General features: G+C 37.5%; 1 protein-coding gene and 1 long non-coding RNA gene across 2 annotated transcripts; one reads left to right on the forward strand and one right to left on the reverse strand.

Annotated features, from left to right (window-relative positions):
* Positions 1–2,471: 2,471 nt before the first annotated feature.
* On the reverse strand, positions 2,472–54,826 carry MEOX2 (mesenchyme homeobox 2). The gene is made up of 3 exons (XM_038127995.1): positions 54,030–54,826; positions 16,166–16,338; positions 2,472–3,779 (listed from the first exon to the last, which is right to left on the reverse strand). The coding sequence occupies exons 1-3, from the start codon at positions 54,538–54,540 to the stop codon at positions 3,555–3,557; spliced, it is 909 nt and encodes a 302-aa protein (XP_037983923.1). The 5' UTR covers positions 54,541–54,826; the 3' UTR covers positions 2,472–3,554.
* A 1,119-nt stretch (positions 54,827–55,945) lies between these two features.
* Positions 55,946–85,092, forward strand: LOC119697327. The gene is made up of 3 exons (XR_005255818.1): positions 55,946–56,250; positions 57,975–58,045; positions 84,076–85,092. It is a non-coding gene; the product is annotated as an uncharacterized LOC119697327 (long non-coding RNA).
* The last annotated feature ends 59,087 nt before the right edge of the window (positions 85,093–144,179 follow it).

Here is a 144,179-nt window from a genome sequence, read left to right on the forward strand (position 1 = left end):
CACACCCCAACAGAAAATCAAAGAGAGATTAACTCTGGAGAAATATGATATCAAAACTATGGTACCTCAAAATCCTCATTATTCATCAGAAGCCAGATTAATTGACAACAACTCATGAAAAATGATTATCCACTATTTAATAACAGTAAATAATAAAGATAAACCAACCTGACTAGATTTCATCACATTTACATTTCACTCTATAACCAAGTGCTTGCACAACTTTGGGCAATTCATAATCTTAGGGGTTGATTTTGTCCATGTGTTAAATGGTAAAGTCTTAGCTATACCACATGGCTAGACTAGTAGAAGATTTAACTGCAGACAGTCTGCAGACAGATATAAAACAACAAAGATAAAACAAACCCTTAAGTTATCGTTCAAAAGCCTTTAACCATATCTGTTTCCAGCAACAAAATTGTGCTACAACTTTGATACAAAGTCATGGCATCTTACCTACCACACGTGGTTGATCCCAGGAGCTTCCATAAGAGAATTCTTGGGTAATTGGAGTATTCGAAAGAAGATGAGACACCATCTGCATTGACGAGTCCTGAGCATACCTGCTGACCCACAAAGAGGTGCTAAAGCGTGGGGCATTTGTTGCTGCTCTAAGTGGCTTGAATACGAGCTAGCTGAAATCTGGAAGAAGCATGTCTGTATTTCTGTGGGGCTGAGCATGCAAGGAAGTTCCTTCAAGAACACAACAGGAAGATCACTGTGCCTTCATAGGTTCAACTACTGCCAGTGTAGGATCTCTGCACCACAGTGTGCGCACCAATGGTGTACCAACAGTTGTTAAAAGCCACCAGAGGCCTTTAAGTAATCTGAGAAATTAGAGTTAGCACCTTACAGCCATTTTCAAAGTGTGAACTGCTTTTAAAGCATGGGAAATGTTAAATTTTTTTTTTTTAGTTGTCTTTTTGTACTGAAATACAAAGTTACATTATTTGGTCCTTTGTTTCAAGTGAATTCACTTACCTAAAGAAAAAAAAAACACCTCCTAGCACTGTAAATCTATTTGCACCTTTCTCTCTCTTCAACCTGTGCTCTCAATCTCAGCAGATTCAGTTAAAACTAGGAAAATGGCAAAATGCTATCTTTCTCAGTAGGAAAATCTGGCTGCTTCCCCACGGCAAGTAACCCAGTCCAATCCCTGTGCCACTAACAGAGTAACACACCTCGCAAAATGCCTTGGGCTAGGAACACATTGGTGCATTTCAGGTAATGTAAATGAAGCACTCCCATTTGTTTTGTAAAGTGTCAGCTCAAACTTGGTTGATCTGTTTTCAGATGCAGTTGTAATTTTTTCATGAATGACAGCAATAAACAATTCTGCAAACCTTGAAAGGTATTTTTGGCCAACAGTACTTGGAAGACATCTTCTCTCTTCTTTACTAGCAAAACAAGTCACATTGTATTTGACTAAACCTCTGTGGTTAAGAAGTGTTATTTGAAAATTAAAGATACTTATTTTTAACTTTCCATTGCAATTTTTCATTTTGAAATGTAGTTATATTTCATTTAAGGGGGAGGAAAAAATAGCCTAGAGTAAAAAGCTTTAGTATGAATCACTGTAAGTTTTTTTCTGTTCTGATAATCCCTGCAAAACCCAAAAACCTTTCCCACCCTGACATAAAATCAAAAATATACATGTTCGCAATAGTTAGCTTACTTCTCTTATCCTATTCCTGTCCTCAGCACTTCTGTATGACAAAGGCATTTGAAAAAGAGCTGAGGAAAAAATGCAAAGCCCCTAAGTGCTGGAATCAATAAAATGCTCTGAAGTCTCTTAAGAAATTAATTACCCATTGCTTGGATATTTTAAACTAAAATGGTCAAGACAACAATGAATGGGCAAGAAAGATCAAACTGACAGTGGAAAGGATTTGGAAAATAGACACAGATTTCTTGGTTGCATTTAATTTTCCTGGTGCCCTACTGCTCCACATAGCAGAGTTTCAGTGAATGCTCACAAGTACCTGCTAGGATGTGCACATTTCTTGCTCCCTCTTTTTTTCACCCACTTTCTTCTATTGCACTACCCAGTCAAATTAATCTCTGAATTTTTGAGGAGATGCTTTGAGGTTTTCTATTAAACAACTTTATTGAACAAAGGCATGAATAATATAAGTATGCATCCATTCCTTATATTTATTCCCTTTGATCCATTTCAACAAGTTCCACAAAATAACCCTTTACCCTTGCTTTAAATCTGGAAAAATGGTGGGACAGACTCTTGTTGGTTTTGGCTGAAGACATCATTAACTGCTAGTTAAATTTTTCCTGCTAAAGGAAAGAGTTTCCCAAATGGATCAAGGTAGAAGGTTTGTCCAAGATTAAAAGCCTAAATTTGAAAACAGCTTTGTGTTGTCCCCACAACAAAGTTCCAAAAGACACAACAAGAGACAGAGCTGCTTAGGCAAAAATCACTTTTAGAGTCCTATGAAATCACTGAAGAGACACCAGAGTTATTTAAAAAGGATTATTTATTAAACATATTTCTTTACAAAGTACAATCAATAGTTTGCATTAAATTTTGGGTTTTGGTATTTGCCTGTATGTACACAAAAGCTTATAACAGAAAATATGTTTTGATTTTACACATGGGACACAATATAGAGTTACCTTCATATTTGGATTATCAACATAAGCAGTTGATAATAGCTTTCAGTTTATCTGCTGTTTTTTCAAACTGAACATGAAGCAACAACATTTCTGCAGAGTTTCAGCATTTATCAATGTACTCAATTATGACAAAGTAGAGACGAATAATCCTTTGGGAAGTTTCCACTGAGCATGAGTGGAACATGACCCTTTTGGCAGGTTACTGGACTATCCTTATGATTGTAAAAATCACTTCTTGCAGTTATAAGATAGGAAGAATTGAGGAGCTAGGTAAATTTAATAATACCCTATTAGCAGCAGTTGATAGTAAATGCAACATAAGGTTTGTTTTGTCTGTCATACAAGGATGTGTCCTAGCAGACACTATTGTATTGTTCTCTACTTGAACAAAAGTATCTGCATGTATTGTATGTCTTTGGTAAAACAAAACAAAGATATAGAGACAAAAAGCCATTTATTGTCATGAGTGACTATTGCCATCAGCTAATATGAATGCATTGCTAAAAATTAGTGAAGACAGGAAAATGCTGTAAGGTAAATATATACAGAGTTAAAATACATTTCTTATCCACTAGATAGTGATTTTGTGGCACTGTGGTTTTCAGAATATAATGTCTTTGAGAGCAATGAAATTTTCAGTGCAAGCTTAAGCAAAAATACCTGCCCGCTGTCATAAAAACGACAAACAAATCTGGAATGTTCAAAGTAAGTTTGTCTTCCACTTTTCCACTCTTGAGGCACCTTTAAGACATGGCACTTACTGTAAACCATCTAAGAATCGAGAAAAGCAGACACAATAAGCCTGAATTTTCCATAACAACTTTAAAGATCACCGCCAGAGTCACTTGCATAAGTAAACGATGCCTGTGTAAGGCTTGCCAGCAAAGCATCTTTCCTGAGAACGGAGCTGGGACACTCTCTGTGTATCATAAGTGTGCGTGCTCAGAGCTGTGGTCGCTGTCGTGGCTGTCGTCGTTGGCTAGTGAGTCCCCCGTGTGCTGGAGCCCGGCGGCGCTGATGCCGGAGAGCTCGGAGGGGAGCAGTGTGCCCTTTTTCACATTCACCAGTTCCTTCTCCCGGGCTGCTGCCCCTTGCTGGCCCCCTTTTACACGCTTCCACTTCATCCGTCTGTTCTGGAACCAAACTTTTACCTTCACAGAAGAAAGACAAACAAGAAAATAAAGATGGGGTCACTGAGTTTAAAAATGAACTTTCTAGCTGTAGTGCAGCACTTGGGGATTGTATTTTCCTAATGTGCCTTTCTGTCTGGATGGTAAAGAGCTTAGCAAGCTTTCCCTGAAGACCAGGCAATTCAGTTTTGGATAGAACATGGGGGATAACAACTGCAAAGGAGGAAAAGGGGTTACTCTTAAGAAGACAGCTGGGCTATCTGCTACAGACAATTCTGTAGGAACATCTCTGAGCCCTTTAGAAAAAGATCACATACTCCTGAAAAACATATTAATGCCATTTGTCAGAGAGAGAGAAACAAAGTCAAAATGTTTCCCATCAAGGGACTGTGCAAAAGAACATACATTTTGAGTAACAGAGAACCCTTCATCAGAGGGTAGTTACTCTGCAAAACAACTTGCCTGAAATTTGGCATTGCTTTCTTTGTTTCTGTAAGCTGGTGATGAGTTTCAGGTGCAGCACTTTAAAGGTGCCTTTTTTTAAAAACTTGCTGAAGTATCTGAAAGACCATTTCTTACTATAAGAGCTTAAGACTTCCCTATCTATTTCACAAATGTATTCAAATTATTATAGTCAACTGGTCCTTTATGCTGCTGCATTTAACCATAGACCCTGATCAAATTTTTTAGACAAATAAATATCCTTAAAGTCAGAAGGCAATGCATTTATGAATTGAGTCAAAATTAGCAAATAATTTCAGATAAGAATGAAAAAGAAATTCATAATATGGAAGACTAAAAATGTATCTGTGTTTAAGTCATATTAAACCTCAAGATTTTACGCCAGCTGAAACTCATTTCTGCTCCTCCCCATCTCTGTATGGATATATATGAGGGAAAAGTAAACCGAAATTATTTGCACTGCAAACCACAATATTTTTCAATAGCAAAAAAAAAGTTAAAAAAATAAGATGTGCATAGCAGCTGTCAAATATATTAGACCAGATTAAAGGCTGATTTCAGATCAGCTTCAAGTGCTGTCACTGAGAACAGTATGACTAGAATATTGTTCAGTTTGATTCATTTAGAGTTAATGTTGCTGAAAAATCTCGTGTGTGTGCGTGTGTGTGTGTATGTGTGTGTGTGCAGCCCTTCAGATGAAGGTTCTGCAGAAAAATAAACAATGCCTGCAACATTTAACTCAGAAAAAAAGCAAGAAAGCTTGCAATGCTGGTGTATCTTCTGCTGTGTTTAGCAGAATGTGTTTCAGAGTTTTAAAAGAATCAGCAAGCAACAGGCACAGCAGGACATATTGTACAACATGAGTAATAGAGCCACAAAAATGCTGTTTTGCTGAATCTGTCTTACACATCCAGGAAACCTGACAGTTTTTAACCTTTTCTATCGCTTTGAATTTTACATTAAAATTTTACTACAGTTGAGCTGATAGATAGCATCACAATCTTTGTATATGTATACAGGAAGGAAGAGAGGTTATTTATTTTTTTAATACTGTATATTCCTATTAAAGCCAAAGTGAGCTGTTAAAGCAAATCACTTGGGAACAGAGAAAAATGATTCCAGGTTAGTTAAGAGCCTTAAGGCAGAGCACATCTTTTCCTCTAGTCAACTCATCAGAGCCAAAAAAATCTAGCTTGCCAAGTGAAAAAAGTGTAAAAGGGAAGGTATTTATTACTGGCTGCTGTGATATTGGAAATTACCATACTCAGAACTGGTATCAGAAGTGTCCGTGGAAACAACGTCTTCAAAAGGGTACAGCATTGGCAGCTTTCTGGGAGAAGTGATAATATTTTATTTCATTTTTTGGGTTTTTTTTAACAGTGAACTTTCCCTTGCAAAAGGCACTGCTCTACTTGTGCCAGGTAGTGCAGTAGATGCAACTGTAGTCATTATCTGAACATTGAAAATAATACTTTGGATTGGACCCATTATCACAGGATATTATCACACTTCTTATGAAATAAGGGCCAAGATAATTTTCTTTGGTAAGAAGAAATTACAGGATCAGAGTAATTGTTAAAAGGTCCAAGCAATTTTCTGGATATTTTTATGTCCTTGAACATTCACAGAATAATTCTCATGACTCAAAGTCCAGAACACAGTAATAATGTACAGAAAAGATGGTTTCAAGAAAAGTGACAATGATGCATTTGACGTAAAAGTTTCAGTGCACAGCCTGAATGCAACCTACTTTAACTTACTGGAATAAGAGACATCCAGGCCTTCTGGATGTGGTCAGTTCATTTGTGGGTACTTGAGAAACTAAAGCTAATACTCCTGTGACACTGTCCTGGATGGGACAGGAGTGAACAGGATGATTACTGCCTGGCTTCTCTTACAGGTGCTCATCTGTGTTCTCTCACAGACAAAACTAATTCTCACATCTGCTAAGCTGACATTTTTTGACTGTTTTCTACTGTAATTTAATAAATTATTCTGGTTTTCATTTTTATGACAATACATTTTGGTTCTGCTTGTTATAATTCAAGCCACTTGACAACAGCAGAGTTGAGAGGAGTCTGTCTCCTTGGGCATTATGTCCAAAAGATTGACCCCAGCTTCCAGGTAATGAGTAACTGAATCCAGGCTGGGGAGTACTTCTTCACTCAGATCACCAACCTTCAGATCAGCTCATAAGATCATGCCTTAAAGTGCCTCCACCAGGGATTAGCAGAGGTCAGCATCTGCATATTAGCTGATATAAATCAGTTAAGGGATGATGACTTCCCTTTTCAAGAATGAGTATGAGATACATTTGCATATTCATCCGAGGATCCAGCATGCAACGCTATGTCTGCATGTGACCCATTGTAAAACATGGGAAACATGGTATTTTGGGAAAGTTGGGCTGAAATTACTCCAGCTCCCTTTGCATGCACTCTCTTGAGTGTAGAAGGAAGAAAGTAACCCTGACAATCTTGTGGGAGGAAATATACTACTGATGAACATATAGTCTTCCCATAAAGAGAAAATGCTAACAATGTTAAAAAGGGGGGGAAAAGGCTTTTTTGTTCATTAATTTAAATAAACTGCATCTGATTTACTTACAGAACATAAAATATGCAATTTCTTTTTTGGTATGCCAAAGATTATTCTCAAAAGCTAGAAATCATTTATAGTCAAGTTTATCATTGAAAATATTGTGAGTTTATTTTGATGCCATTTGCTGTGTTAATGTACAGCAGGGTTCTTATATAAGGGAATGCATTATACATATACAAAATATTTTTTACTATAGGTTTCTTTATGTCCTCCATTATGAAGTACTGAAGTCCACTGTTGATCCCATCCAAAGTACACTAATGTCAGTGTGAGTTTTTCATACAGCTCAATAGACTCTAAATGAAGACCTTAATATTCATGTGCTAATAATATGAGACAGGTACTTCACTTGATATTTCCTCTAGAGATTAAATTTAGATATTGGAATTCTGAACTTCCTTTGGAGCTGAAGGTCAGTTATAGAGGGTATAATTGTTACTGATATGTGATCCATCGATATTTTAGTAATGGAAAGGAAGTGAAGCAAACTTTGTTTGAAGTAATTTAGAGCATCAATTTATCTTGGTTCATGGAAGAAAATGCTTTTTAAACACACAACTCATTTAAATCTTTCAGGTCTTGCATATAACATGAATCAAAACAAAACACCCTGAGAAACATGAAGGAGAGAGGACAAAGAAAGAAGAGAAAATAAAAAAGTAGAATAGAATAGAATAGAATAGAATGTATCAAGAGTGACAGAGAATGACTGAATGACTGAAAAAAATAAAGAAATATTAAAATAAAAATAAAGGAGAGACAAAAAATCCTTACTGAAGTAAACTTGAAAAATTTTTGAAATTTCTCCCAGTGAAAGAACTAGTAGTGACATTCACAACTTTTGCAAAAAAATTATATCCTTTAAGAAAGTTTAAAGATCTACTGTGACAAACTTAATAAGATTTACAAATCTTTTAATGCTATTTTTCAAGGCTAAGTTAGCTCCAGCAGGGTCTGAGCATGCTCACCACCTCCCAGAATCAAGTCCTGATTGCCTACTGTTTATTGAAATGCACTCCCTCGTCTCCACCCTTTGACTAGCACAACTTGACTGTATAGAGCAAGCATGTGTATGCACAGAAAACAAAGGAAGTGGCGGGAAATGAGCTGTATTAAAGATGATGGTAGCATTAACAGCTGTTTCTAAATCAGCGCTTATGAGCCAGTCTATTGAGCACATCTGCTTACTGGCACGAAAGCCCTGTTTCTTTTCCCTTAGTCAACAAGTTGTTTAGCATCTGCATCTCCACATCTGATGATTAGACTGTTACTTTAGATACAAGTAAATTATTCCTCATCGCCTATCTCCTGATCTACAAGATAAATGTTTTGCTGTGACCAATTTATTTTAAGGTCTGCTCTGTAGGAATCATAGGAGGAGAGTCAAAACAATGAGGTTTACATTGTTAGTGTCTACATTGCCAAAATAATTACTACATACTTATGATATATAGGTCCTTAGTAGTCTTAAGGACCACATGATGGGCTGTGTTGGATGTGTATCTTTAATATAACTTCCTTATGTGGACATCAACAACTCCTTTTGATTCAAAATGTAAATATTTCCTAAACTTCTGATTTAATGCTCCTTGCTCCTTCTTCAGCAGAGCCTTTCAGTCATGTTAACTTTAAGAATAATTGAATGAAAAAGTAATGACTGAATTCAAAGTATCTTAGTACTACTATCGGCTCCCTTTCTTCTTTAAGAAAAAATACTTTCTCTTTATAAAAGCTATTTTCTGGAACTGAAAAATTCTTTCCTAAAATCCAGTTTTCCGTTCCAGGTTTTAGTGGCATGAGTCCCAAACAAGATTAAAATTTGAGGCCTGCTATCTAGAGAGCCTTAAAAATTAGAAACAAAGAGTGCCGTGCCAGTTGTAACTATTCTTTTGCTTTAAGGGATCCATATTTCTAAGCAAGAGTCTTTGCAGTCAGTATCCTAAATTCCACGTTTTAATACACCTAAATGATATGTCACGAAGACCCAAGCATCAAGTCTTTAAAGTGTTCTGCCTTGGTCAGCCGATGTCCATTACTTTTGCTTTTATTATTTTTAAATCTTTCAATTTACTTTCCTCTGATACAGACAAACATATGAATAACAAAAAAATAACCCTGAGTTTTTGAAATTAGAAAAAAAAATTAGGTTTACTTCTAAATTTTCTTTGGCCTTGAAAACATTCCTGTTATTTTCAGATAGTACATTTATGCTGCCAAGTTTTAAGGAAAGTCAAACTCCTGAAATTGAAATCCCTGGTGTTATACAGCTGATGCTTGCCTTTTTTGCATGCATATAGATAATATTTTCATGATAGTTTATTCAGAAACTTATAGAAGTAAATAGAAGTGTACAACCTACGAATAAATGTAAGTGCTCACAGAATATAACTTGAAGGAATTCCATTTTCTCTTCCAAAGAAATTCTCATAAAAATCTCAAATATATTTTAGAGATTAAAACTAATTAAAATAAATCTTAGTATTAAATGTCTTCTTAGTTATTATAAAATATTTCCAAAATCCATCACTTAAGAAAACTGATTTATCTTTGGAAATTAAGGAGTGGTACCAGAACCTTGTGATTAAAATTACTTAGTCACCTGCTCACTTATTTAAAATGATCTGCTTCATGTTACATTACAGAACTTTACACTGAATGTGTACAAGTACTTTGCAGCAGCTGTTGAGAAAAAGGGGAGGTTTTGGCAGGTGCACAAAGGACAGCTGGAGCTTTTGGCACCCAGGAAGGTGTAGGAGTGAGTTCTGGTTTATCGTTACATAAAAGTCAGTTGAGATTTTGGTACTGCTTAGGTGATACATTCTCCTTTCTACCTCCCACGTTTAAACAGGAATGGAATAGACATTATATTTCAGAGGACAGCAGTGATAGCAGTACTTCATTCCAATTTCAAAAATCTTTGGGAGCACTCAGTTTACCTCACTCTACTCCATCCAAAGAAGAGTTGCCTTCTCCACCAATGGTCTTCAAAATTGCTTTCATGATCAAACAGCTAATCCTCCTGAATCAAAACCTCTCTAAAGTAGATTTTGCAGTTAACGTATCTTAGGCAGAAAGGCAAACAGTATTTCAGGTACCTTCCTCCTAGTGACTTGTTTTACATAATCTAAGGATGTATTTTTTTATAAAATTAGTCTTTCCTTTTTTTGGTTAAAGGCAAAGAAAGGCAATCTGTGGGGCTGCTGCTTAAACTCCCTTTACCTTATTCCCCTGTAATACATCTTTTTAGAGCCTACTTTCATCCATTCCTTTACTATGTATAGTACTTAAAGGGGGCTTACAAGGATGGAGAGGGACTTTGATAAGGGCATATAGTGATGGGACAAGGGGGAATGGTTTTAAGATGAAAGAGGGTAGGTTTAGATTAGCTATTAGGAAGAAGTTCTTTACTGTGAGGCTGAGATTGCCCAGAGAGGTTGTGAACTCTCCATCCCTGCAAGTGTTAAAGGCTGGAATGGATGAGGATCTGAGCAACTTTGTGTAGAGAAAATGTTCCCTGCCCATTGGCAATTGGAACTAAATTATATTTAAGATACTCTAACCCAAACAATTCCATGATTCTATGATCGTGTGATTCCAAATCTACAAAATAAATTGTGGAAAAGTAATTTGTGGGGAAGATGACCTTTAGCTAAACTTTCCTCTTCTTTGTGTAGACATTTACCTCCTTGAATTACTCACAGGTAGAGTATTTTACTTCATGATAAAAAAATTGTAATATTCATCACTTTGCACCCATTTTGCACAGATCAACATATCTCAATGGCCTGCAGAAAAAAAATCTCCTTTATTCTACTTGTTCATTTTTGACTCTCCAAAATAATTTGTTCTCCACTGATTTCTTCTATTTCTTAAAGTGACTACAAATGACAAATTTAAAAGCTCCTCTCTCCCTCAAGAGGTGACAGAAGAAGCCACATCTTTCTCAACTTGAGTCTAAGAAGGAGCAGGGGTAGTTAATAGCTGTGCCTCACCCACTTTGTAAATGCAGCTGTATCAGTTGCTGATATTCCTGTCTATATCACACATGCTTCTTGGCACAGGCAGAGGTTTCTCCCCACCCAGAACCTCACAGGGTTTCTCTGAAGGTGTAGGGTCCATTCACAACTAACAACTTGATGTTCTTGGATCTTTGCATATTAATTGCTTGTTTGAATTCAATCAATACTGCAAATTAAATATGCTGATTGAATTTGTGCCATGTAATTTAAAAAAATAATTATTGTACAAATCAAAATTATGCACTAATTATAACTAAGTTTTCTAGCTGCTTTCTTTCCTGAGAAAGAAGAGGTAGCACAGTAACTCTCGCTGCTGGTATTTATATTGCTCAAGACAAATATCAAAGTTTTATTTTATTAAGAGTGTTACTTTAAATAAACAAAAAATCTAAAGGATTTCAAGCCACACAGACTCATTATTATACTGTGGATAGAGTGTGCTTAACACATGGAAGTGTGGAATGAGCAGCTGCCTTTCAAAGATGTGACAGCATGACAGACAGCTATGGTCAATATCTATCAATACAATTTGATTTTTGTTTGATTTTTGTTTGAAAAATATTCAACACCTAACCTCAGAAAATGAGCTTCCTAAAGTAGAAAATTAGTTATGCCATTTAATGCATGAAGAGATATTTACACTTCCAGCAGCTGTGCAGAACAAACACCTGATGGAGGAATATTGAACTCCCTGTTTTCTTGCCTGGGTGACCAAGTGAAGCTACTCTTACCTTGTCAGTGAAGTCTAAAAAATTCAGTGATAAGCCTCCCTTTACCTTTGTAATGCTGAGAAGTATTTTAATCAAGTTTTGAGATAACCAGGTCTGGAGAAAAATTTTCTAATATTAAACTTCATGTAATATTTGCATGGTCTCAACAATGCAGTGCTACAGTGTGGGTTATGGTACTATACCAAAGTATAATTTAAATAATAGGGCTGCTTGTTTCCATTTCTGGCAGGAAAAAGGCATCACAAAGCTTCTTTCTTTGTGACTCATTCCATGTTGGTACCACATGCATGGAAGTCAAACACTTGATACAAAAACATTCTTCACTTGGACAAAATTTTGTCCTTTGCCTACGCAAAATCAATGGCTTTGGCCTTTTATAAATGATTGGTAGCTTCTAGGCAGATATTGGAAATTAAAGTTGAGAAGAAATAAACCTCTCCTTGCCATCAGCAGAATTTAATCTGACTAGGTGGGATTTTCCGTTTGTGTTGGCAAACTAAAGCATTACATATTTGGATTGTTTATTCCGGTAACCTTAGCTAGCCTGAAGAACTGCAACATTACTCTTTTGATTAGCTCCATGCAAAGAGATCTTGTGAGATGGAAAGATCTCCTACTCTTTCTATATTTGGCAGGATCAACTCTGTAAAAATGTCCATTTTGCCACTCCTCTGATACCCCGCTGCAGCTGCTTCCTCCTCTCATCCCATGGTGAGATATTAAAAAGTCTGCATGGAACCATCTCCAAGTTTATCTGGAGGTACAAAAAAGCCAAGAATGCGTTTGTCAAGGTTACAAATATCTAGGGAACTCAGATAGTTTTTAGTCTAACTAGCTCTTCAAAATATAATAGAGGCCTGCCAGCTGAAAATTATTAACTGCTGCCTGATCTGGGATTGTGTGTGCACTCTGTAGGAGAGGGAGCGAGCATTACATGTACCTATATTTCTGGAGTTCTTACAATACCATAATAGAGCCATCCTACCACCAGATGTGCTTATAATGCTCTCAAAGTACACTCTTAATATCTAGGCAATTGAGGCACTTATTTAATGTCATCCTCCTGTCTTGTAACTCAGGTTTCCTTTTTAGGGAGTGATAGGATTACTTCCTTCTCCTGAGCCATATGTAGATAGGGGTTTTTTTCTTTTTCTTTTTTTTGTGAAATAGCCTTCCATGAGTCATTTATGTTTGAATTGATTTTGTAAGTTATTTCAAAAGTCAAATGAAGCCTTACTTTGATGACTGCAGAAAAGTTTAATACCCTTATTTAGCTTTATAAATATGGTTAGACATATGTTTTTTTCTACAGCTTGTTTAAATGCCAGAAAGGTAATTATGAAGTGTTAGTTGGTCATTGCCTCTTTTAATCTGCGGCGTATGGTAGAAATTATCACTATAGTCAAGAGGAAGATAGAGATTTTTTAAGATAATAGGCTACATGATTTATCTCACATCTGGGGGAATAACTGAAAGTTGTAGCTTTAAGATGACCCAACAATACTTTCCCCAGATTATTTTGTTGTTCTTTTTTATCTGAATAATACACTTGTCTTTTTTAAAAAATCCTGGTGAAAAAATAATGCTAAACAAATAATTCCATCATGGGTTAGGTCTGCTCTCAAACCTATTTTCCAAACAGATACATCATTTCCCCCAATAGGCAATGTTACTGTTCTGCCATTGTACTAGCTCAAGGAAGTTTCAATTCTCTTTATGTAAATTCAGTGTTTCATGAGAGATCAAGAAATCTCCCAACACCGAGAGGTCTACAGCATGAGATCAAGGCTATCACTTGTGTATTCACTCATTTCAAACAAAGGAACTACTACTATTTTCAAACAAAGGAACTATCAGCTATTGCATTTTCTGCAATGTAGCTTTGGGGAAAAATAGTAAAGAAAAACGGTTCTGCAAACAGCAATTTTCTAAAAACACTACCTCATGGAGGGGGGGGGGCATGGCAGATAATTCCATCAACATATTTTAGGTAATTTTTTTGCACCTGTTTAAGGTAGGTATCCAATATGATCTCCTCTGTAGGGACAGCTGGTTTAAAAAAAGTAATAATGCTAGTAAGAATGAAAATAAGTGCTGTTATCTCACTCAAGGGTAATGATTCATTTTGGTAATGATGGAAAGACAGGTCCTGAGGAGACTTCCCTCTCTTAACTGGAGAGAAAAGTAGTATTAATGTCAGACCACGCACACCCTGAAGTACATTTTTAAGTCACTGGAGGAATACTGATACAAAACAAGTATGCAAGAAGAGCCAAGTCTTTTGATTTATGGCATTCAGCTTCTGAAGTCTGCCATATACCATGGAAACCCATACCCAGATCCATGCTATTTACACCATTTTTCTATCAAAGCAATATATTTGGTTTAAAAGAGACATTTTTACTTTACAGAATTACTTGTCTTAGTATGATTCAGAAACTGAAAAATATGTCCAGAATTTCCCCTCAGTGTTCACTTTTTGATTAACAATAGTTTCTATGCTTTTGTTGTTGTTGTTGTTGTTGTTGTGGTTTTGTTTATTCTTCTCCTTTCTCAGACCATTTTACTGTGGGAAGATACAGTACAGAACTGGATTCCATCAAACAAAAAATATCGATGCTTTCCTTTTCTAAGGTGGTGTTAAACAGGAAGGAAGGAAGGAAGGAAGGAAGGAAGGAAGGAAGGAAGGAAGGAAGGAAGGAAGGAAGGGTGTTATCTCTAGGAGCTCAGTTGTCATTCTGTGATAATCTGGGGAAGCAGAGAAGGATTAGATTACACAATTAAATAGACTAAGGGCAATGCTATAGAAATGATCACCATAATCCACAGAATGCTTAAAACTGATGCTTTGTGACAACTGGAGAACAGAAAGTACTGCCATGACTTAAATTAATTCTCTGTACTTATGTAGCTGGACTGTATTTTCTCCTCCAGAAAAAATATTCAATATTTATCTGTCCCTTTTCAGTATGCTAAATGCTTTTAGATTAACTATTCCCCTCAGGATAATTAACTGTTTCTTCATTTAGTTGTACTACTCAACATGATCTTTGAAGAAAAGAATAGAGAATTTATTAGGGAGAACACTTAAATTCTAGGCCAAATTCACCATTATTAAATATAGGGATATATCCAGCTGACTGATTCCTGTCAAATTTGCCATCAGATATTTTTTAAAATTTATTTATCATTGTTCAGTTTCACGCCGACTCTACCTTTGTCACCAAGACAAGAATTCATTCCTTCTCCCCTTAGCTGTCAAAATCAGATGTGAATCTTAATAGCACAGGCAATGGAAATGAAAAAAGACAAAATTTTATCCACTGCTTGTTACAAAATAATGTGCTTCACAAATGTAATTACCGTATTTAAGTAACTGAAAATTACCCAGTGAAACCTGGCACTGTGATCAAATCAAACAAGAAATTGCTGTTTTTCTTGAAAAGTTCGAAGGCACAGCCATTCTCTAGAAGCTCTCAAAGGAAAAAGCTATTGCATTTGCTTTTGTGAGTAAAATTATGTTCATTTCTTTTTAGAAAAGGCTGGATTTTTGCTGGATTTGATATATGTACCTATGGCAGGTGTTAATGAAACCCAAGAAAATTGCAAATCTCCTTCTATGTAGACTTCACAAATCGTATGCTACTTTGATACCTACTTTTGACTATATCATCATTTTACTGATTGCATCTAAAGTAATCCCTCAATCTCATATTGATTCATGAAAAAAGAAGGACTATCTATCAGTGGTCAAAAAGCTTTCCATTTTAATATTAAAACTGTAGGAAATATTTAATCAGATTTTGAGGCCAGTTATTCTAAACTTCTTTACTAAAACACATTTTCAAAATGTGTACATTGATGTAATTATTATTTGAAATGTGACTTCACTACCTATTTAGTATATAGAGATGAGATCCTGAAACACTTTAATACATGTGTAACATGGATATTTCCATTAGAAATCAATGTGACAACATGCATGATGAAACTTAAGCACATGCAGAAGTGTTTCCTGGACCAGGGTTTGGTGAGCAGGAAACCAGTAACAGTGATAAGAAATTCCATCATCTCCTCTGCTTTCACAGAGCAGGGTAAGATAAAGGGGTTTAAAATGCCTGTATCCCAGTTTTGCTGGCGTTCCCATTTTTGCTGCCATCTGGAAACAGGATGTTCAAAAACTCTGCATTAATGGCCAGTGCATGTACTTAATAGACGGAACCAAGTTGCTCGTATTTGTTGCATGCAGGCAAACCAGCTACTTGTGCGTACAGTGTTTGGGACCTACCCCCTCTTCAATGACATCAGTGTGGACAGATTAGAAAAGACATGCACCCCTCTAACAGATCTATTACTCATGCTTTTATCTTCCATCTCTGCCTAAGAGATTAAATTAATCTGTAAGTGGTACATGTAAAAGTATAAATTACTTTCATAGCAGAGAGTTAATAAATGCGTATAATTTTGCTAAAAACATTCAATCTGATGTATCAACATAAATATTAGCATTATAAACAGAGCTTTACTGTGAGGAGCTACTAATCACTGGTACGTATTGGGCAAGCATTTAAAGTCCATTATTTTTCATCAGTACCTGTCTTTCAGTGAGGTCAAGATTTACTGCTATCTCATATCTTCTCAGCCTGGTCAAATAATTATGATGAGCAAATTCTGCTTCTAGCTCTCTGATTTGCTCCTTGGTGAAAGCTGTCCTTTCCTTCCTGGGTTTACTGTTGACCTCTGTCTTGTAGTTTCCCTCTTGGGAATCTGAAAAAAAAGGCAAAAATGGATGTAATGATAAGTGCACAGCTAAATAGAAAACAAGCCCAAAGACAAAAACAAGCTAAAGTTACATTTTTCAAACTTTCTTCTCTCTGAAACACACCCTTGTTTTCATTCCTATGGATCCTTCACATTACTTCAGGAAAGCAGAAGTAATTCTGGCAGACTTGAGCCGCTGTTTCCATTGACACACACCAAACTTTAGCTTAAAACCTTGTAGTGTTTTAATTTCTAACAATTCTTTGAAGAATTTCTGCAAAGCTTCAATTCCTTCCCACTGTTGGAAACTCTCCGTGCATCTTACCAGTACAGGATATGTATCATTTGATTACTATATAATGAGTAATACTTCAAGAATCTCTCTCCCCTATCATTTCACTATCACCTTAAGCCAAAGCTTTTTTTTTGTCTGTTTTACAGCAGACACTTTAAGGTTTAGTGCAGTTGCACTTTCAGGGAGAGCTAAGAGACAAAGCATAGGAAACTGAACACATGTCAAAAGAAAGTTGGTCCTATCCCATGTCCCATGGGATCTCCTACTCATGCTATGGTGCAGGTAGGAGCTTTCTGGCACAGCTGGTATCAGTATAGGAAATTTGCTACCACTAATGCCCATCACCTAAGGGATAATTTGGCCACAATAAGAGGAGCTTTGCTGAAAGTTTCATTACCATCCTCATAATTCCTTTTACTCCCACAAACAGGTATATTTGGTCCTGACCCAAACTACTGAACTCAGTAACTCAGTGACAGTCATTCTATTGCTGTCAGTGAAGTCAGCTTAAATAAATGAATGTTCAAACCATAAGGAAAAAAAAAAAAAAAGAGAGAGTGGAAAGAAAAAAAGAAGGAAAGAAGAAAAAAAAAAGAAAAAAAAGACCAGACATTTGTAAGTTTGGGTATGATACAACACCTATAAATCCAAAATTAGCAGGAGATCAGTACAAGCATCATTAGTCAAATTCTGGCCCCACGAACCATCTTAAAAATGTCACAGATTAATTCACACTTCAGCTGCTGATTTAAATAGAAACGTGCATCAACATCCAAATGAACTGGCTCGCAAAAAAAATCACTCCCTGGAACTCTGTGTCAGATGAATCATCAGCACTCCTGAGCCTGTCCAACTGGCCAATGAGTCTGGTTTCAAATCTACATTCTATAAAGGTATAAGAATGTTTTCACTTTTTGTCAGTCACTCTGTTACTTGGAAGGGAACTTTGGTGTTTTTGGTTGGTTTTTTTTATATGAGAACTGTTGATTCTTGACTCAGTGCTATAGTCAATAATTTTAAATATTCTAAAGCTAATGGCTGCATAGCACCAAACCTCTACTTTTGCTGACATGACACACACAACTTTGCTTCAAATGTGAAGTGTAGTGCTGGCTGTATGACTGAGGGTATCCACTAAAGCTGTTGAGTGTATCTGGGAGTTGTTCAGCCACAAGCGGAGTAGGGATTTCCTAGGGTAGGACATTAGATGGCAGGCCCATTGACAATAGTATAGGACCAAGGTCTATTTCCAAACTCAATGTAGAAAACTTGATATTTCAAAACCACTTTACACCTAGAAAATCACATTTCTTCCTTTATACTACTAGGCAAACTAGAGTCACTGTAATTTCTCTCCACATTTTTCTGTTTCAGGAACATGCGCATTGGTTTTTAATCCTTTACATTTCTCTGTCTGCCATCCCATTATAAGGTCCAAATACTAGTAGATCACCTGAATTTAAATACTTAAACCCCTATATCCCCATTCCAATGAATCACTGAAGAGACATACCTGAATCATTATTCTTACCATTTTGGCTAACCATTCTTACACTGACAGATGTGTTTCATACAGGTTTGAAAGCAGATGGGTGTGCATAGTCATTATGTGCTGCATGATAGAAAGGAATTTTATGCAAGCAATATCTAAAGTCCTCTTATAACTGCCCTGGTCATCCTGTGCCTGTGTGAGGCCATAAGCCACGAAGTCTTCCCATGTCAGTACTTGCTGTAAGAAAGATCCATGGTTTACTGCTTTCCAGACTAGAGGCTGTGTCCTTAAATAAAAGTAATGTACCTACATATGACACTGATACCATATCAAAAATTAAATACTAGAAATGAAGACATAAGTCTGGATACACAACAGAAAGAGAGGTCAAGGCTATAAAACATCAGTAGCTACTTTTATTGTGAACATTTGATGGGAAAAACTTAAGGAGTACCCATCCAAACGACTCACAGGAAGATACTGATCTCTGTAAGTGACTGAGACTTGTAACATGAGCAATTTTTGCAAGTAGATGGTTCCATGAGGAAAATGGCTTTGCTGTACAGCAGCAAATGGTTTTTCATAACATTCAGAGCCAATGATTCTTGGGATACTGGAAAGGGAAGGGGAAGAATACTGGGATAAGGAAAGGGGAATATAACTGCATTAGTAGCATACGTCCATCATCTTTGCCAACAAAGAGGATTCAGAACTGCTATCAATGTTAGCCCACACAGATCCTGTGCAAATAAAAGCATTCTTGGACTATTGGTTATTTAGACATTTCTTCCATTGCTGGATACTACCTTTAATTCAGTGCTGGATTCTAAATGCCTGACAGCCATAGTTTTGTCAGCAGTAAGATTCTGCTAGCAGACTGACACAGTGGAAGAGTTGCAGGGTTTTATTTGTTTTTGAGACTATCATTGATTGGATTTGTAACAGTTGAAATACACTAAAAACCACGTGGTATATTCAAATCCTGCTGAAAGCAGAAGTTGGAGAGGTACCCAGAAACCTGGGATAGGTACAGGTACAGGTACAGAGCTAACTCCCTCTCAATACTGAGGTAAGTGCAACAGAGCAACTGGAATCCCAGGAAATCTGTTTCAACAAAAATAAAGCCAGCAAGACAATGGTATTTTGCTTAAGGCATTTGTGATATTGAAAATATATCTAAAAAGAGACTTAAATGGATACTAGTTAGGTGATCATGAGTCTCTTGCTGTCATCTGATCTGCTTACTGCAGTGTTGCTGTCGTTCGTGTATAGGTTGCCTTCTATGTCCTATTGATGTCATACTGCTTAGAATTTTAGTTTTAAAATTTGAGGTTGTTTTAATTTCCAAGGAGAAAGAATCTAGGTTTACTAATTGGTTGTTGTTTTTTAACAGTCCCTATAAAGCCAAGACTGGGAACTCCCATCTCTTTCTGACCTTCAGGACTCCGTTCATATCACCTGACTAGCTTCTCCTTGGTGGAAAATGGGTGGGAGACTTGGAAGAGATTCTTGGCAGAACTCATGTCAGCCTACATCTGTTTTGCAGCTGTTGCAACTAAGGCAAGAAAAAGGTCCCAAGAACCTTAGTTTTCTTCTACTGGCTACATCTTATGCCAAGTGGTAGGTGTAGAGGCAGAGAACAAAGCCTAGGGGGAACTCAGTTAGACTACTTGCCTCTCAAAAGGCACACATAAAGTACATACAGATGGTACTAACCACTTGATGAAAAATACAGTAATCTATATTGTCTGTCTTCCGCCTTCTGCCAGACAAATTCTGGCACACTTTCAGAAGATGTAGCCTACATGCAGGTATTTGTACCTTATCAGTCTCTCTTTTGGAAACCTTTGTTCTTTAGATGTCAAGTAATGTAGGCAGTTAAACACTGCTTTGAGGGATGCAGGTCATGCCTTTTCTTAGAACTGTTTTTATCACTTTTCAAAAACTCCAGGCAGCATCTTTAATATCTCCTGTTAGACAAAAATACTTGTTGGTAACTGATGTTAAGAAGGTACTGTTTGGAAAGACATTCAGAGTTATAAATGGCTGTTCCACAAATCTTTGAAGACTAAGTTTTTGCCAAGTTTAATAACAGTTCAAGATTTATTTTTTAAAAAATCATTCCTAATCACATTATTCCCCACCCTCAAAAGTTACTTCTGCTTTACTTTAAGGAATGGTTTGTTCTTAATCCCAACATTTGTATTATCCCACCAGAGTTCCTATTTCCTTCTCTCTACATCAAGAGCTTAAGCATGCCAAGCAAACACAGGATCAAATTCCTATACAGTGATAATTTTGATGTTTTTATTTCTGATACATGCCTAAGGAAAAAGAAAGACTGATCACAGAACATTGAAAGAGACTGGTGGGGATATCTATGGTACAAAGATCTGCTAGTAACCAGGTAGGATCAGAATCAAAGGTAAAATGTGCAAAAAGCACCTATTTTTTTTTCTTGGATTAGCTCAACAGCTATATATACCTTCATTTCTCAGACAGAAATGAACATTCGGTTAATACCAGTAATGTAAATCCCCAGACAAAAATGTTCAAAACCAAATCAGATTGCTAGTCTTCTACTAGTAGTTACAGAAGGTTTTCAGATCCTGATAGCCACACTGAGAGTGAGTAGTGACAATAACCACTAATGATTTTTGACAAGAAGGCCAGAAGAATTTCCCCTTTATTGCTTAATATTCAGGTTTTCAACTTTCACTAACAGTTTGCAACACTTACCCTAAAAAGCCCCTACCACTAGCAAACAATTTCTAAATTTATTTCACTATTAATTTATAGCGAAGTTGGATAAATTATATGTCCTCAACTGCGTATCTTCCTATAAATGATGATCAAGTGGTCTGGAGAAAAAAACTACTACATAGGTATCTGCTTTGAAATGAAGCAATCCATGCAAAGTATTAAAAGCAAAAATCTTACTACTTCTGAGTATTTTAATGTTTTATGAAAAAATATTTATTTCAAAGATAAATCTTTGACATTTGTTTAAATAACTGGTACATAACAAAACCTTCTAAAAATCAAAAGAACACAATAATGATATGTGATTTGATTCAAAATGTTTGCTTACTTTTCTTTTTTCCTTTGAGATGTGAGCAATATGAACTAAGGGAAAAGTAGCAAGGAGATGGTGCAAAGGTCTCCATATGGTTCCTATTTTTTTGCCAGAAACTACGTGTGAGAGCAAGATTTACCCAGAAAGTCGCCTTCAGACATTTTAGACATTTAGTACAGAATATTATGAAGTTTTTATATGATTTTTTTTGGTCAAAATTTTCAATTCAAATTTGCTCAGAATTAATATGAAAACTTACCCTGTATCCAAAACACTGCTCTTTGCTTTGCAGGTTCGTAAATTAAACCCTTACTCCCTGCTTTTGTGTATAATCTTTGTACAAAAGAAAAAATAAGTCTACGTATCTGTGTTTACTTTGATGCACCTTCTCTTATTTACACCAAATGTTGCAGACTTTATTAATCTATTTTTGTTTCATAATTTTCCTTCTCTTCACAGTCATTTAAATAATATTCCTAAAAGACTTTGCCCAGTGAAAAAGTATACTTCCAAATCACTGAACACCTTCAGTCTGAGTGCCTCTGTTGAGAATGTCATTAAAAGTATTTCTAGAGCTGCTATTCACTAAAGATTGGAACAGACATCATCATCATTTCCATAATTCACAACTCTGCATGTGCAAGTGGGCAAAACTGCACAGTAGCACCAGTACGATGTCAAAACTACATGAATCCTTCTTTTCAGTCTAATGAAAGCAAACTTCTGTTTGCTTATTGAGTTAATGCCTTCTAACAGTCTGTGACAATTAACAATTTAAAACAGCCTCATATCTGCACCCAAAAAAAACACTGACCTGGCACAGCAAAACCTGAGGGTATTCTGAAACACACTATATACTGTCCTAAACCATTACCTACTGGCTGTTGCTGCCAACATTTTGTTATTATTGCCTTCTGAAAGTAAAAGTCTAGGAATTATACTGCAGTATCGGAAACATTGATTCATAACACTGTAGCAGCTAATGCTGCAGGTTCTGGAAGACACCACTGCTTGAAAAGATATTCATATACCTTTTAACTATATAGCATGTACAAGTCACTGCTTCTTCAAACTGTGCAGATATGGAAGAAAACGTGTATTCTCTCATATGAGTGAGAACAGTAGTGATCTAATGAGTAGATCTTCATGTGAGAGACACTAATCTCTGTCCAAAGTCTGTGTATAATCACAGTTTATGATAGGAAAGGAGACACAGGATTTCTCTGAAAATAACTGTACAGGTTGCATTTTAATATGACATTTTATCCACTGGGATTGACAATTCCCATTTGTAGGTGCATTCTGCAGATACATCTCTTACATGCAGCAACAAATAAGGCATGATGGGTTTTTTGCCTTTTTACCAAACAAGTTTTACAACTTGCTTTCATGCAGAGGAGCTTCATTAAATGATGTTGAGACCTGTCAGGACCATCTTCCCAATAATTAGGAATGAATCTTCCAGAGCAAAAGCTAACCGATAAAATTAAACCAAAAGATTTTCCATAAAGGAGCTTCTTAGAACAAAGATCAACAAGTGATGAAAACACTAGTTGAGATAGAAGTTTATAGAATTTCTCTTTCCAACCAATAGGAAGAGAATAAAAGTGAAGAGCAACCAAACCCAATCCAAACACTGAGCATACCTCAGTCATCATTGTTTTCATCATCCTGATGAAAGTTCTTCCCTGGAGAGGAGCTGTATCAGAACTCCAAGGAGGCATCAAAAGACTCCTTTTGGCATTACGTTATTGTATAAAAATCATACTTGGGAAAAATTTACTTGGGAAAATAGATCTTCTCCGCCAAGATGGTATTTGAAAGATAAAAAGGAACTACAAATTATAGGGAACTGGTTGCTTGAGAAGAGAAATGAGTGTAAGACACACAGAATTTACTTGGATAATCCCCTCTCAATAAGTCTTATCACCCTAAAATCATAGGTTGTTTTTACTTTAGCTTTGCAAATCAGAGACCCTTGTCCTGCCAAAAATACTAAGCAGTGTCCTGGGACTCAGGTTAAACAGAAAGCCATATATAACTCACATATATAAAAATAAAAAAAAGGAAACCTTTTTAAAAGAAAAATACTTCAGTGATAAAAAATGGACTATGGCTCATTTAATCCTTTGACCAGTAAACTTTTTGAGAAAATGCTTTCTCTCAAGTACGCGTAGATTTTCCTCTTTAGGCAAAATATAGTGGAGGTTGCCCTAGTTTCTGTGACATAAAATGCTATATATCTAGCTAAAGATGTTGCCAGCAAAAATTGAGATGTGGTTAAGGAATCCAAAAAAATGTTGCAGTGACTTGCTGCTAAGGAAGTCACCAGTAATACACCAAAATATATCAGTATGCTTCCTGCATGTGCTACCTAGAATTTAAGCATCATGAAAATAGATATATTACTTTTTCTCTGCAAAGCCAGACTGCTACTGCTAGTGTGTTAGAATCCAAATCACAGCAGGATGGGAACATATGGCAAGTGATGCATTTTACAAACCTTTTTTCATATAGTAACTTCTTTATATAAATGGCCATTAGTTTTATGTGCTTTCACATTAGCATTATAAGTCCCTTATATTTAAGCAGCAGTACATTCCAATGCAAAACTAGACATGCTTGCTTCCCAAATGGCAGCCAGCACTTGATAATAATTCTGTTGCTTGGAAAGTGCAGACCTTGTGGATACTATTCTTTGAATCAATGAGTAAAACATTTTTAATGTGATTACTTAGTTACTCCATGGAAAGCTGTCAATTATTTAATTTTCTGCTACCACTATAATAAATCTCCATTGTGAAATTGCAAATATACTTCTAATAAACAATTGTGTTTTACCCATAAGCAAATAGGCTTAAATTTTTATTTTACACATAATTTACATTATCCATAGCTTGCAGAAATCAAGGTGTAATTTGATTACAGACTTCACCAAGTGTATAGCCTAGAGTTCCTCCTTCCAAAGTTGGTGTGTTCGAGATAGGCGGTGCCATTGCCTCCACTCCTCCCTCACACACAAGACTTTACATTAGAAAAAATAAACCCCAGAATTTGTAGTAAGTCTTGTAGGTCTTGCAACAGACCTCATCATTGTGCCACAGTATGCACCTTCACTAGAGCAAATGCCCTAGAAAAGAGTGTGCCATCTAGGCCAGTTTCTCAGGATAGGCCAAGTTCTTCCCCAAATTACAGTGAGCAAACTGGAGAAGCTCAGGAATTTCAGTGGAATCTCTTCTCAGCTACAAGGGTACCAGAGCTGGTTTTGCTCCCATTCTAAGTACCAGTTTACTTTGTGTAGGATCATTAGAAATCTTGAGTTAAATAAAAAAGAGTATTTTCTTAGGCGCCTTCATATATATTTTTTCAAAATGTACAGGCAGAACTTACAGTCAAAATTATGCTGACTTCTAAGTTTGCTTTTATAAAAAAAAAGTTTATTGCAATTGCATAACCTCCTGTCTGAACAAAAAAAAAAAATAAATACTTTGCACATAAGCCAAAGAATCTAGGATTTTAGTTTTCCATACTTAGCAATAAAAGTTGAAACACTTTACAGCAGTTTAATACAGTTTCTTGAGGGCTCCATATTGCCTAACTCACTCATCTTTTCAAAGATTCAGGATACAGTTACACAAAGGAAAATATTAATGGTACCAACAATTCCACTTTAACTCTTTCTAAGAATTATTTTGCTGCTACAGGAAACAGGAAGCCATTTCACAGTGGTATTTTTAATGTAATTCTTCCACGTGTGTTACACTAGCTAATTTTTTTTTCCATTCATCACGAAACAGATTTATTTGGGACCCCTTAGTGATGTAGTGAAAATTTTATATATGTTGAACATATGACAGAAAAAAAGCAGTGTCTGGAGCAAATCTAACATCCAATACTTCTGTTTAATCCTATGTTAGTGTGCTCTTTCTCCATTTTTTTTTAAATTCAGTCTGCTTGAAATGTTTTTACTCTTTCTAAAATCTGTCCTTTTTAAACACCCATAACTGGCCTCTAAAGTGTGTGTAGCACCTTGCAGAGCTTCAGGATCACAAATCACCTTCCATTTCACAGTCTTGATGAGTGTCACAACCCCCCCACACAATTCCATGTGGTCATTCTCTGCCTTAGTGGCTGTCCCTAGTGGACATGCCTCAGCTAGTGTGGCGTTACAGCTTTCAGCATGAAGCACAAATGTAATCTCTGTCTGGGTCTCTAAGAAATATAGATTTCTGTGCAAATGTCTTTGCCTGCATATGTTTTAGCGACATGTTTTGTAAATCTTATTATCCCTCAGAAAGCATTAAAATGAAACCAACAGGCCCAGCTGTGCTCATAACCTACCTGAGCAGATATCCAGACTTTTTTTTTCAAAGCAGAAAGACACACACACACACACACACACACACACTCACACACACTCTCCCTCATACCCTGCAGGGTTGCTTTTCTGGGTGTCTTCTATTATTTCATTCACAGTTTACTTTACAGCACTGTGCTGAAGTATAACACTAACTATAAAACTGAAAAAGCAGTGAAAAGTACTTTCTCACATACAATTAAAATTACCTGTCTTTCAGGGAAAGTCAAAATAAAAAGCATTGTAAAATAAAATTTTTCAGATGTTTTACCTACTTATACCATTGGCTTTCAGGCCAACCATGAAAGTTTCATTTTTCACTTAAAACTATTACTGTCTGTTAATACGAGATAGAAACCCTCCTAATGGCTGCTTTGGAAGTTCTGAGTATCAGCTGGTTTTGACTTACTCAAATAGTTCCCCTATTTAGCACCATGACACATTTTCCTTTCTTTTTGTTTTCTCAAATAATTATCGTAAATGGCAGAATCCATTAAAAGCACCCAAAGGATTTGTCATGTTTGATGCTAACAACTTCATTTTCAACCTACAGTACAGGTTAGTTATAGTTAAGGATGGAAAAATGCTCACATAATTAAACTGAAAACTCAAAATACTTCTCTAGATAGTATTTTGGGTGAAGGAAATAAATCTGTAAAAGAAATAAAGTCTAGCTAATAATTCAGGTTTAAATTTTCTTCTAGATATATTTTACTAAATATTTTACAGTCTGGGAGGTCTTTTTGATGATTAATTTTTCTTGACTGCTAACAATCAACTTACATAGTTAAAGCCTGTGATTCATAAATGAAAGCTTTGGCAGAGTACAATTTAAAAAATCCTTCAACTTTCATGTAAGCAAAAAGACACAGTATAATTTTTGGAGGCCTTCCTATATTTTAAGATTAGTGTGCAAGAAAATACCATATATCCAAAAGGGGAAGTTACTTCAAGTATGGGTTCAAGTATGCCTTTTGAAATGGCAAAATTTTAATGCCGTACTTGTACTGTTAATTTTTATATTATATAGTGAAACTATACTTACAGTAACTAAAAATTATAAACCTTCTTTTAATTTTAAAAATGGACTGCTACTTCCAAAATAGTTGATATTCCCTACAAAGTCTTAATTCTTTATTTGGAAAATACAGTAACAAGGGACTGATTGTGCAAACGTGTCAGTGTCTACATAAAGTTCTGGTCTCAAGTGAGCCCACTGAGAAGAAATATGCTAAAAAAAAAAAGAAAAGAAAAGAAAAGAAACCCACACAACCCAAAAGCACCCAATAATTAAACCCCATGTCCACAGTGTTTTAGTCAAATTAAAAAGTAATTTTTTTCTCCAGCTTTATTTCTAACTCCTTGTCAGTAATGCAAAGTCTCTCTGTGATCACTAAACTCATACAAAAGTTAAAACGTCTAAAACTTTTTCTCCAATCAGGGAGACCATTTGGCAAACAAATGTTAAATAATAGAGCCTGTCTCTTCCATCACTCACCTCCCACAGCTTGCTGCCTACAAGCTGGAAAATAAAGGCATTCTTGGTAAAGTACTGTGCTAATGAAATATTCTGACAGTGCATGTCAAAGCCTAGTAAATCCTATATATTTTCTACAATCCTAAACAGTATATGTTTTACTCTTCTTGAAAAAGCTCATTTTAAATACCTGCCTCTACTGAGATAGGAAAATTTAGACATATTCATAAATATTGAACATAAAGTTGGATAGGTATAATGTTTTTTCTTCATCCTAGAAGTTATAACACCAAAAACAAATTAAGAGGTTATTTAATTGTACAATTAAAACATTTCAAATCAGTACTCACATTCTTTAAGGTGATCAATTGTCAACTCCAGCAACAATTGGCAGCTGGAGGTAACAAATTGTCCCTCCTTTTGATTTTGATAAGTATTGAACTACATCTTTCTAGGAAATTAAAACTGGTGAAACGTTTCTTTGCTCTTCTTCCGACCCCAACCATGGTTGGATCTCTGCAGTAATAGTAGACACAATACTTGAGATTATCAAATCCCAGCAACAGGGGAAAAAATGTCAATACAATTTTATCAGCATACCTACCTGAAGGATGCAGGAGTACACACTAAAAAGCCGAGGCTTGAAGCAACAATGAAATCCCAGTATTTGTACTGGTAACCAGCAATTCCAGGGCTGGGCTTCATGCAGCAATAATGCATTCTGCACTTGCCTCTGCTAACAGGATGAGGAGGGGAGGTACATAAATCTGCCTCTAAACTTCAAAAAATACCTCCTGAACTATGGTCTGGCAGCTTTGCAAAAGAGTATGTAGCAGCTTTCAAATTCAAGAAGAATCTATAGAAGTAAAATAAAGGTCTGAAGCTTTAAAAAAGTAACAAGAGTTATAGCAGTTAGGCACAAGGCCTGAGGCATTACTCCTTTCAACATAAAACTTTATTTCATCTAACTTTTAAACTACTCAGTCACGGAAATTCCGCCCAACTGAATAAAATTATTAGATATTACACAATTTTTATCAAGGGTATCTTATTTTAAAATTGCATATCTTTGAAAGACCATTTCCAATCTTTTTTTACACATTGATAACCACCCTGAATATGGGCCTCTTGCTTTTGCCGCTCAGGATCTGGAGGCAAAGGGGACACCTACGGACAAGGGACTGTTTGCTTCTCATGACCACCCCTGCAATGTACAGGCTGATAGTTTCTATTGATGCAAAACAAAACCTGAACCATCTGATCTCAACTGTCTTTTGAAAGGGTCAAAAGGCAGCTGTAAAGTGTTGAACTTCATTCCCTCTCTTACCCACTGTTCTGCTTAGAGCTCCTTAGCAGCACAGCACGTTTAGGATTCATCTGCTTGCTGTTTGGCTATTTAAAGTGTTCAACTAGCATGACTTGCATCTCCCTTCCTTTCTGCATCTCCCTAGTGACTCCAGTCAGTAGAACAAATGTCACTAAGGCTTGAAGTTATCATAGAGACTGGACTGAGCATGCTCTGGTACAGCACAGCCCTACAAAAATATTTTTTGTTGAATAACTGCACTGGTTGTTTCATATTGTTGTGATGTTTTCCAGGGGATTTATAGGCCTCTAGGGTACTGAAAATATGGAGCAACGTCTACTCTCACAGATATAAACACTGGTTGGAGTAAATAGTTAATTTTTGCTGGTGTTAGAGCATTTGGCAGATGTTCATAGTCACAAACAAGAATTCTCCATCTTTCAAAACAAAAAGAAAAATTGCATATTGACTTTCTCTATCACCCAAAAATCCAGCCTTCTCCTTGAGCAAAATTGGATCGAGTTCAGTTCACAAATCTGAGTCAAAAATCAAAAGGAAAGGAAGTTAAAATGTTGGTCTGTTATGGTTATAACTATGCTGAACTCATATGAAAAATCAAATACCATAACATGCTGATGCATCTGATGTTTTCATGCAAGACTGCCTTGTTTCCATTAAACAGCAAAAAGACAGCTACTGTTTAACTGACGAAAACTGATGGAAAATCCTCATTACTATATAAACAGAGGTACAAGCATAAAAAGTGTTTAGTTTATGCATCTGTGCATTTAGCTGAACATTAAGCTTTTTCTAAACACAAATTGGTGCCTTCCTACTCTCATATATTTTCACTTTCTTTTTGAAAGCAGGAAATCTGTGTCTTCTCATGCCTTGAAATATAGACAAACAAAAAAAATATATTATTTTATTATGCATAATTTTGTGTCAACTAACCCACCAGAAAAACCATGTACATTGATTCTAGAATTGTAGTTTTACTTTAAAATCTGAATCTGTCTAATTTTTTTTTTGTTTGGTTTGGGTTTTTTGTTTGTTTGGTTTGGGTTTTGGATTTTTATTTTGGTTTTCTTTCTTTTCCTTTATTTCCAAGGGAGACTTGGATCTACTGTTACCCTAAAAGACCTCATTGGCTACATCATTTAGTTACTCTGCTTTGGAGTTTGGACTGCTTACTTATTTGGTCTTACTCAAAAATGCACAAATGAACCCATTTTCAATGATGGCTTCCATTCCTAGTTCACCTCCTTAAAGCTGATCTAGTCCTTATTAAAATTTCAGTATCATTTCAGTATCAACTCCTTTCTTTCTTCATTCATTTTCATGTTGTCAGCCAGTACACCCTTGACATAATAAAAGTTGTCTTGAGTCAACTGCCATGCAAGCTAATCTTCAGTTTTGTGGGCAAAATGAGAAGACATCTATATAGACGAGGCTGAGAACATCAAAAAACCCACCAGTCATTCCTTCTTGGATTGCGCCAATAATGACTAGATATGAAGTTCAAATTAAATATCCTTCACAGGACATTAATTCACCCATAACTTAACATGCAGGCCAAATATGATTACTTGTGTGGACGGTGGCCTGTTTGTAAATGGAACCTGCCCCTCAAAAACTACCAAATAGATCCACACTTCAGGTAATAGGAGCTCATTTCAGACAGTTTGTTACTACTTTAAAATATTCATCATTAATTCTCAGAGAAGGGGCCTTATCAGGACCCTCATGCATGACCCTACTAAGACTTAAAGGGAAGTAAATCAATATTTTTTTATACTATGACTTGGAAAAGACAGCAAGTCAATCAAAGAGTGACACTAGAAATGCTAGTTCCCCAGGTAGGAGTACAATTTTTTGTTTCAAAAACTGTAGAAAGAACCCAGAAACCCTTTTTTTGAATAAAGACATGTATGCCCATGTATGAGACAAAGAAAGTTCCAAACATATTATTCTTTTGCATTAGTGCAGCAGTGGTGCTTTAAGGTCGACCTCACGGTACCGGACACTGCATGCTATCAAAGGAAAGTCGTGCTCCCAAGAGCTCACAATACATTTATCATATGCTGCACTCCACTTCCTCATGGTGGTAACAAACACATGAAAATGTTCATCAGTGCATCCTAGCTGTTATCCTCCTGGGCATTATACCAGGGAAGGTTTCAGGGAAAGACAGAAAATCTCACAATGTCCTTCAACTTAGTCTCACAATTTATCAACAGCTCCCAACTTGGAAAAGACTTTGGTCCGTGTTCAAGGAAGGTGTGGCAATACTGACCAATTTTTTATAACTACAGACTGTTTTACATATAAATAGTATTGGACAAAATTCACATTTTAAATAACAGTTCAGGGGGAAAAAAGGGTAAGAAGATTCAGACTGTGCATGATGTAGAGTCAAAGATGTACAGACAGGGTGTAAGATGAGTTCATGTCCAATGCCACTGAGGCACAACTACAGAAGCAAGGGCAGCACAGTCTGTTTCTCCTTTTCTTATGTTTCTGAAATTTCCTACAGTATGCTTATGACCAAAAAAAGTGTTTATTTTTTCTCAAAAGTTGAAGGAAATTAAAGAATCATAGGAAAAGGTCAAAATATGCAATATCCTCAGAGTTAGGTTCTAAGGAAAGGAAACATGCTAGGGTCTAAACCAAGAATAAAAGAGGGCAAAAGCAAGATTAATACGATATATAGTCCTTAGAAAAACTTTGTAGACATCTCCAAGAAGGTGTGCAAATCTTTTGTGAGAGCTGTGCCAGTAGATACCCAGATTGCTGAGCTACACAGTAATTTAACAGCTGAAAGAACCAGTTTTTGTAGGTATAATCAGAGTATCTTCTACATGACAAATTGCTACTATGCAATGTGGGTATGATCTATTCTAAGAATTTAAACAGATGAAGAGATCATTATAGCTTGAAATCTGACTTAATATACCAGAAATATATTTAGGAAGCAGAAATAACAATTATCCGAAGATAGTTCCAGGGTGGCAGCAATTTCTGAAATTATACAGGTGTCATTGCAAATGCGAGATAACCATTTGTCAGTAAGATAACTAGGAAAATAAGACATTTATTTTTAGGCAATTCATATGTCAAGTTGCCAAGGAGTAAGATCACTGATCAATTTTTAGATTTTTATCTTCCTAAGTATATTGAGAAGACAGGTATTTTGAAATTCCCTTTGCACACAGGAGATGTTAAGGGAATCAAAACCATTTTTAAACTTGACAAAAGAACACACATAGTGTACGAAATTCATTACCTCAAATCCAGTTCTGAAAACCCGTTTACAAGTCACAATCCCACAGAGCACAAATGTAGGATATGAACAGTAAGTTGTTCCACAACTCCCAGTGTGCAAGAAAGGAAAGTAGTAGAAAGTGCTCAGAAAAGTACATTGCCTTTTGTACCCATTTTTCTAAGGAAAATTACTTTTGATGAAACAAAATGCTGTTCCATTTTAGTAACTTCTCTACATCTTCTGCTGCTATGGATCATAAAATGTACCCATCCCATTTTGGGTTATTTCTTATCCCACTGGTTATTACAGAATTTTCTCTCAGATACAGATCCTTGTGAATCATTATGAGTACAATGTCCTGTCATTCCTTTCTCATTCAGTATTCAATACTTCTACTCAATATTTCTAAAAAAGCAGTTAAGAAGCAGTAAGGCAATAATGTTGAAGTGTCAAAAATTATGTTCAGCTCCTCGTTTGCTCTAAATCGATATAAAGAGAAATGTAGGAAATGGCAACGTTCTATCTGGTGCAAGTCATCACTTGGACAAAGCATAGCTGACTCTAAACAGGACCAAAGTACTTGTCTGAAATGCATCCCTCTCTCTGAATGCCTTCCGCTTCACTCCCCCTCCTCCTGATGTTAAGACGTGCAGGCAGATGCCCTTGTCACTGTCTAGCCCCTGTGTATTTGCTTGGATTGATGCTCACCGTGCCTAACTCTCTCTCCAGATGATGAAGATTATGCCTTGTCCTACCCGAAACAAAGCAGGCACCAATGAGCAGAATTTGCTAACTGATGTAATGCATATGCAGGTATTAAGTCACGCATCCTCAAAAAAAATTTTGAGTTGCTACATAAACACTCAAGTAGTCTGCTTAGCATGAAGATTCACATGACCACTTTCCTTTCCTGCTCTGCACACCAGCTCCCCTTTGAAGTAAGGAGTCTGCCTCAAGGTCTCGCTCCAGCTGTTTAAAGACCCCAGCAGAAACAGAATAAGCAACCTGGCAGCTTTTTCTCTCCAAGATAAGACTTTTCCAAGACAACTGTGCTCTACTGAAACAATTCTAAAACTTAGGAATGTGAGAGGTTCATAAACACAGAGCCAAGTCTTTTTTCCTGCCAACATTGAATCTCCATTACCATAAAAGTGAGGCTTCAGAATTCATAGCTTATAGCAGCAGACCAAAAGCTCTCTTAACTCTGATTTAATAAGTTATGCACACTCAGCACAACAAAAAAAGGTCTATGTATTACACACAGGAAGAAGCTAATTCTTTTCATATTAGTATATAGAATTCATGAACATGACACCTTTCAGTTCTCATAAAGCATTTTAAAAACAGTTTATTATTTCAGTTCATCTCATTCTAAAAGTAGTCAACCAGCATAAATATAAACAGTGAACTAGCCTTGAAAAAACAACTGCAGTTTTTGTTTTGAACACCTGAACATTTTTTGATGTTTACATGGAGCTCGTTCAATCATTCCAAACTTATGTTCTGTGTCTGGAGTAATTCTTAGAAAATAATCACAGAATTACAGAATAATCTGAGATGGAAGGGACCCACAAGGTCCAATTCTTAAATGGATGTGTCTTTTTGACTGGATTTATGCTGTCTGCACAATAGTTTTTTTTCAGGTCAATCTTTTCTGGAAGACAAAGTAAACAGGAAATTCACAACATTTAACTGTTACAAAACTAGCAATCAAAATAAAACCAGAAGTTTCAAAGTTATGAACTCAGTATTACTTAAAATGGCTTGAAGATCCAATTTTAGTGCTACTTCATCCAACTAATTTTGATCTGGAAAAAATCTCCTTCTTTACTGCCATCATTACAACTTCAGAGACTTTAAATGCATCAATAGAAAAAGTGATCCCTTCCTTGCTCAATAAAATGCAGAAACATTCTTTACAATTGTCATATAACTAATATTCCTTGAAGTGCCTGTAATGTAAAGCTAGGTGTTTAGTGGCCCTCAAATTTTCGTTCATCCTGTAACAAGGTGCTTTAGAAGTAAGACAAATAAATAATCCAATAATCAAATTGAAGAATCCTTATGCAATTTTATTTACGCCTCCTTTAGCTATACCTGAGTTTGTTTAATCTCATGGGGGTTTTCCCATCACATTTTGTCTGTGATACATCAAGACCTGAACAGTTGTGTAGTTTCAACAAAAGGGCCTTTCCAAGACTTAAAGCTACCAAAATCAATTCGGAAAAGTAATCTGTAAGCACATTTTCAGTTTGCACATGGATTCATTTCAGAATATTTTGGCACTTGCAATTTGGAAAGCAATTCTATTTTTTTAAACTAGTAGTATATTTTGTACGAATAGAACTGTCATACAAATGGCAGACATATAAATGCCTTTCCTCTCCTTGCTTTTGTTTTGCTACTGACAAAAAGACCCACAGGATTAAAAATGAGCTAGAAAATATATATGATGAAGCAGAGCCCCAATTTTCTTCCAAAATCAGATTTACTATCTCCCACTATAGCAAGTGCCATACTCCTTTTGCTGTAGGTTTACATCATTTTACTATGTGTCTGGTTTATATCTCCCCATCATTAATGCAATCCATTATTAATGCAGACAAAAAGAAAGAAAAGAGGAAGGGAAGTCCCATCCAACTATCACATGAGGTTCTGTGATGCTGTAAAATCCTGCATCAGGACAGGGTGTGGTGCTACACATCTCACTGGTTCCACACAGCATTTTATCTTCAATTCCTTTCAATACTTCAGTATATTACCACTAAGGAAAACAGAGATACTTCAGCACTGTGCTGGGAGTATGCAAACACTTGGTCCATGGCAGGAAAGGGACAGATTCTGGAATGGCTCCTTAAGTCACGTTTTTGTAACTTTTTTTTAAAGGCCATATTAACTTACAAAAATCATTATATACTAAGAGCATCAGAAAGCAATCGAATACAGGGGTTAGAATAAGCTTTGGACAGCATAGAAGTGAAGCCTGTGGTTATACCTGAAGTAATTACAATAGTAGTTTTTACTGTACTGTGAGTTCAAAATGTGAGGCATTAAGTTTGCTTGCAATAAAAAACAGAGTGGAAAAATAAGTAGTTTAAAAGGAAAATAATTAGTTTAAAAGGATTTGTTCATATAAGAGCAAATGTAATATATTATTTATGGGACTAACAGCAGAAAAAAAAATATACTGGCTGTGAATCCAAATCCAAGATAGAACTTTAACTGAGCATATAATAACACTGCTTTCCAACAATAACAGTATTCCAAAGAAGAAAAAAAATCACTGGAAATACTGATGTCAAAACTCTTAACAAGATTTAAATTATTTAGAAAAATTGAATGGATAAAGAAATGTGAAATGTTTTTCAATGCTATTTATAAACTACATTGTAAAACTGTCCCATTTAAAAATTCTTAGCTTCTGCTACGCCAGGGGTCTACTCCTAACAAAGATTCATTAGATTTTCCTGAAAATGTTGGCTTTCTTCTATTAGTGATTTTTCCTTCCATGATTTCACCTTTAATTAGAAGCTTCTTGTATTTTTATAGTCACAGACATTTGTACAATTAAAGTCAGTTTTTCTATTGGCAAGAAAGCTTAAAGCTACTTTGCTGAAAGTAACTGCAAACTTTTAACAGCAGCTTTTTTCTTAAATTTTATAAAGAAGTAAACTGTGCTAGTTAAGTTAACCTAAAAATGAGTTACAGAAGCAAAAATCAATACTTTTTTCCCTTCATAATGAACATACTTGCCTATCAGAAGCCTAACTTCCACAGCATTTTTCAGCAGAAATAGACCACCAGCAAACAACTAGATCGATTTAAAGACTTTACTAGCTTTCCAAGACTAATTTTTCACATTGAAAAGAGGTAGAAGATAACACTTAAGCCATAGGTTGTTGGGAACAGAGACTGCAATGAAATAAATTCCAGCTCAAGAGTAAAGAAAAAGCAGATGCAAACTTACACATGAGAACACTTGGCACTAAAGGCAGTCAAGGCCCAGAGGGGTGACCTGTGGAATGAAACATGAAGTGCAGCAAGCAGAGGACCATCTAGTTGAAAAATGGAGCCTGAGAAGTGTGGAAGTCAGAAATATGGACCAGGAAAACAACAGCTAATGCAATGGATATCACAGACCTAGAAGAGTTTCCTGGACTCTTTCAAATTTCCTCTGTCCCTGTGAAACTGGCTTGCTTTAAGTAGTTTCCAAGGGCCTGCAATTCATTTCTTGGCTAGGCAAGCTTACTTTCACTGAACACAGTGATCTGAGGTTTGTTTGAATTCCTGCTCTGTGGAAATCTACTGTACTTTCTAGCAGGTGTGAGAACACTGAGGCTCCTTCAGTTGCAGCTCATTTCCACTTTCTAACTACTTTATCTCCGTGGATGAAGCAAAAGTGACTTTTGTGTTTCCTGGCAGTCTGCTTCTTCAAAGAACCTTATAGTGATTTGTTTATTTCAGAGGAAATGGAGACCAGTCAGTGATGACAGATTTATTGGTTAAATGGACATCACAAAAAAAATTTCATGAAGCACAGGCTGGCTCTAACCACACTGTGAGAACTCATAGTAAGGGGTGATGTGCATTCCAGGAGTCCAGTCCTATTTAATCCACTCCACTGTAATCTGTACATTTATATTACACCTTTCACACAATTTCCGAGAGCTCTGTACAGAAATGTAATAACCACTGTAGTGAAACATATCCAGGTATGTTGATGGCCTACATTTAGGCTTGAAAATGCAGCAAAAGAAAGCAGACTGTTGAATATCTCCTGGCAATGAGTCAGACAGTGACAGGCAAGAAAAAAGTGGGTGCCCAGCTTCTTCCTGTTATATCTCAAGATAGAAGAGAATTTCTTATTTCTGGAGAGACAATTAACCATTTGGCAATTCATAATAGCTCCTAGTGGGTGAGAAATTTACATTGGAGCAATTAAATATGAAACTTGATATGAAAGTTATTGAGACTCAATATTAAGTCGTATGATATAGTTGATCAAACACAGTACGAGAGAAAAAGGAGTTTCAGCAACTGGTAAGTTTGCAGTGCATGAAGAATTATGCCAAGGATTGCATAATTTCAATGTGAAAAAGAAAGTAATTAAAATATTGTTGAAAATGATACTACCAGACTTATGTTGCTATAGTCTTCCAATGATAACTGGTTGCGGTAATTGCATCTGTCAAAGAAGGCAAAACAGATTTATGAATAACACACAGGAGCTTGTTTTGAAAATCCCAGATAACCAGACAACTGCTGGTTCTCTGTTAGGGTGAAGAACATTGGTCAAAAGCAAGCACTGAGACACAACCAGCAGGGCATTCCACTTGATCTGGATTCAATTTCAGAAAAATAGCTTGCTGAGGTCGTGCATCAGCCAAACAAACACACCATTTGGAAAGAAGCTGGAATATTTGTTGAGGCAGAGAAATATATCTGTACATCACCTCAAGACATATGGTTCACTAAAGCACATCTGCCAATAATTGGCTCAAAAAATCATCAAAATGTTAAAAATGCCTCTATTTAAGATGATAAAATAAAGAGTGCTATTTATTCTTTGGAGACACACACCTGCTCAAAAATACCTTGACAGGTAAATTATCCAGCTTTTAGTGACTGGCATTGTCATTGCAGTTTGAGTCCTCCTATTCCCCAGTCTAGTTTGACATCCTGAATGTTTTATTTCTGTTTATACACAAGGAAATTTAAGCTGGTTTTGTCTTCTATATATACTGAAGATCTGAGGTATGGAGTAACTACAGCGCTGTGTCAAGATTATTGAAGGAAATGAAACTAGAAGATCTACACAGGGATTCCTGTAGGGAGCATAGTCATGGAGATTTGCCCAAAGTAATGTACTTGCTTCTCTGCAGAGGCAGTTTGCCTGGCAAAGTCATAATGCTAAGTTTTTGGAAACTAAACTTCTCCTTGATTTCCTGACACTGTCTTAGTTCAAAGCGACCTATCTGCTCTACTTTTGGGTTGAAGGGTATTTTGAGGGTTGTTTTTATTAAAATTTAGTCTTCATCTTTTAAGCGTACTAATAGCCTCACCCTTCTAGTAATTATTTCTAAATTTTAAAACTTTATAACCAAAGAATGAAGCCCAAAAGTGCTTTTGAATCATAGACAACATCTTAAACACCCTACAGCACAGAAAAATTTCAAATGGTACTTTTACTGTGTGTGTGTGTGAGTGTGTGCACACAGAACTTAGGTGAAAATAAGAACTAATCTTTACTATCTTTTTCTTAACTATAAGAAGGCACAGTAGATATTTTGCTTGATCTTAATTTAACCCAATCCTGCTATTATGTATTTCATGGTCATCGATATCTTATCAACCGTAAAGTATAAGCACACTGATGATGCAAACATTTAAACACTAGGCTCAGTTGAGAACTTTTCTAGGACTGGAAGCTCACTTCATGGAAATAAGTGCAAAGCCCTGCTTCTTCTAAAATATTTTGTATTTTACAGGATAGACAGCCTAAAGCAACCAAAAGCATATGAATATACAGCATTTTAAGAGTCTACACTCTGCTTGAACTTCTTGCAAAGGTGTTACCAAAGTATTAGATGCAGAGAATGAATGTCTCCAGGATGAAAGCAATATGAGGGACATGTATTTTTAAAATTCAGAACGTGCTGAAGGGGTTGCAGCCTTCCAATATTAACAATAGACCTCCTAACAATAAGCAAATGCTTAAAGAAATAGATGTGGGACAATTCTGGAATATAATGTTGACAGTTAAGTTCTATAGCCAAGAAGAGATAGGCTAAAACCTAAAAGCTGCCTCAACACAAAAGTATCAGCTTTCAAGAAAACTGCACACCCAACTGTTACCATTTAGGCACCTAAATGAAGAACAATGGGGGCTTCTGGGTTCTGAGCTCTTTCAAGCATCTGGTCCAAATTCTTTCCTTCTGTATGAATCAAAACAAATGTTTAGGCTACTAACTTTCCACTGCCCTTTAAGTTTAATGCCAGTTTTCCCAGCTTTTAAATTCCTTAGTATGGTTAGATGAATAAAACACTAACTTTGCAGAATACCCAGTTAGGGACTATTTACTGTATTTTATTTTTATTTGTAGCTGGCATAAATCATGCATAGAGTCATTGTAAAACTGTACCTTTCAAAACTATATATTTTATAACAAAATCTTTTTGTTTAATGTTAAAAATACATTAATCCATCTTACTTAGCTATCCAAAGGTAGTCAAATATTAACTCACGGATTTGAAGATGTAACAGACTGAAAATCAGCCTAAAACAAAACATAGCAGCAAAAACAATAAAAAAATACCAAGTTAATTTTACAAGAAAACAAAAAGGAGATCATATCATGGTGTGGAAATAGAATGTAAGTCGATATGTGCATCAGCACACCCTGCTAAGAGAAGTTTCAAACACACAGAATTCCTGCTGCTCAAGACAACTATGTCCAACCTACAGTGGCATGGATCATGATACAAGAGCTGCAATGCTCTTCAAGCGGCGAGGATACATCATTCTGCCTGGACCCTGATACATCCTGGGATGTTTTAAATCTGTACTAAATAATCATAAGAATGTATTTAAATGTTAGGGGGCAACTATTAAGACAGACAGGCATAATGGTAGTTCCACACCTCTGCAACACAAATGGATCACACAGGAAATGCACAGCATTACCTGATACTAACCCTGGGGGACTAATAGTCCATTTCCAGTCCTCTTCCCCCTGTGGGAAACCTGGTCTGCAGAAAAGTGTGAATTCAAACATATTAAGAAAATCTCTGATTAAAAAACAAGAAATTTTGCAGGCCTGTTACAGAGAATACTGAAATATTCAACACTTTCAAGCAAGTTCATGACTGGACAAAAGGAAATAACACCTGAGTATCTCACTTTATTTTTACAGCACATACAGCAGCAAAACATACAGTGAACACAGAAAAGTATGAGTGGAAATCTGGGTTTTCTTCTGACTAAAGCAAGAAGAACTTTTCTTCAAGAAGTACATAAGCATAGTTAGCAGAAAACGTCTTTGCTAATTTACATGAGTTAATTTAATAAAATAGAATGTGTAGAAAAAAACATACAGTTGATTTTCAGCTTTTCCTTTACTGAATAAGAACCCTTCTCATCAGTTTTTCTTTTCCAAACTAGGTTCAAAGTTTCTACTGCTCTATAATTCTTGCAAATATTATGTCCTCTAAATGATACTATGCTAAATGGCCATTACACCAAAGTTAACTCTGAGCTTCAGTTGTATTAAGAGTTTTTATTAAGAAAAATAAACAAAAAAATTTGGAATTAGTGACTTGAAGAAAACAAATACTCCCCAAACTGGCTACTCCTGTCTATAAGAATGCCTTTTAAATCTGGATAACAGAGAGAAGGGATAAGTTACTGAGGACTGCAGTAGAGTCTGAGACAAGGCTCTGAAAAAGAAAATTCAGAGTTTTTTAAGATGAGTAGCAGGCCAAAATTCCTGCAACTGAGATTTATTACACCATGGAGTCTGATTCCCGAAATGGCTAATGAAGGCAAGCCATTTTTTTAAAATCCAAATGAGCATTTAATAAATGAGTACCACACTCAAAAACCATATATATAACCCATTTTGTCATACTGAATTGAAAGGGATCAACCCGCACTCAAGCTTTTTAGTCATCACTATTTCACTCTATCTGTCATTCGTCTAATAAAAGAATATTAATATGGATTGCTTTTTGGCAGGGGGTACCTTTTTCCCTATACATAAGATTCCTCTAGATAAATAAGCCATACAGAAATGTAATTAATTATCTTATAATTAATTCTCTCAGGGGGGTTGTTCAACCACTGTCCACTGTATTATCTGACCATCATCCACATTCATTACACTGGGAATAATGTCATCACTAATGGACACTGCAGAGTCTGTAATTCCTCTTTGGAACCAGACTAAGCTTAGCCTGGCATAGACCAGCATGGAGAAAGAGGAAAAGAGAGGGGAAGAGATGGAGAGAAGGGTTTTTACTCTTCTGTGTAGACTGGAAGTGAGGTGAGATGAGGGGTGATGAGAGTCAGTATGATTATGACCAAAATACTTTTCAGCTATGGCAGTTTTGCCGCATATCCTGAAGAGGAGCAGCCTCTTGATCCTTTTTAATATCCTTATTAGTCTCTAGTTCAAGAAGCGTGTGTGAGGACATATTTAACTCTCATTGAAGTCAATGGCTCTTAAGCATATGCTCAATTTTTTTCACAAATCAGGACTTTAATCTGTTCCTTATGCACATTTAGGATTACAGAGAAGTCTTCTGTTTTTGAAGTTGCTGGAAACATCAGCCTGCTGATGAGAGGTGGGGGAAGGGAGAAGGACTCCATCACTGTCAGAAGTCTATAACTTTTCTATTTTTTCCCCTAAATTTTGACCAGAAGGTCTTTTTTTTTTAAGTCTTCTCAAATAGTTAGATTCTTATGTGTGCTCCAGAAATGTGAGTTACCGACAAAACATACTTATAGGTTTGTTAGCATCTCCTCCCTTCCTCCTCTAAAAAGTTGATAGAGCTCTTACCAAAATCCCAAACAGATTTACTCCTAGCAAGGGAAGAGTTGAGACAAAAGCTGTAAACTGTCTCCGTCCCACTCTGCAAATGCACCTCAATTCTGGCAACTACTGGTTTTGTCTACTTTGGTATTGGAATAAAACTCTCTTCACTGAGCCTGAAGGTTGTGCCAAACTGTATGTTGATTTTTTTAATATGGAAAAAAGTCCACTGGAGACTAGCCCTAAAGCAGCCAATCCTGTGAGCTGATCCTCATGTGAATTTATGTCTCCAGAGTTTAGATTTGATATTCTGTAATTCTACCATGGATTCTATTTGCTGATATTACCCTGAAAAACTCTAGACATTGAAAATAACTGAAATATTGCCAAGCCCATGCATTCAAAAGGTATCATCAGAACTTTTCTCTCCCTTCCTAAAGCTTCCTCCTCCTTCCCAAACTGGTTTTAAAACATATTTAGAAATAAAATAACACATTATAACCAAATGCTGAACCAGTCAAATCACATGGATTATCCAGGTCCCTATCTACTTTAATTTTAGATTTTATATTTATATATATATATATATATGCATATACACACACACACGAGATATATGTTCGTGTCTATTATATCAGTGAAATGGAATCACATAAAAATATTTTACTGTTTTCAAAATTCTTCTTACAGAAAACTGGAGTAAAAGAACAATTTGCCAATGCTATTTAAAGATCTTACAGGCCCCTTCAAAATGAGACTTTACTGTCTTTGAACCACATTCCTTCTGCCACAAGTAATTACCTAAATTCTTGAAGTTAAAAGAGTGCATTTTAAGAAAGTTAATTTTTTTTCACACATTTGGCTTAGTTTCAAGTACTTCGTTTTTACACACAGCTCTGCTCAACACTGGGTACATCACTGTTATTTGTTACTAGATGTCAGTACTGTCAGGTCTGGGTCATGCTTGATTTTTGCTATAGCTATTCCCAGAATCTTCTCTGTGGTGCACACCCTTTTGGAGTAAAAACCTCTAGAGAAGAGAGGGCATATGAAGGACCTTTTTTTGTTCTTTATTTTTTCCTTTTTTTGTGTTTGCTTCCTGTCTTGCACACTTTTCTTACAGACCATAAGTCCATAGAAGAGTCAGGACGGACTGACAGTTACCAAAAAGAAGTTCACAGTAAAAGAGATGATAGCTTGGTGACAATGGGTAATGACAGAATATTGGTTTTAGATGTTTCTGGCATGTATGTGAGCCATACTGAAGACAGAGAAAAGTGTGAATGGAAAAAGGAAGAACACGGTTAAGACAGCATGGAGAAAATATTGAGGTAGGTAAGAAAGGATCTAAAATACTGACTGAGGCACTGGGCAATGCCTTGCAGTGAAATTAATTTAACTCTGAGAATATAAGGTGGAACCAGAAGAATGATGAAGAAGAATGATCAGGTGGAACCAGATGATACTAGAAAGGAAATTTCAAAAAGATGTGATTGAAAGGTATGATCATTTCATCAGCTTTGGTTTTGGGAGGCTTAAAATAAGAGCCAGGAGAAGACTAGGGGCAGAAAAAAGAGGATTTAATTTCTGCTAAGTGGTGTAAAAGTCATTTGCAAAACAATCTGAAAACAGGTTGGAAATAGAGAAGACCAAAAAAACAACTTGCAAAGTCTCACAGCAAAATAAGTTCTTCTAAATCACAGCTCTCAACCTGGTCAGAAAAAGCATGGCCTTGCACTGGGGAAACCAAGGACAAAGGTTTTTTTATGCCTGTGAAAGATGCTTTGCGCTCACCCTAGGTCTCTTCTGTGAGCATTTTTTTCCTACATCTGTGCATTCTTGCCCTGGAAGGAAAGGAAATGCTGTCTGCTTTTGTAAAGAAACCGACCTTTACCACCAAGAGTTCGGCTTTATGGAGAGCAGAGATATATGAGCCATTAAATGACATGGCAGGGAAGGTGCAAAGGCTGACTGAGACCTCCTTTATGTGCTTGTTGTCCAAGAGGATGCACATATTCCCTAGACTTGTTTCAGTTCCAAAACTCACAGAAATACTCTTCCAGAGGTATTTAGGGAATATGTCCTCCCCTCCAAATATCTTCTGAACTAGAAAGGCTCCATGCAGGTTTGTATTAGCACCTCAGATAGGAGCAGTACTTCTTGCATTTCATTCTCATTGTAGATTTCAGGTCTGCTTTTTGTAGTAAGACTCTGCTGTTAGGTTAACAAAGTGCTTTTAATTAACAGGCCAGCAATAAGATGCAGCCAGACTCCACTATATGGGTAACATCAAGCTTTCCAGTCTTTACAAAGAAACCCAACGAAATGTTTCCCGAGTAAGATAGATGCATCTTTCAGTCTGTGTGTGAATTAAGACTATCAATTAGCTGTGGAAACATGCTGGAAATACACAAGGTAAACCAGAGCCTCCATAAATTACATTTTCAGAGTATCTGTCCATACGTGATGGAACAACAAACATTTCTTAGCCGCACAGCATCAAACTGAAGGAATCAACAAGAGGGCAGTAAGTGGCATGTTTGTGCCTAACTTTGTCAACATTATACTGTTAATTCCACAGTAACCTAAGCTGTGTCAGAATTAGAGTAACAGACTGGCAAAGCTGTGACTACTGCAGGAGCAAAGGAAATGGCTTTTCCAAGAGCTTTGAAGGACTGGGTCATTCTCTGAGTTATATTTCAGCAAACATACTTTAGAATGGCTGGACATTTTTAGCCACTGTTCTTGAAACACATAACCTCTATCCAAAAAAAGGTGGTTTTTTGGGTGTCATGTGTGGCAAAGCATTCCCAATATGTCTGCAAATACAAAAATCTGAAATCTCTGGTATTTCTCATGCCAGCAGACTGCAAACTCAACTAGCACCTCCTGTCTTTGTCTACATTTCAATTTGGAACCAGTTAAATAAAGATAGGTTTATAGGGTTTGAATACTGTTATATTTCTGTACATACCCTCATATTAAAGTAATAAAGATGTTTGCCTCATAAAGTTGTAGCAATGTATTGAAGTGTAAAAGCAAAGGCATCAGAATGAGTGAAGCAAAAATTAAAATGCAAAACTAAGGCAATAAGAACGTTCACCAGAATGTTTCTTCATAATATAGAGCAATCAAAATTGTTTGCACTCTTGTTTCCAGCTTTTTTCCTGTGCATGTTCACATAATTTTTTTTAAATTTAGAGTTTAAGACGTTGCATTTGCCATTTTTATTATCAATATATTATTTCATAAAAAACAAATAATACGGACAGAATTATCACTCTCTTTATTGACCCAATAAGCTGTTAAAATAATGTAAATTAAAGTGCTAATAATATCAAAAAAGAGATAATTCTGCAGATTCAAGATGCCCCATGAACAACTGCTAATGAAGCCTTCTATTTTTATCTGACTCATAACTCTTTCATCTTGCATTGCCTAATAGAATTAACATTACCTTATTTAGCAGGTCACTGCAATTCTTAAGTTATTGTAGATTACATCTAATGGAAATCTGATTAAGGTAGAGGCTCGTATTTTTTGTTTCAAAATTAAGAGAGTGCTCATTTTGCGTGGATGAATGGAAATCAAAAGGCTATATAGTCACACAGTCCTTCAGAAATAAACTTGTGTAAAAAAAGAAATAGGGAGAGAGAGAGGGAGGGAGGGAGAGGGAGCCAGGAGTGAGACCATTAGTGTGTATTGTTCTAATGTCCTCAGGAACGCAAAGAACTTAAGACACAGCTGCAGCTTGAGGTCATTGTGGTACTCCCAAAATAAGAATATAGAAACAGGAGTTAAAAAAAAACCAACTTGATATTACTATGTAAATTCTGAGTCCAGCAAACCAAACTGCAAAGAACTTGTAACATTCTCAGCTCTTCCTAAGCCCTACATTAGGCTGGTATGAATTGCAGACTTTTACTAGGTTTTAATGTCTAGCTCTGAAAATATAACTTTTGAAAGGCGTGAATGTGCTTAAGCCCCAATTGTACTGCTGCTTTCTTCTGGCTGAAAATACTATTTGGCATTCTAAGCACAGTTTTACAAGAAATCTTTGAGGGGTCAACATCGCCGTAGCTGCCCAGGCTTCTATTCGCACCATTTTTAGTAATTCAGTGTACCAAAGCCTTGCAAACTATGTTGTCGTTTAGTTTATCGACACATCTGACTTAAATTCTTTTTCTCTTCTGTAAACCAAACTGATGTTTTCACAAATTTGGGAGACATCTAGTCACTGTTCCTACCTTTCTTTCTACAGTAATAAGAACATTTTAATGAGTAGTTTTTTAGTTGTCCAGATATTCTATGAAGCCTACAGCGTTCTGGTACTCTCCACCAGATGAAAGAAAATGAAAGGCTTGAAAAGCTATTGAGACCAATGTGCCTGAGGACCCTCACCCACCATGTCAAAACACCCCCTGCCAAAGAGGTCCGTATGCAGGATATATGCAGGATATATTGCATGCATCTAGAATATGCCATTTTTTGCTTGGCAGGTAGAAAACCCCACAGTTCATTCAACTCTCTTCAGAGCTATATTGTCAGCCCACATATGTCCAACAGATTTTTTTAGTATCTATTTTTAGGAGGACCAAAGTGGGAAACAGTTTTTTCCGCTTGGTAAATTTAAGTGACTAATGCCCTCAATTCACCAAAATGTGTAAACATACACTTAACTTCGGCAGTGTTCATATCAAAGTACTACTTCATGACTACTTCAGCTGTGAAGTCCTGGCTCCACTCAATAGCTAGTTTTAACTTCAGCTTCCCGAGGTTTCACTCATCTCCCAACATACAAAATTAAATGCATGCTACAATCATTGTAAGATCACAGTCTAAGAATTAAAACTCACAATAGTGGCAGAGGATACTGAAGTGCATCTAACAGTTTATGTAAGGCAGCATTTGTCCAGACTTACTTGCTGAAAATAAGAAATAGCAGTTAGAGATCTGAGAGAATGCAGAAGAAAGAAGGACTTTTAAAATATTGCAATAATCTGTTTCAGTTTTAGTTTTTCATATCCTATTTGTTATAAAATAATGTTCACTCAACTAGTTTTTCTTTAGTCCAAGAAGTAGCAAAGGAGAGGAAAACAGAAGAAGAGAAGGAAAGAAAAAGGAGAGGAGGAGAGGAGAGGAGAGGAGAGGAGAGGAGAGGAGAGGAGAGGAGAGGAGAGGAGAGGAGAGGAGAGGAGAGGAGAGGAGAGGAGAGGAGAGGAGAGGAGAGGAGAGGAGAGGAGAGGAGAGGAGAAGAAGAGTGAAAGAGCAAAAGAAAGAGCGCAATAGAGAGAGAAAGAGAGAGAAAAAAAAGAGAGAGAAAGAAAAAGAGAGCAAGAGAAAGAAAGAAGAGAAAAATCTACTGGATTTTCATAGCCCACTGGATTTTATTGGTTTAGTAAAACTATTCTTTTCTATCATAAATTAAAGATTTGACTCATTGCTTTGAGACTTGCTTCTTTGGTTTCGTCAATTATTTTGTTTCATTTATTAGGGAAAAACAAAAGAAAACATAGAATCAAGTACAATATGACTTTCTTTCACATGACTATTAACTTCTCATATATGTTTTCTTGTGAGGTTTGTTCAGCACAGGTAATATTCAATACAAAGTTTAGACCACTTTTTTCCATTGCATTGAGTAAGAAGCTCCAGGGATTTCAGAATGCACAGCATTCAGTGATTGCATCCATCATTGAACAATAAAATATTCAGTAGTAAATTTCCAAATATTATTATAGATTTCTCTTTTGGCATATAATCTTATGTATATTTATTAATATGTACAAATTCCAGTCAAGTGACCTATCCCCAAAACTATTTGTAAAAATTTACAACTCCATATAGAAAATCAACTCACACTCTGAATAGGGGGTGCCTTAGTATCTTCTAAAGGACCAAGATCTTGAAAAAAATATATCCTTTCTAATCTACAATGAACATTACATCTTTAATATTACTGATGTTAGCAAGGACAGTTTTGACAACCTAAGTAGGCTATTTATAGTGTTTAATAGAAGACTTCAGAAGAAAACTTTCATGCATTACAGTGCACTGTCCACTACTATATCCCCCTTTTTTAATGTGGTTTTTTTCACTTTGACTCATTCATTGAATGTTAGGATGCAGTGATGGAACTCTGCACTAGTGAAGTTACAGATGCATGTATAAAATTTGCAGAGTAAAACAAATAACATCATTGTGATTTATACTATTGTCTGTTAAATATTATTTTTAATGGCTATGGTGTAGGTAAACTTATCAAAGGACATAGATTTTGTAATATGTATTAATAAATAACAAGGACAACACATGCTAGAAAGCCAAGACCAATGGTAGCAGTGGTTTTTTAAACAAGCATTCCTTCTCCGTATTTGTCGTTGGAAGAATTCAAGACAGCGTATAACAAAAAACCTTAAGCACCACTATGGCTAACTGGTCTATCTCCTTCTCCCAAGCTAAGCTACATTTAGAGTAAGAACTCACAACTTAAAATCTGGTGGTCCTAACAAAAATCAGTAGGAGTTTTGTCATCCGTATCTTCCTGGTGAAACTTCCCCTAGTTTGTGTGTTTATAAACCATTTATTTCAGTAACTTTCTTTTCACTGATTCAAATACTTAAAATCTAGGACTAGACTGCATGTACCCAGCACAATTACATCAGGCTATTTTTGAATTCAGGTTTTCATTAAATACAATAGAAAAGCATCTACGTGCTCATGGAAGACCCCAGACACTCACCACAGAAGTCAAATGACTTCTAGCCGTGTGTGCAGTCACACAGCTCATGCTGGTAAAGGTGATGCAATTGCCCTGCTGAGTAGCAGGAGGAAGGCTTTTTCTGCGGGGTGGCTGTGCACCATCTTGCTCGTACTCTGCAAATAGCAGTACTAGAGAAATTGTGATGCAGATCTGTAAGTCTTTAAAGCCTACTAAAAATAAAAAGCATGTACGCACACACACGCACACAAAGCTTTTCGTTTCATAAAAGTTTACAGTACTTTCCAAATGGAAGGAAAGCACTGCTATGGCCATTATATAAGTTGGGCAAACAGTCATAAAAGGACAGGGCACAGGCTCGAGACAGATCATAGGACTGGGTTCAGTGCCCAGCTGTGCACTGATGTAATGAAGTAGCCTCAAGCACTGTTTATCAAAATTCTCTAACACCACACTATTGCAGTTAGAAACCTTATTAGCGACATATGCAAGTATTTATATTTAAAAAATATGACTTTCCTTTTGCATCCTTTCAAGTTGCATTCTTAAGTATATTAGAACAAGGACACAGGGTAGCATAGCAAAAGTAAGGGTTGAATCCTACCCCACCATAACTACGTTTTACTGATGGGTTTAAACTTTGCTCAGTCTAGCAGATGAAACCAGATTTATTTTGCTTCCTTTGTGGAGACTTACAAAACGGCTTGGTAGAGTACATTTTGCTACGGAGAGAAACATGCTACGGCGACTATTCATACTGCCAAGTAACAGTGTCTTTGAAAGCAATAACCCAGTGAGCAATATTAGGGCATCAGCAGACAGAAGCAAAGATAATGTTACCTGCCCTCAAATTTCAAGACACAGAGCTCAATCCTACTCTTGAGGAATTGAGATAGAGCATATGAAGTCATTGCATCACTAAAGAACGTGTATTTCCACACGGCAAACAATATGCAGATTAATAGGCTCAATTAAAAAACATTTCTTAAACAGCTGGCACGTCTAAAAATGGCAAAAAACATGAAAATCTCAATCTGATTACTTACATTAGAAAATACTACAGAAGTCATACTAGATATGTTAGGACAAATTTTATCCTAGGATGTTTAAACCAATGTAGTTTAAATTCAATGTGTATATAAAATGCCCAATCGGCAATTTTCAAACAATCAGGCAATCCGAACATTTTATCAGTTAATATCTACAAGAATTATAAAGCATTATTCTTCAATGCCCATGTAAAAGAATTAAGCTCTGATTGCTTAAAAAACCTTGAGCACTTCAGTGGTTTCACTGGAGTCAATGGACCTTCTCACAAAAACATTTGTGATCCCATGAAGATCAGGATTGGCCCACCAGAGTTTCTAAAAGGGTGGGTTGACGAGGAGGGGGAGAAGGAGAGAAGGAGAAGTGTAAATCCGCCTGAATCATTTATACAAACAGACAGAAATGCATAACTAGGAGTCATACATAGGTTTTTTTTTCTTTTTGTCTACACGAAGTTCTTCTTTGGCTAGGGGCAAAGAATTTTGAAAATGTATCAGCAAAAGAATCTTTCAAAATTTTAGTCTTAGAAAAGTTCCTGATTATATTTCCTGAGAACAAAAGCGAATTTCTTGCGAGTTTTCATCTATTAAAACAATTCAGCAAGTAGCTCACTAGTAAGCCTATCATTTGATAAGCAATCAGTCTTGAGGGTTTTTCTCCTAAAAGTGTGTGTTATTCATCGGGTTTTGAAATGTTTCATTTATAAAATCTACAGAGTTTTTGTTATTGTTGTTTTCTTATGGGTGATGCTTTTATATGAGATACCAAAAAAATGAACTTTTTCCAGAAAAGCTACGCTTTATTATGTATTTTTTCTTGTTTCCATTTACAACCACACTGAAAAGCAAAGACATATTGATGAATCAGTTACACAGTGCGTTTTGACTACAAGCGTGCAGCTCATTTTTCTTACTGACATGTTTCAGAAACCAATCAAAAGTCCTCAAAACTCATGATTTCACAGTATTTATAATCATTTATCAAAATGACCTGCTTTTCAGAGACCATTTCAAACAAGTACATATGATTTATGATATTTAGATGTGTTTAAAATAAATTTCCTGGAGATACAACTTTTTGCTGCTTGCATCTTGAGAACAGGTAGGTTATAAAATATTAAAACTCGGGGGGAAAAAGTATTGTTTTTATTCACGGGATTTGACAATGAACAAAACCCACCAGAACACGTATTGAAACACTTGGCCAAACTGTTGAAACAGTGGATTCCTGAAATGCTTTTCTAAATGCTACTATTGTAAATACATTCAAAAATATGAATGATTTTTATTACCTGCTAGCCTTCTCCTGGAAACGTGTGCCACACAGAAAGCATTTTCCCATGGTGAAATTTGGTTTCTTTTTTAAAAAAAAAATGCCTTTCATGCCTGAAGGCAAGTGTTTAATTACATTAGACTTTAACATGAATGCAATTTCCTTATATATTTATCTCTTGCAATTTAATGATTGAATAGCTGTATTGCTTAGAAGAACTCCTTCAACTGTATTTAGCCTCCCCCTGGTCTTTTCAGCATAGTACAGATGTTTTTTTCACCACAGCATTTTAGACTTCCTTAAGGCTACCAGATTCACTCTTTTTTCGTATTTCTCAGTAAATCTAGACAGCACTTCCTATATAGGCATTAATATGCTTTTTTGCTGACTGAAGTCTTAAGAAAACTTGGATCTAAGTAACGTGACTTAGGAAATCACAGAAGTAACTTTGCATCTTATGTGTTCTGCATCATCTGAGAATCAAAACCTACTTTATAATAAACAGAAATAAAATGGCCCTGAAACTCACTGGCAAGTAATGAGAAGGGGAGGCATTAGAAAAATCCAAAATATTCCATACAGAACAACTCATACCACAAAGCAACAAAGCACTCCAAGAATATGTTTTCTATACACTCAGCATGGTTTTCATCCGCACCTCATTAGCACACAGATAATTCTGACCATTAGGGCACTTTAAAATAAGCGATTTCATTTGCAACCAACCTTCAAATTTAGTATTGTCTCTCTGCTTGTACAGACTTGACATCCGAAGAGCTGAGTTACAAAGGTGAGGATACAGATGCCATTATTCACTGCAAAACGTTAACATATAAGGATTTGTATGCACCACTCCTGAGTTCACAGGCAACTTTACCGACCCACTTCTGGGCCTACGCAGGTTGAAAAGAATGTTCTGCAGATTATAAGAGAGCAACTACAAAACCTGGAGACACTGACAGCTGCAGCAAGCAGGGGTTGATGACTACAAAAGCAGTATTTCCCAGTCCTTTGCAACAAGAACAGCTGAAAATTTCACCCTGTTCTGTAGCAGTCTCTTTAATATCTTCAAAGGGAACTTCCCAAACTGAAATCTGGGTTAGGGCTACAGAAAACTCTAAGTCAGTTTATATAACTATCATGAGAGTACATTTCACCTTGTTTTCTCAATCCCAAATGAAACTGCAACAGATTAGAGAAGAATGTTTCTATGTCCTCCCACTCCCTTTTAATATGTGAATTTTGGGGGAAAACACACAGTCCATCATACTAAATTCTGTTCGCCCTCTGGATTTTTGTTTATAATTTTAAAGTGTTGCACTCCCATCATCATAACAAATAAGTAAAATGGGGTGTCCCTTCTGGTAAATTTTCAGAGTATATACGGCTAAGAAACAGTTACTTGTTTGGAAGGTAAATGATCATGTTTTACATTCTTTAAACTACCTACAAACTCAGTTTTGTGATCTTAAACACACAGAAACAAAAGCAAAGCAGTGGAAGAAAGGGGTAGCCTAAGGTTAATTCAGCTCTGAAATGTGGAACAGATTCAGTGCTCAAGAAAACGCTGAGCATTCTGTGGCTTCAAGTGATATGCTTAAGAAGAGGAAATATATGTGTAAATAAGCAAGAGCATTAATAATTGTCTCAGAATGCTGGCACTGAAACTTAAAGCAGTCTCTCTCTCTCTCTTCACCTCTTAGTTATTTACTATTAGGATTTTTTACAAATGTCTATTGAAGTAGTTCCAAGTCTGATGAAGGCATGGAAGAAATTCTTTCAAGCACAGTCATTTGTTTAAAAAAAAAAGATTAATGAGAAATAAAGGCGATGATGTTTAATCAAGTGAGGGGCAATTATGGACGACAAATATAGAAACACAGCAAATTAAAATAATTCTTGCTGCCGTATATGAGAATAGCATTAAATATCTAGCACCAGAGTTCAGGACAAATAAAGGGGTGGGGTTAAATATTCAGTCCACAACACAGGCTTTTCCTGAAGAAAAACCAAACATACAGCAGCTATGCAGTTGGTTGTCAAAAGACATCTATTTTCAGTTTGAGAGATTCACAATTGTGTGAACAGTCGTATTTTTTTCTTAGCGGAAGAGAGGAGGAAATAGTTACCTGCCTTGATCTTCAGAAAGTCTTAGAAAGTGAGGATCGAAGTGCATTGCAAGATAAACATAACCGTGGCTAAAGGCTCAAATTCTTGTCCACTAATCCAGTGGAAGACTCCAGTCACTTCAGGGTAAGGTTTAGGACATTCCTCACTGGTATTTTTTTCATTTGCATTGCAGAATGAAATAAGCAGAAAGTGATTCAGATACTTCCCTGACAGTGAAAGGGACCAATTTCCTTTTTTCCTTTAGCTTTAAATAGACCGACAAATACAATAAATCCTTACAGCAGGCATCCAGTTATTTTCTCAGTTGTAACAGGGACTATCCATACACCTCAAAAACTCAGATAATTCTTTTTCTCATTGAAAGAAAAGAAGACAAAACAAAAGATTTTACCAGCAGTGTTTGAACTAAATACAGCTTTAAACGCAATAAGAGTTTTCAGCAACTATACCAGCGATGTAAGAAGATATTCAGATAAATACGTTCTGAATTACTGTAACTGCAAATGTTTGCTAATATGATGGACAATGAAGGAAGTGATAGTATTCTTGAGGGTTATTTTTTAAAATCCTTTGTGTTGCTTGCTATCTACCAAGCTTACAACACTTTGAGTGAAAGAGGTTATGGTTTCAGTTGTGAACTTCATACGTATCTGGAAAAGCCTTTCACTTTCTCTTCTGTGATAACAAATAATTTGCTACGCCAGCTCTTGAGTTTTGAATCTGTTGAGCCCTCTCTCTTTCAAGTGCCTCCTGCCTGTCTGACTACATTTTTGGTGACCCCCGTCTCATGTGTGCCCTAACGGAAGTCCCATCAGTTGTGCTGCCTTCGCCGAGTGGCTTTTGTCAGAGCAGGACTTTGACAGGCTTTGCTGTTTTAGAAAGCAGAGATAATGTCAAGGTTTTTTGCCCATTCATTCATGCCAAATCATCGCTCTGGAATGACTGTGGGTCTACATGTTTTTATGCTCGCCTTTAAGTAAGAATTACCGTGATTTTAAAAGGCAGACTGTCCCTTCCTTTCCTCTGTCCCCGCCACTAGAAAACTGAATTAAAGCAGCTTTCTGAAACTCCCATTCACCCGTTTGCTCCACAGAGTCCAAATTTTGCCCCTGCACGCTGAGGATTTGATGCAGGCTCACTCAGATCCTACAGAGTAGCAAGGCATCAGCTCCTCTCCCGAATCCCCGCTTCCAAGGCAGAGCTTCCAAGCGTTGTGCAATCGCCTCGGAGCCGCAGTCAGCTCCACGGCGAAGGGGCGGAGGGGAAGGAGCGCGCTAGATTCTGAATTTTGAAGCAGAGGTGTCGTACCGGGCAGGGGGGAGGGGGCCGCGGGACCAGATGCTGAAAACCGCACCAAAACTACAAACGTTTCTCTCCTTGGCTGTAGGAAACTCTCCCCCACCGCCACCTTGATTTCATACTCTATCACGTGCTGAATTTTTTCTTTCTGTTTCTCCCCCCGTAGCCTTAATAAAGCCTGCGTTAGTGATGGAGATCCCGAGAGCGCGTTGGTGGGAAGGAGCAACCCGGCAGCCCGGTGTCAGCCGGCGGCGAGAGCACAGCGGCGGCCGTGGCCGAGCCGAGCCGAGCCGAGCCGAGCCGAGCCGAGCCGAGCCGAGCTAAACAAGCCCGGCCGAGCGGCAGCAGGTCCGCGGCCCCGACCGCGCCGCTTCCCCCGACACCCGCCGCCCGGGAATCCCGCCCCGCTGGGGAACGCGCGAGCCGTTACCTGAGCTGTCGCTTTTCCTTTTGCCGGACCTCTTCTCTGTTTCCACCGGGGACAGAGCCTGCCTGCCATAGTCCCCTGGCGCACACGCTGCCCCCGTGGGGGTGTTGGTGCCCAGGCTGGAAGAGTTCGAACACAGGACAGGGGGGCTGCTGCCCAGCTCCGGGGGTCCTCCTGAGTCAGGCTGAAGGCAGAGGCTGTGCCTGGCCGCGGCGGGAGGAGACGACATCTGAGGAATGTGCCAGTTCGTCTGCAAAGCTTGATGCTGCTGTTGCTGGTGGTGGTGGTGGTGGTGATGGTGATGGTGATGGTGCCCCCTATGATGTTGGCTGGCAAACATGCCCTCCTCATTGGGGTATCCCGCTATTATGCAAGAGGAAGAAGAAGAAGACAGATCAGGGTAGGACATGTGGTCAGATCTTCCATGCAGGGCAAGAGAAGACTGGGAGAAAGGGTGCAAGCTCTGCGCAGTGGCATGGGGGCTGCGCAGGCAGCCAAAGAGTGTGTGATCCATGGCATGCAAGTCTCAGGTTCCAGGCAGGAGAGTTTAGGAAAGATCCAACTTCACCACCCTTTGTCAACTTTCACTGTAAACAGATCGGGGCTGGGATTTTTTTTTCCAAAACGGCACCGACAGACTCTGCAGCAGGCAGCTGAGCTCAGATAATCCAGGTCTTTAGCCCTAGTGGCCAGTCTCCGCTGCATAAACACTCGGACCTAGATGAGCCGTTCTCAGAGCTGCTCAGATGTCAAGAAGAGGGAGAGGTTGAAGCCAATAGAAGGTGGTCCCAGAGAACTGCTTGAAGGGGGAAACAGCTTCGAGAGGTTATAAATACAGTAGTGTGTAATGTGAGCTGGGGGCTGGCTCAGCAGCACAGCACTGACCACATGCAAACTCCCTCCAAAACGCCAGCGCCGTCCCCGCGCCGAGCCGCTCCGTCAGCGGGCGGCAGCGCTGCGCGCCCGCGCCCCGGGCGCCCGCGGCCTGCGGGGGGGCGGCTCCGCGGGGGCGCAGCCGCTCGTCCCTGCCCCCGGGCGGGCCGCGCCTCCCCGCCGCGGCTACCCCGAGCCCCCCCGCCCCGGGCGGATCGGCGGCGGTGCCCCCCGGCCGCACGGCCCCCGCAGGGCCATCACCGCCCCGTCGGGGCTGACGGACTGCTCGGGGTCCCGCCGCCCCTCGGGAGCAGCGGGCGGGGGAGCGCAATAAAGACGTGAGGCGACATGCGGGGGGTGACTCTGGGGCGGGGGGCGCGGGGGCCACCGCCGCCCCGTTTCCCCGGGGGCTGAAGCGCTCTCGCCAGCGCCTCACCTGCCAGCCCAGGTGCGAGGGCGCCGGCGGCGGCGTGCGGGGCCGCGCGGGCCTAGGCTGGGGCCGGGCCTCCCTCCGGTCTCCCCTGCTCCGAGGGTCCCGGTGCGGGTCATCCACCCGCTTCGCCCGCGCCCAGCGCCCCGGCACTCGCCATGGTCCGCGGCGCTGCCCCGGCTGCCTTCAGGAGCCTCACGCTGTGCCCCAGCATCGGCGGCTGGTTCTGCAACGAACCTATCGGCGCCCACCGTGCCAGCAAGGCTGGCCGCAGAGAGAGACGTTTCCCCTCTTGCCCTCTGCCCCTTCAAAACAAGAAGTCGCAAAATGTTTTTTTGCTTTATCTTAATTTGCTTCGTTGCAAAGGTCTTTAGTGGATTGGGGGACAACCTGGAAAGTCTGGGCCCGTCTTTGTTGTTGTTTTCTTTTTAAAAATTGTTTTTAACATCCGTGTAGTGGAATTACAGTAGCCACCAAGGCGGCTCTTAACTGGTTTAAATCAGGATAACGCATTTAGTGATCAATGACCAAAGAGCTGCCCACTGCGCAAAGGTTTTATTCTTTTATTCTTCAGCTCTTCCTGCTTGATGTACCTTGCTCTTCCTCCCCCAAAACAAAACTAAAAAAAAAAAAAACAAAAAAAAAAAACCTTAAAAAAAAAGGAAAACCATTTCTCTCAAGTCTAAATTCTTGGGTCCATGTGCTAAAGATAAAATGAATTTCAATTGCTAGTGGAAAAAATCAGCAATTGTATGACTTTTGCAAGAGCTAGTTTCTTAAACGGAAATTGAGTCCTATTTTGTGGGAAATTAGTTTTGCAGACTTTCTTTAAAAAAAAAAATCTAAAACTTTTGTTCAGCAGCTGCTCCGCTCTTCACTGCAGTTTCAGACTGAGCTGGAACCTGCAGCAGTCTTTCGACGGTAAGATTTCCCCCCTTTTCTGACATCTAACTCTTTTTAACAACTGTCTTTAGATTTAACTGTAACAACGCGGTCTTTACAAAGAGTGCGGCGTCCAAAGCAGAAGTTGCTGCCTCTGTGCACCGTTCAAAACTTGATATTTCTTCAGAATAAAGGAAATATACAGTTACAACACTGATGAAATATTTTGTGCTTTTCATTGTGTTTATCGTTTCAATATGTGTTCTAATATTGGAAGAGAGGAATACAAAGAAATCTCGATGGCTGAACCCCTCTTGAGTTTGGGAACACGCCGGGCTGCCAGCACAGGGGTGCTGCTGTCCCTCACAAGCAGGCGCTGCCACGGAGCAGTATCTGCGAGACAGCGACAGGAGCGGAGCGTCGCGCCCGCGGCGGCCCCGGCGGCCCGAGGGCTGCGGGGGCGGCCCCAGGTGGGAGCGGGGGAGCGGCCCCTCCGCACCGACCCGCACCGCTGCCCTCCGCCGCTCTCCAACCTGCCGCTGTCCGCCCGCCCGCCCCGGCCACGGGGGCCAGTCGCCGTCGGGGGTCCGGGGCCGGAGGGGCAGGAATGCCAGCACCCCTCCTTCCAGGGCCGCTGTCGCTGCAGCCCTCACACCGCCACAGCTGGGAACAGGTCGGGGAAGTCCCGAAGCCAAGGCGGTGTCAAAATGCCTTTTCTTAATTCTAGGGGATGGCCATGCAGCATTTCTCTCACATACCAAAAAAAAAAAAAAAAAAAAAAAAAAAAAAAAAAAAAAAAGGAAAAAAAGAAAAAAAAAAGTGAAGCACAATGAAGAAAGTGAGAGGGTGCGAGGAAGAAAGATAAGGTTTCCAAGAGAAATAAGAGACAAGCCAAATAGGACATTTTAGGGAGAGGTAGCAGAGGTTCCTAAAGAGAAGAAGAAGAAGAATGCAATAGCAAAGCTATAATGGCACAGCTCTGTGTTTTCAACAGCTTTATACCCAAATCTGACTATTCAGTAATGTGCTTGCCTGGGCTTCTGAGTTCCCAAATAAGTTCACAAGTCCTACATCAAGTGTTCTTATTACTTCTTTAAAAATCAGTTTTCAGCACTCATGAACTGGAAATGCAGTTCACTGCAGAGCTTTATGCTTTCATTTTAAACTATATAAGGAGAATGCAAATATAGGCAACTAATGTTAAGGCAAATAAACAGCCTCAAACATTTTCTGACAGGATTCAGAAAGTTTTTGTGCAGTTACTAAATACCTATGGCTATATGATAGCATCCTTTGTAAAAAATTTATAACTTTTTGGTTATAACTTCAGCACAAAGCTTCTCAGTAATAGCAGAATAACTACTGGAAAAAAAATTGTAAGCAGTTGCTGCCTCTCAATAGTAATGATTGAATTCTTGTTCGCATTGTACCTTTTCAGAATGTGTGTTTAACCTACATGTGGTACAAAAGCATAACTTAAATCAATGCCAGCAAGTTTGCCCAAAGCTTATAAACATCAAGTGAAAAAAATAGAATGTTTTAAATATGTGAAAACAGTAAACTGTTTAACTCATAAAAACATCTGGAGCCAACACAGTTTGGAACATCCTTTATATTTTCATGTATGGGCTACTATTTGCATTCACTTTGTGTTTCTGGGTTTTGCTGGTGGGTCGTTTTTGGTTTTTTAACTTACCATTTACGGGGAAGGAGATTGTGTAAAATTGACCTGAACGAACCAGTGTACAATTCTTCCTCTTCAGGACTTTTGTAGTCTTTCTGATTTTTTACGTTGGAGACTGAAAGAACCACCTTCCTGAATATTTATCAGAATGTAAGTAGGATTCTTGTCAGTTCTTTCTAGTGTGTGGTTTGCATATTTGCAATATGCATATTACATTAAAATCAGATAGATAAGTCATACTTGGGGACCACCATTTGAGTGATATAAATTGTCATAACTTCGCTGAAGTCAGTGAAAGGATGGCAATTTACACCATTTAAGAATATTTTCCTTGCTGTCAAAGGGAAAGCTTACAAATATGAATTCAGTTTCTTTTAGCCAAAGTTTTTATTATACCCAAGAGCCAACCAAACAAGAGGACAAAGTTTTATTCTACTGTAATTATGATCAGTTCGTATTTTTCCATGGCAATTTGGTCAATGCAGGCATCGTTTAACCTTAGAGTCAATCCAGATTCACAACAGATGCGTATTTATTGTCAGCCTTTTCTTTTTTTCCCAAATTTTTGCCAGTTTAACTCCCTCTGAAGCAATATAATTCGTTTCTCTTGGTACCTGTGCTGCAATATAAACCCACAGATATAAGCAGTATTAAAGTCTGGGGATTATGCATCATTTCAGAGATGCTTGAATGCCTTAACTGAAAATCCTAGCAAAGAAAATGAATAATTGTTCACTGACTAGTCAAAAAATACTGAATCCCTGACTAGTTAAAATTGACAATAATCACATGTACTATTCTAAACCTATGATGTACCCGTATATTTACAATACTTCATCATAAAACCATTTTTTTTCTGAGAAATTGCATTACCACAATGTGTACCTCATAATTTTAACATTGCATTTCTGTGGTGTACTTCCATTTCACTCTCTACAGCGCTTACATGTGCCATGGTTTAACACTTATCAGACACAATTTTTGCTTTAAAGACAACTAGAGATCTGTAAAAACTTTTAAGCCTGAATTCATATTTTCAGCTACTTCTCCCACATACATATGGCTTCTGTTCTTATTTTCATGATCTCCAAGCATTACAAATTTTAAAGTTATGCCAGCAATTTAGTATACTACAGAAAAGTTGTGCTGAGCCATGAGGCCCTCACTGAAAATGATTTACAAGTTTGCATTACATCATTAAAAGTTATTTGAATTGCCAGCCCACTGTAACCAGTAAAATATCTTATGCTTCCTATTTAATTTAAGTAAACTGATAAAATATTAAAATTCTGAATGCACTTGAGGCTTCACACCTGAACTATGATGTTTCAGGAATGCTTTTAGAATTTGGGAAACTATGCATTTCACGTGCTATGGGAAATTTGCATTTCACATTAGATACCCAAAAATCCCAGAAGTCATATTCAAAACTTTGGGGTATGTTTGTTTTAAATAAATAATTTATTTGAAAATTGAACCCTCTTGCACAATAACATTTGTTCCCCAATCTGCATATTGCATTGCATTTTAACATTTTTTTTATTCTTTCTAGTATTATCCCACTTAAGAATACTTGGACTGGAAAACAGCTATGACTAGCTTTGTAGGGCACTTTAATAATACATATCTTTCATTTGTATTTAGAAATGTAATCAAAATGCATATACAGGCAAGTCAATAATGCTTGAAAAATATGTTTTCCATTTTGTTGTCTCCAGATCTTGACAATTACACGCTACACTCAGTCCATTTTCCTCATAAAAATACTAATCACAGAGAGGAAAAATAGGCTTGTGTTTTACACTTTAATCATTTTATTGTTTGATACAATTCACATTGTGGATTTTGATCTGTATATGTATTTAAAAGACATTTCACTGGAGTTCCCATTGAAAATACAGACGCTGTTGTGCATGGAAAAAAGGTGAAGGGCATTTTTATCATTCTGTATTTTTAACAATGCTTGCTTCTAACTGTGCTGCAAAATTAATATTGTGCTGATTATAATTCAAGTCTGAGTCACCCATAATAAAAAAATACAGATGATTGAAAACTTTGTGCATCAGAAGATTTAAGCTATGGCTTACATCTATTAACCGGGTAAATAAAGACTAAAATAGAGACAAAATCATACCACATATCTGAAATATTTATTGTCTCCTGGCTGACATTTCCAAGCCCTTGCAGGACCAGCAGCAGGGGGCATATTTCATAATTCTGCCTCCATCATTGGGAGAGTGATAAGTCACTAATTTTTGTCATTTCTTTTACCCGTTAATGAGTTTAATACTACTATAGTGTGTGTTTGTAATAGTTCCTGATTTTCTTTGCTCTGGAGGGAGAAAAAGACACATGGGCATGTATCTATGCAGCAAGAATAAATAATTACAAAATCTCTAGGTTTTAATAGCTGCTGGGATTATGTTATTTACTTTGCAGGTGTGTTTGCTATGATTTATAGTGTGATGAGCTCTAGACTTGGAGCAGAAACCACTAACTACCTAGTATTCGGAACAGAAAGATATTCACTGCCCCGCAGAGCTCAGGGTCTGTTCATTCTGCCAGTTTCACATGGGAGTAATCCTGTGTTTTTACAGAGTACTATTTGTCTTCATGGTGATTTGCTTGACTAGAAACATTTTCGGGATTGCAACATTAATTAATAATAGGCGTAGGAAACAAAGACCTAAAAATTCCTAATGGCGTAGCAGCATCATGCACCCCAAAATCTAATATCAGATAATGCTAACAACGGATACTTGATAGTAGATATTAAATGCAAAATAAAATTTGTTTGGAATTATTATTTTAGACTAAACTCAGGGTGTTTTTAAATGCAGATATTTTGTCTTGTGAAAGAATGAGAAGAATTAAAAAAATACCAAGCTAGACTTCCCTAAAAAATGCATGCCAAGAAGCGCTTAATTTAGCAGATAAAGTCTCAAATACTCAGGAAACTATTGCAAGGCATCAGTGACACTAAAAAAACATTGGTAAGTTCATTAATGTCATGAAGAAGCATCCAAGTGACATACCTTGAGAATTACTCCTTACAAAGCCGTGTTTGCATAAATTAATTTTTTATTTTCTTTCCCCACAACAGAACGCAGCTCTACTGATGAGCTGTGAATATATGATACTACTTGTTGAAATAAACCTTTCCAAGATATTTTTGCTTGTCATGCTTTATTAAGCATCCCACTTGCATGTCCTTTGATACAATGTGATAGATCTCAGGTTGGATTCAATAAAGTATTCCAGAAAGAGACTTAGGCAGTTTGACACCGAGTTTACATATTGAACTCTGGTGCGCCGACTCACTTTAAGTAGCCACCTTCCTCTCTTCTTTGATGCATTTTCATACATTTCATTTAAATTAGATGCCCGTAATAAGTGTGAAGTCCATTTATTTGTATTCTATTTTTTCAAATGAAAAATATCTAGCACTATGGGCTCAGTGAAGTCAGCTGTAAAAAGAGGTGTATTATTTGGCACACTTTTCAGCTGACTGAGACACATGCAATGTACAGCACGTGGGGACAGTCTGGATTTGTGTAATTCCCTCATAGGTAATTTGTCCATGAACTTTAAGCATTTGTACATTTGAGCTGTAGAACGTATCACTTAGGGATTTAGATTTTATTTAATAACCCAAGTATATTTCAATACGAGATAGTAAACTAAAAATATTTTCCGTTTCACTGTTTCAAAAAAAGCCATGTGCAAAAGAACACAACAAAACGAAATTAACTCATAACATATGCAACTCTTACTTGTGCAAGAGCGGTATATGCCCCTAAATCCAGACTGCAGCATCTGGAGGCATAGCATGTCTCTAATGGAAGAGAAAGGCACGAGACATGTCAGCTTCTTGGCTGTGGTTACTCTAAAAGTCGTGCCTTTTCCTTCTCGGTACCCAATGTAACTCCGATTGAAGCTAATAAAACAGACACTGTCCAGGTAAACTGCCTTTGAAGCATTTTGCCTTTTTTGTCTCACTAATTGTAGGCAATGGCTTTAAACTGAGATAGATTTTCATAATATAAAAGAAAAAAACCTCTTACATAAACCTCTTTTGCTTGAAACACTGAAGTTTGAATCAAAACTAATATCCCACAGTATGAATCATGTGTTCTTAGTGCATCCAAATCTACACATTCCCATTTGTAGAAACAAGTTTTGCTGTTACTAAGATTACTTGAAGTGTCTCTTTACTATTACTGCATTTTTACCCCTAGTAGTATTAGAGATAATGTATTCCTCATATATCTTTACTATTGTGATCAGCTTGGTAGAGACTCTGAAAACATTTTAAAGAAAAAACTCGTCCTAAAACTCTTTTACAAGAACTGTCTTCATTCTTGACTTTGAGGAAGTGCTGAGTCTTTTCCCCAGCGACCTCACAGGATCAATTTCTTTGTTAGACTGTAATAGCAATTTTAAAAAGTGCCAGGAAACTTAGATACTGTTCTTTGTGATTACAAAAAAAAAATCATTTAAATGACCAACACTACTGAAAATTGTATTTTGAAACAAGCCTGGTGTATAAAATATTTTACAAACTGATTTTCAAATTTTTATTGGACTAAAACTGTTAAATGATCTGATATAGAAGTTGAGATGTCTAATTTTATATGTTCTTTCCTTGTTATTTTTATCTGCTAGTCTCCCCTAATATATTCATAGCAAGTGAGGGGGAAGGTATGTCTGTCTATTGTAGTTACTCTTATTTGCAGAAAATACAAATAGAAACTGCAAAACTGTTGTTACAAAGCTACTAAACTTGAAAATCCCATCATGAACACCATGCTGGATGTATAAATACACATATGTGTATGCTGAAAGAGGGTGTTCAGCTCTGCAAAAGTGCAAGCTTACCTACAGGCTCAAACTCATACGATTAAAACAAATTAGGTTAGTGCCCACTGTCTTTTAATAAAAGGGAGAGTTCTTAAACGCATTATATTAAAATAGAAGCCTCACATAAAATCAAATGAAGTAGCACAAAAAACTCTTTGCACAGATTACCAGAGAAAGTTCTGACTTTGCTTCCTAGCAGAGAAAAATGTTTGGGAATGTATCTAATCTAACACACCCTATAAAACTGTACAGTAGTCCCTAGTACAGCAGTGAGTTATATGGAAGACAGAGTCACATCCCAGAGCAAAATTCCAAGATTCCTGTGATCCAAAACTGCCAGTTTAATTTTTAAATTGTGAAGCTATGTATCCATTTTGGTAAGTTGAAGTTGGTAGATAGACTTCTCTTATACATGTACACTAACTTCATTATGTATGACCCCCTGCAGCTGTGGTAATGAACCTTTTTAAAAACATACCTTGATGATGAGCATATTTGAATCTAAAAATAAGTAATATATTTAACTTCTAATATGGAAGGCATGGCGTGTATCCAGAGGTCCTGGCAATACGTTTATACTGTACAATTTGTAGTCAATCAGACTTTCCCAAATGAAGTTCCATAAATATGAACATACATTGCTCGTTTGTTTTCTTTTCTGCTTTTTTTTTTTTTTAAGTTTCCTTTATTGGTATCATAATAGTATGACCCAAATATAAGAGAAAAAACCCCGTATCGTATTAAATGCAGGAATACGCTTTCACAGTCGTTTATTGTGCATAGCTAGTAAACATTTCCTGGCAAACAATTTAGAGAGTCCATAAATTCCACCCTAACGCTACTTCCGTGGCTAGATGCAGTGCACCGTACACGAGGGTATTAGCTCAGTCTCTCTCATCCGGAATGGGTGGATTGGAATTGAAAAATCCCCACCCCCCCATTATAGCACCATATGTCTCGAAAGTCTATCCTCTCTCAGGGCAAACGGCTCCTCTCAGATCCGCCTGATGGATCACGACTGAAACGCTGCTGTCCCTCACTATTTCATCTAACAGCATTTCTGAAGTAGCTATCGGGAGAGCACAACGAGCCAAGCATCCCTTTGGCATTAGTGGCAGTTCCCCACGCAGAGAATATCAAGGATATGGAATAGCAGAGGGAAAATCTACCACACCATGCCAATTTGTATGGAAAATTTGATCCTCAAGCTAGAGGCAGGGAAAAGAAGAAAGCCTCTCATTTCAGCAAATTGAGCAGTGCTTATGACTCCCGGGTTCCTTATGTAACTAGTTAACCAGTGTTAGTAGACCAGCTTTGCAGCATCTTCAGAGGAACTGAGTCTATAAGAATTTCAAACAAGTTTCTCTAGATGTCATATTGAGGTGTTTATAGATTGAGGGATTACTAGGGCAACAGTTTATCCATAAGGATTTTTGGTGGATTTGATTTCTGCTCAATATTTTTTAGATCTCTTTCTGTGTGCTCATCAATTTATAATGAGGAAAAAATACCTTCAAATAACACTCAAAGGTTTGAAAGGATTTGTGTGAGGTGATCATGTTAAGATGAAGTTCATATTGTTATTTGAGAAGACTAAGCAGATGTATTTCCACCAGCTTATGTACTTTTTACAGGTATACATTAATATCATTCATGTTACAGGTATTATTTCCAGATTATTTTGGATTGAAAGCAAAGACTTAGCAAAAATCTGGACTCTTTCCAAGTTTCCAAAATCATTTCAAAAGCTCAAAGGAATTCAGTCACTCTGTTGAAGTCTTGCTTTGTGATTTTTAATTTTACAGTATACAGTATTAAAATCCCTCCCCTGTACACCTTAAATCAGAATCTGCAGAAGGACGGTATGTTAACAAAGGGCAGAAAGGTTTTATTTCACTGGATGTGCAAGTCTTTTTGATTTTTAGCTCCTTGGTTTTATAATCCTCTTTCATTGATTCCAATTGAATGGAACCACTATTAAACAAGTAGTCCTCTTCTTGGTTAACAGCTTCATTGTATATCTTTGATAGTCCATGCGAACCCCTTGGGGTACTATTATGTGAAAACCCAAAAATTTTGGAATAAAAAGTATGACGGGTTTTTGCAGCCTTTGAAACTAATTAAAATTACCAGGACTTCAAGACTCAAAAATTTTAGACTTTTTCATGTATTCTTTGCCCAGTGCTCAACAGTAGACATTGCACAATCATCCCTCATTGTCTGGCTACTCATCTTTACAACCTCCCTGTACTTCCTCCTTTTAGCTCTAAGGCACCGAGTTCAGCCACGAGTCCTTCAGGGGTACTCTGAAGAGAAGTAGTTTGTGGTCTGCAATTTGCTCAAGTTATTGTCTGATGATAAAGCCCCTAATTCTTTTCCTGGACCAGGACCTCTGCCAGCTTCCTTTCATTGTGCATATGGGCAAACAGAGCTGGAAGAAAGATAACGCTGAGCTTGTTCAGCAGAACTCCAGCAATCATTTTCTCTTTTATCTTTTCAGTGAATCTGATTGCTGGCAAAAGCTGCCAGAAAAAGACAAGTCTGATCAGAAAGAACATGAGCAGAGAAAGTCCAGTTTCCCAGATATGTAGCCTCAAGGACTATTCTTTACTGGTGGTAGGGTGCATTAGCCCCCAGGCCTCCCCCCAAGTCAGCCTAAACGTACCCTAATAGCCCTTTTGGTGGGAATTCTTGTCTGATTGGTACAATACGCTATTTTCTCATATTTAACATTACACTCATGCATGGTTGCATGGATTTTTCCTTGACTCTCCTCATGGTAAAGAATACCAATAACAAATTAAATTCATGTGTTTTATGTACATTAAATAGTAGGAAATAAATCTGTGTAGAAAATGTAGCTAGTTCCTGTGTTTGCAGAGACCCACTGGATTTATTGCATTGAAGCCAAATCTATTGTTAATCCATTTAATACTGATTTTATTCTCCAAATATGTTTGGTGTTTCCTTTCCGAACTGACATATCATGACTGAAGAAGTCAGTATTGTACATTTATAAGGAACTGGCAAAACAATTGCTGAGAACAGGTAATACATTGTTTTCTTGCTGATAAAATATGTAAAACCTCACCAAATAAGTTTAGATAGTGACTGGTTGAATTAGCAGTAACATTTTAATAGGATTTCTGTAGAGATCTTTGCCCTTTTGTGTCAGGTTCTGTGCACTGAACAGGAGAGCTTTCCATCTAAATAGGCAAGATAAAGGGCCAAAGAAATTAAATCAGATAATTACAAGGCAGCTATACTTAAAATTAGAAATGTCTACTGTAGACATTTACTTCAGGTCTGTTGTTCAAAATAGTGTGCTTGTGACGCAAAAAGAAATGCAGTATTTCTTTTTAAAAAAATTTCTGCAGAATCACGTAAGAAGAGTTAGGAGATGCATTCCCTAAAAGCATTCTTATGTAATAATACCATTTTTTATAGGTTTCACCCTCTTTAAGAATAGGATTAAATCAGGGTGAGGTAATTGGGTATTATGGTCCAGTTAACAAACTTTAGCATGAGGCTAGTGGCAAGTTAAATCATTATAATGTGGAACAGAGTTTTATGAAGAAAACTACTGGAAGTCTAACAGTTTGAGCGCTACTGACTTCAAAGAGCCTGGAACCTCAGACCTGATTTCCAGGATTTTATAATTTGTTATAATTGTAGCTGCATTTTCAGTATGTTTTGTATTTCTGCTTAAAGCATTGACGTGAGCAATCTGCATATGTTACTGCAAATAAACAAAGGCTATGAGAGAATGCCGTGACTGCAAGTTAACACTTTACTCCTAACAAAAAAAAACCCAAATAGGTTCTGTGCCTTAAATCTTTCACACCTCTCAGTAACTGTGTCAATATTTTTAAAACCACACTTATTTTGAAACAATGATCCAAATTGTAGTTGAATCAGGCCGACATTTTATATCTCACTTTATATGCCTTATTTTAAAGATTCTCGTTGCTGTCAAAATTATATAAAATATTTTAAAAGTCTGGGTTTCTTTCATAGCGGTCATGAAACATCTTAGTAAGGAAAAATGCTTATGGGGTATGGAATTGTATTAACATAAACTGGAAACCTCAGAGTGTCCATAACAAAATACTAGCTACATTAAACAAATCAAAAATGACAATTTCTCTAACTGCATCCAGAGAAATTCTCTACTAGACCTTAGTCTAGTGACAGAGGAAACAGAGAATAAAAAAATTAATTGCTTCTGTGCACGTCTAAAACTTGATTATATTTGTTATGAGAAAACTAATGAAAGTCTAATATATATATTTGTTGATATAAGACAATTGGCTTTTACAAATTTGACAGTGAGGGTGAAGCAGTTATTTGAAGAAAGTATTAAAGGAAATACTTGACTGACAACTACAGTCTGCTAAATGCATTGTTAGAAGACATGTCATAAAGAGCCACAATGGAGGAACAACCTTCTACTCTTTTGCTGAAAATAATAAGACGATATTGCATTTTAATGCAGCTACTAAAACAAATCCCCAAACACAAAAAGGAGGTGCAGGGGAAATGTAGCAATTAATACAAGTTAGAAGCTGGGAATTACAAGGCATTTTAAGTCAAATATTACAGAGAGAAAACAGAGATAAAGAAAATATGAAGACATTTTGAAGTTTTATTCTGCACGAAAAACCTTAAAAATTGTTTTGCTCCATTACTAAGTCGAAGTTACTGGGACTTTTTGTAAGAACGCTTAAAAAATAAAAGCTTTCTCGAATACTTTTCTTCTGTATTTTGGGTAAAAGTCAAATGATGTATTCATATCAGATGAGTATGATGCTCTGTTTCAGTAGTTGCACAGGAGAATGTTAAATAGCAGCTAATAAAACTGGACAATCTTAAAATCAGTAGGCCTGAATAATTTTCGTGGAGGCATTTTAATACATTTGGCAGAGAAGTCTGCATGGTTAGTGAGGATTTTTACTATATCTTGGAGAACTAGGAGGTTCAAGAGAACTATACAAAAATTTTTGTGAATAGTTAAATAGAATAAATGTGATGACCTAAATGTCTGTAAGCATTTCAAACACACATTGATCCAAAGCAAAATAAAGGACATTTTCTAGGAATATTAGTTCATTTAAATCAAAGCAGTGAGAACAGAATTTTCTGGAAAATCATCTTGCCAAAGTGAACTTGATATCATTTAATAGGAGTATAAATTTGGTAGGATAAGGGTAATTTTAGTACTATTAAATATGCAGAGGAATATTGGAAAGTCTTTTAGTTTTAATCATAATATTTTGATAAAAGTATTGAATCAACATTGTACTTATTAAATAGAATCAAATCTCAGTCTCAAGCATGTAGCAAGTGGGGGAGAGTGATCAGTGGTGGTTATTTTAACGATGATCTACAGATGCATGACCCTATCTTTTTTTTTTAATTGGTGACTCTTCTATCAGTTATTTTAAAATATATTTATTTATTTATTTATTATTTATTCCATTTGAAATTATTGGAAAAGTAGTAAATAAAGAGTAAGCCACTGGACTCTGATTGCTCAGGAAACCAGTCACATTTAAATAAATGGTAAATTTCGATTTAGGGAAATGTAAGACACTGCTCTATTAGCAAAGGCTGTGCCACTGCTACAAGGTAAAGACCCTGCCCACAGACTGAAGGCAGCCAGAAAAAGCCTGGAGAGCAGATAATCGGTGGCAGGAGCTGTGAGCACAAGAGGGTAGACAGGAATCTGAAACAACCGAAGGGCACATCACCAGAGAAACATACAACATGGTTGTGTTACCTCTGTCCTTGGCACAGATGCAACCTGTTCTGGAAAGACCGTGTCCACAATTCAAGAGAGGTTGTTGAAAAATTGGAAAAGGTTCAGAGGAAAGCAACAAGAATGATGAAAGGAGTGGAAAACATTCCATGTAATGAAAGACGCAAGGAGCTCAATCTATTTAGGTTATCAGAGAGATGTTTAAAAGGCTACTTGATCACAGCCTATAAATAACTCTGTGAGAAACAGAAATCTGATAACACTAGAGTTTTCAGTCCGGTGACAAAGGTGTAACAGAAGCCAGTGGTAAGAAGATGTAGTTGGAGACACACACTGGAAGGCTTAAATCAAGATATATAATTTTTTTCTGTTAAAATCACACATGCACATGCAAAAAAGAGTAATTCAGAAAAGTTCTGGTGCCCCTTTCACAGTGGGGGAAGACTGAGTAGATGACCATAATAGCCTTTTAGTTTTATAGGCCATGAATCTACAGCTTCAATTGCAGGCTTCTCTGCTTCGTATTTTCTTACGCCATCACTGGGCAGATCCAACCAGTGCAAACTTAATTGGAACCAGGTGGAGCCTGCTTTTTGCAGCACAAGGGAGCTTCCCCCTGAAGCAACAATGGATAAGACCAGGATTTGACTGGACCAAAGGAATTAATACAATATGAAGAGTGTGTCTATCATATTGGCACCTACCCTTTCTAGGTTTTGCAAAAAACATGATATTTGAGTGACTATAAAACACAGTCTTGGAAGGTGAATTATGGTAAATTTTATTATAAGTGATTTTAACACATATGCACACCTTAACGGCTCCAAAGAAATAAAAGGAAATGGAAGATTACACACGGTGCACTGCTTAAGCAAGGCAGAGTATGGGAAAGAGAGCTAACTCATTTTGCCTGGCATTTGTTCTTTTGAGAGCCGTGCAGGTCCGAAAACTTTCCTTCGACCGCAGAAGTTTTTGAATTAACTTTGTTGTTGGGAGAGACTGCAGGAGGAGGTGGAGCAACAAAGGAAAGAGAAATGCTAACGGAAAAAACACATATAAACAACATACCATATGTAGGACACTCACCATATGCCAGCCTCACTTTTTTCCTCTCTCTCTAATGTGGTCTAATAATTCCAGCCATCTAGAGGGTAATTCACACTGTCTACTTCAGGCATCTGATTTAGGTCCTTTGAATTGCAGCAGTTTCCCCCTTGCCTACAGCCCCCCGGCACCTCTGTCTCCCTGCCAGCTACACAGGGCAGTACAAACACCTAGGTTTAGTTCTTAAAACTCTGCCTAAGTTAGATATCTAAGGTAGCCTAAAGCTGTTGTATAAATATCACTCTTTCCTATTAAATTTAAAAAGAAAAAAAGAAAAGGAAAAAATTATTGCTATGGAAAAAATTACTTGTTTAAAGTACAGGGATATAAAAGCACAGGAAAGTTTACAAATTCAAGGCCAGCTCCTTAGCTGGTACGGCTCATATACCAGCATTCAAATAAACAGGCTGACTTCCATTCGCCCTGGCAAAAGTGCAACCTTCAAGCTGGTTTTGGAAAGCTGGTCAGCCACCTGATTCTGTTGGGCAAAGAACATACGTTTTCATAAAATACAGAAAAGAAAGTTTTACAATGTAAGTCCATTAAAAAACACAAACCCCCTCAAAGGGAAAAAACTAAAAAGAAAACTTTGTGTAGGAAATGGCAGCTACTGCAGTCTGCAGTCTCTTATAAAAGCAGACAAAAAGTGGTGAGACACCAGCGTCAGACAAAACGATTGTAAATAATATACTTTTCTGAGCAAATACCTTCATACCCTTCGTAGAGAAAATGTCATTTTATTTACAGAACCCCCAAACATTCTAAATGCTTTGCTGCCCCATATTAGCTTTACGATTACTTCATTTTTATCGTGTGGTACTGCAGCGAGCCGAAGTAAGCAAAGCATGTGGATCTCAGCTCCACACAAAGCTAGACAATTCACAACAGCAGAAAGGCAACTTTGCATAAATGTTGTTGAAAGACAGTGAAGAGAGAAAAGGAAATTCTGCATCTTTAATGCAAGGTTTTTAATGCTTATATATATCAAACTGTTCTGTGTACTCCTGGAACCTTTCTGTTAAAATGCCTCTAGCTCTAGGGACACATTCTGTGAGGCAGTTATGCACCATTTAAATGTGAAAAATGCACACTTTACTTGGAAAAAGATGTGTGATGTGAAGTGTTTTTAAGAATAATTGAATGATTTTGTGATTCATTAAATGCTTTTTCCTCAGCAAGCAAGTAATGGCTTTTCCACTAAGCACCCAAAAGGTGAAAAGTCAAAGTGTTAGAAGGAGTAAAGGGTCCTTAGGAAGATGATCATTTACAGTGTTTTTTGTTTTATTTCTTATCTCTTTTTTTATTCCAAGAGGAACAGAACAAAGAAGGGGGGGGGGGGGGGTAAATAACTACATGTAGGAAATTAAAAAGATTGAATGATGGGGACAAAACTATAGGTGGCAGTTCTCTATTCTTCAGTTTAAAAGAAAAGAGAAAAATTGTGATAACTAAGGTTTACTGAATATGGCTTCACATACATATTCCTACTAAGACCATGGGATCAGTTCTTTTATGGGAGTGAAAAAAAGAGCTGTTTTCATATACCCAGTATATCTTTAAGCCAAAGTGTAAATCTTCAGTTTCTTCCCCTTCCTATTTTTTTTTTTCCTTTAAAAAATAATAAAAATCTAGGGAAACAATACACACCTTGACTCCTGCAAAAAAGATCTCTGGCACAATCACAAGACGCCTGCTTAAGTAATACCCAAAAGGTAACTCCATGCATTCCACTGGCCAGAAATAATTCACAGCACGATGAATCCACAAGAAAGTCAATAGCATATTATAACACTCTTAGGGGAGCTATAGCTGTAAGAGCAATGTGAGGCAATGCCTTAGCATGAACTATCACTTTATATATGTGCTGTATACATGAGTATGAATTATGTTACAACATTTGACACGCTATGGCTTTTGATCTACTGTGACTCGTGACCTCTGTCCTATTGTGACCTTTATGCCTAAACCTGTAGGGAATAGTTCAAACAATAGAATATACATGATAGATAACCCTTACATAGGATAAAAGTGTATAACTATTATGAGCACTCATGGTCAGAGCAATAACTAGTCAAAGACTGCCAAAGGTTAGGAAGATACTTCCCCTGGGAAATGACAATATGAATTTTCCTGCATCTTCCTCTGGGGCCTCTGGAGCGAAGGATACTAGCCTAGATGGACCACAGGTTTGATCAGGTATGGCAGTTCTGATATTTCTGTGAACATATGATAGTGTGGAAAAATACAGCTTTTACAGTTAATAGAAAATTCTGCATAAGACAGGAAGGAGGCTTTGACCGGTGGTAAAATCCTTGTGAGCTTTCAGCTGAAAAGCCAGGTGAACTTTGTGTAGATTCTGTTTCCACCCAAATCAACTGTGATTTCGTGCTGATTTCAGTAGGAGCAAAAGAAAAACTGCAAAGAAGCCCCACATACTGTTTTTATGGGAGGGCACTCGGATGCCACAAGCAACTATATTTTATTTTTAATTAAAAAAATAAAAACCCCTGTAGATCTGGGGTCTCATGAGATTTTCCAGAAAGCAAGGGTTGCACTTACTTCCTTCTACAGGAGGGAGAACTTGAAGAAAATCTTTTATAGCTCATGTGTATCAGCCTCTGCTCTATTTTTTAACAGCTCCTATTCATTTAGTCTGTTCCAGCAGCTTCCAGCTGCAATCTTGGACTCCAAAGACTAGCTTCCTGATCTTCAGCTACCTGGCTCCACAGAGCAGTCCAGGGACCAGGCATTCAAATGCAATTAAATTGCTCTCCAAAAGAAAGCTGGAGAGCAAGAAATAGTGTTGGCATGCTGCAGAAAAGCAGGAAGACAAAGAATCAACTGACAGCCTATATAGCATGAGTCTGGAGTCTTTGGCTAAAATGTGAAATTATACTGCATCTTGGAAAAAATGTATGGTCAAAAAGAGCAGGCGTGGAATGAAGGTATTCTTAAGGCCTTGGCGTACAAAGTTTTCAGCATTTCTCAACATCTGGATATAGACACATTGATAAACTTTAACCATAAATTGTATTTTTAATAACATTGTCATAACATTAAGACATGAATTTACTTTATTTTTATAAAACATAGAAGTTATAGCTTGCCTTTATCAGGTGTAAATGTGGATTTATTTAATTAAAATGATTTTAAACCAAATGAGCAGAAAACAGTTTTTTGGATACATTTTGAGTTTTGCTAAGACCACATGTATTTCAGTACAGCTCTCATTAATTAGTTTCAGTAAAACAGCTCACTGAAACTGTATCCAGGCTCCACAGATGAGGATTTATATTTGTTCAATAGAGAACTATTTAAAAATCAAGGACATGCAGACTGGTAGGGCAAGGTCCTGTCACCCCAGCTGGACTGAACCTCAGCCCTGGGGGGACTCTGCTCGTGCATCACTCTGTCCAAAGGGCTTGAACAGTGAGCGCTGTTCAACAGGGGATGTCTGCAGCTGCCACCTGCCTCTCTGCCTGCTCGCCCGGCTGTAGATGGGGAGGCGCTTCTGGAGCAGTACAAAGAATTTGCAGTGGGGAAAAAACATTGTGGGACAGAAAGATAATGTCTTAAACAAGGCCTAGAGATTGGCAAACCACCATTTATGGCAGAAAATGCACACATGCACAAGCTATTAGTAGTCTCTCCTTCATATAGTGGAATATACGACCAAGTGCAACCAAGTCTCAGATGACACCGGTTACCTACACCTGCCATTGTGTGTGGATATTCCTGATGTGCCACTCCTGATATGCTGGGGGAGTGGTGTACAATGGTGTTTGAAAGTGAGACATTGCACATGTCAAATTGGATGGACAAGCTCTGCTGTTGTTTCCTCTCCTCTTACAGGGGCTAGATACAAAGCTTGCCAACTTTCTCTGTCTTAAAACTAATTAAAACTATTAAAAAAGCTAGACAAACGGCAACTAAAATTTTATTAATTTTACCCTGAAATATTTCTGTTTCCAAGAGCAGAACTGGGTATTGTTGTGCTGGCTAAGTAATACAGCAGCATTAGTGGTAAAAAGATTCAGCATCCTGAACTGAGATTCACCTGTGTAACTTAAACCATTTGTAGCCTAAAGACAAAATGAAAACTTATTGTTGGAAGAAGTGGGTACTTCCAAGCACAGCTCATCGGCCTTATTGCAGATGCCTGCTTTGCATAAGATTGAGCCATTCTCTAGGCTCCTGTGACTCAACCTCCAAACAGCTCTTAGGAGCTGAAAGAGACAACTAAGGCACCAGTTCTCTCCACTCCATTAGAGGAGTCACCAGAGCCCCCAGAAAAGAAAACACTTCTCTCACTCTTACACTAAAATAAACCAAATCTATAAATATGTGGATTGTCATTATGCCCTATTGATAATCTAGCTAAGGGACTAAACTGTACTATTATCTATATATATGTATTTAAAAAACACATGGCTTGTAAAATAATAGGCTGTCAGCAGTACACGCCAATCTATTTAGCATGAACAGAGACAGAGATGCATTATAGAGAGAAAGCTGACACCGGCGGAGTTTCTATTTCCCCTATGACACTGAGCACGAACCTTGCCTCCAGACCCTTTGTCTTCACACTTCTCTGACACTGTTCCTTTCCCTGTGTTCCTTTTGTCTCTCTACTTGTCAAACTGTTGCTCAGACACCTGCATTTTTTTATACATTTCCTACCCAGTGCTTTGGAACAGTGCATTTTTGATCTCACAGATGTATGAACTGAGACATTGTATTGAGTTTACAGGAAAAAAAGTCAAATACATATTCAGAACAAAATAAAATATCACAAGCTGTTTGCTGAAAAGTATCTGCTCTGTGCAAATAGAGATTTTATTTTTTCAAGACAAAGCAAAAAATTCCCCCACACCCGAAAAATAAAATTTATTCTATTTGGATCAAAACACTTTTTTTTTAATGCAAAGCAATGTACATAGCATTAAAGCAAAATAGCATTTTTCATGGATATGTAAAAGAAAGTTAAAGAAACAAGGGGTTTGATTCACAAAACTGAAGGTGGACCCACACTCTTAATCAGGGGTGCAATTCGTGCTGGGTGAGAAGTGTGTTCAATTCCCTTTTCTTCGTGTTAATAGGGCATAAACCTGTATTAGCCCAGTTAAATGCCACCTCTTAAAAATTCTTTTGTACTGGTGGACAACAAGGAAGATAATCTGATACAAAATACCTAGAAATAAGAGACCTATGGATCTATGGGTCAATACATTGGTTCTGCAGAAAATGAGTAAAAGCTAAAATAAACAGTAAAGTTAGTGGATAAATAAACTGAAATGACAGAGCGGATTCCCTAAATATAAGGAAAAAGATAGACCTTGTTGCTTGTTGCTTACACGATCTTTCATGAAACCTCTCAAAAAAAACCCTTAACAGCTTGTGATAAGAAACAAGGTCATCAGATCTTAATTAGCTGAAGAGACAGGACAGTTAAATAGCTAATTCTAAAACTAAAAGGAGGTCCCAGAATAAAGCAGTATAATAAATGCCTATGGAATGATGAGTGGTGTGGTAAGGGTGCATAAGGAATGACATTTTCTCCTCCAGTTTAGAAACTAGTGATGTACTATCTTCCAAATGAACTGAAAGTGGTAGTTCTTACAAAAGAACAACAGAAGCTGGTAGATGCTAGAAGTTTGCCAAGGTCACCAGCTGAACTCATGTCTATAACCAGTGACTATTAAACATGAGACAACACTGTGAATGAGAGTCCCTGAGCCACAATGTTAGAGTCTGAGCAGTTTTTGTTTGTTTTTTTTAAATACCAAATATGTTTATTTTGTCTTTTTTCTTCCCTCCTTCTTGAACTTCTGTCTCTTGCTGTCCATTAGCAGTAGTGCGTTACCAACCTGCAGAATCTCTGCAGTACTGTTTCTCTCAGGACAGAAATGCAGAAATGGTACTGGATATCTCTCAGGAGGAGTTAAGTTGTTAGTCCAGGTACATCACAGGTGAGCACTGATATGGTAGAGTAGGGATTAGCTCAATTTTTTAAAGCATGGTGCCTATAAAGCCAAGGTTGTAAATTCAATCCCTGTATGGGCTCTTCGCTGAAGAGCTGGACTTGATGATCCTTGTGGGTCCTTTCTAACTCAGAATATTCTGTGATCTGTATCACTTGTATGGCTGCCTTAAATCCAGGAGGAATGTGAACTCATTTCCATAATGCTACACCTCCAGAGTTACTCCGACCCAGCTCAGGTGGCTCAAAGGCATATTTCTTATTCTGGATGATACTCATGAACTATTAAATAAAAGTGTGTATGTACTAGTCTAGTCCACTCTGAGTCTAGCTGCCATTGCAGAGGAGAGAGCAGTGCTGTAAGACTGAAGGCCTTGAAAGGCTCAACTTCTAAATATTGACATTGCACATAGGAAGGAATGTCCCAGGGCTGGTGCTCTAACCCAGGCTAGGAAGTCCCCAGCAGTACAGGACACCGGGAAAAGCTTTCCAGGAGGAGCCTCAATCTCAGGCTTGATTTCTGTGACTGAGAGCTGGTCAAAATGGGTTTGAGCTGTTTTCACCACTACCCTGTCAATCTTGGGCATTACATGATTCCCAATATTCATTTATGTATTTGTGAATAATCTTGAATATTTCAGACCTTTTGATGTGAGATTATAGGAAGCTGGTGACACACTTCTCATTTTTCCTAGTCCCATTTACTTTTGAATGCTGATAATCCAAAAGTTGTTTCAACACTTTAGAAGTAATTTGATTTGTGGGAGAAAGGGACATACTCTTTTCACATAGGTATTTATTCTAAGAGCATCTGAGACAGGATTTTACTTCAATTTTTTTTTTAAAAAGCAGTTCTGCTTGTCTGACCAGCATAGCTGATTCTAAGCTCACATGCAGGGAAATAGCAGAGTGCCACAAGAACCACATTTTATGCAATGTAAATGCTCCCAAAATGGAGGAAGTGGAAGTGATTAATTAAGTGAGAAGCTTTTGTTATGATTCTTTTAGGTTTTAAGGGTAAAAAATTGAGAATGGATCTCCTTAGAGAGGAAGGAGAGAGAATGGCACATCTAAAGGATGCAATCTATCATCCTAAACATTGGTAAGTGACATTTCCTTAGGCAGCTGACGGCTAAATATGTCTAGGTATTTCAACTTCTGCTGGTAGAAGAAAGAAGGAGTCTTATGCCCTCATTTTTTTAAAAGAATATCCACAATTCAGTGAGCATAATCTGGTCCACAAATTTCTTGCAGAGTTGTAATAACATGCTTAGCTACATAGCATTTTCCTGTGTGCATATTTTGAGAGAAAAGCATTGTTTGTTTGTTTCATGTATGTTTTTTATAGGGTTTTTTTAGAAGTCTGTGATGTATTAGAAAGCATCATGTGCACAGAGGAACTGCAGCCCTTCCTGTAAATTCAACAAACTGGTTTATGCTGAAAGCAACCCCTGAATGATTTACCTTTTTCACAAAGAGAGGTGAAGAGAAGGAGAGGGGTGGGAAAACAACAGATTTTTTAAATTATATTAACACTCACTACCTGCAAAAGCATTTGTAGAGAGTTACCCAAATCTCCTGTGGGCATTTCAGCACAAGTCCAATACAGAAATATACCAGAAAGGAATGACTAGTTGATTGGGCTACAGGCCAATCTCAGCTACAACTGCATGGTATCATAAAACACCTTGGCCCCTTCCACAAGAAGAAATAATCAAGTCTCCATGATACTGTATTCCTGAGGAATGTGGTTTTTCCAGATAAATTTCATTTTCTGAGTCACTGTTAATTTTCTTCAGGCCTACATACAGTTCACATTCCTGTTAAGGCAACACCTTAAGAAAGTATTGAGATGGTCAGAAAGCAATAGGAAAAGAATGCTAACAGCAATTACTTCCTCTAAAAGACACCCACAGTTGCTTAGGTGTTTTAAAAATGTGACAGGTTAGATTCAGCCAGGAGGCTCAGCGAGCCAACCAACACTCTCCTTGGTTTCCTCTCCAGAGCTGAGCCAGGAGATCCCCAGACATGTCCTGCCAGCAGCTCACACCACTGCCTCCCTGTCCTCTTCAAGGCTCTGTCCAACTGGGAATGAATATAGAGTCTTGTTACTGAAGTTATTGCTTTAAGACTCACCACTATTGACAAGTCAGTAAAAATCCCTTCCCATGACTTATTTTAAAAACACAAATTTATATAAAACCCACCCCAAACAACTATATATTGCTACATAAAGTTGTTGCAGAAATTATTTTAATTAAGTGATTAAGAACGGGCACAATATTATCTTCCATATGTTATTAGAATGCACAGCAGTAGTTCAATGCTTACAAAGATTTACATTTGTGTTGGAATATTATTCATGAATTGGGAATTTAAAATACCACTCAAACGTGCCTTCACACAGTTGGCCAAATAAAGCAAAGTTGTTCAACAAGGGACTTCTGTGTTAGAGACCTTGAAAATAATGGCTTAACAGTATACTAACTTGTTGAAAAGAATCTCATCAGAGGTCTGTCCAGCTATGACATGTTATGGATTTACTTTGGACTGAACCAATGGGCTGAGGTGTGCCACCGAGATGAAGGAATCCAACTTGAAAGATATATATGTCTGTTTTAAGTAGGAATGTTCATTCATTAGCTCACTGCTCCATTCACTAAGCTGTGTGCAAACCAAGGAATGATTCAACACAGACGCCTTTAAAGCAGCCCACAGCAGCAACAAGCAAGATACATCGTGACTCTCCTGGTGAGACAAGGAAGCAATTTCTTCGAGGTTGTGCTGGGAGCCTTGAAATGGAAGAATACAGGCTATACTGCAAAAATAATCTTTAACCAAATGCAATCCACACATTAATAGGCTCACAATCCTCCCTCACCTCTTCAATGTTTTGAATTTATTTTGGGGGAGCAAGGGATAGAAGAGGTGAGTTGTTTTGAGGTGCAAGCTGAGCAAAACCGTCCAGAACAGCAGCTCCAGGGGCCATTGAAATAATATACAAGCTTTCACAGTGCAAAGTATGCTAAAGTGGGTCATACAGTTTATTTCCAGATGTTCTCACCCCCAGTATTTTCTAATGATATAGATGAAATCCATAAAGACTTCCTGTACGAGGCTAAAACTGTGTAAAAATGAACAAAACCTGTGCAGAATGATTTATAAGGATGTAAAAACAGAGCAAGTAAACAAATAAACAAAATCACATAGTCCCAGTATTTAGAACTGAAATTGGTAAATTTTCAGGATTAATGAAATAATTTATCAAAGCTCACAGAAAACCTATTTTTCCATCTGGAAAGTTTCCAAGCTCAAAAAATATTCTGACTAGAAGAGAAAGTTTAAGAAATACTACACACTGGCAGAAGAAGCGTAAGAGGAAACAGAGAAAAAACCAAGCAATATAAATGGTCAAAACTCTCAGGTAAAGTATTGTGAAATGACTGCCTACTTGAAGAAGCCTTCAGTTTGTCACTGTTGAAGTAATAAAGTGTCTGTAATGAAGATTGTCAAGCAGTCATTTTTGCAATCAGTCCAAGAAGCACATATGTGTTTTAATAAGAGGGCTTGAAATATAAACAGGGGCGTTTTCTCAGAATGAAGCTGAGCATAAAACCATATATGGTTTAGGTCACTGGAGAGAAGCCTGCCTGTTTCAGTAGAGAAGACAATGCGTCAGATAAGATTATATACAAATTTGAGCCAACAGTTGTATTTTGGCCCATATGTGTGGAGCGCAAAATATAATGCACATTTGAATCTATGGGCCTTCCCAAAGATTGCTAGATGACACTAGAGGATTTATGTTTCTTAAATTAATACATGTGCCATTGCTGCTTTATAAGGCACTTTCTCATTACAGACCTAAATGCTTTCTGTTTGGGAAAAACCAAACCAAACCAACAAAACAAAATCAACCAACCACACAAACAAAAAATCCAAAACCAAAACCTAAAACCCACCAACCAACCAAAATAAGAAAACCAAACCTCAAAGTGTTAATACCTGTAGTTTTTTCTTGCTTTGTTGTAGCTGTTAATATACACATTTAGCAGTGGAGTAGAATGAAGTGCCTGTGGAGAACCTGTGTTAGGAAGGACAGAAGATCATAAACACATATGTGATACATTTGTATAAGTTTTTTCTGTCAGACTCATCTGCACTCCAGCTCTTTTTAGAATAGCTGAAGTAAAACTTTCTGTGCCTCCTTGGCATACAACCATATATAAAACTCTGTAATTTTTGCAGGGTTCACTGTGTTTGATTTACTTACTTTAAACTTAATTCAAACTCAATCATCAGTACAAATTGCACAGCAAATTAGACAGTACTGTACTTAGCAAAAATTACTTGAATTGTACAGAGTAAGGAAGTTAAGGGCAGGCTAAGTATCAGAAATATGGTCATTTAATTGTTAGCAAAGCATTAAAATCCGTGATACTTTCTTCTCTTATTTAACATAATTTTCCCATCCCACTGTGGTTTTTTATTGTGGTACTGGTATTTATAATACATGAATGTTTTCCTTTTCAGCCCCATTTATACCCTAGCTACTCTTACCTGGCTGATTTTATACCCATGAGATGCCTTTTGGTCTTCTAACTTGACCTGCTATACAAACTACAGACCAAGACACAGCAATTTCTGCATCAGATGTAGTATCTGTTCTATGCTGGGTGTCTTTCTGGGAGATATGTTACAGCTCAATTAGAGGACTGCAACAGATGGAAAATTGAGCACATTGCTCTGTAAGAATTTATTCCAAACATTAGCTACTATCACTTGATATTTGTGTTCTTTTTCCAGCTCAGAATTGTCAAAATTTAATTTCCAGCAGTTCTATCTGTAATGTTAATTGGATTACAATCAAGTTACAACAATAATAAAAAAAATAATTTAAAATACCTTATTAGACTTCATTTGTAACAAAACTGGTCAAGAACATAATTTCCACGAATGGCCTTACAAATTATGGTGAAGTCTCCTTCTAGTCTCGAGTAAACTGGGTTTCTTCAGTCTCAGGATGAAGCACATTTCCCAGACCTCATACCTCTTTCTTGCAGTTTTCTTCTGAGCCCCTTCTAGCTTGTAAAGGTCCTTGACAAAGCATAAATGCTAGAACTGGACAGAGTATTCCAGGAATGTTCTCACTAATGACATACACAGATGGAGTATCACCATCTCCATCCGTATGCCATTGGTTAGACATAAAAGGATTGCATCTTACATTTTAATCACAGCTTTCTTCTTGTAGCTTACCTTCAAATTAGTATTTAAGTCTTTTCTAGAGGACTCAGATTTCCCAATAATAATTGCTATGTAAATTCTTTTTCCTTTGGCCTGTTTTGACCACACAAAAATATTGTGTTTTGATGAATTTATTGCAATGAGCACTCCAAACTAGCTCATTTGTTCATCATCATGAATTGATTGTCAAACAATTTTGTCACTAGTAAGTTTTTCTATTGATAATCTCACATTTTCCAGACTTTGCTAAAGATGCTGCATGGCATTGGAGAAAGAACAGATCTTCACAGGACCACGCTAGAAATATTTTCCCCTTCGTGACTTACCTCAGCTACACTTATTTCTTTACTACCTCCATTTTAGTCAGTCTTTTGTAAGATTTTTAGCAGATTTTTCTTTTAAAATATTGGCATTAATTAAGTTTTCTTCAATTTCCCTGGAATTTTGTAAGTAAATGTAATTTACTTACATGTAAGTAAGTAACTTAAATGTAAGTAAATGTAATTTAAAAAGTACTAGTTCACTGAAATAAACTACCTTAGCTTTCATCAAATCTATTGTCTGATCCTGCCCATCTGAAAAAAAAAATTGTTCAGCATTATTTCTAGCTACTGATGGGGTATAAAATACTTCTCATCAGCTTTAAGGTAGAAATAGATCTTCCTGTCTTTTCTGACAAAACAGATATGAATGAGCAAATCTGCCTTTTGCACATTGTGATCCATGTTTTTACTATCCTTGCTGAGAACAGGATATAAACCATTACCAAGATCTCACTTTTTCTTTATATACTTCATGTATTGTTTCTTATTTCCCTCCATCCTCTGCAGAGTTTTTTAAAGATATTTTCAGCTTCCTGTATCAATTGTCCATATTTCCCCAGAGTCAGTTTTAAATTCATTGCTATTACTCTTGTTTTTAGTTGTGTGAATTTTTGTTTCTGCCTTCATTTTCTCCTCAACCAATAGAATATTTTTAGGTTAAAGATGTCTGTTAAGAATTGCAAAGTAGTGTGTCTTTTCACACTGAATTTATCAAATCTGAATTATATTTCATATTTTCATGTGTAAGTGTTTCCTGACATAATTTCGCTCACAGTTTTTCTCAGTCTTGGGAAAACAGTTTTCCAAAAGGCAAAATATATACATTACTAGTAAAGTACTGCCAAGGCAGATATTGGCAAAGTGCACAGATGTTTCTGATGGGAAAAAAATAACAATCTTGCTCTTCCTTTCCACAAAATACACATCAAAATAAAGTTAATTCCAGACATACTCTGGGTTGCTGGGGTTTCTTTTACTTACCAAATTAAATTAATAATGTTTGGCTTGATTTTCAAATAAACATTAAGCAGTTTAATTCATTGCTGGCACTGATTTATCCAAAGGAAAGCTGTAGAGTGCTTTAGAAGTTAACCATAAATTCTAGATCTTTTAGCCTGCTCTAACTCGTGTCCTCTGAGATCTCAGAAAAGTCCCTTTGTCTCTCTGTGCCTCAGTTTCCCATCAGGAAGACTGAAATAACAGTTTTCTAAAATAGACAGATATTGTGTACATATGCACACAATTATGTGATGCCCAGGAAAGTATGCTGAGAAAAGCATTCAAGTATCTCTGATTAAAAAACAAAACCACTTAAAGGACCCATCGTAAGACTAAGTGCAGAACCATCCTAAAACTGTATCTAGTATTCCTTTGCTATTTCCTTTTTGGAAAATACAATCTGGAAAGGGCAATTGTGTCTATGTACCACGGCAGAGGTTCTAAACTTTTTTTTCTTTTAATTTTGAATTTTGAAACTTCATTTTGAAATTCAGTATTTAATTTTGAAATTAAATATTGCATACACACGCATAAAGCCAATAGTAATACATATTTTTTATTTCCTTTCCTTCTATGTTAAAAATCTCAAATTAGGAAAAAATTGATCAGTATTTTCTATGGTTTTCTAAAAGTTGAATTAGTAGCTTGGTAATTCATTCAGGCATCTTTAGATTTTTTGACTTTTCTGTGAATGGCACAAAAAGCAAGCTCAGTGTGTGCTGTCTGAATCTCTAGCTGAAGCATGTGTCAAAGAGTTCATGTAGGCAGCAGGTGAAAGCTTTGCTAAACAGGCTGAAGAACAGAACTTATTGCTTTCAAAAGCAATAATCTAACCTGGGATTAGATTCGCTTAGAATTAACAGCCCACTAATAATTTATGTGCTTTGACAAAAAAAGACTAATCGTTTGGGGCCCTATTGATACTGTCTCTTGGGGATTAACCAGTGGAACTGGAAAGAAAATATAGATTTTTACAGAATTAAAGAAAAATAGTTACTGCAAATGTGAAACTTGAAGGCTGCTACAAGCCTTCAATTTCTCAGTTTTGTAGCTGATCTGACAAACAATTTGGTCTTTACACGTTTAATAAAAGAGCATATAGGACAATGATTAATTGTTTTTCTCAGGCCAGCAAAGATGTTTCCTTACTGCTGCTTCAGAAGTGACTTGCTCACCTTTAAGTCTTATATGATGATCTCTAAATATTTTTTCCTTTACAAAGAGAGAACACTTCTGGATACATCTGTTACACAAACATTTCAGTTTTGAAAGGAAAGATTTTGTCTTATTTCCTATCAATTTTCCTATTACTTATTTCAATTCAGATCAGAATATGTATAATCTACTTCTAAAGTACACAAGTTCAAACCCAAAATGTCTTAGACCTTAGCAGCTGATCCAGATTTTGAATGCTGAAGTGCCAGAGTTTCTCTTCCAGGTTGAGGTTATGGGCAACAAAGTACTGAGAACTTCAGTTCACAGGTGGTTTTTGTGTATGTATGTGTGTGTACACCTCATTTTCACAGGTTAAATAAAAATTAACTTATAGAATCAGGAATTTGATTACAAATATCTACACTTACGGGTTTTTCTGCTAGGCTGAAAACACCTTATTAATTTTAGTTCACTAAAACACAACCCAGCTGTAACTTGACCCATTTTGAGTAGCTATACTTAAAACCGGTGTTATGCTTTCAGTACTAAAGACTGATAACTTGATAGCTCCCCAGGGTTTGTTGGTTACAGTTTAAGTACAGAGTTGACATTACATGCTATTTTTCTGAAAATCCCAGCAGTGATATTACAACTGAGTCACTGGTAATTGAAGATATAGTCAAAGATTGTTAGAATGTGGATATCTTCAAACATACAGTATCATTGACTAACCTGCAATTTCACTCATTTTCAGGTCCTTTCAATCTTATGGAAATGGAACTGTAAAACCAAATGAAAACAGCAGTTCAGAAGTACTCTCTGGGCCAAGACAAAACCAGCCTGGATTCTCTCACCCTTACTCACAGTGAACAGTAGGCTACTCTGTAAATAGTTCTCATTATTTAAATATGAATAAAGGTCACCCAATCTGGTGCTTAGGGATTACATAATAATTTTTTTATCTGTATTCTCTCAACATTTTAGAAAATATGCACAACTCACTCATTCTGGTTTCACAGTTGAGAAGCTGGTGCAGAGCTAGATCAAATGAGTTATCCCATACCCTTCAACAAGGCAAAGGAAGCCAGAAATAGAACCTCATTTATTTTTCTGAAAGGATTTCAATGGAACAGGGTAGCATTCTATTAGATTTTCTTTCTGTTTCTGCACCATTTCCAGAAAGCTTTATTTCTAAGAAAAGATGCCTACTGTATCTGTTTTTATTAGCCATTTCTTAGACCGTCAGTGATGCTTTCTGATCCAAACAAACTCTTATTCCAAATGCAGAAGAAAAAAAATTACCACAGGTAGCAAATCTATGAATCTGAATGATTTAAGGCTTTCATGCAGATTAATGGAGTGTTTTATTCTATTTCCCAGAATTTATGTGTTTGTTTTCTCATAATAAAGGAAGTTTCTAGCTTCTGGTTGTGAAGATAGCCTTGACAATGTAAACCAACATACTTTCATCTTGTTGAGTCCTCATCCTCACCAGCTGAAACAATAGCATCAAGCAAGTTAACTTCCCCCATTCATCTTGCCAGGGTGTCAGCCTTGAAGCAAAACATGCACACTTAAGTACCAACACAGTTAACCAATTCACTGCTTATTAGCAGATTAGAAGTTACTAGTCAGCACAATTAGACAGTGGGCAGACACTTGTGATGTTCTTGGCATGCAATCACTTGAAAAAGTTGAGTACACTATTGATAGGAAAATAGAGAACAGTCTACTAATTTTAAAATGTATTTTTCTAGAATAAATATCTACATAAAGCTGTACCCTTGAGTTTTTGGAATGCTTTCTAAATATCTTCTTCTGCATATCTAAACCTCTCCCAGACTGTGACTCTTAAGATTTCTTTTTTAATCCCTACCTCTGATTTTGGTGCTCCATGACCAATTGCTGCCTGACTACCAGGTTCCTCTGCCATGACAGGGACTTCATTTATGTCTTCAAATTCTTTGAGAGAATATTAAGAAAGAAGCATTCCAAATTGACCCAAAAGGACATAGATACACATTTATTCTGAATTGATTGGAACAACCAAGCAGAAGTTATATAAAAACCTATACTAACACCATCCTTATATTATTGCAAGGATGAGAGGAGACAGTGGGACCACACAAAACCTGCCATCTCTTCTAAAACATCCCAGATAAAAGTAATTTCCAGTTATTAAACACCACATTTTCTGTCTAGAAAGAAAAATACATTACTGATTGCTTCTGCAATGCTTACTGTGTCCATTGAACAGAATAAGAAACAGACATTAGGCTAAAACAATGATTCAGCAGGAAAGCAGTGGCAGAGATGGGAAAGGATGCAAAGTCCCAAGACAGCTCTCAGTTTATTAAATCACTCTGCCTCTGCTCAGGTAGCATCTTAAGCAGACATTGCAAACCCTGTTAACAGCTGCTTGGAATAAAGCTTATCTGCCCTCTGGCCCCTCACCCTGAATGACTGAATTAAAGCATGGACCCAGAGCCATAGCACCAAGTGCAGAGGCTGCATCCCAAGGACATGGCTTATGTTCTCTGCTACAGAACAGGACCAGGAGCAAGTTGATGTAATTAGTACACACAGCAAGTACCTGATTCCTGGAAGTTTCCCATTTGCCATTTCTTCTTACATGCATTCTTTTACTGGGCATAAATTTACTGGCAGCTTTTCTCAAAACCTTTTTCTGCCTACATCTTCCTGTCTCCAACTCTGTCTTGAGGCTCCTTCAGCTCAATATTTTTTCCACGGGAAATGCAGATAAAAACCCAATAACTTTTTAAAAACTCCGTTGTACGAGGACAGGGGATGGATTCTTTGCATAATGAAAGTAGGAACACTTGGAGTGGATTTTTTTTTCAGAATAAAAATGTATTTTTTGACACAGTTCTGAGACAACAGTTATTATGTTGTGTTTATTGACATTCATTTACTAGCCATCATGACAGCACTTAATTAAAGTCCATGTGGCTTTAAATTACGGGAAGCATATAAAAAACCTCTAAAATTTAAAAACTGTATGTAGTTGGCTTGGCAAACGTTTAGCTATTGCACAGAGATACTTTTTAATTTTTTTTCTATTTAGAAAGCACTTTTCACTTTCAAAGCATTTAACAAAGGTTCTGCTAGCTGCCCAGTTATTTGGTGAATGCATTTACATTTCCATACCTAGGAGAGTGTGCAGAAGCTGCCTTTGGAATGAAGAGCTTTAACAAAGGCAGAAGAAGAAGATACCAGAGTGGCAGTGATCCCGAGCCGCTCACACGCTGATGTTCAGGACAGCACATGTGGGTGCCACATGAGCAGGTGAAGCTGTGTGGAAAGGCAGATAATAATTAAGCAATCAGATGTGCTAAGTGCATCATGCTGGGACATCGCTCCGTTTCACATGGGTTGAGAGGTTTGAAACTGAAGGCAGTAAGTGAGGAAGTGGCCAAGTTACAGCTGTAATGCTAAGGTTTTCCTCGTGGTCCCTGGAGCACCACGGTGCCAGTCTTGTCCTGACACACTCCGGGAGCGTGCCAAACGCTTTTCAGCCCAAGGAGAGCGTTTGACATCTTTCAGCTGCTAAGACCGAAGGATTTGGGCTCTGGATATATTCCAGTGCTCCTCTCCTATGCACATGTACTCGCTGCGGCTCTCCCTAACCACCACCCCGTGCGGGATTCCCAGCTGCCGCCTGCTCCCGGGGATCCTGCCTCGTCCCTTACAGCGCGGGGTCCCGGCGGGCCGGGACCGGGATCGGGATCGGGATCGGGATCGGGACCGGGGCCGAGCTGCGCCGCCTCCCGCCGGCCTGGAGCAGCGCCCCGCCTGGCACTGCCCCTTGGCAGCGGCTGCCCGGGCACGGCACCGCTCCACGCATTCTAGTTGCAGCTTCATACGGTGTCAAGAAGGCTGATCGTGAAGCCCAAGAAGCTAAAACCTGCCCTTGCAGGGCTTTAGGAGCCATGAGCTGCGCATCACTACTCACTTCTGCATCCTGACTTGTCCTTCCCTCACCATTTCTGTTGGCAATATTTTCCTGGACTTTTTTTTTTTTTTTAATAATGTAAAAGTTAAGCAATTATTAGCATTAGTATTAGTATTATTAGTATTATTGTTGTTGTTGTTTGGGTTATCATTATTGTTATTGTTATTTCTTTTGAGGTAGAGTCTATATGATCCGGAGAACACAGATTTAAGCTTTGCACTGTAAGTGAACTATTAACCTGAACTGCACGGAAATGTTACACCAAACAGCCATACATTTGTTCAGCTGGTTCTGACCCTTTTTAAAGCCAAACCGAGGTAGTTTCTCAAGAAGAGACAGAGCAGGGGGTCACAGAGGGCACCCGCCCCACCGCTCCCAGGCCCTGACCTGAGGAGCAGCGTGGGGCCCTCTGGATTCTCCTGCCTGACACACGCACGGAGCTGCTGGGGGCACCCGTGTGGCCGCACAGTCCCACCCGAGCGTGGCTCTGTGCTCCCAGACAGTCATTCCATGCGCGAAAGTCTGAAGGGAAAATAAACAAACCTACCCTCCCGTGGATGAAAGTCACAGCTTGCACCATGGGGCTCAGCCTCTGGGAACGCTTCTCCTTTCGCTGCTGCCACTGGCAGTTTGTGGCTTGCATAAATTGCATCTCTTAAACGACTGCTTCCCTTTCCATCAGGTCTGAGACATCTGTATTTTAAACTATAATCTCTTCTGGGTGAGGATGATGTCTGTCTGCACCCTTGCAGAGTGTTTAGCGCAGCACCCTCGATGTTGTGCATCACTTCTAAGACCTGCAGTTGTACACCACTAGCAGGAGATGCACACTGGTAAATGTATTGACACCACTGGCTCCAGTTGAATACAAAGGAACTCAGCACTTTGCCCCTCCTGATAGAAATCTTGCAGAGCATGAGCTCATGCTATTCCACAAACCACCTGCCTTTTCTTAGCCATGTGTACAACTGACTACTAGGAATCCCAATGTGTTTTATGTGTTGTTAATAAAGTTAATATTTTTATGAAATACTACTCCGATCTGGGATTCTCACACAGTTTTGAGCACAATAATCAAGAAAAACACTTTCTGTCACGTTATTAAAAGTTCAGTTGCAACAGTATAGAAGACTCGGGTAGCAAAATGCCATGTTGACATCTTTCCAGTATGGGAAATTTTTTCCACGTTTTTTTTTCAATTCAACTTATTGCAAAACAGTTGCTTTCTGTAATATCACAGATTTATGCAGAGTTTACAATGCAATCATTGCTCCTTGCAATTGAAAAAGATTTATTTAACCAGTTTTGGCCTTCATTCCAAAAGGCTGAATGCCAAATCATTACAGTGTATCTGGTGTTTTGCTGTCAGAAAATATGATCTAGCATTAAGATACTATTCAGAGACTCTAAAAGCCAGAGAAAATAATTGTGGTAAATCAAAACCTCATAAATACTTTATAAAGTTGTTTTTAATCTCTGCCCTCATGTGTGACAAAAAAGTACCAGTTTACATGCAGCCAGAATACATGAATTTTGAGGCTTCATTTCCTATACTGTCTAAGTTTTAAAACTTCAGCAACAACATTAAAATCCATTCCATATAGATGCAAAAGTCGGGCAGTAGTTGTCACATCATGTTTTCTAGTACTACTGCAGTTTAATAAGCCAAAAAAGACAGCAAACCGCTTCTCTAGACTTAACTCCAAATGACGTCTTTCCTTTTTTTTTTTAAAGAAGACACTGAGAGGCTAAGAAACATATATATGGCTCTGAAGCTGAAGCCACAACTGTGCAAGCAGATACAGACAGGCAGCGCTCTATGTGGTTAAAGAAAAGCACATGCCAGAGACTTGGGAGCAGCTGGCCCTGAATTTTGGCCTCAGCACACCATGTAAAATTGAACATATGCGTGGACTAGGTTTGACTCCCTTCAGATGCTTCTGAAACACAATAATATCTCACTGGGTAAGAAAGCTGCTCTGGCTTCCAAACTACCTATGCCAATAACTTTTTATTTCTCCACCAAAAAAATGCAGAACAATTTTCCTGTGCAGCTCATCAGTGTGACAGATAACAGCGACTGCCAGAAACTTGGAGATGGCAGTATATCTGGGATGGATATTAAACTGAGTCTGTCTAGAGGCATGGGAAACTTGGGGGAACAAGAGGCAGAAAAATAAACTCAAGCAAAGATCATGTCCAGATCTTACTTTGTAAAAATTCCACTTATTTTTGCAGCACCAGAAACTTATCAATAATTTACCTTTTAAGGTTGTAAAATGTCTAACCTGTGGGCCAGAGTATCTGCTATCTTACATCATATTGCATACAAATTCAGAAGCAGTTAACCAATGCAATATGGAGGGGTGCTTTTTGCAAAGAGGAAACCACAGAGGCCAGGAGGGAACACTGGTTTGAGAAAAGGGGATTAGCTTGGAGGTAGCACTCTGCCTGATCTGACTCACTTGCCTCTGAGCAGTTTAAACCATGGCCATATTCCAAAGGAGGACAGAATTTATTAAATCACTGCTATGAATTGCTGGTAGAGGAAACTGAAGGTAGTGAAATCCTGCCAAGCTCAGCCAATGTCAGCTGCCAAGCTGATATTCATGGGAAGCTGTAGAAGCAATATTATTTTTGCCCAGATGAGGGGATTTTTTGCTAGTGGGGAAGGAGACTGATCAATGTGTTCTAAGGTGACCAATATTTTATAAGCCTGGCTCAAAGAAAACAGCTTTCCAAAGAGAGGTGTTGATCACTATCTGAATGATATAGGATTTCAACAATGTTTCATGTTGAACACTCAGAATTTGATGAAATTCAGAGTCTTCAATCAACTTGGAATAGTGTTGCCATCATATGGACCTGTCTCTAGTAAGAACAAGAGGGCATCTCACCAAGAAGAAGGCACCAAACAGGGTATTCCATATAAAGTCTCTTTACTTATACCCTTCCTTCAGAGTGTTTAATCCATTCAAGCCCCCGTTACATCAATGTGCTTTTTGAATAAGTCAGCCCCTCTGCTGATGACACTGCTGACGCTGCAATGACAGTCTTGTTTTTTTGTTTTTTAAAAATTCCCAGAGGTAGTAGGCCTTAACAAAGCTAGAATCAAAATTCAAAGTTCTAGAAGAGTTTTGTTTTGATCTGGATATTTCAGTTTAGCACACTGGGGGTGAGATTATAAATGGATTACTCCCATTTAAGTAGGATTATGGAATACAAACTCCTCATTTGGACAGTGCCTTTGACAGTCTTTAAATGCCCTCATAGTTTGATAATAAAGCTGAAGTATAAAAGTAAAGTCAGCATTGAAAAAGGTAAAAGATGCAACATAGAAGAAACAAAGTTTATTTCAGTTAGATTCAGCTTCTAAGAAATACAAATAAAGCTTGGTACTAACACAATTATTTTTTATTGAAACATCCCAGTCAGCTTATCACTTACAAACGCTTAAATACTTACAGTGAAAGCACAATGAGCTTTCATAGCAAAATAGTCAAAATACACAACTTCTAATACTATTGCCTGGACAATGCTAATTCAGTTCTATTGCAGACGTATAAAAATAAAATTACTGACTTGTACTAGGTGTTTTACTGGGGATATTCTTAGTAAGCATCTACTAATTCCATTTTATCTGTTCAGTTGAAAGTGTGAAAGCATGTCACATTGTGGTACACAGAGAGAAATCATGTTGATTCTCACAGATTTAACAACATTAATTTTTATAGTGCTTCCATCAGCTACAAAGTACAATAATACCCATCCACATTTAGGAGGAAAGTGCCATCCACATTCTTACTCTGAAGGAATAGAAATACAGACATAGCTAGAGCTGACAGACCAATTTCACACACACAGGACTGATTTTTATTTTTTTTTAATCTATCACAGCAAGTATTCTATGGCTTTTAAAATCACAGCTCCCCATTCAGTTTAGCTGTAATTATGAGTATTGAGATGTTCTGCATCTTCGTTCTCCACAGGCATCAGACACCCCCAAAGCAACAGCACACAGTTTCTGAATGCCTTCAAGAAGTAAGTTTTAATAGTCATCTGAAACAACCTCCCAGGAAGCAGAGGTAGGAAGAGAAGCCAGATCATCAGGATGCCATGGGGCTGCTGTGCAAGGTGATCTTTCTGTGTCCTGCAGTCCCAGACTCATTCAACACTCCCAGCCTCTGCAAAAAGAATTTCTTCCATCACTACAAAATCCTGATTTACCCCTTCACGAGCCCACCTTATTTGCTGAAATTTTCTCTTGCTAAAATAGTAGATGAACATGTAAGAAAAGCCTTTTATGATTAGAAATGTCAAAAGAATTCAGGTTGTATCTTTGTGTTCCATAATAAATCCTGTGGTTAGGAAACTTTGAACAGGCCCCACAAATCTGAAAAAAAAAACCCAAAAACAAAACAAAAAAACCAAAACAAACAAAAACAAAAAGAAAGGTCTCTGAAGGTCTCTGAAAGGTCTTCTTGTCTTGATTTCATATTTAAAAAGTGTAGTTGTAAGTATTGTACCTAATTCAAAATAAGAAACAAGATGACAAGAAATATCAAAATATTGAACCCTGGTGACAAGGAAGCAAAATCTTGCAGCAGCATCGGAGCCTCTTTTCCTTCCCTAACACAAGGCTTTCTTTCCCTTAATGCTTCATTCCTTCATCTTGCTGCTTTGTCATGCTGCTCTGTTCCTTCACCTGAGTTGTCTCCCTAAAGTACCTCTGGCATCCTACAAGGTCCCAGGGAAAGATAGACAGTGTCTTATGCCTCAGCACAGTGGCTGGGACAGCTGTCCTTCCTGGTGAGCAGAAATACAATATTACCCCTAAACACACCCCACTCTTGTCTCCACCAAAAGCAGATCTTGGGTCAAGGCTGGATCTATATTTACAGTGATATATTTTCAGAGGGAATAGAGTGAAAACACAGAGTTCAATTATTTAAGTTTTATGTTGTTAGTAGAGTTTGCACCAAGAATATTCTTATCATCCCCGTCACAACAGTTACTAAAATCAAAACCTTAGCAAAATAGGTGGAGTTTTCTATTTTACTTTCCAAAAGCCCAAGATAGTTTTGACCAACATGAGTTCTTGGAACTTAGCGATTATACCATCCTATAAATCAAGTTCCAGGCAGCAAAGTTTTCATAACATCTACAAAAGGTCAAAATATATTTTCATAAGCTCTATCTCTTTCAGAAACTATGAGCAAAATTCTTTTAATTATCCTCTGTTTCCTCCTCTTTCATCTACTCCAGTCAGTGTGAAACCTTTGGAAGCGCAGGGACTTTTACATTATGAGAATCTACATTTACTTCACTTGGTTGTGATTTCTCGCTGATGTCTTCAGAACATGTAATTTCCTTGTGACTTTCCCTTAAAATGTTACTTGACTTGAGAACTATTTTGTGTTTATGAAGAATCAACATCAAGTTCAATGAACGCACTGTGGACTGAGAATTTGTGGACTGAGAATTTGTATGTGAAGTTTTCCTCCGCTGTACCCTCTCTGACATAGCACGCTGACAGCAACTGGGCTCCAAGAGTAAAAGGCAAATGTGCCTTTCACATCCTCTGTCAAAAAAGACTATGAATATCTTACCCAATATTCACTTCCAAAGATTTTTTCCTTCTAATGCTATGAAAGCTTCTAGGCTTTGAAAAATCTCTTTACATGTTAAAACTCTAGGTGGTAAACCTTAGAAAACAATTCTAGTTTTCTCAACCTGCATCACAACAATATTAGTCATATTTTAGCTGTGAAGAAGGCTTTATCTATATAGCCTGTCCAGACTTATTACAATTCATTTCTGCTATATCTGCTTCTCATCCAGTTTTGTGTTTGAGACTCACTTTCATGATAAATGTCAGTGTTTGGTGGATACTTTTATTTTTTTATAAAGCATATTAGGGGGAACATGACAAAAATCTCCCTTAAATGAGACTTTTTTGTGCTGCATTGCAATGGTAACTCAGCACTTTGGGAGGCAACAAGGAGAGTACACACACTACTGAGACAATGCATGGTAGAGTGCTCCACTTGCCACACTGCCCCTGGCCCAAGGTTTTCAGGCAGCACTGTTTATTGCCTGCTCCCCTTCTTGCTCCACCAAAAATCTATGGTGTAACCAGGGATCCAGCCCAGAGAGGGTAATTAATGGGCACATGGGACATGATGGTATCTGCCAATGAAATAATGCAAAACAGATTACATTTTAAGTTTTTATTTGTTCTATGCTGCAGAAGAAAATAATAAGATAAAGACCAAATTACAAATTCCCAGCTGAGGAAATTCCCAGTTTCTTTTGCAGTCATGCTTTTTTGAGTTTTGAATGTTTTACAAAAGCTTACAGGAAATGCTGATGAAGATAAAAATTGCTTTTAGTTTTCAGTTATCAGTGAATATTTCACAGAGGGGGTGGATAGATGCTGAATGAAAAGAGACTGAAAAAGGAAAAAAGTTATTTTCAGTTAACTCTAATATTTTTCTTATTTAAGCTGGCAATATTTAAACAACTTCTGTGCTCTTATGCAACATGCTATAGGATTATTATGATGATTTGAAATATTTAATTTTGGTCAGGCTCTTAATTTTTAACCTCAGAAAAAAACCCAGCAATATCGTTCCAAACTCAATGCTCTCAATCCAGAAGAAAAATGAGTACTAACACAGTAGGTGGTCTTCCCACTGAATTGCTATCAATGCCTGCACCATCTGGATTTTCCTTGGAGGCCTTGCATCCAACAACTGACAAGACCCAACCTTACTTAATTTATGAGACAAGATCATAGCCAGTGATGATGTGAGTGCAAGCGTGTATAGTAACATTTGTATGCTACTATACATGCTTGCAATTGTATAAGGATTGCAAAAAAAGGTCAATTATATGAGATTTACAAATATTGTATGAAACAACTGGTGTATAAGTAGGATTTTAGGATCATTTTAACACCTTTATGGAGTTCTGTGTCACTGAACTTTCATGGTCTATTCAGTTTACATTCTATGTGACTGGGAAAAGTACCCAGTAAAGAAAGCAAGATTTCATTTTTTGTTGGAAATAATACAAAAGCTTTATTTACTACACATGGACTATGTTTTGAATCTCTAGTACTTGCCCAATTTTTTTGTCCTCCAGGACATCCAAAATCAACAGTCAAGTTGCCTACCAAAAATAAGATAAGGAGTAAAATAGAGTTCATGCAGAATTAAACAATATTTGTGTGTCAAAAACCTTACCTTTTTACTTAATTTAATTTCATCCTATTTAGAATTTAACAGAGAAAAAAAAATTAAAGGACTCTTAACAAAAGAATTAGATTTTTTAAACCCTGAAACAATACATATAGAAGAACATAAATTACAAACATAAGTATATATTTATAAAGAACTATAAAAGATAAGTGAGAGCAGCAAGCTTTTTAAATCTCTGAACAGTACATCTGAGCCATCAATATCACATATAACTCAGAAATAAATTGATATATTTAATGATTAATAATTTCTTAACCTGTAACTCAAGCTATAAAGGTTATGGAAAACTTAGTTCAGAAGTTCATATCCAGGTTTAATACAAGCAGAGCTGAATTACAAGTCGCTGTAGTCCTGAGCTCCTATTCACTCTCAAATTTTTCATATTACCAAAAGTTTTTGTTTCTACCCCTTTATAGTTAGTAATTTAGCTACTTACTCAAAGAAACATTTCTCTACTAACCTAGATATTACTTACCAGATTATTTTTCTCCTTCTTTGTTATTTTCTCATTTTAATTATTTTGATTTCTTCTTCAGTCTCTTTTTTTTTTTTTAATAAAAAGATCCACTGCGCAGACTTTTACAGCTCCCCATAATATGCAATAAAGAGACAAGATATAAAACTTTGCAGCCAATATCCAGCAACAACGGGCACGTTTTCACTTAATTTCCTCTTAAAATCTGAAATACCGTCTGGCCTGTCTAGACAAAGACATAGGATTAACATTTCAGGCACCCAACTTAGGAGCACTAGATCTCATAAAGAGAGGATAGAGGAAGGACAGGTTGAAACTATCTGCAGTTTCATGGTGAGAAGACTTCCCCACAACTGAACCAGGCTTCAAGCTGTGAGAAACATCTGTAACACCTGTAACATTCAGTGGTGTTAGAGAGAATTTTGATGGCAGCATAAGAACTGGGAACAAGAAGCACTGCCATCTGCTCCTGGCATGCCTTCTTGAGGGCAGCTGCCCAGACATGGGTTTAGGGAAGGCAGGTCTTACCTTATGAACCTGATCTCTTTCTGTGACAACATAACCCACCTAGTGGATGAGGTGGGTCTGTGGACGTGTCTCCCTGAAGTTTAAAAATACCCCTTGTCACCGTCTGCCACAGCATTCTCCTGGAGAAACTGGCTGCTCATATTTTAGATGGGAACATTTTGCTGAGTAGAGAACTGGTAGGATGGCTGGCCCCAGAGAGTGGTGGTGCATGGAGTTACATCCAGCTGGCAGCTGATCACTAGTGGTGCTCCCCAGGACCAGTGCTGGGTCCAGCCCTGTTTAATATCCCTATCGATGGTCTGGATGAGGGGATTGAGTGCTCACTCAGTCAGTCTGAAGACAACACCCTTTGAGTAGGAATTTTGATCTGTGTGAAGGTTCTGCAGGTGGGAAGGTTCTGCAGAAGGATCTAGACAGGCTTGATCAATGGGCTGAGGTCAGTTGTACGAGGTTCAACAAAGCCAGGGGGCAGGTACTGCATTTGGGTCACCACAATCCCAGGCAGTGCTACAGGCTGGGGGCAGAGTGGCTGGAAAGCTTTCCAGTGAAAAAAAGGACCTGGGATGCTGCCCAATCTGCACTCTTTAAAAGTCATTGGGATAAAAAGCATAGCTCTTCTTCTCTGAGATACCTTCTTTACCTAAGAATTGATAATTAAATGTAAATTGTTTAACCATTTTGAAGTCAATATAAGCCCACAGCCAAAGACCATACAAATTTAATCACACATTTTCAGGAAAAGATCTGAGCAGGAAGGCTGTTCTATCATTCAGAGAAGAAAGCAATACATTAACATGGTGTTCACCTTTTCAGGTGCAGGTACACAACGGGGTAAGGAAGGAACATTTTGAAAAATGCAGGGTTGTTTTAACAAGAAAGTCAAATGCAGTTCCCGTTACTGAAAATACATCTGTGCATTATGGTTATCATATCTATGTTGCAGAGAGAGTTGCATTATGTAAATTCATATTCCTTCCTTTTGCTTCAGTCCCAGACTGATTCAGACATATGGTTTGCAGAATGCTTGCAACTGTCTCATTTTTGGCACTTCAAATACAGGAAGCAATATGTTATTTGTATATTCTGTTAGGGACTAATACAATACAAAGCCCACTGAAACAGCTCAACTTTGGATCATACCCTTCAATTCTCTCCTGACTAGTCTACACTGTTTCCTGAAAAGGCATCACAGAATTTTTTGCAAAGGTAGTTTGACAGCTGCTCTACTGGTTATTACTAGTCTTTTCCTGCATTGTTCTGCACTTACCCTGCAATTTTTTTCCATCGCCTCCGTGTTAGGCTCCAGACCTGATCTCAGTGTAGACAACAGAAATCTTTCCATTACTTCATTACAAACGGTTTAGATTGGAAACCAAGTCTGCTCTCCAGGGTGAGAAGTGAATTGCGTGACTTCCAGCTAGAGAGACTCCACTCTCCATCAGGACATTTGGCTATCCCACCACACCCTGGTTTCTGAGTACTTGTAGGAAAGCTATGGATGTGCTGTGTCAGCATGTTAGGCAGGAGTGGTTGTAAAGACAAGACATAAAATATGTTTCTGTGATTCAGTGTCAACAGTGCTTATATGTCATTTCCAGTTACATTTTGTTCTAATATGGCTTACATTAGTGGCATTTAATCACAATTAAATTTTTACTCTTCTTGAGCATCAGTCCCAGTGAAGTTGCCTTTCTAAAAATCTGATTGATCACAGAGAATACAATGATACTGAATATTGCACCTTAATCATTTTAAGAAGAACACACGGTCATTAATTTACTCCTTGTGAAAGGACACTTTTTCAGTTCTGTCTCTCAAGATCTACGGTAAGATCTTTTCTTCTAGGAAGAAAACAGGTTAATAAATAATCCAGAGTCTGAGGTTTATTGGCCTTTTTTGTCATTCACCTCCAGTGGGAATTATAGCAAGGAACAGTTGCCCTTGTTAACCTGCAAACATTTTTCACTCAGTTAGGTCATTGCCTCTGGCTCAAGGGTCCAATTTTCCTTTCATTCATTAAGCACATTGGGAAGTGGAGTTCCTAACCCTTTCCAGTCTAAATGTGGAACAATCACATCCCCTCACAATCAAGTGCCAATGTGTTGGGACCTTTACGTTTCACTGTGATCTCTCAGTGACGCAAGTTTTTAACAATTGAAGGATATTAAGTCAAAAAGTTGTTTTCTAATTGGAGGAGCTCAGGGGATTTCAAATAATGAACTTTTATAAACTGGAAGCTGGTACATGTGCCTTTCCAATTATTTTTGTTTCAAATCAGGCAAGAGGGCACTGCTAATCTCAGAAAGCAGATTTCAGAAGTTCTACTAGAAATTACGGCCATGAAGCATAACAGTTGAGCAGGCATAAACCATTAATGCTTCGGGGAGATGAAATTACACAGTCTCATATGTCATTTTACTGGATGGTGTAATAGCTAAGGGACAATGTAATTCCAGATTTTAAAGTGTGTTTGATATAGCTAATTCACTCCTATAAAGACAGGCTGAGAGGGCTGATGCTGTTCTGCCTGCAGAAGAGATGCGTCTGGGGAGGCTTAGAGCAGCATTCCAGTACCTAAAGGAGGCCAGCAGGAGAGCTGGTGAGGGACTTTTTACAAGACTCTCCACTGATAGAACGAGGGGTAATGGTTTCAAACTGAAATAGAGTAGGTTTAGATATTAAGGAAAGATTCTTTACTGTGGGCATGGTGAGACACTGGCACATGTTGCCCAGGGAAGCTGCAGATGCACGATCCCTGGAAGAGTTTAAGGCCACATTGGAAGGAACTTTGAGCAACCTGGTCTAGTGAAAGATGTCCCTGCCCATGGCAGGGGAGTGGAACTACAGGATCTTTGACATCCTTTTGAACCCAAAGCATTCTATGATGATTTTATGATTCTCTTTGGAGCATTCATAAAGAAAGAAGGGAGAATGAGTGTTTCTTATTGATAATAGACTTTGCTACAGAGAATCTTTGGATGGATGAATGGTGGTTGCAGTTTTGTAATTAAGAGCCAAACACTTGAATTCTTTATATACAGATGCTTCTATACACATCATTGGCTGTGCCAAAATATAATAAAAATATCTCTCTGCGTAAAGTTAGCAGCAGTGTCTATACAGCTTTAAAAGATAAGCAAAAAAATCACTAATCCTTTACAGCAGAATAATTGGAGATTTTGTGAAGTAGGATACATTAAAATGGGAATGAAATAACAGGGAACACCTGTACAACTGTTCAGAATAGGGTTTGAGACATGGCAAAGGAGAAGACACCTGAGTAGGAGAAATGTGGAATATTTTGAATTTCATATCACCTGATTTCTCCTCCTGCTGAGTGGTCAGTAAAAAAGTAGAGGAAGGATTTTTCAGGAGCTCTATGTAATGGTTTTAAGGCATAGTGGGGAGGAGTAAACTGGAAAAGTGCAGTAGGACATGAGAAAAGCACTGTATGAACTATTATCCTGGCAGTGGAGGATAAAGGAAAAGGGATGCAGGCTGAAGGCTGAGCAGAGGGAAATAATACACAAGGGTCTGGATGTGTGGGATGTATATAATAGCTCAGCTGCAGATGGAGGAAAAGAAAGGCTGACATTAACAACATTAACACTGGCATTAAACAGGAAAAGAAAAACAAAAAAGGCTGATGGTTAGAGGCTGGCAAAAGAAAAGCTGCTGTGGGTTTTCAGCTTGAAAATATTGAGCTTATTGTGGTCTGTATAAAGATTCCCAGAAAAGTTAGCAGGCATGTCAGGGGAAGTAGAATATTGTTCAGTGGGGAAAGATGGAAAGGGAAATTTGGGAATTATGTCTTGGCCAATTGTTGAAGAAATTGGAACTAAGTCAAATTTTCAGGGAGGTTCCCAAAGAGAGGGAAAAGAAAAACTGATGCTTTTCAAAAACACACTCATTCAGCTTCCTTGTTACTTGTACAACTGATGTGTCAAATGTCAACATTTTGTTATTTCTAAAAAGCAGAGGAGAAATATGTTTTGTTTGAACCCTGTGACTGCCTACATGCAGACAGAATAAGTGAAGACTTCAGCTGGAAGGGTGTAGGATAATAAGACATACATATTTTGGGGTCTTTCCTAATAAGTTACCCATGCAGGCAGGCTGTTTAGCACTTTTTACACTCTCAAAGGCTCAGAGCTAAATTAGGCCAGAAACTGGTCAGCAAGAAAGTTAGTCATAAAAATTCAGCAGCAATTTTCATTTCTGATGGAATTTTTCAAAATTAAATTCTTGAAGTTTACATGCATAAATACCTATAAGTATATGTCCAGAGAGAGAAATTTGGAGAAATCTATATCAGTATACTGATGCCTTAGGTTTTAACTTTCATATTTCTCAGATTCTGTGCTGCCTAGGGGTGTGGCTCTGAGCTTCATATTAAGTGCTTGTAAGCTCTCTTCACAGGGTAGGTAGACAGAACTATTATTTTCCAGCTTGAGACTAAGGACAACTCTTACAAGCTTCAGGTCCAAAAGTACAAACAATGAAGAACTGAGGGGAGCAAACAAGGAGGATGGGACTTCATAACCCAGTGCTATAACTGAACAATTAACTCCAATATGCAAATGAACCAAAATTTATAAAAGTGTGAGACCTCGTGTCTGGTCATCCATTTTGTGACCATTCTGGGTCCATCTTGGGTGTAGCCTTGGCCAGGCTCTTGTACTGCCCAAGGTGTGTCCTTTAAGGCCTTTTAATAAATACCTGCTTTATTGTCTTGCCTCTGACTAGTCCCTCTTCCAAGTTCAGCCTCTCAAGGCATCAATTCCTACAGAGCTAAAATTCTCATCTCTCAATATTGTGTCAGGTATTGGTAGAGTGGTAGAGCAGGTTCCTGTTCAATGGTGTTTGCATCAGTCCAGCAGAAGTTCCCCTGGGTGAATCAGGAGCCACAAGGAGTAGCTGGAGGACCCTCACTACCCCACTTCCTGTCCCATAGGGGCCAGGGCACGCAGACTTCCCTATGAGCTGGAGCTTCCCAAGGCTTTCAGGCTTTCAGACTACTACTGCTGACACCAAAAAACTTTTTTTTTTTTTTTTTTTTGTTTTTTGTTTTAATGAAACATGAAAGTTTTCTATACTGGAATGAAAACAAAGCCGCTCACATTTGTATGTGTGTGTGGCAGATTTATACTGGAGGAATTCAACTGTCTCTCAGATGGTGGTTGTTACAAAAGCCTGGGACATCAGAGATTCAAATTCTTAAAAGAATAGTTCTTCATCCATGCGAAAAAAAAAAAAAAAAAGCCAAGTGGGGCCTACATCCTTTTTTTCCAACCTGGACCACAAATATTTTTCTCTTATGTGCTGCCTCCCAAAAGAAACCAAACAAACCTGATATATTGCTAAAAGTTTCCATTTGGACAGAATACCATATTCTTTGGAAACTCAAATGAAGTATAGTTTTTTTAACTCCTGTACTCAAACATTTTTTGAGAGCTTGAAGGATGCCATGTGGCCAATGCAATTTTCCAAGGTTTTTCCTCTGACTGTGGACTTCAAGCAAAGCAGGCTGAAGACAGCTTTATTTCAAAGGGAATGTCTAAATTTCATGTGAAAGGAACTAAACCTAGAAATATCAAAACGCCCTGTGGAGTGGGATTGCTGCTTTCTGCCCAGTTCTAGTTACACACAGAGGTGTTACTGAGAGCTCAAGGGTCTTGGCCAGAGGATGAGCTGAAGGATAGAGAAAGAATAATGTTACTGTCAGGTCTCATCACAAAACCTGTAATGCTGTTGTTACAGAGTAGACACTTTCAATGTCAGCAGTTACTATAATTTTATTGGAAGTCTCTTGTTATATGATGGTGTTTCTAAAGGCCCAGCTTCTGGAAACTTGTAAAGACACATCAATTTAAGCACAATTTCCCTGTTTAAAATAGATTCAGGTTGGTATTGGTCACAGAGAAAAGTTTAAAATTGTGAATCAAAATGCTCAATTATCAGAAATACTTCACTATATTGCTTTTAAATTCATTAATTTTTAAGAAGATTTCTGAATTTCTGGAGCCAATTTCATAATGTTTGAGGGCTCAGGTTTGGCATAATTGATTTTTCTGCCTCCCACACAAGCTGAAGCAAGCAAGTCATTAAAAAGGGCTGAACATGTCTAGTTATAAGGCTCTGCCAAACCTCTGTTTGCTGACAAGAGAAGCATTTTTGAAAGTCACAAGAAACTGAAAATCTTTTTGTCAGCTTTAAAAAAAATCTGAGTAGCACCTCTGTATTCCAGGCCACACAGACTGAAATAATTTCTAAAATGGAGATTGCACAGGAAGGAATGTCCTTATATGCATTTGTTAAAGCACTGAAATCCAAATGCAGTGCTGATTCTTTACATTATAAGTCAATGTTACAAGACAAACTTTAATTCTGTGAGTGCATCTGATAATAACAGATTGTAACAGCCTGTTCAGGAAGAAACACTTGTAGGTTAACTTCTTGATCGCATTGAGAAATTATTTAAGAAACACTGCAAAAGCTGTTTACACTTTCCATGTATTATATATAAATATTTGTTTATGGAGCAACTGTGTGGTGCTTTGCCTTTGTCAGCAACTGGAAATTGTTACTAATAACAACATTTAGGGTTATAAATTCCATAACCCCTATCTGACTCCATGCTGTACTTTCCAAGAAATTGCAAAGTGAGAACTCTGGCCTGGGCTTCAAGGAAGAGTTATGCTGAGATGCACAAAAGAATTCTGTGAGAAACTGCAGCGCTTTCTGTACTCCACATTACCCCCTTCCCCACAGCCATGCAGAGGACACAAAATTGTCTTTATAAGGTGAGCTAGCCAGAAGTTTGAGACCATTTTTAAAACCAGACCTAACTTCTACCATGCACTACATTATCAGGGGCTCACATAATCATTTACATTGGAAAAGACCTCCAAGACCATCAAGTCCAACCCTTGACTAATGATCATCTTGCCAACCAGACCATGACACTAACAGCCACATCCAGTTGATTTTTGAACACTTCCAAAATGGTGATTCCATCACCTCCCTGGGAAGACATTTCCAGTGTTAAAAAGCCTTTAAAAAAAAAAAAAAAAGTTCCTCCTTATGTCCAAAATTATTCCTGATGTCCAAATAATATCTCATCATTCTTCTCTGTCATCTGGTTCAAACTTGTCCCTTCACTAAGGACCCAAGCCTATGAACTACAAAGCTCTGTAGGCACTACTGTCATACAAATACTCTTACTAGACACAAACTTTATCCTCCACTCATATTTCAATGTTTGACTATCAGTTTACTGCATTGGAAAGTTTAATTTCAATTAGTACCTTCCACAAAAAAGAGCTTAAACTTTGAAGTAAGTATTTGAAACATGTTAGCAGCCAGTTTAAAGAATTTAGGGTGAGCCAAAATTGAGCATAATCAGCAAAATTCCTTCCTTGCATTCCAGGTAACAATATCAGACATTGGCCAGATGCTTGGGTCCTAAGAGAAGAGCTTAGAGAACTAGAATTTTTGTAATCTTGTAAGATATCTGGTCATACTATGTTACCTTGCCAGGTGAAAGGCCAGTGGCATCCTACCATAGGATAGACAAATGGGCTCAGGAAAGTATTCTGGGTGTTCTGCTTTATGGCAAGGTTCTCTCCTTCAATGACCCAAATCCAAAAGTTATCCCAGAGAAATCAGTACAGTATTTGGTCCATTGTTTGCTTGCTATGCTTAGCAATCTCCAACACAGAACAATACCCAGTGGATTTTGAGAGTTCAGCTTTCTTCAAAACTATTTCTTTCCTTCATACAAAAAAGGACAAAAAAGAAGAAAACACAGAAGCATGGGAAAGTAAGTAAGGCAGGAAACAAGTCTGTATTCACATTTGTTGCCCAGAAGAAAAGTAGATTTAAAAAAATGGATACATATTTAAAAAGCTGAACATTTTAGCTTAATTTTAATTAGTATTTATTCAGAGTCCTGTGGGAAAAGAATGAATGCCATATAACATATCTGATGCTGGAAAGCCCTGAATATCTTCAAATTTATGTTGATTAAAGTAGGAAACATGGGAACAGAAGGTCTTATTTTACATTTTTTATTTATAATCTAGGCCACAGTTTGATAATAGTTAAGTAAAACATTAGGGATTTTGGGTTTTTTATCATATAAGAATTCCCAAGAGAAAGGTCTTGTGAAGATTTATGTTTAAGGCTCTGTAAGAGATGAACCTCATCTGTTTTAACTGACTGTGTGTGTGTGGTCAGTATGCCTAAAGTCATCCCTTTTATAACTATTTTTTGTAAGGTTTTCCTTGTTCATGTCTAGAAGACCAATAAATGCAAATGCAGAGACTGTAGTAAATGTGTCTCCGTTAATCTTACCTGTCATTGAAAAAGCCCTTTCAGAGTAGTTCTGTCTTCAATAATATCACTTAAAAAATCAAGGAAAAAAAGGCAGTTCATGGAGTTATAGTTAAAGTAACTCAATCCATTGATCATTTTGTGCTTGTTATACTTCATGGGAACAAAGAGAAGTATGAGTTCTCATAAATCAATAAAAAAAGCAAATGGCATATGGACTGACTATATATGAGAACAAAAGTAAAAAATTACTACTGCTAGACTCATCCGTATTTCTCACTACTTTCCTATTAGTAGGTACATCAAGTCCTAGAACTTTAGAGAGTTCTCCAATAACAAATCACTCAGTCTTTTTCTCACTACTATGTAATTCCCCAAATGATTTCTCATTCTAGTGTCAGAAATCACATTTTCTGGCCACTATCCTCAAAGAAAAGGTAAAAAAATTATTCACAGCGCCTCCTCCCTAAAAATTCCTTCGAGAAGAGAGGTTATCTCAACAGAAGGCATCATCCTCAGTTCTCTTCAACGTCTTCATCAACAACCAGGATGCAGGACTCGAAGGAATACTACATAAGTTTGCTGACAGCACTAAACGGGGAGGAGCTGTCAACTCCCTCAAGAGCAGCAACAGGCTCCCCAGGGAAGTGTCACAGCGTTAAACCTGAGTTCAAAAAGTGTTTGGACAATGCTCCAAGGCACATGGTGTGATTCTTGGGGTGTCCTGCACAGCACCAGATATTGGACTCGATGAACCTGGATGGGTCCCTTCCAAACTAGCATTTTCTATGATTCTGTGGTCTCTATTGGCAAAACCCTCCCATTATTAGAATCTTACTTGCAGCACCAGGTCACATTTCTCTTAAGAATGATTGCTGCCATCCCTCCATTTTTTTTTTTTTCTTTACCTTGTACCACATGGGAAGGTGTTGCTCAATGGTGACTGTGTTTTGGAGAATCACTACCAGACACTGAAGCGCTGGCTTGAACTTCCAGAATTTAGAGTGGTCTACAAAGTCCGATACTGACAATGTACAAACCCATCTCCATTCTTTTTGTACAATCCAAAGTATGCAAAGAGATTAAATACTATTACTTGAGCTAATACAGTGGAGGAAGAGTGCTATGCACACACACTTCAAACACATTATTATATTTTTTAGCAGTCTGCACAGTAGATTTTTTTTCTAGGAGAGGTTACAGCACAGATCCTACTGCACTGTTCATGAAAAGACTGCAACTAAATGAAATAACTTTCTCTATATCAGTATATATCTGAAAAGAAAGGAAGAGCAGTTCCAGTGAAAACCTGCTTTATGAAATCATGCAGTGTTAACAAGGCATTACTAAAACAGCATGTTTGGTTCTATGGGAACTGGAAATTGTTGATGCTTAGTTGAAAACATCCTGGTTTTCTAGGAGGGGTTTGTCAGTTGGAGGGTGTAACTATAAAGCTCAAAATATTTCTTGAAACACTTTAAAAGTTTCAAAAATTAAAGTCACTTTCAGTGAGAAGGAAACGATTTGATAAATATTTTCATTAAAACATACTTTGGTGCAGAAAACAACATATTTATCAGCCTACAGATCCATTCTCCAAACCTTTATAGGGATTACAGGGTAGAGATTGTGAGTTTTTTTGGGGGTTCTTGTTACTCTAAATTACATTCTCCACCTAATTCTCAAAGTGGGAGAAGACTTTTTCAAGTCCAATTTCCTTTAAATAGGAGAAAAAAACAATTAGCAAACAATTTCAAACCTCTTTTTGCATATGACCCATCAAATTATCTATATTTTGGCTCTCAGATAGTCTCTGTTTCAGAAAGGAGATGCATTCTTCATTTAAATCTGCCTAAATCACCTGCAGTGAGCCTGCTGTGTGAGTAGCAAAATCAGTGTTACCCTGTCCTGGACAGGATGCTTAATTAACTCCTAAGTTCCAAAAATTTGTGGAACTCACCTAGAATTCACCCAGAAGACAAGCCCCCAAAAGCCCATCTGTATTACCTTGAAAGGTAATTAGATTTTAAATTAACACAAACTGTACACTTTCCAGGTTTTCAAGATCAGCTGCTTCAGGATTTCTCTCAAGACATCTTTTTTTATTGCACTGATTCATATAATTCCAAAGGTCTGCATGTTTCCTTATCCTATTTCCCTTTCCAGCAGCTGTTAGCTACCTTTGATCTGGGAACATAATTTGATAGACTAGGGTGCTGTGTTCTGGCTCCTCTCTCCCAGTACCAGAGGGGTCAGCCTTCCACATGTGCTTACTTTTTTATATGCCCAGAGGTAAATAGTCACACTCAGTCTCTCTTTGTGTTATCTTTCAGCTTTCCAACCACTGTAAAGCATTTAGTTATTTTTAAGATCAGGGAACATTTTCCCGTTGATGTCCAGAATTTTCTAAATTGCTGTCACTGTTTCTACTTCACACTAGGTGTCCAGATCTCCTTGAACACAGGAGAGGGAAATGTAAAGATGTGGGAAAAGAGCATAATTGTCAATTTTCACTGTGACAATCTTGTAAGACTGTCCTTTGGGAATCAATCAATCAATCAATCAATCAATCAATACCAGCTGTGAAACACCAGGAAGACAGGTGCTTAGTTTCTGGGGTTTGGGGCCTTCCTATCCTGAACATATCTTCCCTTTTTCTTTCGTTCTTTGTTAGGCTAAAAGTGAAGTTACTGTGTCTCATTCCTATCCAGTTGCCTTTTGTGCAATGTATTTATTTCTTGTCTTTTGTGTTTGTATAAGAATCTTATGGCACTCAAGTACACACACTGAAAAATAAAGATTAATCACATAAACTGAAAACTCGGAAGAAAAGAATCAACTGAGCTGAAAATGTTTAAAGTCCTGCAAGGGTTTAAAAGGTTACAAACTGAAAGGACAAAGGTTTTTGGAAGCAGACTTATGAGTAAACAACCTCACTGTGACCTCATGCTCATATAAGGAGTGAAGAGGAGGAGATGGATCCGTTAGGCAGGAAGTTATAAGAAATCTGCTGAGCTAAAAAACACCAGAGAAAATAATATATGAAGGTCTACAGTTGAATCTGAAGAGGGGGAATCTCCAAGGACTAACTGGAGAGGAGAAACTACATTACAACATTTTCCTGGCCCATAAGCCTAAGTTAGGAAGTAAGCAAAGCCCAGACCCAGTGCCAGATCACTGGGATTCACTGAAGCTTGCTGTGTGCCAGAACATTCTCCAAATTGAACAAGAGGGAACAGAGACAACAATGACCCTGTTTTTTATAATCTTTCTCAACTAGGAGCTGTAAAGCAACAAAACCTAGGGACTGATCTGGAGATGATCCACATGAATCTGCTTAGCTGTCCACAGGAAGAAAACTCCCAGAACAATGCACAAGAGGGCTGAGACGAAAGAGATTTGGATGACTATCAAAACATAGAGAAAGAGGTTCATCTCTACTACCAGACAGGGTGCTCAAGGAATGTTTTAAAGGAATTTCTGCACACCAACCTTATTATTTTGTTATTTGTAGTGTGAGAAAACAGGCCAGGTTAGCTATCAAGTGAAGAGACAATACCAGTTCAAAGAGCATGTGACCTTACTATAGCATGACACCAGAAGTGATGACTACACAGACAAGTTACTGGAATGGCAGTCTGTACTTATTTATATTCCACTTGACTGGAAAGGGGGCCAAATGCTAAGGAAATGTGGTTAACTGACAAAGCACTGTGCTACAGTCAGAAGGAAGTATGAAAGCCAGGTTAGGAAAGAATAGGAGCTGGAAGCGAGTAAAAAGCCTACGTGGAAAACAAATTGTTGTTGCAAGAACCCTGAAGGTGTTTATTTTAGAGAAAAAGCAAGGAGCCAGGATCTGGAGATCCAGTAACTCCAATTACTATTTTAGGAAGGAAAGAGTCTGAAGGTGTATGAATTTGGAAATAATTAATATAATTAAATAAATTTAGCCTCTTCCTTAGCATAACAGATTGTTTTCATGTGGTGATCCAGACACATAAAGGGCACTGCACCAGGTTCTTCGTGCACTAATGCATGGGTAAAGGGATCTATTCCTTCACAGTGTCAGACAACTGTACAGCAGGAATTATAGAGGGGCTTATCTAAAATATATTCAATGCCATATATGTTGTTGTTTCCAAGCTGAAAAAAGCCAATCTCCATCTTCATATAATTTAATTTTTCAGTAAAGAAGAAAAGGAGCTGACAGAAGACTGTGGGATCACAGAAGCATTTCACACCACATACCTTTGTCTACTGACTTAGGATCCTCTCTGTCTCCCTGATATTTCTACAGTGAGTAGAAAAGGACAGGCAGTTGTCAGGCAGTTTTTCAGAAATTGTTCCAAGATGTTTCTTTATCCTCCATTGAGTACTTGTAAGGGGTTTGGAAAGGTTTGTCTTCCAGGCTGGGTGCTTCAGTTGAGCGTCCAAAGTCAGACTGTGGCTAACCCCAAACTGTCCTTTATTCCAGTGCCTCATACATTAAGGTAAAAAAAGACTTCGGGGTCAACTCTCTCTATATATAAATGAATTCCTTAACTCTAGTCTGTACTTTGTAATATTGCTTTCACAAAGGTTTCTATACATAGAGACTACATAAGGTCAGCATTTATGTCCTGCAAATGAGTCCCTTAAAAATTCTCCTGCGCTCTTGAATTGGTTTATAGAAATATTTGTTCCACATGAACATTTGCCTCACCACACTTGTCCCAGCTTGTTATATATTTCTTTGTTCAAAGACTTGGCTTCTCATTCCACAGCAATCATTAATATAAAATTTAAAGGATACAGGGTGCATGATGTATAATTGCTTCCCATTCTTGAACTGCCAGGTTTCTTCCCCCCACGTAGTCATGGCACTGATGATAAAGAGAGAAGTCATCTTCCTGGAACATTGTGAATGTCACTGAAGCAAGTCAAGCAAGCCAGAAGGACCAGGATGAGATAAGAGTGGAAACAATAATCTCCCAGAGGTGAAGCATGTAAAAGCTGAACGATGGAGTTCCATAGGAGCAAGTTCAGTGAAGCTTTTTGGGGTGTGAGTGGATGAGGAGGTAGGTACAGCATATAAAGGCAGTAATGTGTGTGTGTATACATACACATGTGTTTGTTTATTGTAGATGAAGGAACAGAGCGAATTCAAAACTCTATAACTCAAAATAAAATGAGCTGAATTCATAACACGTATTTGTGTGGCAGCCTTTACTGCACATGTCACATCTGGAATAATCTGGGGTCCAGATGGCTGGATAATGAGAGCTCACTGGCCTGTCCTGGAGAAGGTTCCCAAGTCTCTTCCCACACATGTTGACTCAGGGAGCTGCAGCTGCTGTACCAGTAGGCACACCACGGTGCAGGCTAGATCCATGGACCTTTGAAACAAGTGCCACCTCGGTAAAATAATTCATCTAGGGCAGGTAAGCCTGGAACAACACAGACTGGAGTAATCTTTGTGACAGAGACATTATGAGGAGGGACTCCTCTAAAGGAAGTATTTCACTGTTAGACTACAACAATTCATGAGAACCCTACAATCTGAATTTCAATTGTTTTTTCTATGTGAATTACCAATATCTGACTGCTCAGCAGTCAAAACTAGGGGAAACAGTCATCAAAACAACATATCACTACTTGGGTACTTTAACCCCATTCATTCTTCTTTAAAAGTGCTGTCAGGCTGTTGGCTCTGCTACAAAAATAGTCTGAGCTAAGGAAAGACATGTGAACTCAAGCCTAAAGCAGCATTTAAAGGGAAACAGACTATGCAAAGTATTAAGGCTGGTGGTGGTGAAGGAGACGCATATATACAAATTCTGAGTCTACTGGCTGGTCACAGAGAAGGGATTTTCTGGTTCCCCAGCCCTGCTATTAATGTTATTAATTTTTTTCTGGATCATCCTTTGTGCCAGCTCCACCTATCATTCACACTTCATGGATAGTTCAATTAAAAGCACTAACAACTGCCAGCTTTATAATGTTAAAAGAAAACAGTTATTAAAATAGAAAATAGCAACAACCCATATCATCAGACCACCATAACATTGCACAGCTTGGCACAAGTCTTGAAGTCTCTGCTCTACTGAGGCTCTGTCCAGACCACACACAGAGCCTGAAATAGAATATAAATCACTTTTTAAAAAAGGATGAAAATAAGATGTTATGCCTTAATCAGGATTTGCAATATAATAATCTGCTTTGCCTAATCTGTAAGTGGCATAGATGATAAAACTTTCCGCCCTAGGGGAAAGTCTGATATTCTGATACTGATTTTTATAATTAACTGAGACAAAAGTCTAGAATTTTTCCCTTTTTTTCTAGCTTTTTAGTTGAATTATTTTAATATCCTTGAATCAATGTATTTTATCTGATCTGTCAAATCCAAACTGAAATAAAAGGATCTATTCTCTCTGCTAGCACACATCCCCAGGGACTAACTGCCATGCAGTATGGAAAACATAGTCCATATGCACAGCATCTTTTCTATAAGGAAGAAAAGATCCAAAGCAACAAATTTTATATGTCATTTCTAAGCTTATTCTTAAACAGAAATTAAACACTGGCAGACCTGAAATATTTCCATCTCCTGTGAAATCTTCAGAACAGGGGAAGAGAAAAAAAGAGAATTGTTTCTTATTAAAATTTCTCTTTTGAGAAAGCCAATTTAGTGACATAGAAAATTCTGTTCAAGTTTAATCATCTCAGACGCTAAAATTACTATCAACTCTATATGAATGTAAAGAACAGCAGCCACTTCCAAATGTGTACACATATACTTCACCAAAAAAAAACCCCTAAAAAAACAACTACTAGAAAACACCTATTCTGGTATTTTTGACATTTCACACACAACCAATCCTCAAATCAAGAGTGTTTTTTCAAGTGTACTAAAGTTCTCTTTTGTTTGTCCATTATTATGCAATCTTTAATTACACAAAATGCACACTATTTTTTCCACAGACTCCCCCCACCTCTTGTCCCCCCCCTCCCCCCCCCCCCCCCCCCGCCCCATTTCATCCTGTGCAGAGTGAAAGGTGATGCAGAAATGAATCAGTGTTCTGCACTGAATGAGCCCATTGTCCCTCAGTCCCTCGCCTCTCCTGGCTCGCTGCACGACTTAGAAGGTGTCCGGTAAATGAGGCAAAGGCTGCAGGAAGAGGATTGTTCATCCTGTGCTCACTGTGCCTCCCCAAAGTGCAGTCTGCAATCACGCCATTAAACACACTGCTCGCAGTTCTCACGCGTGGGGAGACCCAAGCCCATGTTATCTAAAAAAGCATCAAGATAATTTTCTGTACTTTTGAATAGGAGCATTTGCTATGTTCTTTTTTGTACAGATCTGTAGGACTTCTGCACTTGATATTAGACTTCAGCTGCTCCAAGATTTCTGCAGCAAAAGAGTGCATTCACTGACAAATTTAATTCACAGGCACTTTAATACACATACACAAACATACACAAAAATTGAGGGAGGATTTGAAATAAACTCCTGTAATACTTGAACAGATGTTACTCGGCCATTAAAGAAAGCAAAATCCAGTTTATACCACTGCTGCTGAAGGGTGGCCATTTATTTCAGTATCAGAAAGCTTGTTATGTTGTGTCAAGCCGATGCTGCTGAAGACTACTGAAGTGCTGATATGTGAACCTAATTTGGAGGATTTGCAAGCTGTGGAACTAGTAAGATCACAGATAACAAGGGGATGGATCTATTACACACTTTCTCTGGTTTCACCATGACATAATGCTCCAAAAATCAGAAAGTAAAATACAGAGTTGGCCCCAGTCCAAGCATCCCAATATGTTAACTACAAAGTTGGATTTGTGCATGCAGCACAATTAATTTCTTTTTAAAAAATAATTTATTTTTAAAAAACTAACATAATCAATAGTAGTGAAGTCTGGAAGTCTTTGTTAAACATACAAAGCAGTCTTCTTCCTAGGGGTAGATTGCAGTGGAAACTCAGGAGGGATATAATGCTGTTTCGTTCCTTTTCCCCTCCAGTGAGCATCACTTAGCACACCGTGAACCCTGGGTCACACACAGTCATATGGTTTGCAGAGCTCCACTCCTCCTTCCTCTCTCCATATCACAACTTAGCTTAGCCTCTGCCTTCTGCTGCAACATACCTCTGCCCTGAAGAGAACAGGCAATCTCAACAATCAAGCAGGATATTCTGGCTCAAACTCCATTCTGGCTTTGGCTGCTTTAGTAAAACTGTCAAAAACTAATGGAAACGTGTTGCATTTACTGTAATGGTTTTCGTGTTGTAAACACCTGGTCTTGATGGTTCAGATATTTTGTATAGGCTGTAGAATGATGATTTAGATCACTACTGGCTTTGAGCTTTGAACATGTTACTACCAGACTACTCGAGCATCTAAATTAGAAGCTGCGTGAGAAAGGACAGTTTCATAGCAAAAAACCTAAAACTAAGTTCTGAAGATTTTTGCCTGTGGTATTTGAATGAAACCGACATCTCTCACAGTTTTGAGAGAAGACAGCAGGAGAGTGTCACCAGAATAACCAGTGTCCCCCAGAAAAAGATCAAAAAGAACCAGACCCAAATTACCATCCTGAATCAATGCTACGGGGATTGAGCCTTTTTTCCCTAAACTGACCCCAACCACTTCACCATCATCACATCCAGTGTTTTTGTGTTGGTTTTCTGTAACTAGAAATTCCATCTGGAACCTGCAAAGCCTCTCTTGAGAAAAAAATTGATTGAAACGAGCATACTTTCCTGTAAAGTTGGATTTGGTTATTGCACTTTCCAATAAAAACAATCATACAAAAGTAGGACTTGCATTCTAATTTATATCTCATTTATTATCTTGGCACCTGAATTACAAACAAACTTACTTGTGAGCCTTAGGATCTCTGAATAAAATTACCCATTTCCTAAGAAGCCAAGCTCCTGTGATTTGTCTCATTTTCAGTCTTGAATCTGATGCCTTGGACCAAAGATTTGAGAAATAAGACATTTGGCTTCTGTTTCAAGCTCTGCCACCGAGTCTCTGTTGCAAGTTGGATAAGACACTTAATATTGCTGTCCCACAGTTTCTTGATCTACTAAGTAGACACAGCAGTATGCAATCTGAGTGTGTTACAAACCTAAATTAAAGGCCTTAAACAAAAGGTTTTAAGTGTCATTTCCCCTTTTTTTTTTTGCTAATTAAAAGATCAAAGAGTGAGAGAGGGAGTGTATTGTGTTTATAAGCAGTGAACATCTGATAAGTTTTATAGTCTATGCCAATATTGCTGTAATGCCCTTTTAAGCCTTCTGTCCCCAGCTAGAAGAAAATAGGGATAAAAATATCATACAAACAAATGGTGTGCAAAAGGCACGCCAAGGTGCAAAGGACAGTTATGCATATTCATATCCCATTAATTCTGGTGTAACTGCACAGCAGGCCTTCCAGCCCCCAAAGTTTTCTGATGATGAACGCCACACAAGGTTTCAGTGTTTGATGTTTGCTCCCTGTTATAGATCAAAATCACTTTGCTTTAGCCCATTTTTATATTTCTTAGATTCATTAATCCCTCCCAAAACTTAAGTCAAAATGGCATCCTTAAGTTCCAAATGGAATTGCTTATGCCATGCTATGTTGATGCTTCAGTTGTGTATCAGATCTTGTAGCTTTACACGCAGATGGATAACAAGAACACTATTACCAAATCTGCATGGAGTTATACAGCTGAAAATTGTTCCCATACACACTTCCATCTCTGATTTAAATGTTTGCCTTATGTCTTTAAAGTGCATGTCAACAGAATATGGGATCATGCGCTTATTCACATTGTCATCAGACCACTATCGTGTCAGAAATATTCATACCTCCAGTGAAATTACTGCACAAAATAACCTTAAATGTATTACTTGGCACATCAGTTCTGTCTTACAGAGCACTGATATCTGCTCTAAAAGCCTACATGTTTGTTTACTTTTGTAGGTACAGTGCATTTGACAATTGAATAAATCTTTAGCTGGAGAAGTCTTCTATAGTTTAGTCTCCTGTTGGTTTTCTATTCCCCTTGCAATTTACTTGCAATACAGATGCCCAATGCACATAAAGTGTTTCCAAATTTTTCATGCAACCTATAAATCTATGTTTTTTGTCTAACCCCATTGATCAGTTTGGTTCTGACTAACAGGGATAATAATTTCATGATTATCCACAGGTTCTGAGCTAATTACTATGAGATTACAATCTGTTCAACACTTTTCACTGATGCTATTTTTCCAAAGTTTATCTGATTTTTTTCAAATGCAACCTTCCTAAATTCTTTTTGTCACAAACGCCAATATTTCTGTATGCCTAAGGACCTCAAATCTATCTTCAATCCAATGAGAATTTGCTTTGACAACCAGGAATTTTCTTCCATTATGCCCCTGTGTTTCCATTTCTTGCAAAAACACTGGCTTGACCTAAACCCATTTGTTGGACCAACACAATCTATAATACAAAATAGGTCTTGACTTTTTATGATGTCAAATAAGAGAGATGGATATTCTTCCAGCTGATCTTATGAAGATACTGCACTCCTTCCCTATTGAGCTGTCAATAAATGTAAAGTTATAAATAAGAATCCAGACTTTAACCTTTTATCTCCTGCCTTACCCAGGAAAAAAAGAAATGCTGAAGTCACTGCTGACTCATGAAATATTTGTTACCAGAAAACAACCTATTTCTTAGGGAATGAGATTTTTCACTCAATACAATGATGGCCTGTATCATTGATGTTTGGAAACACTTTAAGAAGCTAAATCACTTAGACTAAAAAAATGGAGTATAGATGATTGGAACAGGCTCAGAAGGAAGACAAAAAATCTTTCATTTTATCAAATGTCAAAACAGTGTCTCAAAGATGACACAGTTCAGTCTAAATCTAAATATGCAATAAAAATCCCGCCTTGGCTGGAGCATCAGCTTAAGGTAAATTTCAGGCACAGTATATGAAGTCACCATGGGGAAACTCGTTATCTCAAATCATTACATCAATCTCAGACTTGCTGTTCCAATGTCCATGTCTCAAGGCATTTATAAAACTTCTTCAAGTCTGGAGTGAAGACTGAATTTAAAAGCTGTCTGGAACAGTGCAGCACTCTACAGTAACAAAAGTGTTTATCTAGGCAAAAGACATGATTTTCTCACAGACCTTTCAAAACTGTTAAATGGGCCCACTCACCAAGTAATAAACTTTAGAAATCCCACCACCTTTTGCTCCAAGGTCAAAGAACATTTCTTTTAGATGGACTTGTAAAACCATAACTGTATCTATAAACACAAAAGAGCAAACCAAAAGAAGCTCTACTAAAATTTATCTAAACACAGTTTTCTCTATGGGAATGAGATCTGAAAAAAAAAGTACCTCATGCTATCGCTCATGGTTTTATTGAGGATGCTCAAATTAAGGAATGTAAGAACTACATCTGAAAGGATACACATGCAGAGGTACTCCTACAAGAAAAGCATCTCAAGGTGAAATATCCATAGACCAGAAAGGCCCACCATTTAACCATATTTATTGTTTGACCTCTCACCTCTAGGTCAAAGTTCTGAACAGTTACAGATTTAAAAGTTTCCAAACAAAACAATCCAATATTATGTGTAAAAAAAACCCTTTTCAAATACTCTTTCACACTTTTGTATGAATGGACTACCAGTCATTTTACTGAGCAAATTATATGCTCTAGATTTCAGCTATGACCCATCCTTCAGAGCTTTCTTCATCTAAAGAAGTGCTGTGTGACTTTTTTACTGCACCTGAAATTTTCAGGGACCATATATATACCTTTTATTCTAAAAACCATACATATAAAATAGAAGACATTTAGTAAGCAAAATTATTATGTCATTTTTATCTAAAGATTCATATCAACTCTCTCTAACACCATAAGTCCATCTGCTTCATTTGAATTAATGCCTTTGATTTGCTCTGAGGGTGTTTTAAATCCCCTGTCATTTTTTGTTTTCTGCCACATGTCTACCACATGTATTGTATGAAAAGGAAGGTTATTTTTCTACCACCCACCTATAAAGATTATCCTGCTACCAAAATGTGTTGAAAATTCTTGTTGGGAATTTACTCTAAACATAATGTAATCAACCTGTGAAAAGCCAGTCTACAATACAAAATAAGAATCCTAAAAGTTGCCAAACGGAAGATAACCACTTGACCAAACAAGCACATTATTTATTGCCTACCCTGGAATGAGAATCAGGTCTCCAGAGATGGAGGGCTAGGACACTAAGCTTTAATTCTAGGACTGGAAAAACCATTTGCCTCTCCACATTGTTCACTGAATTTAATCCATTCTCTGTTTCTTGTTTATCCAAAATTCAACACACAGTCTGGCTATATCGAAGGTCTAAAATCTTCTGGCTTCAGCTGGAAAAATTCAACCTTATGTCCCGCTTGTGGGCATTGTCATGACTTGAAACAGTGGATGTCCTCATTCTGCAGTGTTACTACAGCAACCCAAGTTCAGACGGCACAAAATCAACACTACCCTGATGTCAGATTTCCTCTTCATTTTTTCCCTGGAAAATTCATACAAACATGGAATTCAATACTCCATATAAATACAAGTATGAGTACAAATTTTGAGATTTTTTCCTTAAAGGTGTTTATTGCTTATTGTAAATGCATTCAGAATATGCCACTAAAATGCATGATTTCTGTCAGTAAGCCACTAAAGAAATCTTTTTTCTGGCTATGTCCTGCAGTGCAAGCTCAGAAGTGTGCAAAATCACAAACAGAGCAAATTCTTTAAATAACAAATGTGTACATTTTTTGTTTATATGTAGCTCTTCATGTCAAAAAATAATCTTCTTGCTTTTGTGAGATAAATCTGATGACACAGTCTTGAAATATATTTTTCGTTCTATGCCACTTTTATCTCCTTTGTAACATTCTCTAACGTGACTGCCAGAATGCTGTTCTAATTTGGGGGATAATTTTCTATATGAGAACTGACAGAATGAAAATAAATTCAAAGTTCCAGGAAATAATGAGTTCCCGATTATGTGTCTGATTACTGTCAGCTCAAGGAATGCACAGACTTCAGAAATGGAAGAGACCACTTTTCCTTTCACCAAACTGGGAGTCCTGTGTTGATTGCACAGGGAGAAGGCTTTCAAGTATTTTTAAATACTCCCTAGTTCTACATGAGAGTTATTTTGAGGTCATGTTCACGTTTCCAGACCGAATATGATTCTCTGGTAGAGACATCTGAGTCTTATCTGCCTATTTCTGGCTCTGTTTGAGAATGTTTATATTATTCAATGTGGGAGACTTGAACTCATGACAAGGAACATGATAAATTTTCTTAATCAAACTGGGTATCAAGAGGTGGTCTGTCATCATTTCCCTTTCGTTGCACTGTGAAAGAAAGCAAATAAGGAGCATCCAGTGTGATACCCACTTCTGTTTCAAGTCTCCCCACCAAGACATTAAACATTCTCTGGCCTTTGTCAACAGCCTGGTAAACATCCAGAGAAAGAATCAGAATAAAATAGTTTATTTAACATTCCTCTCCTCCAACTGCTGATTAGGATAAATAGTTTGGATAAAAAGCCTATCTGTTCCAAAAATCACAAAAAGAAAGGATTCAGCTATCAGCAAAGTTTAGATTTCGTTTCAAATATTTTTAAACAGCAAAAGAGTTTTTTGTGCTCTTTGATATTTTCTCCATCCTCAGCACATCATGTTAGCACCGTGTCAAAGCAAAACATCAACATCAAATGATCACTGGGTAAACTCCAGTGAACTGGAGTGAAAGGCTGGAGGCTGAAATTCCAGGCACAATATAAAATTTGGAGAAGTGCCAGAACAGAGTTCTTTTTAAACTGCCTAAAAGGCTAAGGAACTGATATCTAGCAAATCCCTTCATTGGCCTAATAGTTTGGAAATTGCTAATTCTGGTCAGACTGATGAGTCCTTTGAGCCAGGATCATTTCCTCTGACAGGGAAAAGTGTCAAATGTTTCAAAGAAAAACAGAATCTTCTTCCTCTGACCACCATTGTGCTCATCCATAATGAAAACAAAGTGACACTATGACTAACAAAAAGCATGTACCTAGCACGCAGAAACTTGCGGTCAGCTCAGGAAGTGAAACAGAAGAATTCAGGACTGCTTTTTATTTTTATCCTGGACAAAGCAGTTTTATAATCCTAACCTACTTGCCTTAAAATACTGGGGGGAAGGATACTCTCCAATAATTAATTATGTACTCTGAAAATGTTTGGTTTTTTTTTAACTTTGCCAACTGTCCCATTGCTCTTGTGTTAAACTACAGTAAAGAGAAAGAGTCCAATGATCTTAGCAGCATTCAGAACTTTTTGTCAGATGCTGATCCGGCACAGATTAGAATAGCTCTATTGCGTTCAACCATCATTTAAAATATTGAATGACTACAAAAATCTTAAATGCCCATTCTCTATGTTTGTATTCTGTAAGAAACAGTCAATCAACAATTATTTTTTTATTGTATGTCTGATATGTTTAATATCCTTTAAACATTGGGTCAGATCATCAGTTAACATAAATCAGCAAAGCTGAATTCGTGGATCAGTTTACACAACTAAGAATGTTGCCTGTGGCTTTCCCACAGTAATAAAGTTAGACCACATACCCACTTTGGCTGAAATATCTGAAAACATCCAAAGGATCTGCATGCTTAGCTCCCTTTAACAGGCATTGGGGATAATCTTATCCATCTATCTGATGGGTAATTTCTATTTGCAAAGCACAGATCCCCATAGTGCACAGACACCCCAGAATGATAGAAAGCAAGAAAATTCCACAAATGGGCTCCACAAAGGAATGCTTTATATTTATATTATTTTATCAAGAAACTGTAACCACAGAAGATGTTTACACTTCTCAAGTGAAAACTGCTGCTGGAACAAAATGGTGAACTCCTAATTCTAAAAAATATATACCATTAAATTTCTCTTGAGAAAAAGTTACACAATATTGGCACATTAAATAATGCATGGCTTTAGAGTTCATGGTTATTATATTAGTAAAACAGGAATAATAGAATAACTTATGAGTCAAGAAGCCATTAAAAATAGGTCGATTTTCGTTTTTACTATTGTCTATGAAAAGAAAACTAACTTTTTCAAAACCACATCTAGGAGGTAGCTACATACTTGTACCAGAGAAGAGGGGAGTTTATCCCCAAATTCACCACTGAAAAGAATGTTCCCACAGTAACTCTGAATGTGTAGTGTGAATTATTAAATGTCCCATTCCATAAGAATTGAGGCACTTTAAAATCTTATTTTTTCAATAATGTCCAAAATATTCACGATTTTCCATTAATCTACTGGTCTCTCTACTTTTTACAGTTTAGGAGAGCTGGTTGAAAAGGTGATGAGAACAAATGGAACAAATGCTGGAACCAGAATGGGAAACAGAGATGCCCACTCCTGAACAGTGATGTTTGGAAGACAACCATCCTCACAGCACCAGGGAGTGTCGAGGAGTATTCCACCAGCATGGAGAAAGCAACACCTGTTGGACACTTCATGCAAGTAATTCAAAGTGGGGCCTGTGAAATACATGTGTAATGGCAGTTTATTCTCTTGTAGTAACAGTATGCATAAAAGCCAAATTCCATTATTTTAACATGATTTCTGAAACAGACTGAAAAAAGAAACATTATTCAAGAAAAATGAAGTCTTTAACTGACTAATTTCAGAGTCACCTTCCAATACTTCAGCTTTTGATTTCATAAAGTACTGCAAGACTGCTCTAAGATAGCTCAGCCGCAAGAGCCCAACATATCATAGGAGGATGGTCTGGGCTGGCAAAAGGAAAGTGAGGGAACTCCAGCTCATCATTATAGCTTGCCCTGGCAAGCTGGAGAAAGAAAAACTAAATAGATAAGAAAATCAAACAAACAAGTCTCATTAATAAAGAAAAAATATTCATATTAGTTATCCTCTTCTTACAAAAAGGAATAAAAACTTTGACTCAAGTTCAACAGTAACATTTTGGTATTGACTCCTCATATTCACTTTTTTACAACTAAGAATACATTTTCTGTTGAAATGAAAATAGGATTAAAAACTCATGTGATAATATAATTTGTATATTTTCAGCTAGTACCTTTCACAATAGTGGATCTCAGAGGAAAGAGAAGTAGCAACTGTATGCTGTCACTGAAGGTGAGGAATACAATATTAGAGCAGTAGCAGGCAGATAGCAGAAGAGAGGGGAAGCCAGATACCATTTCTTATCTGCAGAAATGAGCCGGGAGCAGGATCTCCCAGAAAGCATGAAAAAATCACTTCTTTTTTCTTTTTTTCTTTAATTTTTGCTCAAAATACTCAATATGATTTGAGTACAGAAAGATCACCGGAACAGTAATACAGAAAATAATATTTAAATTTAGTTATTTTTGTTTGGAATGGATAGCTTGGAAAGAGTTTCTTTCAAGTTGTTTTATGCCATCTGTAAAATGATTACATATGCATAAAAAACCTTGGGGGAAAAGGAAAAAGAGAGAAGAATTGACCAGTGGAATCCCTTGTGAAAGTATGTTTAAAAATACTGTGGTTTAACACAAACCAAAAGAAAAGCCAGGAAATTCTAACTCAAACCTAACAACTCCATCCTGAACCCATGCTGCTGAGAAAAATAAAAGGAACAATGCTGAGACTTAGAACAGATCTGCAACTTTAACTGAGCTTCCGGATTCCTCTCCTTTTGTTAAACACTTCTAATGTTAACATTTAAATAAATAGTTAACTGCATTTATCACTGTTCTTTATAAATAATAAGTTTTTCAGCCTGAACATAGGGTAGGTCCATTTGCTGCAGCCAAAGTACTGAGTTTAAGCACTTTTCATGATGTTTCTTGTGTAAACAAACATCATTGAAGCCTTGTGAAGGTTCAATTTTATGGCAACTTCTTAATATGGTTCCATACTAGAGTAAATGAGGATTTTTCTCAGGTCCTTCCTTTGGGATGATTTTTCATTTTGTAAAAACATATACAATTATTGAATAATCTTGCAGGTATGTCAAAGTTATAATTATTTCTACTGTAAAAAGGATTTATTTTATTATTAGTTGCAATTAGAAATTACTGAATGTTGTCATTTTCTTTTCTGTTGTAAGTGATTTGCTTCTTGATCTTGGATATTCTACAGGCACATTTATTATGCTTCTGCAATCTGCTTATTTGGGATATATATATGATAGTTATAATAATACTATTTTGTGCAGTATTTGTTTTCCTTTCTAATTTTATTTCCATTCAGCACTCACAGAAATAAAAAAAAGAAAGTTTAAAGCTTGCTCAGTCAGATGAAATGTGTATTGTAAAAGTGCTTTGTAAAAGGGTTTTGTAAAAGTGAGACTGTTCATGACTGTTTATATTCTGTTTCAGCAACAACTCCCCCCCAGGAAGAAGATAGATGTAAGCCCATGCTATTCTTCTGCCACTCAACAAGAAGCAACACTGTCATGCAGTATGAGTTTCCAAATTCCAACAGCACACTGCAGCTTCTATTTTATTTTATCAACTGAACACACTTACATACATTTACTTTACCAAAGTTCATGTCATTTCCATCGATAAACTCAAATCAGGAAACAACCAAATAATATTCATCTGAATTGTCTGCTGAGTTTTCCCCTCAACATCATCAGTGTCCCTTCCCACAAGACATGGACTGCTTTGATCGCTTTCCTTGATCACATATCCATACATGCTAGTTTTTAATTACTCTTTGATCAACACTTAAGATCCTGAACATTTATTTGCTTCACTCGCTGATTTTTTTAAAAAAAACTTGTTTTTCTTCTAATTTGACCACCTGTTTGCTATTATGCTGAGTTCAGCGTAGGTCTCAGCAAAAACATTTCTACTGTTGGCTGACCAAATGGACACTGGTTGTATAACAGCTGAAGTTTGATAGGTGCAGAAGATGAGCCTGTGGAAAATGTGGCAATGTGTTTTGCAGACTTAAAAAAAAAAAAAAAAAAAAAAAAGACAAAACAGTGCCTTGTTCAAAAGCAAGCACTCTGTCAGGATCAGTATTATTATTATTTATAGTTTACTCTGTTACTCTGATATCTGATAGGCAATGTATGAATATGTAGCATAAGACAGGCCCTTTACTATAATCAAAACAGATCGCAGCACTGGGGGTACATTACATGGCATTTCAGCTTTGGGGAGAACTGAGCAGTTAAGAATGAGGCTAACTAGGGACATAGAACTGAACATAGAAAACAAAGGAAATAAAAGATAAGGGAATACATGAAAAGACTGTCAGAGGATGGGAGGAAACAGGAGAAATTTTAAGCTAACAGTCTATTTGCTTAGTGAGACAATCTAGTCAAAACCATGAAAGATTCAGCCAAAATCATCATCAATTTTGTTTGTTTTATTAGGTTTTCTTTGTCAGTAAGTATGAGCAAATTTGCTAAACTGCTGTACTGAAGAACAATATTTTCAGATACAGAAGCCTCATATATATCTGTTATACCTCCAAGTGTGGGATAAATATGATCCAAGGGTGGAGCAAAGTTCCGCAAAGCGAGAGGAGAAATTATACACTCCAGAAGTCTTTTAAAATATCGCAGTGGCATCTAGTGAGCAAAGCATCAGTTTCAATTGGGAAGAAATTCAAATGTGGTCTTGAGCACTGAATTACCTAGGAAAACAACTCAGATAAGTTAAAAACACCTCCAGCAATTAAAGGATGATTCAGAGTTCTGACCAGAAACTACATCACATGAAAGATTACTGTGTAGGTTTCACCATAATAAAGAATGTAAGAAATGGAAACATTCCTGGACCACATTACTTCTGCTCTGCCAGCAAATCAAACTAAAGAAAAAAAAATAATAAAACAAACTCCATCTCCTCCAATTTCCAGTGGCTTATTTTAGTAACTTCTCTCTGCCTACATAGAGAAAGAGGACGATATTTTCACAGATGGAAATAAATTACTCTCTTGTGCCAGGATTTGGCAACTGCTGCCCCATATTGGAAGATCTGGGAACTCTAACTGCAGCATATTTTGACAAATATATATTATATACAGCATAGTTTGTCTTGTAAAGCAGCAACGTGTTCAAGTGAAGGGAAATGATTCGCATAACAGTTTGGAGAAAATTCTACAACAGGGGCAAGTACTGATTCAGACCTCTTTCTCAAAACACCAACATGTTCGTACAGACATTCGCATGATCTCAAAGCTAAGCATGAAACAATGTAGTGAATCTGCAGCCTTCCTGAGAATTTGGATTGATCCCTGGACATTTGGAGTTCTGAAGCTGCAGATCCACCCAGTTCTGCACGAATATATAAAATTATTCCTTGCTTATGTATCACAGCACACTGATTGAAAATGCTCTTTTCAGTCCCACCATACTGACCATGCTATATACACAGGGGAGAATAAAAAAAAAACCAAACTGCAAAGCAAAGGCAAAACAGGTGCCATAAGAAAGCCATGCTGCAAAGATGTACAAAACTGCTGGTGGGGCTTAGGACTTGCTTGAGGTTCAGATTGCAATTATGCTCCTTTTTGCAATAAATTGGAAGGATATATTGAAAATAAAGAAATACTGTTATTCTGTGGCAAAGCAAATTTTGATGTGTGTTCTGTCAGTGATTCTTCTGGTGCTGGCGTTTAACAAACAATTTATCAGCTGCCACACACACACAGAGAATCTAAGACATACATCTGCTATTTCCCCAGGCTCATAACACAGAGTTTTGACAAAGGTGGAATCAAGTCCCATTTGTACTTTCTCCCTTTGTACATAGCATGACAGTGGTTGACGTGGCAGCTCATCCAAATTACCTCAATTGAGTTGTGATATTATTTTTCTAGCTCTCACTTTTATGTTTTTCTTGCATCTACAGGGTTTCAGGCCTCTTTTCTTGAAGTGGGAGAAAAGAAAGCAAGAAATTAATACAGGAAAAAAGAAAAAAAAAGCAGGGAAACTCCAAACATATCAAGTTACCTTTCTGGTTTACATTGCCAGATGTGTTATCATTTTGCTGAAGCCCTGCATGTGAAGGACCCCCTTTTCTTCCAACCTTGGGGCGATGACTGAAATATAGGGTACTTCTATGAGTAGAGTGCACCTTTGGAAGATTTGGGATAGGTATTCTGGAACTTCTCATTTCAATCCATTCTGAAGAGATTTCAAAATATAGTTAATGAGACTGTCTGTTCAAAGTAACAGAAGCTCCAACATTCCCCAGGTGAAAGTGGGAGTTAAACCTGGAAAACTGCAGACTTGCTAACATATAAATACTAAGGATAAAGTCTGTGCCTTAATGAGAGAATCAGGAATTTTTGTTACCACAAAAGATACTCTGAAAAGCTTAATGTCAGTGCTATGCAACAACAAAAAAAACCCACGACTTTCTTTGGATGTGTAAACCTGAGACTATTAAGCAATGAGAAGGGAGTAATCCAGCTGCTGTTATTCTCAACACTCATAAGGCGAGTACTTGGCCATCCTTGTGTCTGTACTTTGGGGAGGATATCAAATCCTGGAGTTCAAAGGAGGGTCACAGAAATGATACAGGGCCTGGAAAACAAGTCTTCTCAATCAAGGCTTAAGGAGAGCTGCTTATCAGATAAACTCAAACACAGATTAAAGGCACACACTGGGAGAAATTCCGGATAATAAGAAGAAGCCTTTCAGCCTTTTTGGCAAGGACTTTGAAAGACTCATTTTTCCAACACTAACAGCAAAATTCAATTCTTAAACATGGCAATTAGTTTAAGAAGATGATTAAACATAGAGAAAGGCAGGGACTATGGTATTGAGTATCCAAGGTTGAAGCAACTCTTTCTAATAAAATTTTTATTCTCATTGAGCTTTAAGGAAAATTGATTTGGCACATTATTCCACAGATTGATGTCCATATAGATGAAGAGGTAGTGAGAGGAAATTAAGCCAAATGGAAATGCAATTCTTTTAGATGTCCAAACTGCATCTGTTCGACCTGCATCTGTAGGACCTGCATCTCCTACATCCCCTCACCTTGGGTACAGCTGTAGATGTTGCACCTCCATGCTCAGAGGCTTCAATCCTCCATATTAAAGCCAGGAAGATTTACCTAATTTCTGGTTTACATAGCATATTTTATATTATTACTCTGCTATTTGTCCATGCTGTCAAGTTTCTCCTTCACAGCAGGGATAGACTGTAGCTGGGGGCTAAGACAGCAGGAGCAGGGATGGACAGGGTGGGTGAGCTCTGGGGGAGGCTGATCAGGGACAGGAAAGCCTGGCAGTGCCCTCAGGGCCCCAACACAGGGTCCAGCAGTAGTGTCCTGTGGCAGTCCAACATGGACCCTTATGTGGCATGTGGTTGTTTCAATCCAATCAATTCTATATCATTTCAGGGCACTCAGCAGCCCTACTGCACCTAACAAGGCCTACAAGAGAGCTGGAGAGAGACTCATTACAAGAACATATAGTGACAAGGCAATAGTTAATGGCTTCATACTGAAAGACAGTAGGTTTAGATTAGATATTAGGAAGTAATTCTTTACTGTGAGGGTGGTGAGGCACTGGAATGGGCTGACCAGAGGAGCTATAGGTGCCCCAGCCCTGGAAGTGTTCAAGGGCTGGATGGGACTCTGAGCAATCTGTGGAAGATGTTCCAGCCCACAGCAGGGTTTGGAAGTAGATGATCTTCGAGGTCTTTTCCAGCCCAAACTGTTCCACGACTCTATGATTTGCTGGTTTTGCAGCTCCTCTTTCACGCAGCTTTGCTCCTGAGACTCAAAACATGTTGTGCCACTGTTGTGAGGGAGCAGGTGAGGTCGATGACAGTCAGCACTGGCAGGGCAAGGTCCAAGAATTCCTTACCCTGCTCTACTCCCTCTTTACACACACCTTTAATGTCCCCCACAGTGCAAGATAAATTTTGAGCAATGACATAATTGAGCTAAACCCAGAAATTTTCTCTCTGGATTAGTCAGACCATGTCTACATAAATGGGTGAGCTGCAGTAGGGCTGGTAGCAATTCCTCCATGGATGTTTTTAGCATGGGCTGAATCTGCCCAAGGTGATTCTGCCATTTTATAAAACTGAGTGTCCTTTTGTAGCTGTTGCAGAGTAACAGTGATTAGTGACTAACTTGCTTGATTGCAGAAGTCATCAGGCAAACTTTGTGATGCACCTGTATTCAGACCAAGTAAAGAAATAAGAAATTTAGTGAGTGAAAACATAGGCATCCCTGCCAGATGTTTATGAAGAGCCAAGTAAAGAAACAGGATACTAAGCCCCTCTAAAGAACAGATCCTGGCTGTCAAAAACAGTTGTTTTCTTTCCTCCATTTTTTGGGTGATGCAACCTGCTTGGTCTAAAACACACTCTGCCAGCATCCCTGTACAATTAACCAAAAAGTCTCTCAGCTCTGAAGTCATGCAGGTTGCAGGCCTCACTTTGCTTCCTTTAAACCCAAGAACCTGGACATGGCAAAGCTCACTTGAGCCAGCCAGTCTGTGTTTGTGAACAGGAGGCAATAATTCAACAATTATTGAAAGGATGTTGAAACAGTAAGGTGTAAATTATTTGATTGTGAAACCAGTGATGGTCTGTCAGTTCTTAGGCAAACTCTGTCCTAGTTTACAATACCCAGGCAGGTCCAAAGCATGCCTGCTGATCGTTGACCCCAGCGGCCCATTTTGCTGTGTAAACTAAAAAGAAATTAATTTCTAAAATAAACAAATAGATAAATAAATACATTTTTTAAAAATCTTCCTGTCTCTGAAATCTCAGCTTCAGCTTTGGCCTCAGGGAGTTGAAGCTGCCAATGGAAATCCCACACAGGCCCCATCCACTGAGGAAAATTTCCAAAACCCTTAGACAACTGCAGTTTTCCAGGACCTGTTTTGATATTTCAAAGAGTACCTGAAGTCTCAGTAGAGTCCCTGTCTTTCCAGCCCAAGGATACAGACCAATGAGCCTGGCAGTACTCTGAGAGAACAATGCTTATGCTTCCTTAGCTATCTTTGTTAAAGGGACTTGTTAAAATAAAACATGCATGATGAAGTAACAACTAATAAAATAAACTAGATTTAAGTCCTTTTCTGTTCATTGAAAACTTTTTCCAGACCACTGCTAGGCATCATTCAAGTTTGTAATCTCTATGAAAAGTAAAATGCTGTACCATATAAAGCAATTTACTTGGTGAAATGTGACAGATTTCACAGTGGAAACACTGAAGTTATTTTAATTTGGGTTTTTTCATCTAATTTTTTTGTTTCTTTAATAGTCCAAGAAGACAAAGCACAAAAAGGTCACAGCTGAAGTGTGAGAGGGACTCAACTGGTAACCTTTTGAAAGCAATCACAGGAAGTCACATGAAGATTGAAAGTGCTGATACCTGTAAAGACACATATAAATAACAGTACATGTCAGGAGATATCTCCTTAGGCTCCACCTCACCTTTCAATCTCTTTTATTAATTACTGCATAATATTCTCACTCCTTAGAGCACCTCCCTTACTCTTACAAGCATCATCAGCATAGCTTCCAGAAAATGTCAGCTGAAAGCCAGCAAGGAGGTCACAAGACATGTAAATTCCCCACTCTGTTCAAAGCACAGGATAACATTTTCATTAATAAACATTATGACTTGTTGCTTTGCAACAATTAAATCAATTTAATAGACTCAAAGGGGAAGATTTGAAAAGAAAAAGTACAAACCTCAATATTTCATAGAAATTAAGTAAAGTTATTCCTTTTCCCTTTATTTAATAGGGAAATCTTAATTTCTTTTTTCCACACTCAGGATTTCAACATTGTGCTACTTCATAAGGAAAATAATGGGAGAAAATGAACATGAACAGAAAATTTCAGATAATTTTGTGCCTCAGTTGAAATATGGAGAAGAAGTTTCACAGTGACAGATAAGATCAGTGACCCACGATATTACTTAGCACACTTCTGTACAATACAGAGATTTTCTCATTGTTAAGAACCAATACTTTGAGAAATGAGATAGGGTTTTCATACTAAGTACAGAATCACAAAGCCTCCAAGTGTTAGCCTTTTCCAAAAAAACAGTGGGTAGAATCAAGATTAGACTGCAGGACCAAACACAAAATGATAGCTTGCTTTATTACCAGAATTTTAAGGCGTGGAGACAACAGTCTCTTCACAGATGGCTGACTTAGATGGTGCTACCAAGCCCCAGGGCAGAAAAAGAAAAAAAAATCAAGAATGTATTAATCAATGGCACTAGTATTCTTGACTTCTGATATCATGACAGTTACCCACAGATATTAAAATTCTAGGACTGTGTAAGATTTTTCCATGGATTATCCTTGTGGTTTCCAGCAACAACCACATTCACAGGAGTCTCAAACAATGCTCCTGCTGGAGACCTGTGGTGGACAGAATCCATTGACTACTACCAAGTCACTTTCTAATTTTAGTTTCTGAAACATGTATTTTACTTTTCAGCAGATTGCAGGGTAGATTGGCACCAACAAAGCTGATAATTTTGTTCACTGATTGGAAATAATTGGAGGATATAAAATTCTATGGGTAAAAAACAAGACAAGAAACCAGGAAAAACATAGAAAAGGGCATTTCAGCGGACACTTAACACTCAGAAAGAGAAGTTACTACAGCATTATGCTGGGATTCACGGAATCCCCAGTTTAATTCTAGCCACTTATCTGCCAGACAACTGTTTTGATTGTCTAAGCTTCCTGATCTAAAAACTAGATCACAGAATAGAATATTTCTGTAAAGTGTTTTGAGATTTTAAAGTGAATATTCAGCACAAAGACTTACTCCTGTTACAGACAAAGCCATTAGACAGGAAATTTATTTATGCATAGACTAAATTTTAATTTAGTCTATGCATAAATCAGTCACACTTTGCCAAACTTTGAGGTTTTTGTATTTGAAATTTACTGTTTATGGAACAATGCTGTGTTTGTAAGGTGGCTGAACAAGAACTTTTTCTGTGGTGTGTAATTTCTATTGTTCGCGCCTATTTATTGTAAAGGAAATAGATCCTGTTGTACCAGGACCAAAGGTAGTATTAGCTCGTAGGTGCCTTTGCTATTGAAGTAATAAATTATCACGTTTTTACATCAGCTTTACTAAACAAGCATCTCTATATCCATAAGCTGAACAAATGAAACATTGTTTCAGAGGAGAGATTCTGATTCAGAAAGGATTCCAAACTTCATTGCACAGAACTGATAAAGGAAACACTTCCCCTTTTACTACATGATAATATCCAATTACACAGACAAAAAGCACACAGACCTAGATATTTCCATGAGATTATTGACCAGAAATAGTTGGGAAACAGCCGGAACATCTACATTTATACTGTCACCATCTCTCTAAATTTCATTTTAAAGTACATGTTCCTATTTGTATCTTATTTACACCCCTTAGCAAGGCAGTGGACGCAAAAAGAAAGTCCAGAATTAAATGTGCGACAGTTTACACACTGACTGTGATTCTTTTTTACTCTCATTCTTTGGCCAATTATTTTATTTCCAATTTTATTTCCATGCGAAGAATTTGGCCCTTTGGCACTTTAGAGAGAATCCAAAGGACTAACCTTTTAGTGTTGGGAAACAGCAAATGTTTCTGCCAGTGAGCTAAAGCTGGAGTATCCCTTTGTCATGGCCAAATTTATGACATGGATCAAAAACTATAAAAAGCTATGTTGCATCCTGCCATTAAGGAGAATTAATATTTTCAGTGGTATGTTAACCAAAGATTTTCCAGTGTCTCTCGTTAAAAGCAGATTGTTGACTTTTCATCCTGGTGTGCCAAACATTTTCTCTGAAACCCTAACACGACTTTCATCTTTTAACCATTATTTCTTAATGGACTTGGATAGGGGCAGTGTACAGGAATGGATTTCCTTTTCAGCTCAGAGAAATGGCCCATCATTAGTGTGCTGGTTCTTGGAGAACCATTACACATGCAAACATTTAAAGTATTTCCAGGGTAACTACTTTTCTTTCCTGAAATGCAATTCATGTTTTATCTATTATATTTAAGGAACATTTGGTCACATTTCACTTTTCAAGTATCTCTACTATGATCACTTCTCATTCTGCTGTATAGTAAAAGTCATAATGAATGAGATCATGCACAAAAACATTTTTTATGGAGTGGATTTTCTAGAACTTTCCCCTCATCTTGGGCAATAAATCTGTCTCTGAAAACCATGAAGCCCAAATGCTGACCATTTGACAAGAATACAGTATGACGAGATCACTTGACACTTTTTTCTTATTATTGGGTAGATAATAGTGTTCATATTTGGCAAATAAAAAAATAATCTGCTGTTTGCCCTTTCAGCGCTTCTATTTTTAATGATGTTTCTATTCATTCCGGTTTTCCTACTGGCATTGCGCTAATATATGTCATCAACAGAACTCTCTAGCTTTGCAGGAATGTTGGTTTTGTTTTTTCCAAACTGACACATGCAGTGTCAACTACTTTCAAAAGTTGTCCATTCCTCCTGTTAAGCCTTCTGATTCCTAATATGTACTTCTAAAGATTCCTTAACAATTGCATACACAGATGCAGTTTTGGAAACTTTCAACCTTTGACGGTATTTTGAATCACGGCCCTATTGGCAGCAAATGAACTCAAAAGTAACAACCCTGGAGTGTGATACCATCAGCTCTAGGAAGCTGTGCAATATTTATATGTCTTCATTCAGACTTTATATCAAATGTAACAGGCTTTGCAACCTTCATTAAGATAAGCTGGCACCCAGAGGTTACCATATGTTCCTCTTTTTAGACTAGTATTCAAGTGCAGATGTATATTTATTTTTCCACTCTACAGTCCTCCCTGAACTTTTCTTACTGCAAAGCTAATGAAACCATTGCTTTAATCCCTGTTGGCCTTCAGGGTACATCATATGGTCCTTACTATTTAAGAATTCTTTTTTGTGTGCTTTTTATTTCCTTACTTCTGCAGTATTTATAACATCCCAGTTTAAGAGGTTTTGCTTTTGGTATGGGCGTCGGGAAACTAAAACGTTCAGTATCACACTGAAGGTGGAACTGAAGCCAAACTGCCTAAGTCAGATGCTGAACAGTTCTTCCTCCAGTCTTCCCCATTTGCCCAGCATCTTCTCAATTAGTGGAGCTGTACAGGATGGCCTTCATTAACAGGCTTGTCTGACATTTCTAGGTTGGGCTGCTCACCATTCTAATCCGAAACCCTCCTTGTATTCCAGCGATTGTTTAATTAGACAACATAGCTACTATAAACTTCCAAATACTGAATTGAAGGTTATTAAGGCTCTGCAATAGACACTAGCAACCTTCTTTACAGCAGACTAATTTGTGTGAAATTTCTATTATTTCTCATGCTGCATTGTAATTTTTCCGCATTTTCTTCGGGCCTGAGCCAACCATTTGAATTAGTGAGAGCATCACATATGTGATGGGTGATTTTCAATGAATTTTTTTTAATAAGAAACGTACCTCAAATCCTTTGAACTATGGACCCCTTTCAACTGCCTTGAGTCACTCCTGTAACTTTTAGTCAAAAGAGCAAGTGTGGACCTTGCCGGAGGCTTTAAGACCTCCAAAATATAAAAGCTACAGATTTGGCCCCATTTTTTTCATTCCCTTTCTGTAGCGGATGAATTCCTCAGTGCTTGATACTAGTCTATAAGATTAGACTTTTATACTATGTTTTATACTTCAGCAAATCCCACTGAACTCATTCTGGTTTATGCTTCTTCTTAGAGAAGACTATTATATGTAAGCTGAATCTCTTAACTATATCAAATCCAATATAAACACCCTCTTTATAAGACACACCTCACTCTAATGCTCAGTGTGGAACTCCTAACAAAAATTATAAATGGAGTGCTTTGTTCAGGCATTTAACTCTTTCATTTCTAATATCAAATCACAATGGTTAAGCTGTTTTTATTTTTCACTTGAAAATAAATATTAAGGGAAGTTGTAACTTAACCCATATGATGTCTTTGAGGAAATCTGGGAGAAGATTTTAACAAGAGAAGAAAACTTAGAATGTGACTTCACCAAAATTTTGAGGTTTTTAATCTCACTTTTTGAGGGGTGTCTGGGAAGGAGTGGGGGGAGGGGGAATGTGCTAAAACTTTGCTAATTGTTGCAGAATTCAAACCTGTTTTCATTTATTTGAAATTATTACATAATGGAAGTGGGACGCTATAATTCAACCCAAATGGACGACTTCAATAAGCGGGTGGAAATGATTCAGTACATTAAAGAGAAGCTGTTTCAATAACAAATCTTTATTATAATCAGGAGTGAAGTGGTTAATTTAAGTTTTTACTGAAAAACAGGCTGGCAAAAATGTTTCCAGGGATGTGGGGATTTTTTTCCTTTTACTCAGTAGGGGTTTGGAGAGGAGGTTTGGAAGGGAAGGAGGGCTTTGGTTCCAGGATCCCCGCATTCCCACGAGTTCCATTAAGGAAGGGGGAAGGGCTTCCTGCTGAGGCAGCCATCTGCAGCTTTCTGTGAACAGCAGGAACCAAAGGCCTGGTAAAAGGAGAGTAAACCCAGGGTGACAATTTTGTCTGCAGTCAAAGTCAGAATGTGGCTGATTTTTTTATTATTAGTCATGTTGTTACTACTATTATTATTAAGGAGAAGGGAGGGTTTCTCTGGCAGAATTAGATGGCCTATAATGGAATATTCATTACAAGCAAACAATAGGGTTACAGGCAGAAAAGTGTCTAGCAGAAACACACCCTGTCAGCCTCTCCTGGAATGTGCCATCGACAGCAAGCTGGGATTGTCATCATCAAGCTACTGTCGCTCTTCTACAAACTATCTAAAGTCCATGGATGCATGTCTGAGGTCCCTTAAGTTATTGCTTTCTAGGCTAGAGTAAATTAGACCTAGATTTTTGCGAAGTGCTGTCACTTAATACCAATTTTATTAAGGTTATTTTTATGCCCATAATTTGAGGGTAACACATCTGTTATTTCCTCTACTGCCTGGCTTTGGTGAACATTGCCTATGGAAAGTAACAAAGAGTGACACTGGAAAAAATAACAAGGGTGTTTTAACTTCCAACATCTGGAGAAAACAATATTAAGGAAACAGGAACAAATAGGTACGGTAGCCTACAAAGCAAAAGTCCACTTTTTAACAACAGTAAATAGTTTATACAGTACAGTAGATTTTTATGATTTTAGTCTGGGCAAGCTAATACAAAAAATAAGGTTGAAAAATCTCATTGAAGAAGCAGCAGTTCCAGCTCTTATTTAGGTCATCCTCATGCCAAAAGCCCAGGTACAAAGGAAGAGAAAAAAAAAAAGCTACTAATATCCCTTCCAGAAAAGACTTTCAAAATTCCATCTCAAAAGTTTCCTGTTAAGTAGTTTTCTATAAAGTTTTATCACTGCTATATATATGTCCCTGGCTGCTACCTACACAGATGCAGAATATTCTACTGTGTCATATGGAACTTGAAAACTGAATTAAGAATTCTTGCGGAGTGATAAATATCAAGATTAAAAGACCAGTGGTCATTTTTTAAGAAAAAAAAATTCAGTTATAAAACTTCTTAATATTTGCATTCACAACATTGAATATAACAAAATAAATCAGAAATTATATCAAATAATTCTTTAGGGAAAGAGGTGAATTTACCATACAAATATCTGCCTGGAAATACCACATTTCAATATTAACTTTTTCTTTTTTAATTTGACAGATTTATTTTACAATGTACATTCCTAAACCCTCCCATTTGTTGTCTGAATTCCTGTTTGTGACCTTGAAATTCCAAATTTATTATGTCATCCTCTGCCATTTTTTTCCAAGGGCATTGTATTAGAAAATGAAAACAGTATGAAAATACTTCCCTGTTCCTGCAGACCCTCTCCTTTTCTCCTGTTAACAAGTATTGCCTTAAAAAAAATTGTTTTTTATGAAAATGAAAGGGTAGCTTATACTTAAAATACTTTGCAAAATGCAAGGTCTAGCTTTGTTTCACAAACATTACGGGATGGGTGTAGCAGAAGCTGTTCATTTCTAGCTACTGTTTTGGGGTATAGAGATTTTTGCCTTTATTTAATTTTTTTTAAAGGAAACAACAGATAAGACTGTTGAAATAGTTCCTGCCTTTCTTCTTTTGACTCTCTGAAAGGAGGCTTCTGCTTCCAGTGGCTCGTAATTGTTTTAGCAGTTTTCCTCATGTAAAGGCTACATGTGAGCAAAGACTGTTGCTCCTGCCAGTAATGAGAAGTAGATAGATGGTGGTTAAGAACAGGTGCCTGTAATGGCCAGACCATTGCTTGTGACAGCAAAAGCCAGAGGAGATCACTACACACCTAAACAGAAGATTTGCTTTTGGTTCTCAGCATGCATGCCCTGTGTCAGTAAACAACTCCTGTATTGGAATAATTTTGGTTTCCATGCAAAGCTAAAGGTACTTCTCTGAGTAGGTTTTCTGCCTGGATGCATGACAGCGCCTCTAGGCACAGGTGAAATTGCTCCAGCTCCTGGCTAAATATCCCAATCAGGCTGCAATGACAGGTTGCAGTGCAAGAGAAATTCACTCATGAGAAACTACACTTACAAATGATATCTGACTAAAACCTTAGTGCACTGTGAAAGCTGACATAATGAATGGCAGCCTAACCCTGGAAATCCTCCTTATTTTAATAGGTATTACAAATGCTCAACACCTCACAGGATTAAGTTCAAGGGCAACTTCAAATATAGCTTTTCCTTCACAAGTACTAATCTTTCTAAAGAAACTTTGGGATCCAAACACACAAAAATCAACTTTAAAAAATATTTGTCTGCTTTTAATACTACCAACTTAGACCATGAGGTAGGTACACTCCCAAGAAGAATACAAGAATGTGTTTCTATCTTTAAATCATAAAACAATGTTTTCCTCTGATGAGGCTGTAGATGTAAACCAGTTTCCCAAAGCAGAAACAAAACTGCTAAAACAACATCAGTGTTATAGCATTTTACAATAAAAGCTCAAAAACCCTCAAATAACCCCAAACAGCTACGTACAACTTTGCCTTAATAACTTTGCTTTTTAAAAGTTCCCACAGCCAACATGATTATTTTGAAGGAACATGATTTTCCTAATTTTTGTTCCCAAAGCTGCTAACCCATATTTGGAGAAGTTTTTCTTCTGGAAATACACCAGATACTCTCAAAGAATTTAAGATATTTAATGTCAAAATTTTGATTTTTTTTTTCCTTGTATATGTTTATAAAAGCTGTGCCTGCTCATCTGTGATTACTCTAAATCACCTGTTGCAGGAACACCTTAAGTTTCAGCGGATTGAAAACACAGTAGGCATTACTGATGAAAGATGACATCTGTTTAAATGGCATCTAGGGTTTTTCAGTTGGTTAATAGTTCAATAGCTTTAGCTATCAGAGAAATGCAGTACCTACGTGTAGCACCTCAGAAAAACTTGCAGGCACAGTATATGCATTCATAAATGAGTAAAATTTATCACTGAATATATGGATCTCAGGAGAGCTCTTTATCACTTAAGTCCTCAAAGTAAGGCTCCAGTGGGAATTTAAAAATGTGTGGGCTCTTTTCCAGCCTTGTGAGGTGAATTATACCTAGTGAAACTACAGATATGCCTGTGCAGACAGGTGCAAGCAGTTCCCTCAATTCCTCTGTGTCTCTGGTCCCAGCTGGCTGCAACCCAGCTCCAGCCCAAAAGCTACACAAGCACGTTCTCTGAGAGGTACAGTTATTGGCTTGGGCACTGCCAGCTTTCAAACATGCTGGCTGAGAATCCACCAAATAGCTCCTGAAGTGAGCTTTTAGTTAAAGCTGTTTAGTATGCAGAACACTTAGAAATAAAATTGAATAAAGTAATGACATCTTTCTTAATTCCACCAACATTAAAAAAGCAAACATAAAAACAGGTATAGCAATTCAAATGGCCTTAAAAATATATTGCAGAATCATAGATAATCCTTCATGAAGGGTCATGAAGTCCAACTCCTGGCCCTGCACAGGACAGCCCAAGAATCTAAACCCTTCTCGAACTCTGCCGGGCTTGGTGCTGTGACCAGCTCCTGGGAGCCTGTACCAGAGTCCAACCACTGTCTGGGTGACAAACATTTTCCTCATATCTAGTGTAAACCTTCCCTGACACAGTTTCATGCCACTTGCTTGGGTCCTGTCCCTGACCGTGAGGGAGGAAAGATCAAAACTGTTCGTTGAGCATTATGATAGAGTTTTAAAAATACTAATATGTAAAAGAAATTGCGTCAAGTGACGAGTATTTTTTTAAAAATTCTGATATCTTTCCTCATTTGTAATATGTGCCATAAAAGGAAGGGGAAGAAGTAAATGAAGCAGAGAACATTTAACAGCTTTACTGACTGTTTTTGTTCTACCTAAACATACTATCCTGCATTTTTTTCAATATATACTGGGAATTTACCAGTTGAAATAGTACCCAATGACCCTAGTTCAGTAAAGTACCTAAATATGCATTTAAGCATTTTCTGAATTTGTTGAATAAAGCAATATCTTAAATTAAAGCATATACTTAATTCCTGTACTAAATGGGAACATTACTCTTCACATAAGTTGCAGTTGCAAGACATGCAATTTTTCTACAAATTATTCTGAAATTATTCTAAAAGCTATCACAGAAATCTGAGCAATTCATAATATTAGAAAGTCAACAGGAAGACCAATATCTGTCAACTGGTGTTTGGAGCAAGCTATTGATTCCCAAGTGGAGCAAGGTTAAAATGTTATAGCAACATGATCTGGCATGATTTTTCAAAAACTTACAAGCAAGGGAAATGCACCAGGGAATGCACCCAGGGAGCATTAGGCCGTGCTTCTGAGAAGGCTAGATTTAAGGGTAGAACTCTGAGGAAATCACAAAGAAAAAAGTCATATGTCTTCCAGTCCCCAAGGATCTGCTTATGAATTTATAGCCAAGGATGTGAACCTCTAGGTTACTTGTGCTTCAGATCTGTAAGAAACTTTTTCTTATTAACTCTTCCACACCACAGATAACAATCCTCTTCATAAGCTAGTACTCTGTTCTTTCTATCAAATGTATAGCAAATAAAATAATGATTTCAAAAAAGAGAGAGAGAAAATCAGTCTTTATTAATCATGAGGACAAAGGAATGGAGCCAAAACATCTTCATTCTCCTTTGTTTTCCAATATGATTTTGAAAGAAATGAGATAAGCTAAGGGAAAAAAACACTGAAAGGTTTCCGAGCTGAATCTCATCGGCTAAGCACTAATCAAGGAGAATTTTCAAGATCTGTGACAGATAGAACAGTACAGTGCATAAGAAATGGAAAATATTTACTAACCCAAAGACTGTTCTCCACTAGTGTTCTCAACCAAGACACAATGTCTCCACTCTCATGTTTCAGTGTGATAAAAAGTCATTTATGGAATAAACCACAAGAAAGGTAAGGGTCATTACTCCTCTGTTTGTATTAGACCTGGCTTCTTCTTAATTTTAACATATGAACCCTGAAACAAATATCCATTTCCTTTGTGCCTTGGGAAGAGGAGGCCTTTTCAAGCACAAAAAGTAATTGAAAAAAGATATTTTCTGGTTTTAATAAGAACTAAGCCAACATGATATAAAAACCCTCTATGTTTTGCAACACCTGTCACAACTTCAAAGAACGTGAGAAGTGGCTATTGCAAAAAATAACAGGTGTCAGCCTAGAGATGTGAAGTCCAATATGTAGCACAAGCACAGCAATTCAGGCAATTGCTGTTAATAGAACACACAACCCAAACTTCTCTCAAAAAGTAAAATAAAAAAAGCCCCTTGTGACCCACAAGTCATAGGGGATATTTTTAAAACTCTACATGTTCATATTATCTCATAAGTAATATATCACTGAAATATGCAAAGGGATTCAAAAATAGGTTGGAACAAAACTGAGGTTAAGAAACCAAGCATTCAGGGCCAGGAAAGAGAGAAATAAATACTAATGTTTTAAAATACAGCCTTGTAAATGTTGATAATTGATGAAAACAATGCGAAATGGATCATCAGCTAAACACTGATAGAGATTGCATGATCTGGGAAAGATCTGCTCTCAAAATATTAATTTTCCTGGTCATAAGGGCTTTAGATATGCAAAAGTCTTCAAACTGATAGATCTCATACAATCCTGAAAACTGGATAGAGTTGTCCAGTTAGTCCAAATGAGAATATAGCAAGTGACAGAAACATTGGAGGCATTTACAGAACTGATACTAAAAACAAATTACAAGTTAACTGCAGGTCACATACAAGGTCCTGCCTTTCAACACACTGCAGACAAAAGGACTATAGCTGAAATCCCAGGATGGCTCATATATTATAAATTGTTTATGATTTTATAGTTCTTAGTGGTTTTAGTACATTGCCACTAAAGCTCTGCTAAAAGCAGGCATTCAAATTTTTGAGGGGTTAACAATATAATTTTTTTTCTTTCTTTCCAGCTACCCAAGAGGGACAGAGAGAGTAACATCCGATTAGTAAGCGTGCTTCCTCTGTGATACTAACTGTGAAATATGTAGCTGGCCCAGCACATTAACAACGAGTATGTGCATGAAGCATAGAAACACACTGGATTGTTTGAAACATAGCAACAGACTGGGTTAAAGGGTCCTGCCTCAGTGCTACCTAATTTAGCTTTTTGAGGGTTATTCATGGTCTGGGCCCCCTGAGAAGCTGTCATGGTGACTCATGACAACCCCATATCCGGTGTGGTTGCCATCATGCTATTGTATATGGGAATAGAACATCTCTTGCTCTACAGATAAGCAGATGTGCATTGCATGTGGGGTTTTCAGGAGGGATTAAGTGATTTGGACATTTTCTCTCATTTGTAATTAACATACCTGGGAAGCCTATCTAAAAGTAAAGCAAAGTCTTTGAGATGCTTTGGAGATCCTGGGTCCGAATTTCAAAAAATAATTGTTCTTAATTATAAGATTGAAGAGTGTGAAACTGTTCAGCAGATGAACAACTCTTTGCTTCCCATGATTAAGAAAGCAACCAAAACAGTGTTTGGGACCAGTTAAAACCACAAAGAGTACATCTAGATTTAAGGTAGTTTCTTCTTATTTTTAATGAGACACCTTTTTTCTTTCAGTGCTATTCCAGCATCTCTTTTCAGTTACCACCTTATTTGAGAAAAAATTCTAATGATCCTAGTTAGTTTTGAATATATCTTCTCAGATTGTTGGAATCTTATTTTGGGAAAAAAATGAATGAGGGCATTCATTGTTTTTCCTCTGTTTTACAGGTGGTACAGCATTGACTGCCAGCTGGATGAATGCAAGTAGAAAGTCTTCCTAAGGTATCTCAATCCTGCCAGATGTTTTGCTTTTTTTGTTCTCTGCAGCTTAGAGCAATAACATTCCAAACAATGCTTTTTACTGAATAGATGTGCAGTATGCTCTTCCAGAACTTAAGGCTGTGCTCAAATTACCCAATTAATTTTATTCTCAGATGCTGAGAACTTAAGGCTGTGCCAAATTAGTCAAATTAATTGTGTTCCAAATGTTTAACTGACAAAATAACCCCACCTCTGAAATCCATATCTGAGTCAAGGTAGAGAGAATTTTATCAGTATTCTTCAGCATGCATTGCAATTCCAAAAGTAGCTTTTTATCTAGGTATTTTTAAAAATAATTTAGAAATCCGTGTGTTATACAAAAGCAGAAAGAGTACAGACAATGGCATATTTGTTAAGAAACAGTGGTCAAAATCTCCCCAGTTCCTTCAAAACTCCCAGTCAATGTTTTCCTTTAAAGTAATGTTACATGATTCAAGCTCTTGAGAATTTAAGTTCTTTGCTTCTTTGCTGGCTTAGCCAGCTCAGTCAGGTCTTTGTCAGCAGCTGGGAAGGATTGCAAGTACATAGCTACCAGTACATTTAGGACCAAACTCTGGTACACTTATTCATGATGGGAAGAAACTTACCCTCCCTGCATTAGTTTTAATAGGAATTCATGGGGAGAAAATGCTGCAGAAGGCCAGTTCTTAGTTGACAAATTGATACATTTATCAAATACCAAACAGGATTGGACTCTGTAAAATGCAACTCCAAAACAAAAGTTTCAAGTTTCATTGCAGTAGCCAAGAAGGTAACATTTCCTGATCTCTCAAGAGGAATTTTTGGCATCATTTGCAACTTTAGCTTTTTACCTAATACTACCCTAGAAACTGTAAAATATTCCAATCTAAATGAACAGAAAAAAATAGAGTTATGACAAGGGGATAACTTAACACTAGCTCTCCTCCCTGCAGAGAAATACCTCTTGTAATTTTCTTCATTAAAGACTTCCTAAGAGTATTTTCTTTCTCTTTCTCTCATGTGTATAAAGAGGAAGATAGACATAAAGAGAAACATTTTACAGAAGAATCATTTGACCCAGGCTCCTCCACAGACCTCGGTGAACCTCCCTGGCAATGAAACACAGAGAGGAAACAGGTGTGGGGATGAGCCACGCACACACTTCCCTCAACAGTGGCCACAAAATTCAGACACAACAGCTGAATCCACTCCTGCAGAAGCAATGTCTGTGACACGAAGTCAATTAGTTTTGTGATAGAATGGCAACAGTGTGAGGAACCATTTTGAAAAATAGGAGTAGTGGAAGGTGAAGCAATATTTCTCTGAGAGATGTCTAGGGAAAGAGAATAAGTAAAAGCCTTCAGAATCAAAGAATGCTGCCTGATAATTCTCAAACTACTTAAAAAGTAGTATCTCATTGAGGCATCTACTGCAGAACACCTGTGATATTATATGTTTGTTAGTCTTCACAGAGGTGCTAAACTCTTAGTTGTGTACATCTGTAAATTACAGAATGCTTTAAGGATCATTGATCTGTTGTATAGTTCCACAGCATCTATCAAAATGGAGTCTTGCTTCAAGCCTGGGTCTACAAATAATGACAAGAGCCTATCTATAGCTTTGCCTGTGGTCACTGATTCCTGGTTTTTCATTAGCGCACCACAAATGGAAAGATTTCACTTCCATATAATTCACAGACTGTAAGTGATTTTAAAAAAATATTTACTTACAGCTTTCTCTTCTCATGCAGACTGAAACAATGTGCAAAATGTTTCCTTTCTAGTTATTCTAATAATTCTGTAAAGTTTTTTGCTTTAGACACCGCACAATTTTTTGTCAGTGATAGTGTTTTTGTCTTGTTCAGTGTGCTTCTTTAAGTGGTATACAGATGCATAATATTCACCTTTCACTGAAAATCATCCCCATCATCTATGGAGCACAACTCTTAGAAAATGTATGTTCTTTTTGCTGTGTTGAGACTCATCCAGGCACACACTGCAATATTTAAAACTGGAAAGGAGATAGACTTTCTAGACAGATGCTGGTTTCCAAGCCATAAGAAATTAACAGATCAAACTGTATAATATTCTCTGCATTGCAGAGTTCATTCCCTACATGATGATATTCATCACCCACCCTCTTCCTTCCTCCACAGACTCTCAGAAGATTCACACTATATCCATTTCCAGCACTGCTCTCAGATTCCCCAGGCAAATGCCAATCAAAGCTTCCTTTGTTGGTGATATGTACATTCCTTCATGAGCTATAAAGGGTAAGTATGTCCCAACTTTCTTCAGGCTATCATAGGCACGTGCAGTATTATTGTCCCATAGTTTATCTTACCATACCCTAGAGAAATCTCATCATCCTGTTTTCTTTATATGGGCTACAGATGTCTTAGCCAAGCTTCCTCACCACTGAGTCACCGACCAGGATTGTTTACGTCTTCATAATGAGTCACCTTTCACAATTTGGCTCATTGTCAATACTTGTGCTGACAGCTTCAGCTGGTCTCTGCTTTGTCTCATTCTCCTTCATCTTGTCAGTTGTACCTGTTGGGAGTAAGAACACAAAATGGCTCCTGCCTACCTTTCCTTTTCCTTTATGTGTGCCACTTCATGATCACTGATGTCACTTTCTATCTCTAGATTGACTGTTGCTCAAAAACTTTTACTTTCATGTTGTTCCAAGTTCCTGTGCCACAGGAAGTCCAATTCAAAATTCCTTTTTTGCATCCAAGAATATCAGTTATGTGCAAAATCTTTATATGCCATATCTTTGGTCACATGTCAAACTGCATTCACTATGTGTCTTTCATCCTTTTCATTTATAAGTAGGGATATTGTGAATGTTGCAAATATCTATGATGCTTTAGAAATCACGTTAAATTTTCCATATGATATCTTTTCACTTACCGGATTGTGTAAATGACTAAGAATTCTGATGGCCCAAGAACTCTCCTTTTTGCACTATCCATCGCCTTAGAGTTCATTTTATGAATGTTCTCTATTTATTAATGCCTTCCTTTTCTAATCACTATGTTTAGTATGTCCACTCAGCACCTAACTCCCCTTTAGATCAAAACTCCCTGCAATCAGGGGTTGGCTGGGCTCCCAGAGTTAGTCAGTCTCATTTTCTATTTCACCTTCAGGGTTTTATGTGCTACTTCAGAGCTATTATAGATACATTTCCAGGACAGCACAGAAACTTTAATATTTTCATTGTATCATTATTTTTTAAATTTACACTGCAAATATGTTTTTATATTAATTATTTTATTAAATTAAAAAAGTACTTGTTAAGTTCCCTTTAGGAATCTTTCACAATTCCAGTTCAGAATTCACAAGTTGCATTTGCTTTACTGCATAAAAAACCTTACAGCAACAGAATTGGGGTGAGAGGTAAAATACTGCCATGAATTAGAACAGGCTAAGAAACCAAAAACAAAGAGTCAGAATTAACAATCAGTTTTCAGGGGAAAGGTTAAGAGGAACGTGACCAGAACTGAAACCAGTTTGCCAGGTTAGGGGTGGGAAGGTTGGGTTGGATGATAGTATAGAATGTAAAGATCTGAATAAAAACATTATTGTGTTTCATTATTATTAGCAATATAAATAAATCATACCTAAGTTTTTTGTTACTTAAACCATGGAAATGTCACTCCAAAAAGTCCTTTAGGGATTCAGCTAGTAACATCCAACATAAATCCTATTTTCATTCAAAACCACACCTTTTGTGGATAGAAACATGGCCTTATCTTGTTTTTAAATACCAAAGTGGTTGTGCAAAGGGCAGACTATCTTTGAAGAGCTCCAAATTCTGTGTATCCAATGAGTCACCTTCACCTTTAGAGTATCTGTGTCTTGAATACAAGACACAGATACTCTAAAACATAAATTAATTCTTTAATTCTTTGAGTTTATTTATTATCATACCTACAGTTTCTTTGACATGCTAGCTTTAACCAGACCCACCTATCCACCCAGAAAAAAGAGTTTGTGTCCTTTAGTACCAGTTCAGATTAATGGCACGCCCTATTATCCTGTTTATTTTTAAATCAATCTGGATAAACAAATACTTCAATTTGTCATTATTGTTTCTCTTTCTGTAATTAATCCTCTGAGAAGTTACAAATTTAACAGCACTTACTCAGCCAAAATGGAAACTCTGTATAGTAGTTTCTTTCATAAAGCACAAATCAAATATAAATTCACATTTTTTTGAATATGGAAATACTTGTAGTGATGAAAGTTATACTTAGCACATGTGGAATGTGTGCTTCATTTTTTTAAATAACAGTGATGCCAGTGAACTTCAAGATGACGAACTTTAATGGGCCCTGGAACCTGCTCAGATCCAGCTGCCTAAATCCAAATGCTAATGTTGAACTGAAAGCAGGAAAACTCAGAGTCTGAAAGAGTCATTGCCCTGGTGGGAAATGCTATTTGTGCCAGTGAGAGGAGCTGCTGGCTGGTTTATGTGATTGAAGGATTAAGAACATTGGCCCACATGAGGTGCATCTTCCTTGCAGACAGGATTCCACTATGAAACTCTCCCTGATATTATGACCATTTTTAAATGAGGCCAAGAATAGTGCTGTTTGTATTACTGGGATGCCTGAGGTATTAATAAAGAGAGCAAACAGACACTGTGCTGGATTCCAGAGGTGAAGAATGATGTAATAAGAATTTTTTGTTTTCAGATGCTAGACCTAATTTTGGTGCTTTTCCATGTGTGATTTTGGGTAAGAGACCTAAAGCTGTAGCCAACTAGCTGTTTGTACACTCTGACAGATGTGACCATAAAACAAAGCAGACTCATAACGGATGTGACAGAGCCAATATCCCAAATTCTGGAGGTCTTCTATTAAGTTGTCATTCAGTGATGCACTCCTGCCTTAAAAGAACTCTCAACAACCAACAAACAGCAACAAAAAAT

Source organism: Motacilla alba, chromosome 2 (assembly GCF_015832195.1).
Source record: "Motacilla alba alba isolate MOTALB_02 chromosome 2, Motacilla_alba_V1.0_pri, whole genome shotgun sequence".
Lineage (NCBI taxonomy): Eukaryota > Metazoa > Chordata > Aves > Passeriformes > Motacillidae > Motacilla > Motacilla alba.

Coding starts and splice junctions, on each gene's coding strand:
- MEOX2 (XM_038127995.1), bottom strand. CDS start 54,540: ATGGATCACACACTCTTTGGCTGCCTGCGCAGCCCCCATGCCACTGCG. Junction 16,339..54,029: donor AAGGAAAAGCGACAGCTCAG/GTAACGGCTCGC, acceptor CTTTTTTTTCAG/ATTCCCAAGAGGGAAACTAC. Junction 3,780..16,165: donor TTGACCTCACTGAAAGACAG/GTACTGATGAAA, acceptor TCTTCTGTGAAG/GTAAAAGTTTGGTTCCAGAA.